The 144,179-nt window shown below is 34.4% G+C and overlaps 1 pseudogene across 1 annotated transcript; it reads right to left on the bottom strand.

Annotated features, from left to right (window-relative positions):
* Positions 1–38,367: 38,367 nt before the first annotated feature.
* LOC306670420 (zinc finger protein 384-like) lies at positions 38,368–135,475 on the bottom strand (annotated as a pseudogene). Its single transcript has 3 exons — positions 135,302–135,475; positions 133,471–133,997; positions 38,368–40,098 (listed from the first exon to the last, which is right to left on the bottom strand). The product of its transcript is annotated as a zinc finger protein 384-like (transcript).
* Between the last annotated feature and the right edge of the window lie 8,704 nt (positions 135,476–144,179).

The raw sequence follows: 144,179 nt of genomic DNA, 5'->3' as shown, positions 1-144,179 counted from the left end.
GAATCAAGTAATTCAGATTTCCTTCAGGGATGGCACTAGAAAAATCTAAGAAAGAAATGACTATTCACTTGTTAAAGTGAATTACGACTCCTGCCAGAGAACATGTGGAATGTATCCTTTGAATCACCTCCTTAAACACCCCATTCCCCCAGATGGACAGAATCACAGCCTCTGGGACAGGAGTCTCCTGTGTTTCTCTTTTGGTAGCAAAGCAATAAAACTTCTTTTTCCCAAATCCATGTCCTCGTTATTGAATTGGCCTGGGGACAAGGACCGAATTTTTGGTAATAAACTCTGGTTAGATCTAATTCTCCAGTTATACAATACTTGTACCTGTGCAGCTAAATGCAAAATCACTTTGTTAATTTATTAGCAAAACAGTATGTATGACAGGATAGTAAAATGGATTGGCCTCTCATCTGCTTACAACTGTTCAACAGATTTCACTGAGATGCAGAGGAAGCCAGCATTAAAGGAAAAAGAAGGAGAACTGAAAATGAAATCAGAGATACAATCAAGTTCAATTGTCAAATTGTTGTATATTAGCAGAATAACTGTTGTTCAACCAAGATGGTCTCTTTGCAGATTTTAAAATGCATGGGATAATGTCCATCTTAGAACCTTTTAAGAGATCGTACCTCTCTTTACACGACTCTTTTGAAGGGCATGATTCAGTCACCTCTCTAATGCTACACTCAAACACTTTGTTTTTGTGAAGGCTAGCCTCATTTACATTTGTAGGTGAATTTCATTCATCCTCATCTCCAAGTTCACTCAGTGGCCCAACCCCTCTCACTCTGATTTTTCCAAAACTAGTATCATGGTTTAATATGCTATGGCAAGAAGCTTATAAAATGATAAGCAATGATAAGAAAGACCCAACCAGAACAATTGTAGAAGAGGAAAAGTTTATTTGGGGGCTTATGGTTTCAGAGGTCTCAGCTCCATTCCTTAGGACTCAAGGTGAGGCTGAACATCATGGTGGAAGAGTATGGCAGAGAGAAGAAGCAATTCACGAGATGATCAGCAAGTCAAGAGAGAGACTCCATTTGCCAGAATCAAAATATCCACCCCAAAGGCATGCCCCCAATGCCCACCTCCTCCAGGCACATCCTACTGTAAGGCCCCCAAAAAGGAAACCCCAACTCTGTCCCATGGATGGACGGCAACCCCAATCAACCGCAGGAGGCGTCACTTGATGCAAACCGCAAGAGGTGTTTATTCCAGCGCGCTGGGACCCAACTCCAGGAGTCGAGTCCCTAGCAGAAAATCTTGTAGGTTTATAAAGGCAGAAACCACACATCGGGAGGGGTCGCACATGAAAGGGGGAAAAGGGGGACAAAGCTGCCGGGAAATTTCAAAGGGGGTCTGGGTTTGCTGATAACATACAACATGTTTCACAATGTTTTACAACAGGGCGTAGATTCTGGTCAATAGTTTCTGGTAATCATTCTGTTTGATCACTATCTGGCTATCTGGCTCAATTTACCCTTTTATTCTCTGTTTGGGGCTGTTTCTTGGAACAGCTTTAAGGGCTTTGTTCCCCTTCCTGGGAGGGTGACCTTAGGGAGTTGAGATGACTGGGAGGGTGACCTTAGAGAGTTAAGATAACTGGGAGGGTGACCTCAGATAGCTTTAAAAAATGTCCATTCTTTCACTACCTACCCACCTTCAGTTACCACTCAGTTATTCCAGTTAGGGGATAAAAACACTGATTGGGTAAAGACTCTCACAAACCAATCATTTCTCCTCTGAACCTTCTGGCATTGTCTCACATGTGAGCTTTAGGGGACAACTCACACTCAACCGTAACAAGACACCCTTTTGTGATATTCTGTTTTAATACCAGTATAGATGTATGCATGGTTCATAGTACACTGTACATACCAAGTCTCTGTTAAACAAATGTGTTCACCATTATTCTCCAGATATATGGATAATTTTGAGGTAATTTTTTAAATATTTTCATCTTTGAGAGAGTTTGAATCTTTCATATTTTTGGCGGTTTATTGAAATTCAATATATTACATTTCTACAAAAATGATAAAAATATGCTAAGGTATTAACAATTTTTAATTTAAAATAGAAGTATAGATTATTTTTAATTCCTTTCACATTTTTCAATATCACTTAAATTTCAAAATAATTACCTAAACTTATGTGATAATATAAATGCAAAAATATATAGTATAGTCCCACATTATATGTTCTCAACCTACTTCTGAGACATTCTATATAACTAATATTAAGTAATCATTTTAAATCAGGCAGAAAATATTTCTCACCTGTACAATAATGGTATTTGACTAGATGCTTTTGGGTCTCCTCTGACTCTGAGCACTGAGATTAGGATGATCTTTCTTGAAATACTGTATGTAAATGAAAATGTAAGTAAATGATGATTGTTTTGAAATATGGAAATGCTCATTAGTAATTGAGATTAACTTCATATAATCACAATGACTTAATGGGGATTTACTGAATAACCATTGTTCTATAATTTTGAGTATTACTGCAAAGTATTAGAGTTACAATTTCAAGTTCAGAAGTTCCAACATTTGGTCAGAAGATAGGTGACTGAGGAATGAAATTAATGCATTTCTATCATTTTGAATTTTTTTGGGGGGTATCAGGGATTAAACTCAGAAGCACTCAACCCTTGAATCACATCTCCAACCCTATTTTGTGTTTTATTTAGAGACAGGGTCTCACTGAGTTGCTTAATGCCTCGCTTTTGCTGAGACTGGCTTTGAACTTTCAATTCTCCTGCCTCAGCTTCCCTAGTCACTGGGATTATAGGCCTGTGCCACTGTGCCCAGTTTCTATCATTATTATTATCATTATCATTATTATCATTATTGCAAAACCAATCTAATGTGTAAAACAATTCTGTACCACAAATTATGCTTATAACACTTAAAAGCTCACATAATACTTGATAAGAAAGGAATAGTAATTTCCCATCACTTATTATTACTTTCCCCCTCAAAGCTAGTAGGGAAAAATTAGGGACGATACCAAAATATAACTTTGAATTAAGCCCCAGTATATGCCACTGCCACAGTTTGGTGAGCACCGCCCCCCCCCCCCCAACTAATTTTCTTCTTAAATCTTTAATATTCTAAAGAGAGGAAATGTGTGGGATTCTATCTTTATATCTGTCTGCTATTGCTACAAACATAACTGCATAAAAGCGACATACATAATCTCACAGTTTTGTGGGTCGGGAATCAGGGCTTGTCGTAGTAGGGTTTCTGCTCAGGGTCTCACAAGGCTCCAAACAATATGAAAACAGGACTTTTTTTCTCATCTAGAAGCTTAAACAGTGAAGAATTTCCTTCCAAATTCATTCTGCCTGTGGACAGAACGCATTTCCTTGTAGCTATTTGATTGAGGGTCACAGCTTCTCACTGGCTGTCAGCTGAAATTTGCCCTCAGATCTTTAGGCTGCCTGCAGTTCCCTGAAACTTGACCCTGTTCCTAGGAACTTCACATGATTGTTCCCTTCTTTAAGAACAGCAGGAAAATTTCTCCAGTCTGCTAAGATACAGTCTTATGTAATGTAAAGTAACCATGGAAGTGATATTCGATCATTTTTGCTGTTTTATTAGTTAAAGCAGGTCACAGATTCTATGTGCACTCAATGGGAAGGAATTACAGACTGTGACTCATGTGGAGGTTAGGAGGGTCCCTGCAGCTTTGTGTCCAGCACCATCCTCCAACATGACAACTACCATAGATTTGTTTGGGAAAATACAGACCAGTAAAAAGAGATGAAGAACTTACAAATGAGCAAATCTAAATGTTCGTGCTTTAAAAATCAGAAAATAGGCTCAGGAAAATGAACAATATGCCTGAAAGCTGGGTAGCAGAGTTGATCTGAAATCAAAACTGTCATGACCTCCTTCCCACCCTTTGGATGAAGGCAGTGAGTAATGTTAGCAAATTAATGTGTTTTCTTTGGTCATTCATTGCAAATTTTAAATATGTTTCAGTGGGAAATCAGATTTATATGTATCCCTTTTTTTTTTTTTTTTTTTTTTTTTTAAATGAACAAATGATGGCATACACAAAATCAAGGAGTCAGTAGCCATTTGAATTGTTGAAGGTTTTCTTGTAGCCAGAAATCTGCTCAGTGGATGTTAGGTATGTACTCTCTGTCCTACTCTTTTTAAAGACAAATTTTAAGCAGCGAAAGTAATACTGGTTTAATCAACCTTGTTTGATAAACAGAGACTTCCTTCCTTAGAGAAGTAGATGCTCATCATATAATACTGAAACAAGTAAATGAAAGTACTATATGTCAAGCATATTTCTAAAGGAATTGAGGTTTCTTATGTATTAAAATTTTGATATTATGTCTTTTGAAACAGAATTCACTTATTAGTAGTAATCAGAGATAATGCTGATTTAATTATTCATATTACCAACTAAAATACAGCTTAATTTCTCCAGTGTTCTTTTATTCTTTCAAAAGCTATTCTTTTTTACCTCAACTTTGTGTAACAGCACAGGATAAGGGCATGGTGGTATTTTATTGCCAAGAAACAGCTTTATCCAGTAATGTGGCAGGAAATCCAATTTCCATAATGGGAAAATAAGACATTATGAAATCATATAGACAAGTGTAAGTTGCCCTACATGTGTAAGTTATTTGACTTGTTGATATTTAGAGATATCTCTAAGTCATATTATTAACTCTGACTAAAAACAAACAAACAAAAAATGAACAAACAAAAAGCTAAAACCAGCTTCCTGGTTATCTGCAGAAAACTATTTCCCTGTTTCTATTAGCAATTTTAGCTTTTCTCTATATGACCAAAGAAAATGAAGTTTATGTTAAAATTCTCTATTCAAGGAATGAAGAAGTTTACCCCTTTAGTATTGTTTTATTTTTCAGATGAAGACTATTTTAAGGGCCAGTAGCAGTCCCCAATTTTTCCTTTTCACAGTTAAGTAAATTCTACTTTCCTTTATTTCATATTGCCTCTGTAGTATGATGAGAAATAAGAAAAACATGGATAAGCATTTCTAAATATAGCAGAATTAACGTGCCTATACATTTTGATATCTTTGTAAAAACAAAAGTGGGAAAACCAGTGGTGAGCTCTGTTTGATATACTTATGTATTCATTTTAATTTACTAGAAGTTATTCAGCCTGATTTAGTTTGTCATATTCTCTGCCTTCAATCATATTTTGGAAGAACTATCAATATTCTTGCAACAATTTCAAACAATATTTATAATAAAATAAGAAAAGAGAAATCAACTTGACAAATATGAGAGATATCAAAATAAAAGCTGTAAACTCTAATTTGGAGCTTAATGGTAAATTTAGCATGATGAGAGTTTTTATGATTCATTACACTGGCATGAATTTGAATATTCGAGTACCTTTTTCCCCTTCAGTGTAAATTATTTGTTGTTGAGAACACTCACAAAAACAATTAGCTAGTGCGATTGGGGAGCACACATTTAAAGGCAGATGTGGGGATTTTAAATGCATTGGTCAATGTAAATAAATATTAAAAATTATTAGTTATGTCTAAATATTAAAAACATATAATGAGTTATATGACTCATTAATTGTTCTGTCAATTATATTTTTATATCAAGAATTATAAATAAAAGCAGGCCACTAAAATAGACTAAATGAAATATATATATAATATCTAATGCCATGAAAATAAAATAATAGATATTTCATTAAATATGTAAAAGTTTCAGATAATCATAAATATTTAATGGAATAAATTTTTATTACAAAAAGGGGTTTTCAACATATTATCATAAAACATGCATATTTTAGCAACCGAATTATAACATAGTAAAGATGTATAAGCCAATGATATTAATGATCTTCCTGTATCTTAGCCTCTTCATTTCTAGTCTTTGATTTAATCAACTTAAAAAAATTCTAGCATATTATTATAATTTTATCTTTTGCTCTGTGTGTGCATTTGTGGGTGCACTCATAGATAAACTTGAATTTATCTTTTTCTTTAGTAGATAAATCAAATAAATAGACTTCCCTGTGTGATGTTATGTATTTTTAGATAAAATAAAAATATTAAATGACGCTAAGGTACCACTAGGTATATTTTTCAAAGTTCTTAATAATGCCTTTGTATTTATCTACTGTAGGACATAGAATGACATCAAATTTGATTGCTGAGGAAATTCCTATGTTATATTTCTTCTGATTGATTTCTTAGTATTTTGGAAGGAAAGGATGAGGAATGAAAATATAGATAGATGGTAATCATGTATATATATTTAGAGATAGATTTAAATTATTCTAAGAAATAAAGAAAATTAATGTATAAGATCTTCAATTTAAATCAGAACTTAGAATATATTTTGGTAAATATATAGCTTAATTTGTATTTTATAAAAAGATCACTGGTAAATTGTTATTCATTTTCAAATTTTAATGGACTCTGAATAAAAATGATGTCATAGGCAGCAATTTTACCATAGAATTAAATGACAAACAGAAACAAAGACCTTAAGCAAGCCAATTCTGGATGTGAAGAGTGATGTAAATAAATGGTATTAGATCTATAAGTGATCAACAGCAGATTGAACTTCATCATTTTTTCACAGAAGAAAAATGATGGGAAAAGTAATTTCCTTTATTGTAATTCTATGTGAACTTAAAAAATGCATTAGTAAGCAATAAAATGAATACTTTGCTGCCTAAAAGAGCAAGATCCATACAGGACTATTGAGGATTTTACACAAAATGTTAGGAGTTACTTATCCATGGACAAAAAAAAAGATACAATGGCAATGAATGTAGAAACTGATCTAAAGTAAGATTAAAGACTGGATTCAAACTGTGAAAGGAGTGTAAGAACCTAAATTATTGTCTCAGTTATTGGCTGTATTATTTTAAAAAGCACTTTTATAAAGAGTAGTGTTTGGATAGAAGGAAGGCATTGATGCAATGAATTAACATGTGGCCTTTTTAACAATACTAGGGCTGACCAGCGTAAACAGTTTCAGCTTCTAAAACAGCCTGAAGATTGTCAGATGCTCATTTCAAAACAGTTACCTCTTGTTGGGATTTGGGTAGATTCTAGTACAGGAAGCAAGTTGAAGGAAGTGAAAGAAATGAAGATGATAGCTTGGTTCAGGTTAATTGAAAGATGACCTCATAATGAACTTGTCCTTGTTTATATGATGCACTTCCTTCTCTGTTGGGACTAATGACACATTAACTAACTCAGGCTGACTTCTTACTCCCACGCGAGTGAGCAAGATCAAGGCCTCAGAGGTGGTTTCAATAGTTAATGACGATAAATCGGACCACCGTCAGGGATTGGTTAACAACAGTTCCGTGAACGTGATCAGCTCTGCTTGCCATATAGTCCTATGGTACTCTTGCCTGCGTGAACCCCTGTGCCTTGCTGACCTTTAAGTTGATTGGTTCCCGCCTAGCCCCCACCCTACATAAAAGCTGTGTGACTTCCTCAATAAACGAGTTACTGCTGTGACTGGTCTCCCTGATGTGTCTGATTGTCCTCCGCTAGGAGGGCTGGGAGCGGGCAGTCAGTCGGCCCTACCTATCCCGGTCTGACCTTGTTGGGGAGTGTCCCCTTCCCTTGTTGCTGGTCGAGAAGAGCAAGGGGGCTTAAGACCCCGATACCTCTCCAGTTCAGGAGTAAGTGACACGTATTTATTTATATAGTGTGATGCTTATTGTACCTGATAGAATTTATATTGATGACTCCAGGATACCATTTATTTTTCTGTGAAATCTCCTGAGATTGTTTTTTTTTATCTTTATTTTATTTTATTTGTTCTAATTAGTTGTACATGACAATAGAATGCATTTCTACATTTTGATAGATCATACATAAATAGATCTCTCATTTTTCTGATTATACATTTTGCAGGATCACGTTGGTCACACAGTCATACATGTACATGAGGTAATAATATTTGTTTCACTTTACTATCATTCCTTCCCCCATACCCCTTCTCCTTCTTTCACACCCTTCTACCTAATATAAAGTAACTCTATTCTTCCCTATCCACCCCCACCCCCCCCATTGTGAATTAGCTTCCGCATATCAGAGAAAACATTCAGCCTTTGGTTTTGGGGGTTTGGCTTGTTTTGCTTATCATGATATTCTCTAACTTCATCCACTTAACAGCATATGCCAGAATTTCATTCTTCCTTAAAGCTGAGTAATATTCTATCATATATCTATATCTATATCTATATATATGTATATCTATATATATACGTATATATAGATATATACATACCATATTTTCTTTATCGGTTCATCTGTTGAAGGACATCTAGGTTGGCTCCATATTTAAGCTATTGTGAATTGAGCTGCTATGAACATTGATGTGACTGTGTCACTGTAGTATGTTGATTTTAGGTCCTTTGTGTATAAACCGAGGAGTGGAATAACTGGGTCAAATGGTTCCATTTCAAGTTTTCTGACGATTCTCCATACTGTTTTCCACAATGGTTGCACCAATTTGCAGTCCCACCAACAATGTATGAATGTACCTTTTTCCCCACATCCTCGCCAACATTTATTGTTGCTTGTATTTATGATAATTGCCATAATAGATCAGAAAATTTCAGGGAAAGAATGATGATCTAGATCCCTTTCTAAATAAAAGTAATGAGAAAATTATTTCCATGTCTGTTTCCTCTTGAATCAATAAGTGAGTTTTGCAAAGAATATGCAGGCATGACAAGGACACTTAAGCACAACTAAGAATAAGAATGAAAAGCAACTGTATTTTTCTTTCACAGTCCTGTCTCAGTTTATCCAGTGAATGATATATTTCTCCTGACTCTAAGTAAAAATTTGAGAAGGATTCATGACTACAGTAAATACTTTTAGATATTAAATAGTTCCACAGTAATGTTAACTAACAAATTCAAGCTTAGGCTAGCCATCAAATATTAGTATCTCTTTCACAATTCTTACTGCATATTCTCTAAGTGATAAACCTTTACTGAACTCTCTAATCTCAGGGTCTGCAGCACAAAGTCTCAGAGTAAGTCTTGAACCTCATTTCTTTTGACTTAAAGTAAGGTAAACTACCATTCCCTTCTTGAACAGTGGGGCTCATGATATAGATTTTCCTAAACAGTTTCTCAAAAAATTCTTCCTAAATCTCCAATAACATTAACTTTGTATAGTCCTTAGAAGTTAAGATTCCTGTTTGTGGAATTTGCTTTTTGAATGTTCTGCAGATTGGACCATAAAACACATCAATATATATCTTGGTGCTACTATGCCATTTCCAATTACCATTTTATATTAAAGAGTTCATGCCCCATCATATTTCCTCCTTAATCTCTTTTGTTTCATTGACTACTTCCACATGTGCCAAACTCAGCAGGCCAGAAACTATGGTGAGCAGGCCTGTTACAACCAGAGAAGAAAAACTGATCACATCTACCTCCACCTACAGGCAGATCACCTCTTTCAGGCCTGAAGATGACAAATGGGAACAAATGAGAACTTGAAACGAAGTTGGAAGATTTACCTATCACTTAGAAATTGACAAAATAATTAGGAAACTGTTTCATTACTAAAATGATCATAGATTTTTTTTTATTTTATTAATGCCATAAATATTTCCTTTATTGCTATCTTTAAAGAAACAAATACTAGCCTGAAAGAAACCCACTGCTGTTTAGAACTGTTTTAATATATTTTACTAAAATACACTTATATTATAGTAATTCCACTTTAGTATTTTCCTATACATTTTATCTTTATATTATTACATTGTCATTCTAGGAAAAAAATAAGGAATGTAAAAATTATAAATAAAATAATAAAATTACATATAACTCCACTATCCAATTATCACTTAATATTTGTGGATATACCACTTACTGAGTCCTCTGTAGGGAAGCAATGTACCTAAGAAGGCAATGTAGTGCCTCTTTCTCATACTACTTTCTTCATAATTTGTGTTATGGTTTTACTTTATGCAGAGCTTCATATTCTTCTCTATTTATGTTATCTCATTTTAAAAAAAGTAAAAATTAAGTTGTCTATAATATATGTTTAAATAGTTTAATAATTTGAGTTAATGTATAATTGTTTCATGTCTTAGTGAAATATAGCTTGATTTAATTATTACCTATATAATTAGAAGCATGCCTGCTATTTTTAATTCTATGGACTGGAAGAAATCAGAGATGGTTAACTAAAATATAACACTAATTTGGATGTGATTGCATTTATGAATGTAAGAAAAGAGATATTCTTATTTTTCACTCATAAATTATATCAATTAAGTTCTGTTCATTTTCAGTAGACTACCAAAATTTAAAAAGAGAGAAAATAATTGCCTGTCAAATGTACTTCTGAAGAGGCTTCAGGAAACTGTCTCCTCTTTCATGTGGTTAATATACTGTATTGAAATTTAAATACAAACATATTTTTATGCACAGATGTTCTCTGATTTAAACAGTTTGAGTTAGAATTTTTTAACTTTACAATAGTGCAGAAACAATAGGCATTCAGTAGAAACCCTACTTTGATTTTAAAGATTTTGATTTTTCTTGGTTTAGTGATATGAGGTAATGATATTGTCTCCTGTTGCTGGGCAGCAAACTCCAGCTTCCAATAAAAAAAAGTGAGATCATGAGAGTAAACAAATGATTCCACAGAGCACTGTGCTTCTAATAGTTTTGGATTCAAGCATTCAGTAAATTACATAAGACATTCAACACTTTTTTATAAAATCAGCTTTGTGTTAGATGATTCTGCTTCACTGTAGGCTAATGTAAATGCTTTTGAGCACAGGTAAGGAAGTTAAACTTAGTTATGATGTTCTGTAGACTAAGTATATTAAAACCATCTATTGCTGTATAATATTTTCGACATGTGACTAGTTTATCAGGACATAGCCCTGTTGTAAGTCAAAAAGCATCTGTTATATAAATAAAGATAAAGAAAGAGGGAGTCAAAGAGAGAAAGATAAAGGCTTCTTTTCCTCAACAGATTGCTAACACCATCTTAGAAACTTAGAAACTTCAATACCTATCAGGTTATTAAATATAGCATGTTTTTTTAAAAAAATTTGTTAACTGAATTAGAGGTAATCATGTGAATATGAAGATTTTTTAAAAATCCATAAAATTAAAGACATTAAAATATTTTTAATATCAATGTTTTATTTGAAATTCATAATTATTTTCTTTTCTCTATATGAACAGATTACATATGAAAGGAATAAACTATGCTGTTAAGCTTTCTAGTAAGTGACAATGTAGTTAATGATTTCTTTCCTTATATTAGAAGCAAGTACAATTTCTCTTGCAATATATCTTTATAAAAGAAAGGTGGTTAGTCATCTTAGAGAGCTCTCAGGTTACATGTGTAGGGATATGTGGTCAGGTGTCCACATCACCTTCAAAGGAATAAAAGTGATTGTCAGGCTTAGAATGAAGGCTTAACAAGTTGAAGGAAAAGGAATGTGCAACCTCCTATTTTTGTTAATGTGTGACAGATAGAAAAGGGCAAATGGACAAGGATTTTTTTTTACTGAAGAAAAGTATTTAAATTTAAATTGTGCATAACTTATGCCAAGATAGTGATGAGTGAATAGCATTTGCAAACCCAGAGGACAAAATTTTGTTTCTAAATCCACTTGATTATATGAATTTAACTTACTGATTGAAATGAATTCATTAAAGATTGGCAGTGGCTAGCTTTTAATATGGTATTATAAAGCACTAACTATTAATTTCAAAGCAATTTTACTTATAGTTTAAAATAATTTTAATCACATTTTAATGCATCTTAGTAAGACAGCTGTTACCCTTTATTGGTTGAATTTTGGTTTTAACCTAGATTCTGAAAAATAGAGATTATAGAAATATTAAAATAGTAGATATTATGAGAATGATTATCCAATATTTTAAATATGACTAGCTCTACAAATACCAATTGTGATCTTTTACAAAATTATTAATTTCTCAAATGAACTATTTTTTCTGTGTTTATTCAGTTATTTCTGATTTTATAAAAATCATATGCATTAAGAAATCATTGCATGAAGCCTCTATTAATGGGACTAGAAACAGATTATGTATCAAGAAATGAAAAAAACATATTGATATCTAATATAAATTGTTTTTTAGTTAATATTAGTTATTAACTGAAAACATATACATTCAAAGATTTTGTCCAAAGCACCAGGACTTATAAATGGGTTACATAAAACGTTGAATTTAAAGGTGGCAAAAAGTCCCCAATATGTGTGGTTAATTAGCAAACTACAGTTTTTCTTCTTTGCCTAATAGCAATCCTCAATTTAGAACTTATCAGGAAAACACTCTGCAACTTTTTCTGTATATCCCCACAGCATACTTTTAGTGGCCTATTATTTGCACATCAGCTTGTTTAATAAATTATTTTATATGCTGTTGATGGTCAATCCATTTCATTCTAATGGCCTCCTATTGCTGCCTCATTAAAATATAGCATTTCAGATCCATTATATTCCAATGGCCAGTCATTGATTTCTTTCTTTTATTAAAACCACTCAGCCTCAACAGGAAGTCTAATCAGTATGAATCATCTCATCTTTTAAAATATGTGATGGAATATTCCTCAATTTATATTTGTGCTTTGAAAATGCACTGTACCTTTTCACAGATCTAAATAAAATTGTTTTCTGTTTGCAAAAATAAGTACTTCTCAGTATGAACAGATTTCCATATTAATGGTTCAGATCTGTCCCTTGTGAAATTGGTATTCCTATCATCAGGGAAATAAAAGATAGCAGATTTTACTATGTGTCCATGTTCACACACACAGACATGTACTGCATTTCTCTGAAAAGTAATTTATCAATCATCATGCACATTAATCTAAATAATACTTTCTTGATCATAATGAAAACTTCATCTATTCATGAGTAAACTCAGGGCTCACAAATTCTATTCAATATAAGTTCATCTGTGATTTGGGGGAACTACTTTTGGCAACTATTGTTAAAAAGGAGTACATGTATCTATCAACCTCAAATTATTGTTAAATGAGAGTTTTTAATAATCTCTTTGCCATTAGCAATGGAAACAGATACCTTCTTTATATATATTGGTATTGCAATCTTTGTTGTTTTTTCATAAATTTTGCTCTATAGCATAAGAAGGCAAAAATATTTTGTTTTACAATTTGTGTGAAAAAAATGGATGCACAAACCACATAGTTTTAAATGCCATTTTTTCCCGATATTTATTCTGATAAGTTCAATTTATAGATAAATTTAATTTAAATCAGACATTAATTTAAATGTCTTGAACTACAATAAAATAACAATAACCAACTTGAGTACTAATAAGTGAATTTTTTCCTCATTCTATACCCTGAAACTTAGAGGTTAATTCTGATTTTATCTTTAAATGTTTCTCTCTCTCTCTCTCTCTCTTTTTTTTGGTAACAAAAATTGAACCTAGTGGGCACTAACCCACTAAGCCACATCCCTAGTCCTTTTTTGTATTTTGTTTAGAGACAGGGTCTCACTGAATTACCTAGGACCTCGCTAAGTTGCTGAGGCTGGCTTTGAACTCTCGATCCTCCTGCCTCAGCCTCCTGAGCCATTGAAATTACAGGTATAGGCCACCACACCTGGCTCAAATGTATCTTTTTAAATAACTATGAAATGTAGGTTATCTGGGTACAAATTTCTGTGATTTAATTTATCAGAATATTTATATATCTTTTTAGTATTGTATTAATACATATTCATTCTTGAAACTCATATTGCTGTCCCATATTTTACCTTCTGTAAAAGCCAGGAGTGGATTCTTAACAATTTATGATCATGAAATTCTGTAGATAATTAGTAATGAAGTTTGGCAAAAGAAATATCAATGAAAGAATATTTAAAGACATATTATACAAAATGTCTCTTTTAAAACAGACAATAAAATCAGGAAAACATTTGAACATTTAATGTCTCCAAGGACCTATAGTTGGTCAGTGTACATTAAATAAAATGTACTTCACAGTGATTATTGTATTCTGGTAATATGAGAGTACTACATGGAAAAAACAAAACAAAACAAAACGAAAACAAAAACAAAACCTTGTGGTTTGCCAAAGAAAGAGATCATGTAAAGATAGAAAGAGCCCGCACCTGTGTAAATACAAATACGAGGCTCTTCCCAAACTGCCCTCAACCCTTCCTAAAAGTTGCAAAGAATTTTCGTCTCTTATCTTATCTGTAAAGGCCAGGTGGCTGACCCAAAAGCAAACCTTGTTGGCACAAAAGCAAACTTAAAGATACTGATGACCCTCCTCTCGGAGGTCAGGGTGATCCACAACTTAAAATGACATGCTTTGTATACAATTTTATATGTTAACCAATTAAAAAGAACACTGTAAAACTGCTTGCCTTTCATTATAAAAACCCTGCTAAACAAGGGCTCGGGGCCTCTTAGCGTCACCGGTTGCCCAGTGCACGGAGGACCAGCCTCCAGCTTGCTAATAAATGACTTTTCACTGCTTGCATTGATCGTGGTCTCTGGTGGTCTTTGTGAGGTCTCGAGCTGCTGGGCACAACAATTACAAATTCCTCTTTGAGTGATCAGAGTTAGTGCTCTCACTTCCCATCTCTGATCTTAAAATTTGAGGATCCAACTTGCTCAGGTCAGTGATAGTCCTTCATCCCTCTTTCCTGGAAGAGAAGCAGAGCACAGGAATGAATTGTTTCTTTGACATCTGAGTTGAGGCATGGGCTCTGAACTCCCATACTGTGCTGACAGTCTCAGATGCAAGGGTACAGGAAGAACATGAGAAGAGATGTCATAAGGATGGTTCTGTGCATTGCGTTCACAGTTCACTGATGGGTCTAAGAAAAGTCACTGTTTTCAGTGTGTTAGGATTTTTTAAATTTTTCTACATTTTCCTAGAGTAAATTTTAAGCAGTTGAAATTTGATCATTTCAATTAGTGATTCACAGCATTTACATGTATGAAGACTTAAAATAATTAAAAACATCTATACTCCTTCAAGAATATGACTTTAATACCAAATAAGTAAGATTACATCCAGCACAATTTTTTGGAGTTTAGTAGCATATGTAGATCATTTTGTATTTTATTTCCTCATAAGAAACTCATACATTAAAAATAACATTGCATACACAAATTAACTTTATTTCTCCCTTCAGTTTATAAGCAATTCTCCCAATTCCTATATAATATACACTTGGGGACAAGTACTACAATTGTTAACAATATACTTTTCCTCTTTACAATTACATTTAAAACAAATATCTAATAAAATAATAATGATAAGACTTTTTATAACTTAGTAAACCTATTTAAACTTCTTTATAAATGTTTAATACCTCATTTTGTTCATAAGACAGAGTAGCTGAGTAGTTATTCATTCAATAAAAGATGTTGATTAAGCCCCTACTATATGCCAGAAACCACTGTAAGTGCTAAAAATGAAGCTATGAATTAACACAGAGAAATTCTTACACTTGAGTTTACATTCTAATCATGAAGACAGAAATATTATTTTAGAGAGCAATAAAGCTAACAAAAAAGTGCAAATTGAAAAATAGAAAGAGTAAATATTTCAAAGAAATATAGCTTCTAGAAAGGATGGCCAGGGAAAACTTATTAGAAGTTAACATTTGAATACATACCTAAGGGAAATTGGAGCCTAAGTCATGTAGCTGCAATGAGGAGAAAAATCAAAATCCCAGAGGAAAATTTCCTGACAATCCCAAGAATTTATCCTCTAACAGTGTGAATAGATGGAGAAAAAGGTGTGATCACTTCTGGATTTTAACAGAACTACTATGACTGCTATGCTCAGAAAAGACTAGAGGCAGAGACAGGAACTGGGAGGTGATGAAAACAGGTCACACAGTGGTGAGGAGAACTTGCAAAACCTTATATATCTTAAATGTTCAGCCAACAGGACTTGTTGACAGATGTGAAGGAAAGAGAGGAGTTGTGTATAAATTCCTGCTGGAGGCTTAGGAAAAAGTGGGTTAGCAAATCCATCAATCTAGGTGAGGAAGAGCAAACCATAGGATGTTCGTTTTTTGATACATAGAATGAGAAATCGCTAGACATTTATGCAGATATATGTCAATAGAGAGTTGCTTTAAGACCCTAGAGTTCAAGAGAGATTTCCTGGGCTTGAAAAATCAATCTTTAAGTAATTAACATATAAATGATAATTAAAGCTACCAACATGATGAGCTCACCTTGAAAGTGAATGGATATCTAAAGGATGAGATCAGAAGGATAAGTACAGGGTCTTGGCAATGTTTTCAGTTAGGAAGACTGGAGGTAGTCATGCCAAGGTTGATAGTTATGAAGAGAGAACAGTGATCAGAGAAGGAGAAGGAAAGCCAGATGGCTAGAATGCCACATGAGGAAGTAAGTACATGAAGGAGTAAGGACTTTACATTCTACAAGGGAGGAAATGAGGACTGGGTGGGATAAAAGACAGTAAAAGGGTATCATGAAAAATCAAAGAATTTCTCCTGGGGAGGAGGGACTGTTGAAGTTGAGGCACAAAGTTGAGAGTATCAGAAAAATGAGAGGTGGGATGCTTGAGTTGAGATTAGGAAAGATTTGTAGTTGAAGCTCAGGATTAAGTCAAGATCATAGAGATGGAATAAGGTGCCTTAGGAGGAAAAGTGCACAAGAGCCTATGGCTTGGAAAGCCTTCTTGGATTGAATGTCTTTTGGCACATACATAAGTTTATCTCTGTTGGTCTGACTACCCCTTCCCTCTTACCTCCTATTTTAAGGGGCTTTGAACAAAGAATGAAAATTCTTACAAGAAAGAATGAAAATTATTTTTATTAATATTGAGATTACCAATTTGTGTGACAGAAGTGATACTGGAAAGATACATAAATTGTCCTATAAAGCTGTGGCTGTCAATTTGGAACCCAGACAAAGTTTGCATATAAATATATGTATATATATTCTTTTACTTTTTTCCCTAGCAATTATGAATTTTGTTGTAGTAACTTTGAGTTAGGACTATGAAATTTATAATTAAAAAGATGGTTCAGGATTATACTAATGCACTGTCAATAAGAAAATTTCCATTCCTGAAAAGTTTCCACACTCAGGGAGACTGTAAGAATAGTCAAGTACAATATTTTAATGATCTAGAAAAATACTGACTTTCATTTTGTTAGACCTGTGGTCTTCCAAGAAACTGAGGCAGTGTGAAGACCATGCCCACTCCCTTCAACCCCAGTTCTTTCATTCAAGTCAGAAAGATTTCAGACAAGTTGTTCAGAGTATCAGGAATGAGTTTATTGAATGGATAGAAGGAAAAGGGGACACTCTCAAGGGAGAGAGTGGGTCCTCTAGAGAGGAGAGGGACAATGTGCCTCTCAGCACTCAAATTTTATTAGGGATCCTAGAGGATCCCAGAGAAGTTTCCAGAGAGTCCTGTCCAGGTTCACATCTTTGACTTTTGACTGACAGCAAGGTGATATCAGACTTTCAAGAACCCTCTGCCATGGCAACTGTAGGTCACCTTGGCCTATGCCGACTGGGTTCTTAATCACATATTCTTACAGATTTTATGGTTGGGAGGAACCATACTAATCTCCAGAATTTCAGAATCTGGTCAAAAAAGTCTCCCCCTTCAGGGTAACTTGAGTTTCTCTTTTTAATATTATTTGGAGCCTGATTTTCTCCTGCAGATGACAGGTAGTTTACTGAGGTATGTGACATAACCTGTCCACTTAGACCAGGCAGAGCTGCAGGTAAATTGCTTCTTGGAAAATAAAGTATATGGGGGTCAACACAGTAGGTCCATTTTATAGAATATTCGCTCAACCTCATGTTTCCATCATCCTTACCTGTCAGTCCCCTGACAATTTCATCACTGTATGTCCAGTAAGTTCCCAGAAGTTCATTTCAGTTTTATGGTTTAATTTTTGCATTAATCTTTGTTAAGAATCTTTGCAGGAACTGGGGTTGTAGCTAAATGGTAGAGTGCTTGCCTGGTACCTGTGAGGCACTGAGTTCGATCCTTAGCACCACATAAAAATGAATAAAATAAAATAAAGGTATTGTGTCCATCACCACAACCAAAATATTTTTTAAAAAGGAATCTTTACACTAAAATTGAGATGCATAAATAGTATTAATATACTTAACAAATTGTAATAGCTTCCAAATTTTTCATTTTGTTCTTCTCAAACCTACAAATTTTGCTTTGGATTATAATTATTTCAATTTTTTATTAGCTATGTGTCCCCCCCCCCCCCATTTTGAACCAAATAAAAAATTAGCAACACAGCAATAAAACTTTCATCCACTCTCTTTTGGTTTTTGCACCATCTATTAAAAATGTTAAAGAATGTCAGGAACTATTTAAGGCAGTAAGGATAACTTTTAAAAACAACATTTGAATGAGGGAACTTCACTGGAGGATTTCTATTTCAACTGGATAAGAGGTGTGAGGTCAGACAATGGCAGTGAAGAGATGTGTTCTCTAGTGAGCCAAGGCCAGATCATGTGTAGAAACCTCAAGTTTGCCCAATGCAGGCAACTGATGGCTTAAATGCCAGTGTTTGATTTGAAACATTATAGCTAGGGGAAATGTACTTCCTATGTGTAGGTTGTTAAGATACATTGGAAAAACCATGAAAGATTGTCTCTGCAAAATAAAGTCAATATAGCATAGCTCTCCTGTAAATGGCAAATATTTGGATAATGTGTAAAAAATCAGCATTATAGAGAAACAACACAGTAAGACTGGAAGAAAATTAGATTTTCCCTTTAGTTTATAATATCTAATATGTTTGATTAAGAAAGGCATATAATTTAATTTTCGCTCCTAGGGGAAAATAACCTTTTGTACACATAATCAACTATGTTAGTTTCATACATGCGAGCAGAAATTTGGTCAGCAATATCATGCTAATCTCCTGCAGGAAAACAGCATATGATGTCATGTGTCATGGATAAGTAATGTTGGTTGAGTTTTTGTGTGTCTTTTTTGTTTTGTTTTGTTTGTATGCCCAATTTTCTTAGTGACAAATTTCTTGAAATGATCTTACAAATATCACACTCAAATACATCAGATTGGCACGTGTAATAAATGTGAGAAATGTCATTGGAGAATTAATAGGATAGGGCTCAATAATAGAGATCTTGTTTTAATTCCCACTATATATTCAGAAGCTAAAGGATGGGATTTTTAATCCTTGAATGTAGGGACATTGGTTATTTTGATTTTCAAATCATCACTAATTTTTAATGAAGTATTTATGTTCATTAAATTATATATATATGTAGCATTAATAAATCTTTTTAGCATATTAGCTATCAGTTAAAGGGAAAAAATACTTCAAAAGCCATGAGGTCAAAATATAAAATTATATCAGTAAGTAATAATTAATATAGCTTTTTACTTATAACAGCTATTAATCCTAAAATTTGAAATGATATTTAAACATTTCTAATGAGCTAGTCTTCCTACAGACACTAATACCATACTTAGAGTTTGTAAAAGTATCAATTTATCTATAGTGACACTAATACAGCAGCATTGGAGCCTGCAATAGAAGAAGAATACATATGAATTTAAGGTAAATATGGTCACTGTCAATCAATAATCTGACTAAAACGAATAAAACTTCTTTGGATGAAATTTGCCTAATGAAAGTGTTACCATTGGGTTGTCCAGTTAAAATCCAGGTCTTGGTGTGCCAAACAAAGAATTGAACAAGACAAACAGAAGTAACAGACAAAGTACAGATTTATTGAAAGTGAAGGTACCACTCTGTTAGGTAGAGAGGAGTGGGCTGGGTGAAAGAGAAATGCTCAAGGCCCCAAAATCTGGAAATTAGGGTCTTATATTCTGTGCTGTGAGGCAGTCTCTTTTCTGTAGGAACCAGAATGAAGACCTTACTTCATTTATGTACACTGGTTACTTTGTGATACCTGATTAAAATATCTTCCAATTCCCCACTCCACTGGTTACTTTAGAAAAGCTAATTAGAATACTGTCCACTTGACTCCCATTGTTCATTGTAAAATATCAAACCTATGGCATGAGCTGTCAAGGTGATAATTCCTGAGTGGCAGATGCTGTCATGGTAAAGGGACTTATTGTGAACAGGGACATGACTCCTCTCCTTGTCTCATCCTCAGTGGTTTTTTTCTAATACCTTGTCTCCAACATCTTGGTGTCCCTAAACTTCTACCTAACAAAAGGAGCATGTAAAATAATTTCATCCTTAGAAATCCTTGTAATTCAACAACCTTTCAGGTTGTAAGAAACTGATTTATTAGGTTAACTCAGTTTGTTCTTTTTCATCATTAGAGTCATCTCAAAAATGAGTAGTAATTATCTCAGGATTCAGACTATTGAAGTGCATAGACCTGCTATTCAGGACTGATAGGCTATTACAGAAAACACTGTAACTAAATCTTTGCTTTTGCCATCTGCCTGTTGTGCTTTCTTATAATCTTAGTAGTCTTTTGTAATGTTCTAGGATTTTGTTTACAGTATATCCTCTATTTCTTAATACCTCTTGCTAATGCTTTCTTTCAGATGTTTTCCTGAGTTTTTGATCAACTATTGTTTTTATGTCCTTCATGACAATCTAAGTGACTCAGTTAATCTTCAACATTAAGCACCTAAATGGGCCAGATTTGCAGCATGCTTTGACCACCAGTGAAAGTATAAACAACTTGCTTGGATTTTACATTATTGATTCCTGTCATTGATAGGGAATAGATATGAGTGATGGAAGCATGAGGTTAAGGAAAGAATTCTGTAAAATGGGCCAACTGTACTGACCACACATGGTTTCTTTTTCCAAGAAACAATTTATCTATGGCCCTGCTTAACTTAAGTGGACAGGATATGTTACATTCATTAGCAAACTACCTTTTATCTATAGAAGCAAGGCAGGCACAAAATAATGTTGATAATGAAGGGGGAGACTTTTGTGACCCTTTTCATAGACCAGATCCCAAGACTCAGGGACAAAGGATTATTCCTCCTAACCATAAAATCTATAAGAATTTATGGTAATACTCTAATTAGACCTAGTTAGCATGGGCCAAAGTGACCTAGTTGTATGGCCGTAGGACTTGAAAGTTTGAAGTCATCCTGCTGTAAGTCAAAAGTCAAGACGTGGACCTGGGCAGGACTGTCTGGAAACTGGAATTCCAATAAAACTGGAGAGTCAAGTTGTTTTCTCTGAGAGGGCCCCACTGTCTGTCTTGGGAGTCTTCCCTTTTCATTTTCCTATCCCTTCAATAAACTCATGCCTGTTATTCTGAGTGACATATCTTACTGGGTAGAGTGCAAGAATCAAGGTTTGAAGGGATCCTCCTGCTGCCTCAATTTCCTGGAAGGTCCCAACTCTGTAACAATTTTATGACATTTCTTTTTATTTTATGTCATTTTTTTCCCTAAACTGTCTATTTTAGAATACTTATATAGTAAACAGCTTTAAAAGGTAAGAATAGTATTTCTCTTCATGGTAAAAAACAGGATATTTGCTGTTTAGGATAATATGATATTTCCCTTAAAAATAGCAGGGCTCTAAACTTAAATGTGTAACAAACTCACTGTATGCAGCAATCCCTTAGACCAGACATTGCTGTGCCCCCTGGGACTTGGGGACAATAAGAGCCAATACTAATGTGCTACCTGCTGTGCTATGAATAATAAAGTCTTTTGTTTCTGACTCAGGATTTTCTTGTGCTCTGCCAGCAGTTATAAAATTGTAGGAAGCTAACTTGTCAGGTAAAATCTCAGGCCATTCATAATAAAATTCCTAAGATTAGGTCTTCCTAGGCCCCAGTTGGGGATTTGTCAGTTAAAAAAGTACTTCCTCTTTGGCAAGTCTTGAGCTTCAGATTTTAACTTCTCAGCAATGAGAGACTGCAGAAAAATTTGATCTGCTTTTCAATGATATTCTGTTTAGTTTCTTAACCTCTGGCTCCAAACATATTAAGAAATAACTAATGTTTTGAGAGAGAAAATCTGTTGAAAACTTGTTCCTCTCTTTTCTCAGTTTTTTGCCCGGTCCCAAGTCCTTTTTCTAAGCATATCTATACTTCAGGTTTTACTTTAGCACAACAAACTTTCTCTACATCCTATTGGCTACTCTATTCTTTAAAGGTAGTCTGTTTAAATTTTCAGACATATGACTTACCCAAAAACCAAGTAAAATTCCTGAGGAAAAAGATACTTAGAGAATTTTGGTTCACTTCTCTGTTTTCTTCACTATAGACTCTAGGCTCATTCAGTCTTGATTCCATTAATAACTCAAATAGCTTCAAAACAATAGTTTGCTTCCTTCTTTCCTAGCATGATGATGTGACAATTAAAAACATTTGTCCAACTAATAACAGATTGCCAAAAATTATGAAAACAAATTGATAGAACTGAAAGAATAAGTAGTTTTACAATAATAGTTTCAGATATAAATACTGTCTAGAATAGATGGAACAACCTGAGAGAAGATATTAGGAAGGAAATAGAAGACTTGAAGAACACAAAAAGTCAACCAACTCTAACAGATATGGTACCATACACAAGCAGAATCCATCTTCTTGCCAAATGCATATGTATATTCTTCAGGAAAGAACATATGTTACACTACAAACTAAGCATTAATAGATTTAATAAGATGAATATCTCACAGTGTATTTTCTTCAGCTTCTGTGAGATGAAGCTAGAAAACAATAACAGAAGAAAAACCGGAAAATTCATAAATTAGTGAAAATGAGCAGCATACTATCACACAACCAGTGAATGAAAAAAACACAAGTGCAATTAGAAAACATATAGGAACAACTGAAAATAAAAACACAAAATATCAAAATCACGCGAGCAGGTCTAAAGAAGAAAAATTTATAGTTATAAATACAGTAAGGCGAGAAAAATCTCAAATCATCAGCTTAACTTTCCAACTTCAGAAACTAGAAGAAAAGGAATGAATTAAATACAAAGCCCACAGAAGAAATGAAAGAATAAATTAGAGCACAGAGAAGTGAAATAGAAAAGGGAAAAAATATTAGAAAAAAATCAAGGGAAAAAAAAAAAGTTGGATCTTCAAAAAGATTAAAATATTGAAAAGAAAAAGAAAAATTAGGTAGATGGACTGGGAAATAAAATAGAAGACTCAAATTACTAAAATAAGCAATGAAAGTAGGGATAGTACTAAAAATTATCTAAAATAAAAAGGAATTTGAGAGAATTCTATGAGAAATTGTGCACCAAAAAACTGGATAATTTAAAAGAGCCAACAAATTCCTAGAATCACAAATTCCAGGACTAAATCATAAAGAAAAAAGAATCTATCTAGACCTGCAACTAATAAGGAGATTGAATTAGTAATAAAAAAATATTTCAGCAAAGAAAAGTTTTGGACCTGGAGGTTTCTTTGGTAAATTCTATGTCGCATTTAAAGTACATCAATCCTTCTCAAACTTTTCCACATTTTTGAAAGAGTAAGAATTACTTCCTAAATGATTCTATGAGGCCAGCACTGCCCTGATAGGAAGTCAGATGAAGATGCTATAAGAAAAGAAAACTTCAAACCAGTAACCCTAATGAAAATTGACACAAAAATTCTGAACAAAATATTTTTAAACCTTACACAGAATATTAAAATGATGATTTTATATTTGAAAATTTATGTATGTGACAGAGGGCATTAACAGATTGAAGCAAAGAATGCAATAAAGTTTTTGATGAAATTCGATATCCTTTCATGATAAAGATTCAAGAATAATTTTGAGGAAAAATAAAACCATTTCAACTTAATAAAAAATATGTCTTAAGGATCCATAGTGAACACTATACTCAATAATGAAAGACAGAATGTTTGCAAATCATTTACCAAAAAAGAAATGAGTATGCAGCATATATACAGGACCATTAACAACAAAAAAATAACGATCAATCCAATTCAAAAATGGGCAAAAGACTTCAATAGATATTATTCTAAAGAAGATATGTAAATTCCCAAGAAACACAGAAAGAGATGTCCAATACCACTAATTATTTGCAAATGTACATCAAAACCACGAGTTACCACCTCATACCCATTAGTATAACTAATATTTAAATACAAATACACTAAAAAGAAATGACCATTGTTAATGAGAATGAAGATGAACTGGAATTCTTGTGCACTCTTGGTATGAATGTAAAATGATACATCAGCTAAGTAAAGTAGTATTACAGTTCCTGAAAAAAATTAAAAATAGAATTACCATTCATATGATAATTCACTTCTGGATATATGCCCAAAAGAATTGAAAGATGGTCTCAAAGAGATATTTGTAGACTCATGTTCATTGCCACATTATCACAATTGATAAAATAAGGAAGTACCCCATGTGTCTCTCTTCATTGACAGATAGACAGATAAGCAAAATGTGGTATGAAGACATTTACTGTATGATTTCACTTACATTAGAAATTTTAGAGTAATCAAAATCATACAGACAGAAAATAGAGTGTTGGTTGTAATTCCTTATTATTATTTAATGGACAGGGTTGCAACATGAAAAAATTTCTGGAGAGGCTTGGTGGTGATGGTTGCATGGCAGTGTGAATGTACTTCATTTACAGTACACTTAAAAATGAATATATGATGTATTTTATGTGTATTTCGCTCAATGTAAAAAAAAGTACACAAAATGAAGAAAATTTGATGGCAACTTAATATATGGAACCCAAAATGGTGAGAATGGCAAAGTCTCCTCAGTTTAGGAGACTAGACGTTAATATCTAGAGAACAATTAGAAAAATATCATTCCATTCTCAATGTAAAATGAGAATAACAGAAGCCATGTAAAAATTGGTAGACTAAACTCTACTTCAGAGTGGCCTTAGTAAATTCATGGATCCACACAGAGGAAATTTCTCCAAACCATGAGGTAAAAATGGAATTGATATGCTTGGAATCTGCATTACACATATGCATTTTGTTTCTGATTTACAGAACTACCATAGTGGGAAAGTCACTTGCTTATATAATATTAAAAGTAAATCTAAGTCTTTTGTGTCCTTTCAAGATCCTGGTTTCCAGGATTACTCTTACTACTCTTCCTTTCTGCCTGGCTCCTATAGGCAGATGACACTCTTGGACACTCTTGCACTGCTCTCTACTCATGCCTGGCTATTCTTAGATTTCCCAACATTACTACAATTTTTAAGTGCTAATTTCATTTAAAACTCATTTTTATCAATATCATCCTCACTCCCCACTCTCTGAACAATTTGCTCTCTTATGTTCCCATATCAAATTATCTAACTTCCTAAAACTTACATCTTCCTTTACTCAGTTTGCTTAGTTAGCATATACCCTCCTATACTGCTCATTAAGTATGTCTACGGAGGCATTTATTATGTGATATGTTCATTGATTTTGTATGTCTTCTCTAGAAGCTCCTTCTCTAGGTTATGAACTTCCATGAAGGTAGAGACGTTTAGTCGCCTTGTATTTCCAATACTTCTCATGGTGCTTGAGAAAGAGAGAAACAGGAGAAACAATATCATTCACTGATTGAATGAAGTATTTAATGTATCATGAATTATACTCTAAACTTTTCTACTGTTTTCTATTAAAATTCTCCCATTTGTCAGTAAACTCTCTCCACTTCCACTGTTTTAAGAGCCTTCTTCCTCCCCATCCCTGTAAATCTGCTTTTTGTCACTATATCTAATAGGTGAAATAATGAACCTATAAAAAGTCTTTATTTTCTTACAGTTTTCAAGGTGTTAGTTTACTATCAGTTGGCCCCTTTGCTTTTGGGTCTGTGGCATGACAATTAAGATCCAAACTACAGCACCATCTTAAATGAAATTATACTCCACATCAAGGATAATACTCAGTAATAGTCTCCTGTATAAAGAATGCATTGCTAACTACAAAGCTCCACATTCCACAGGGCATGGATACATTCTAAAGATTTTATTTTCACTTTTTAGATGAGAACGATTTCATTTGTTTGCACTGCAGAAATTCAGTTTTTACAATTATAGAGGCTGAGAAATCAAGATTCACATACTGGCAAGTTTTGTGTCTGGTGAGGGCCTATTTCCCCATAGATGACATCTTTACATGTGTCCTCAAATAATGTAAAGGGAGAGCCCTGGTCTTTTCAGTCTTTTATAAGGCACTAATTCCATAAATGAGAGTTACATTCTCACAACCTAGTCACTTTCCTAAAATCCAAATTCCTCAGGGATTAGATTCTTCAGGGATTGAGTTTGGGTAGGTGCAAACATTCAGTTCATGGCATTCCACCATGTTTTCCAATTTCCATGTCCTTCTCTAATGTGAAGCATCTTAATTTCATCTCACATGGATGACTTAACTCATTCTAGCATCAAATCAAAAGTCTAAAGTATAATTTAAAGATCATTTAAATTAAAACTGGGTGAGACTCTAATTATGTTTCATTCTGATACAAGCTTCATTTAAGCTGTAAGCTTTTAGAATCAAACATACTATCTGCTTCCAAAGTATGATGGAGGTACAGTGATAGGATACACATTCTCATTCCAAAAGGCAGAAGAAGGAAAGCAGAACACAGTGGCAAACTTCGAGCAGCTCAAAATGCCAACAAGATAAATTATGTTAAATTTAAGACCAAATACTCTTTCCTCCTGGACCAACTAAGGCTTTTACCCTGCTTTTAGGATTCATTGGTTTAGGGGTCCTGACCCCATGGCTTTGGGTGACTCTGCTACTAGGCAGTTCTAGTCTGGGTCTCACCTATACAGTGGCTTTGTTCCTGATTTTCTTCTTATAGTTCCTCCCATGAGGAACTGCATGTTACAGACATGCAGTTCCAGTCTGAGGGTATTGGGGTATTGGGGACAAATCCACTCCCACAGCTCCCCTGAGCATTACTTTAATGTGGGCTTTCTATGATAGTTAGTTTTGCTCTCTCTGCCTATCATGATGGTAGCAGCCTTGATGATTTCTGAATTGTTCACAGTTATTTTTCCACTGTTTGACGTAATATCTTGGTTTCTGTTTAGATAGCTAAATTATCTCCATATATAATCATAATTGGCCTACATCCTTAGTGTTCTTTCTTGTATACATTTTCTCATTCCTTTCAGTATGAATAGGCTGGGACATTCCCAAATGTTTTAGTTTTGCTTCACTCTTTTTTTGTTAATTAATTTATTTATTTGCTAAATTTAGAGATAGGGTCTCACCGAGTTACATAGCATCTCACTTTTGCGAGACTGACTTTGACCTCTTGATCCTCCGGTCTCAGCCTAGTGAGCCGCTGGGATTACAGGCGTGTACCATCATGCCCAACTCTGCTTCACTTTTGATTAACAATTGTATCCTAAATCCTAAATTCTATGTTTCTTCTCACATTGTACTCTAAGCAGGCAAAAGGAATCAGACTACTCCTTTACCACTCTATTGAGGTACAGTTTCAACTGAATATATTATTTCTTCACTCACAAATTATACTTGTAATAAAGCATTCAGACAGGAACAGAGTTCAACCAAATTCTTTACCACATTATGACAAACATCATCTTTCCTGTATTTTCCAATATTTTCTTCATTTGTGTCTGAGAACTCATCCAAATGGCCTTAACCATATGTATTTCTACCATCATTCTCTTTATGCTTAGGTATCATCTAAGATGATTATGGCTGCCTCTGCTGCTCTTTTTTCTTTATGGACCTTTAACAGAACTGTCCTTAATGGACCACTCATAGCACTGTAGGCTTTCTAGGATGTGACTCAAAACCATTACCCCGTTCTACAGCTGCTTCCACATTAGTTATCTGTTATAGAAACACCCCTGTTTCTTGGTACCATATTTCTTAATAGGTTCAGACTATCATAATAAAACTATAATCAACTGAGTGACAAAGAACAAAAATTTATTCCTCACAGTTTTAGAGTCTAGGAAGTTCAAGACCCAATTGCCAGAAGATACAGTGTCAGGAAGGCCTACTTCCTCATAGATGTTTTGTTTTTATTATGTTCTCATGTGGTAGAAGGGGAGAATGCTTGTCACTTCAGCTCCTCATATGGCACTAATCCATTCATGAAGTCTCCACTCTCAATACCTTAACATTTCCCTAAGTCATTACAAAATTAATAGATTAATTTTTGGGGTATGTAAATTCAGCCCATGATAAAAACACTGATATGAAATTTCTACTTCTCTTCATCATTAATGGGTTATTAACCTCTAAGTTAAAACCTCATATTAAGAAAAGATAAATTTTCCCATCATTACAAATTTAATTGCAATTCGAATGTCCACATGAAGAAATTCACAGCACAACTCATATTTAATTAATTAATTCAAATGTCTTTAGTTGCATTGTATTTAGCCACATCCATTTTCATACTCCTAGTTTGATTTATAATATACTTTAAGGTTTGGGGGGGTCTTTAATTTTAACTCTTTATTCTTCCAATTTTCTGTCTCTCTTATTTCTAGTATCAAATGCTCTAAGACCTCATTATTTTCTTGACTATTTTTCCTTTCCATTTGAACTTGGTTGATAAAATTTTCCTTGCATTCACTTCATTTCTTGACAACACAGGATTCTTAGTGAAGTTGTTACATTTGTCAGGTATTCTCATATTGAATTATTAGATATTAAAAATATACGACTTAAACCAAATCAGTCAATTTATTAACTGATCTGCTTCAGTTCACAAATTCAGCCCTAGATTTGGAAAATCAGTTTCCATAGATTATACAGCCGTAAACAGTTAGTGTTATCCCATAAACTGCTCCACTGAAGATTCTTTTGGCAACATTGATAACCATCTGAGAAGTTGGTCTACACCACAAATAGAGCTTGCATTGTACATTGCATATCATTAATGGAACCTCTGCCTCTCTGGACTATAATTTGATTTTTTAACAGTACATTCATCACTAAGTTTTTTCTATTTTTGATGGTATATTTTTATAGTAAAATCACAGCCAAGAACAAAAGCATTTGATTTGATTAAAGTGCATGTCTGGTTTATGGCCTATAAACAGGGAGACTGGAATATAGAGGAGCAACTATTTTTAATGTGCATATTGGGAGAAAATTTTCATCTCTCATCAATATTCATAAATTGTTCATCCAGTAGAATAAGTCCCCAAAGGACAAGTATCAGTTTCAGCTTCTAATTCAAAGTAATCATATTTTTCATTTCCTGATGAAAGCATTTTGTTTGCTCTGGAGCTTATAACTTCAAAGCTACAAAAATGGATTGGGGATATAGATCCCCAATTGAAATTGCCTGGCATGAAGTAGACCCTTGGTTTAATCCCTAGTACTAGGGAAAAAAAAAAAGACTAGTCATAGTGGCATCCACCTATTACCCAAGAAATTTAGGAGACTGAGGCAGGAGAATTACGTTTGAGGTAAACCTCAACAATTTAGTGAGACTCCCAGCAACTTGGCAAGAAGTTATCTTATATTTAAAAATAGAATAATGAGAATGTAACTCAGTGGTAAAGAGCCCCTTGGTTTGATGCCCAGTACCTACTCCATCCTCCAAAAGCCATAAAGACACTAAATATAAATACAGGCAGAAATTTTATTACAAGTTAAAAATTTTGATGAAATAATAACTTTTCTTTTATTCACTTTGATTTTGATCCACCTATTTGAACTATAGTTGAAGTGTCTTTGTTAATCAATTCTCTAGTCTAATTCCTTGAAAGTATGAAAATATCCCGTCAAACAACTTGTTATCATCCATGAATTATCTATAACCATTTGCATTGATCAGAATAGACTAGAAAATGCTAAGAGGAAAAAACATCACATGATCTCAATTACTTAACAAAGCAAAATTTCTTTTTCATTCCTGTTACAGGTACAGATCATGGTACGGTGGGATGATGAAAAGGGGCTTTATTACAAAAAACACAAGTGTGCACTGATGGAGGCTTTGCTGCTATGCAGCTGTACCATTTGGAACAAAAGTCAGGCTCAGTTACTAAAGCACGGCAAGAAAAGGCTGAAGGGCGATGCTGACCTTCCATGCTTTGTTTCATGACCTTTGATCTGATGTCACCACATCACATCATCCTATATGACAAGAGAATGAGATAATAAAGGACAACAGGTAGAATAAATAGAAAGTGCCACTCTTCTACAAGATTTATCTCCTAGATGAAGAAAACTTCCTCTCAATATTTAGCTGCTGACAAGATATCCCATCTCTCTGGTCCTTCAGGGTAAAACCCATTAATGGGTGAACATCAACGCAGTTCACTCTGTTACTGTCAGTGTATCTTGTAGAACTATCTCTTTATACGGGTTAATGTTTTTCTCCAAAGAAAAATGATCATGGGAAATTTCTTCAGGGATGTGATGATACTGGAAAAATAGGAAGACAAAGAAAGTTGAACACCTGTTCATACATATATTTGTGCTATCATGGCCCCTAGAGGGGATACTTTGACATTGTAAGAACTCTAGTTCCCTCAGAGACCTCACTAATCTGACTGTTTTCTGAGTTATGTCAGAAAGGAGTTTCTGTCCTCTGGCATAGATAGATCTTAAAAAAGAATCTTAGTATGTATTATGTCAGATCACCAGGTCTCATTCACCTCTATACCCTTAAAATTCTGACATTTTCACAGAAATCTGAGGGATATTTTTGTTGTTGTTTTTGATTGGAGAATATACTTTCAGGACTCATTCTACAGAAAATAAATCAAAAACCATCGCTCAGCAATATTGGTTCTGTTTCTTAATGACTTGATGTAAATGGTATTTCTAGGACATTTTTACATATAACTAGGGAATGGATTTGGGATTCTACATGATATACCTACAACAAAGTAAATCTACCTTACTAATTGAATTCCTACTTCAGTATCATTTCAAGGCATCTCTGGCATCATGGAGAACAATATAGGTTTGTTAATAAAAACAAGGGAGATGCAATAGTCCTAGTTCTGCCATTTATTGTATCAATCTTCTGGTTCTCACTTTCCCCACTTTTGAAATAGAGGAAAAAATCCTATTTACTAACTTATTTTGATAAATAATTTTTTTTCTGCACAACACCTAAAACAGCTTTGATAAACAATGAAATAAATACAAAATGTAATGAAGATTATCCAAAATTTATTTATTATATGGGGATGGGATATAACTCAGTGGCAGAGTGCTTGTAAATTACTTATTAGAAACTACTCTTATGTCCATAATTTATGCAAACAACTGAACAAAAAATTTTTAAAACTTCAAAATACCTGAATTAACTGTTATAGAATCCCCTCAAACAGGATATGAATGCTTCCACCCCTGTCCACCTAGAATCTCAAGAATGGTGATGATATACAACTAAGAGGCTATTGCTCTTGTACTGAGGCTTTTTGGGAAGAGCAGAGAAGGCAAGTGAGCTGGTTTAAAAGTGGCATGAGAAAGCAAAGACAGGCAGCTGGTCTGGGTTTTTATGGTGGTTGGGGATTGTGATAAGGATTTCCTCACATAACTAGGATTTTATCGTTTGAACATTCTACCAGTGCCAAAGGAAGAAAAATGCAACAGTTCTGATCATGTATGGGTGAAAGTGAAATTGGGAGGGATAGAGCTTACAAACTCTCAGCCACCAAACATAAAATTAGACTATCTTAAGATTAGTAAAATGAATTCAGGTCGATGTGTACATCAGCATCAAATTAAGACAGAACATAAGTATATGTTGTCTAAGTGTATTTTTCCATATATAGTGATCACAAATGCTATGTGCCATTTAATAGGTATATACTTTGTTTCAAGCACTATTTTTAAAGAAACCTGACATAACAGTTCATATGACAGACATAGAAACCAAGTTCCAGAGAAATGAAGTAATTTGGCTAAGATTGATAATACATAATACTATTGAATGAGAAAAGGAAGGTATTGAATGAGGTGATGGGATTCTGAAATCCATATATTTATTTGAGATACCGCTTTTCTGGTAATTGAATTCCATAATACAAAATTATGAAATAATGATACAGTAAGAATAATATTTTTGCTAAGATAGAAAACAACTGATTGAGCTCAGTGAAGAGAACAAAAAGACAATACTTATAATTGTACTTAAATATGGGTTAAAATAATAATTATGAAGTGGGTAAAAATAATACTGATCACTTGGACTTATTAGGGAATACACATTTAAGTTCTTAGCTTATGCATTAGATATAACACATCACTAACAGAAAGAATGTGATGCATAAATATTTCAAACTTTAACAGCATATGAATTCTCTTATAGATGTTTATTTCTTAAATATTTAATACACACATAATAAACTTATTTAAGATTATTACAGCTTTTCCTCTAACAGAATTTATTTTTGTTAAGATTCAGTATACAGCTCTCTATGTAAGAAATGCAATCTAAAGCAATATACTTCAAGTACAAAACCAGCCAAATGTATTTTATTTAAAATTAAATGTTCTTCTATTATAGGAAAAAAGTAATATCCCATAAATTGTCAAAATTCCTCTTCTAAAAATGGTTAAAATATTATAGTGGCAATGATATGAAACTAATAATAATGAAATTGCATGGAAGGGATCTCTGAATTCATGCATTTCCCACCAGAATCTATCACTTTTGATAGCATTTTAGGAACAGTATCTAAAGTAATTTCACACTCCGATGCACAGTTTCTTACCACATTTGTAAATTGCCTTATAAGACAATATAATGAAGAAGGAAACATAAACAGCTAAATCATTTATAAAGACTGAGAAAATGTTGTAGTCACTGCTAAACAATGTACATAATTATTGTTTAGATGTGCAAAATTAAAAATAACCCCAGGTTTTATGTCAATTGGTGGTATGCATTCTGAATGATATACTTTCTACTTCTTTTTATTATAAACATTGGTTGTATTATTGTGTATTTAATAATTTAAAGTACAAGTCTATTAGGGTTTATTTCCTTTTTTATGTAGGTCATAATTTAAGCTAAGCATTCATTTCTAAAATGTATCTGAAATTATGTTGATATACCCTTGACAATGAAGACCTTGATCAGTTATTCATTCTACCTCAAATTATACTTAACATTTTAAACAAAGAAGAAAATACTAGGCTAGAGGTAATATTTTTATTTGTATTATGCTATAATCCACATTTTATATAAATTTTAATCAGCTTATTATAAACTCTCCACATGTAGAAAGTTAAAAATTCATGCTCTATTCCTATTACATAGGAATTACAGAATCTATGTGTAGTGAAAAATAATTATTTTTATTTTGCTAGAACTGGATTCTGGGTATTATTCAAAACACATAAAACAAAGGCCTCTCTACTTTTAACACTGGCATATTAGACTTCAAAATATTTGATAAAAATATAACTAATTATAATTTTGGTAAATGGCATGTGAATAAGAGCTTCAAAACATAATGAAGTATTAACTAAATATATACAACTTGAAGTAATTAATTTTCTGTTTATATTTGCCTCACGGAACTTTCTGCTAAGAAAAAAAAATATTTCACAAGAAATTGTGATACATACTCATTTACTTTTGACCTTAAAAGTTTTAAGCAGACTAGAAGAGGTATTTATAAGATCAGTAATAAAGTTAAAAATATTGACTTATTTAATCTAGAGAATTTTTCAGATTTTATTCAAAATATTTGCTTAGAGGAGATTTGACACAGTTTTCTTTAAACAAAAATAATTCCGAGTATGACAAGAGATTCAAGAAATAAGATAAATGCTACAAATAAATATTGACCTAAACTCATGAAAATACTATCAGTAACCACAAAAAATACTACCTTAATTTAGATTATAAGACATTTATTTCCATTTTAATTTAATTTTTTTTAGTTTTAAGCAAAATGTTAGAAAAACAATAAAAAGATGGTAAGAATTCTAGTTTTATTTTTCTCTTTACCAAAAAGTTTTATAGAGGAAATTTACCTAGGTTTCCAGGATCTAAATTCCTTAATCTCCTCCTTGACTTATTGAAACAAATAACATCAAAATTCATTTATGATTTAAATTCTGTAATTCAGTTATTAAACTATAAGCTTTGTAGTAATTCTTAAGGCTACTCTCCTAGAGATTTTTAAAGTACAAACTACCTGTATTTAGTATTTAATATTTACATTTCTCCTGAAAAAATATATCAGAAAAAAAAAATCAAACAAAAACATTTGTTGCAAAATTGCAGCCATAACTTAGCAAACATATTTTGTTTTCCTTTAGGAGAGTATATATATAAGCAGACATTTAACTTGGGATTAAATTTATACAAACACAGTCTATTATGATTTAGATATGAGGTATCCCCCAAGAACTCATGCATGAGACGATGCAAGAAAACTTAGAGGTGAATCGACTCTTTCTCCCTCTGCTTTCTGGTGCCATGTCCCCATCTGCTTTCCTCTGCCATAATAGTCTCACCTCAGGTCCCAAGGAACAGAGTTCGTCATCTTTGGACTGAGACCCCTGAAACCCTGAGACTCCAAACAATTTTTCTCCTCTAATTTTTCTTATCAGATCTTTTTATCATAGCAATGAAAAAGCAGACTAAAACAAACTTTCATTTACTCATTCATCATCTCATCCAGGTAATGATGAGCATCTTGTTTGCTTCTTACTGTGCTTATCTCTGAAGATTAGAGAGGAAAAAAGTAGGAAAACACATCTAAGAGTACATACGATAATCATTTCACTCTCGGGAATTGTGTTAAATTAGGTTTGGAGAACCTCAGCTGACAGAAGAACTAAGTTTCTTTCAGATATAGTTTAACATTCCTTCAGGGAGATATTCATATCTTCGTTCTTGTAACCTGTGTGATGTATCCTACTTGATAAAAATGAATTATAGTTGCAGATGGAGTTAAGTTTTTAATTTTAGGATATTAAAATAGCTGGATTATCCTGAGTTTTATTACTAATGTGTCAAATTATGTTATGTGTTATATGTAATCATGCTACTATCTCTACCACAAGGAATCTTCAGCATAATAAAAGTGTAGAATAATAATTGATATAAAAATTACCAAAGTGCTTTGGTGATAACAAAGAAATAAGTAGACATTTTGAATACATAGATTTAGGAATTTGCCACTATATTTCTGTAGTTTTATATAGATAGGTAACAAATGTATTTATAGAAATGATGAAATATTATCATAAAATTTTCTATTCCCTTTAGAAGAAACATTATATATTTGAAAATTATTTAGTTAAGAAGTCCGTCTATCCATTTCTTCCCCAATTCCTCTTATACATCTATTTCATATTTAACTGATAGATATTTGTAAAGAGCCTATAAATTAAGGATTTATCTTCTCTAGAAAGCTTTCCTATTTCATTTTGTGGGTGAAAATCATTCAGTGAGTGAAATATTCTTAATGTTCTAGGAACCCCATCCTGTACCACCAGACATGGTATTAGTAGCCATTCCTTAACTATTAATCCATGAGATTCTAGCACAAACTATTTCTAGAAAAGCTCAATCAGGGATTGAGATTACAGTGGTTGAACACATTAAATAATATATTCTTCATTGTAGGATGCTTGAAATATTTTATTGATGCTAGCAGTAAGTGTTAATATCATCAAGTCCTGGTAGATTCATTTTGGCTTTCAGTTAGGAACTAAGGAATAAGGAAATAGGGAAGACATCAGGAATTTTAAACTATGTTACATAGATCAAGATCCATATACCTCATTCTCTTTTCTCTTTTTTGCTATCCTAAAGTAATATCCTTAAGTAGATGGAAAATTTGGACTGAATCTCATACCAGGAAGTGAATGGAGTTTGATATTGGCAATAGCAACTTGTCAGTGACTTGTCATACCAAAGCCATGTTAATGAATATGCTCTGTCATACCAAATTTCATAGTCATACACTCTTTTGTTTTATGGTGCTGGGACCAAGCCCAGACCTTGCCAATGATAAGCAAGTGCTCTATCACTAAGCTGATCCCCAAACAATAAACATTTAAGAGAAAACACCTTTTCATTACAGTAACCAAAGTATATGACAAGAACAATTTATACATTGTAAACCCTATTTTTGCTCATGGTTTCAGAGATTCAGTCTACATTCAACAGGCTCTTTTACTCTGGGCCCAAAGTGATAGTAGAAGGGTGTTGTGCAGGAAAGCTGCTCAGTTCATGGCAATCAGAGAGTAGAAAGAGAACAAGGAGCCAGAGACAAAATATAATCCCTCAGGGGATGCCCTCCGTGACCTACTTAATCTAACAATGCCTGATCTGCCTATGGTTATCACCCAGTAGTTTATTCAAATTACTGGATTAATCTGATCATGAGTTTATAGTCCTCATACATTTCACCTCCAAACATTTCTTTATTTCCTAACATGAGCTACTGAGAGGACATCTCATATACAAACTACTACATTCTGTCCCTGGCTTGCAAAAGCTCATGTCATCCCACAGTACAAATTTTATTCAGTTCATCTCCAACAGTCCCCATTATTTTAACAGTTCTAGCAGTATTAAAAAGTCTAAGTTTGAAGGCTCTCCTGAGCCTAAAGGCAAACTCTTAGCTCTGAACCCATTTAAAAATCAAAAGCAACTTATATGCACTCAACTGAAAGTGGCACTGAATAAACATACCCATTCTAAAAGAGAGGAATGGGGTGAGGAAAGAAGGAATAAGATGAAAACAAAACAAAAGCCCACATGAGCAAACAATCCTGTAGCTCCACATCTGGCATCTGGGGCACATGGTGGAGATATATGAGCTCCAAATGACTTGGGCAGCCCCACCCCTTTGGAGTTGCTGGTTGCAGCCCATGTGGCCTCTCTCTTAGGCTGGCTCTGTGTCTACCCTGAAGCTCTTCTTGCACACTACTGACATCTCTTAATTATTGGAGTCTCTATTCCAACTTCTATTTCATCTCACAGTTTCATTCACCACAGGGCTTCCTTCAGGGCTTACAATAACCACTATACATTTCCTGATCCCAGGCCTCCTTTAAAATTCCAAGGGAAGTCTAAATGACCCCTTGAAGACAGAACCTTACATTCCTACAAAATACACCATGTTCTGCCTTAGTTGAGGCAGTAGACAGCACCCCTTTGGCCCCTGCAGTGACCTCTAAATTCCTGGGTGACTAATCAGCATGAAATAATTTCTTAGGTGTAATTGTATGAACAGGGTCCCTTTTTTAAAAGAGTTTTCAGTTTTGCACACTAGAGTTTGCCATGGTTGTGGTCTTGCAGATTCCTGAGCTGCTCTCAAGGCACCTTTCCTACTGTCTCTGGACAAAATACTTACATTCTTTTAGTGGTGATAATCTCAACAGCCATGCCTTTGATGGTTCCAATTTGACATGTGATTCTTCTTTGGCTAATATTAACGTTTTCTACAACCTTGTGCTTTGCTTTTTCCTCTTGATTCTCAAAGTAAACCTGGATAAAAGCCACGGGAAAAACATGTGCCATTGCCTGAATGCTCTGATGCAGATTGATTAATCCATCATCTTTCAATTTAACCTCATAGAAAATCTCAAACTTGGGGAGAATGTAGACAACCTCTTTGTATGAATGACCTCAAGCAAATTTGATAGAGTCCTCATTCCCTTCTGAAACTTCATGAGTTCAGTATTTATGGTATGCATTCCTATGAGCATTCTATTCTTTTGGTCTTCAAGCAGAATTGCCCACTAAGCTCTGCTTACAACATTCTAAGACTTCTCCAACCTTTATTTCCAAAATTTTGCAAAGTCATCCCTCAAAACAGTTTCAAATGCTTCTAAACCACGTGGTCAGATATAATCATAGCAATGACCCTACGTAGTTCCAATTTGTGTTAGCCTGTGTTTCATAACTATGACCAAAGTGCCTGAAAACTTTATTTTGACTCATAGTTTCATAGATTTTATTCCATGGTCACCCAACTCTTTTGCTCTGGGATTGATGTGAGGCAAAACATCATGATTAAAGGGCATGGTTCCAGAAAGTTGCTCAGCTCATGGCAGCCAGGAAGCTGAGAAAGTGAGGTAGTGGGGAGAGGAGGGATGGACTAGTGACAAATACAATCAAAGGCCATGCTTGGGCCTACTTCCTCCAGCCATATTATAACCCAGTAGACCATTCAGCTGTTGATGGATTAAGGTACTGATGAGGTCAAAGCCCTAACCATTACCTAAATCTGTGAACCTTGCTTTACTGGGAATTATGCTTTCAAAACATGGGATTTTGAGGGGAACATTATAGATCCAAATCATAATATTGGATGGCTATAGATGACAATAATTCAGTGTACATTTCAAAAATTTAAAGAAAGGATATTGAAAGTTTTCACAATAAAGAGATGATAAATGCGGATATTCCCAGTGGGTGGCAGCACAGATCTCTAAAAACTAGCAAGGTGCTCCAACTGGATGGTGCTGGTGGAGACAGTGAGGCAGATGTCCTTTTGATGCTCTGCCACCTCATAGGGGGATCAGGTCAAAGGAACACTGGAATGGAGAGTTGTGGTTGCTGTCCCACCAACCTCACTCTGGGGTGCTGCCCTACCAGCCCCCATCCCAGGGGACTGCCCCAGGGAACTGGAAGTGTGGTGGCTATGGCTGCTGTTTCTGTGGTTGCTGCTGCTGTGATGCCTGGGAGTCTTGGGTTTGGGCTTGGGCCTGGGCTTGAACTTGAGCTTGAGCTTACACGTGATCCTGGGTCACTGCCACTGCCACTGCTGCTGCTGCCTGTACCTGTTGCTGGAGATCAGGAGGGTTGTGTTCATGCACGTTTCATAAAGTATGTTTCTGATGTTTATGCCAGACTACAGATAGTGCAGGTGTACACCTTGGCATGCTTCACCATATGTGTCGATAGGTGCACCTCTAGTGAGGCTGTGTCTGTGTACATCTGATGACAGTTGTGGCACTTGAAAGATTTATCTTTGTTGTGCTGCTGTCTGTGGACCTGCAGATTGGAGAGTTGTGCAATGGTTTTCTCACAGCCTGGGTGTGCACATTTGTATGGTCTAACACTGATGTGGATTTGTGTGTGCTGCTGGAGGGGGGAGAGCTGATGGGAGAACTTCTGGCACTAGGAATAGATGTAGGGCTTGAACCCCAAGTGGACACAGAGGTGCTGGGCCAGGGAGGAAGTATTGTAGAAGTGGAGCAGTACTAGTATTTGTGGGGTTTGATGGGCTCCGTGTGTATCTTGGAGTGGATCTGAATGTGCTGCTGAAGGTGGAAGAGCTGGCAGAAGGAGTTCTTACATAAGTTACAACTACAGGGCTTAGCCCCTGAGTATATATGGAGGTGCTGGGCCAGGTAGGAGCTGTTGGCGAAGGTCTTGGAATAGTGTGGGAACTTGTGGGGCTTTGTTTCAGTGTGTAACTTGGAGTGGATCTGCGTCTTCAACTTTGAGTAGAATGTCAGTGAGCATATCTGGCACCTGTATGTCTTGCAATCCCTCTGATGGTCATCATCATCCTCAGGGGAGAGGACATACAAGTTATTCATCTCAGGCAGCCCTGGGGGAGAGGGATAGCTTAGGAGCCCCATTGCCACCTCCACCACCACCTCCACCTCCTTCCTCAGTTAGGACTGTACTATCTTCTTGGAGAGGTCAGGGACCGCCTCCAGGGCTTGTGAGCTACTGGGGAGAGCTGAGACAATCATAGGAACTGAAATGGGGAAGGTCTGAGCTGATGAGGCTGTGGTCACAAGAGAGCCTGAGGAGATGTGATGACCAAACCAGGACCTCTTGATTGATTCCCTTCTCTTCTCCACTCTGAAAATAGGAGACTCCAGCACACATCAGCTGTAGATAGCACAGGGACCATGGTAATATTCTGGGTAACAGATACCTGGCTGTGTGGGGTCAGCTGGTTTGACTTGGACTCTGTGTCCATGTTGATACTTGAGAGCAGGGACACTGAGGCAGGCACTGTCAGCAAGGGGGTGCAATGAGTTGGAACTAGCCCACAGCCCATCTCCAGCAACAGCTGATCATTCATCTTGTTGGTGAACATTGTGTTCTCAATCTATTCTGAGACTGTGGGCATAGAAGGCCAGAAGCTGTGTTAGAATTGAAGTGAGATTCTTCCACTTTACCCTCTCTCCCTCTTTTTCTCCTGTTCTACTATTATGGCTCCTTTCCAGGGCTCCTGAACTTTGTGGAAGTGGTGCTTCCATCTGTGGCCTGCAAATAAAACCAGGCTTGGTTGGGCCATCAGACATGAGAATCTGGCTCTCAGAAATTGGCAAATATGAACTATTATTCCAGATTGCTTACACTATGTGGTTTCCCTGCAGAGTGGCTCACCCCCAGAGTTTGCATGTCTTAGGTGTGCCAAATGGACCGCTACAATCAAATGACTTGCTTAACTCCATCCATCCTGTTTCTCAGGGAAGAAGCTCCTTTTAGGTCCCCCTTTGATCTGTAGTGCTGTAAATAAACAAAGAATGGGCTCCATTTTTTTTTGTTAGGGCCATGTCCTTAGCATGGCTCAATCCATCATGCCCCCTGATTCAAAAGATAATTGTCTCCTGTGGTTTTTTCTATTAAATAAATTTCTTAGCGATTGATTTACAGCTGGCCCATCCCTCCAACAGGAACCCTTTCCCTCACCCACGCAGGACTTGAGGTGAGAGCGCTGCATGAAGCTCCTGCTCCAGGGACCCCAGTTCCTACATTTCCTCCTCCCTCCCTCCTCCCCACAGGCTCAGAGAGAAGTCACTGCGGAGAGTGTATCTCTTGTTAAAATTATTCATTAGAATAACATATTCTATAATGTTTTTTTCAAAGTTTTGTTACTTATTCTGTTGGTAACCACAGTTGGTAATATATACTGTACTTTTAACCGCAATATTCTTGATCTACTTAGTAGTTTTATTAGTTATTTTGTGGATAGATTCCTTATACTTTTTAATCCCTTAGAGGTTTACATTTTATTTTCCGTTTGCTGTGTGGCACTGACTATGAGCTGTGACATAATGCTTAAAAGAATGTGTGAGAGAACAAATCCTTGGCATGCTTCCTGTTTTAGAGTAATAATAGTCACTTTCACCACAGGGTATAACACTAACTATGGATTTTTTTGTACATATCCTTTGTCAGGTTTAGGCATTCTCTTACATTTCTAGTTGCAGAGGGATTTTAATCATAACTGGGTGTAAGATATTGTCAAAATTTTTTTTGCTTCTATTGTCACATGTTTAATTTTTTGCTTTTAGCCTGTTAGTAGGGTGAATTACATCAGCTAATTTTAGAAGTTTAAATCAACTTTACATTGTTGAGTTAAATATAATTTGTCATGACACATTTTTCCTTTTATATAATAAATCTGATTTTTAAAACTTTTTATTTGAAGAATATATTATTCAGCAGTTTTCTCTTGTAAAATGATTTAGAAAGAATTTCCTACCCTATGTATTCTAAAATTGGGTAAATTGGTACTAGTTCAATGTTAGCCATTTGTTTATTTATTTATTTTTTATCTGTTTGTCACAGTATGGGATGTGTTGGGTTTTGATCAGTGAAATGAAGAATAAACTGGGTATATCACAAACAACCAATTATAGAGGGGAAGTTTACATAAGAAAAAAGAGATATATTATGACTGAGTTTCATACAACTTAGGCTTAAAAGTGGTCTGATAGCAAAGTAATTTATCACAAATTTGTGTGTGTGTGTGTGTGTGTGTAAATACACACATCAATTTATACGTGGATTCTGACAAAATCTCCACATTTGTGAGCTTTCCAAGCAGTAACTGCTAAAACATTTTTTTTTCCCTATTGCATTCTCCCCACTTCTCCAACCACATGGCTATTACACCACTTGATACATTCCTGCAAATCACTGTTCAACACTAGCAGTGTGATGGTACCATTTATGAAGCAATCACTAAGCTTCAATCTATCTTCATCTTGGGATTGTTCCATTGGGCAGATTTGGGCTCCCTTTACCCATAATTTAGCCAAAATCTTCAAGGATTTATTTTTTTTAATTCCCTTCCGTTATAGACTCTTTTGTCTTTTACTGTGTCTAACAGCATGGGCACTACTTAGACTCACAATTCTTACTGATTTAAGTAAAATAATTTGCTAGTATTAGATAGAGATCACATTTTGGGACTTGAAAAGAAGTAAAGTTTTACTTTTCTAGAGAGAACTGGTGTCCTATAGAGTTTTGGGAAATATGCTAATGGCAGTTGCTTTAGGTGAGCAACCCAGGGAGAATGCTATAGTAGGGCATCTGACCACTATTCCACCAGTCTGCATGCTGCAACAAGGCTTCTACCCAAACTCACCCAAGTCTTCTGCCATTCCTGGGGAGGGGCTGAAGTGCTCCAAATATGCTGAGTTAGGAGAAAAGGATAATTGGAAGTCCAAGACATAACAGTTTGCTGCTTTTGATTACATTAGTAGAGAGGTCAAATTTTTCCCCATCATGGGGTTTGAAAGTCCCATAATTAAAGAATCAAGACACTTCCCAGGATTCTAAGGCCTGGTCCCTCCAGACTGTTGTACACTGTTAGAGTCAGAGGAACACTGCAAGGCTTCTGTCACTCTCTGTGATTTTCCCCTGATATTCTTCAGTCAAGTCAGCTTTGTGGGTTGCTTGGTCACTCATTTTCTTGAGCTTGATATATTTAGTTCTGATACTAGAATGAACTTTTCTGTCATTCTCAGAAAAGTAAAGAAAGATGTTGTGCATTTATCAGTTTCATTTCCCCTATCCCCCACATTATAAAATATTGAGATTTGTGATAAAATATGTAGCATCGTAACAGAGAAAAAAAAGTACCATGGAATATTGGAAATAATTTAACTTATTATCTCATAATCAAAGTATACAGTAACATTCACAGTGGACCTTATCTGTACATTACATGAACTCCTGAGGTGGTCATTGCCATTGTTTAGGAGAAAGTGTTTTAAACATAATGGCCTTTTCTATGAAAACCATTTATGATAACTAGCAGTCTATAGTAACCAGTAAGTTCTATACTGTTGAGTATGATTTTATCACATTTTGAGAGAATACTTGTCCTAACTGTATAACCCAATTCTTTCTTCTAATAGCCAATTTTTCTGGGGAAGTTAGTCATCAACTTCTTTAAGATGAAATACTGCTTTATATTCCTTTGTATACCATAATACTTGATAAAAACTGAAATGCCAACACTATTACAAAATCACCTCATACATGCTTCAGCTGTGCAGGTAGCTATTCACCTAATTATGACTATATCAGTAATAGACTCTTCTAAGTTTCCTATATAAAACCTTAAGTGTGCAGTAGGCAGCTTTTGCTCCTACAGCGCAGGGTTTTCTTCAACAGTGTGGATGAGCACTGGACCTACCAGCAGAATTGTGATGACATTGCCTAACATCAGCATAGGTCACTAGCTCGTTCTACCTTTAATACCAAGTGCCTATGCATCAAGAAACACAATATAACTACAAAAACCACAATATAATTACAAAAATATCCCAGTCATCATTTTGTTTTCCTATTTCAACCTATGGAAATATATCAAAAACAGGCAACAAAAATCAAAACTTGCACATGCATAGCAACTCTGAATAAATAATACAGAATCAGAAAATATGCAAGTTAAGCTACTACATTAAAAAGTCAGCCACTATTGACTTAAAAAGTAGTAGATTTTTTTTTTCTAGAAGAAAGTGTTGCAATATACAAAGTATTGGGACATAAGAGAAAAAATTTATATTTATTAAAAAAAAAGTTGGGGGTGGTTACCAGGAATTGAACTCAGGGGCACTCAATCACTAAGCCACATCCCCAGCCCTATTTTGTATTTTATTTAGAAACAGGGTCTTACAAAGTTGCTTATGGTCTTGCTAAGTTGCTGAGGCTGGCTTTGAACTCTCTATCTAACCTCTGGGATTACGGGCATTTACCACCAAGTCTGCTAAAGAAAATATTTTTAAAGGTTTGCTATACATACCTAAAAATAAAATACTCACAGGATGTATATATTTATATGAATCTAGAAGAAATTTATTTATGGGGATATAATCATGGTACAAAGAACTTTGTTCAGTGAACTGCCTATTTTTTACAAAAGTGCTTTGCCAGTTCTTGTGAAAGGAGAACACATGTACTTATTTGTACCATGATTATATCTCCATAAATGACTATTTAAGTTTTTCTGAGTGTAAACTTTTAAATATATTTATAGGAACTGAGTATAAAAAAATCAGTGAATCAAGACTAGAAATTATTTCTTTTTTATATTCTAAGTTAAAAATTCTATGATTTAAAAATTTTTTAACCTAATTCATGTTTAGCTTTGTGGGCCATGATATTAGAACTATATTTAGTGAGTAAATCATTGTGATATAACACATGAAAATAATTTTTATGCATGTTTCACTGATCAGATTTGCACAACTAATTTATTTGTCATGACCATCCTTAAAGTTATACATCATTATCCAGATTTGCTGATGAGAATACTAATACTCCAATTGATTAAATAACCTCCAGAAAGCAGACAATCTACTTTCAACTAAGTCTCTGAATCTCAGGCCATCTAAAGTTGATGAAGAGTAAGGACTAACAAGAGATGTCTTGTGGGTTTCCATAAACATGTGGTCCCCATTGAAGTGATCTTATGTTTAGGACAATAGAATTACTTGACATAGCTTAATTATTACTATTTTAGTGTGTATTTAAATTCCATTGATTCCCACTTCTCTTCTTAACCTTTATTCCAAAGGCTAACAGGAGTGTTGAAAAGAGTACACATAAGCAGGATCAAACACAGGACGCTTTGCCTGGTCAGTAAGCATTATCCATTCAATGGTATATGATGGAAAAAATCTACTATATTATCTGAACAATATGTGAAGCCATACTTTCACACCCCTCTACACAAATTTGTTTGAATTTGTTTCCTTTCTGCTGATATTTAAGGTGAATTGGGAAATTTATAATCCAAACTCATGTCCATCTCTAAGCCCATCTCTAGACTAGTCCAGACTTCTCTAGAGTCTGTGCTGGCTTGTTCTCCCCACACCCTGATCCACTTCGTACTACCCATGATCTGTTTTACAGAGCCCCCAGAGACCTCACTTCTGTGGCTGGGATGTAATCACTCTTAAACACAGTACTTATGCTGAGGCAGAAAGTGAGCTGCTCTTTCATCTCCTTTACAGAACCACTTGAAGACACAATATGTTTTCAAAACAGAAGGAAAAGTTGACCTGAGCATGTTTAATTCAAAATGCAATAAATGACTTAATTAAAGATGACACTATTTCCACATCTCATTCTTGGCACAAGGTGAACTCTTACTACTTACGGCCTAATTCTACAGAGAATTGAATGGGGTTAGTTGGTTTAGGATGTTTAGGATATATACATATGTGGATGCATGCATTGCCCAGAATATATGGCATCACTAACTGCCTCAACTCACAGTTAAGTATTTGGCACTTGGAAACAGAAAAGCCCACTCTGTTACTGACCTTTCCTCATCCCTAGGGGTATTCATTGTAAATTAATGAAGAATTACAATTTACTACTCAGTTTTTAAGATTCCCAAACTTGGGCTGGGGAGATACTCAGTTGGTAAAGTGCTTGCCTTGAAAGCAGAAGGCCGTGGGTTTGATTTCCAGCACCACAGAAAAAAAAAAAAAAAAAAAAAGATTCCCAAACTCTAAAGCATGTGTACATATGTCCAAATGCTTTTCTTCATAACTTCTCTAGAACTAAGTTGATATTTAATTATAGAATGGGCCTAAAAGTTTCTGGATTATCTTGTGCTATTTCCTTTTGCACAGAATCATCAGCCATGTAGTAGGACACGTTTACTTGGAAGATGTTTAGAAATTTGATTTGTTTGGTTTTGCAGTACTGGAATTAAATCCAGGACCTTATGCACTCTAGGCAAGCCCTGTACCACTGAACTACATCACAATCCCTTTGCATTTTATTTGAGACAAAATCTTGCTAAGTTGTTCTGTGCTGGCTTCCATCTTGTTATTTTCCTTCCTCAGCCTCCAGGTAACTAGACTTACGTACGTATAGCACTTTGATAAGCTTGTTAATTTTTGTCTATTTCGTTGATTGTATTAATTAAATTTTGTTCAAAATTTCTTAATGTACTAACAAAATAAATTATTGAATTTGAAGTATTTTTTATTTGTTAAAAGTGAAAGTTGACATCCCGTACCTTTAAATTGAAATATTTTTCTAGAACTATGCTATTTTTAGCTTAACATTAAACCATGTTGTTTTTGTTATATAAAATTTGTAGCAGGATATATTTCCTAAATTTTCCTAAGTACAAAATGAAACAAAATATCTCAATCTAAAAATCTTTTCCATTTCTCGGTTTTCACATTTCTGTGAGATTTACTAATGAAATTGCATTTTTGAAAACTCCAGATGAGATCATTTTATTCCTTCACATTGTTTTGCCATTTATATAATATACAGACATCATAGTATGAAATTAAATGTTATTATACACTGACATTATTTTTCTAACATAATTTTTCAATATTTGCTACTAATACTCTGTATCCTCTTTTTTCTTTTCTATAGTCTTCTTACTATTCTCTAAGTCAACAATATCTTTTTTTCTCCATTTTTTTTAAAGTTCTCTCCCCTTTATGGAATGGACATTCCTTTTCAAAAGTCAAATGTTCACTTTATTAAATATTCAGTTGAAAAGTCACTTTTTCTTTGAAATAGTCCTTGTTTCTTTTCTCTTTCCTTTTTTTTTTTTTTTTTTTTTCTTTTCTTTTAATAGTGGGGACTGAACTGAGGGACACTGTACCACTGAGCTACATCCCCAGCCCTTTTTATTTTTTTTAATTTTGAGACAGGGTCTTGTTAAGTTGCCCAGGCTGACCTTTAACTTGCCACCCTCCTAATTTAGCGTCCCAGATAATGGGATTTCAGGTGTGCACCTGTATTACTATTTACAGCCTAATTCTACATAGAATTGAATGGGGTTGAAGATCATGACTGTCTTCTTGTTTCTTCCCTAAACTTGTTTGATCTGTCCTTTAACCTCTTTGTACAGATGCTATTTATCACCTTATAATTGCTTATACATGTGTTGTCTATTCACTTACATATTCTTTTTTTATTTTTTATATATCTTTTAATTTTTTACAGACTGCATTTTTATTCATTGTACACAAATGGGTCACATTATTTCGTTTCTATGGTTGTACACGATGTAGATTAATACCATTCGTGTAATCGTACATGTACACAGGGTAATGATGTCTGTCTCATTCCACCATTTTTCATACCCCACTCCCTCTCATTTCCTTCTACATATCTAAAGGTCCCCCATTCTTCTACATATCCTGCATAATGTAACATTGTTCCACCAACATCTTAGTCACTTGACAATGTTAAAAAACAGACTCCAGGGACCCCATTCAGAATTACTTCATCAAAAAGTATTTGTAGGGAGTAATTGAAACACAAACACTTCAGGTCGTTTTTCTATACAATCAAAATTGAGAACTGCTGTCCCCAAAGGTGGGCTTCCTAGGGACATATTGTTTATTTGCTCCTCATTTTTCCTTTAGAGATAATAGACAAGAAAAATAGTATTTATGTTTAATAAACTGTCATTATATCCTATTTAAATAAAAGAGATAATAATGTCACATAAACCCTTTTTAGTGCTCTGTTCATAAAAATAATCAATAGTAAATGTGAAAATTCTACTTAATTGTTATAGTTTTCATTAATTATTTTCAAATCAATTTTTGGTTATGGAAGACTACAAATGAAACAAATAGTGTGTTGAATTTATTAGTTAGAATATTTTTTCACTACTTAAAATGAACTCCTAAAACATTTTGGAGCTCAGGTGGAAAACAATATATAAAACAAAAAATAATTTAAAACTTTTGAAGAGAAGAGATTCTCACGATTCATCAAATTTATATTTAGTGTATTCATACATTATTCATGACTGAATAGAATATTCCAGTAGTCTTAGACTGCTCATCTGAATTTTAAAAGAGCTGTTTAAATTTTTGTTGAATGAATTTTAGTGATTTTAAAATTGCATACAATTATTTTCAGCTACTTCTTCTAATCTCCCTAGTTGTGATGATTGAGAAATGACTAATGGTGTGCTGTGGAGGTAGCTCAGTTGTAGAGCACTTGCCTAGTATTTGTGAGATTGTGGGTTTGAGTCCCAACTCTCCCCAAAACGAACAACAAAAACAAAACGGAAAATTTCTACATAGTTAGCTAACACATTATAAACAACTACTAATTAATGAAAACTCAAATACTCAAGTCCCTCACCAAAGCTTCTTTGAAGAAAATTATCAGACCATAAATGGGAGTAGTTCATTAAGAAATATACTGAAAAATATTGATATACTATTGAACAGAGCTGGCAGAAGAAGGTAAAAGCAAATTATCTGAAATAACAGAAGATGACTGTCTCCTGTAACATGGAAAAGAACTTCTATATTAGTGACATTACTGAGTAATCCTTGCCGAAAACAGCATTTTTCTTGTTACCATATCAGAATTATATTCATTTCAGCTTCATAGAGAGTAGAGAATTATGTCTTCCTTCATAATTATATTCTCCATGGATCAAGAGCAGTGGACTTCAGCAAGGAGATTCCAAATATTGACACAGTGATCAAGAGCAGAGGCACTGTGGCTATCTTCATGAGACAGTCTCACAGTTGAGCATTTTGGGAGTTCATTCATTTTGGGTCTGAATTCTAAGTCATTAAAAAGTTTTACCTGCTCAAAATGCCTGCCTGAAAATAACATTGATGAACTTTAAATTCTATTCTAGGCTGCTGCTTTTGATAGCTTTGTCATGCTAGAAAAAAAATTACATTGCAATGAAAATTACAGGTGTGACAAATTTATGGTTTCCAACTTAAAACATTATCCCAGCCTGTAATATCAGTGGTTCAGGAGGCTAAGGCAGGAGGTTCATGAGTTCAAAGCCAGCCTCGGCAACTTAGTAAGGTCATAAGAAACTCAGCAAGACCCCGTCTCTAAATGAAATATAAAAAAGGGCTGGGGATGTAGCTCAGTGGTTAAGTGCCCCTGGGTTCAATCTCCAACACCAAAAAAACAAAAAAACAACAAAAAAAAAGTAAAACAAAACAAAAAACATTATCCTAGAGTGTCCAACATCCATTCTTATGGCATTATACCTAAAAATAAATTTTACCAGAAAACAGAAATGATGTGCATTTGGGCTGACAATTCTACTCTTCACAGAAGCATTTTCTCTGCTTTCCTTAACCTAAAGAATCTTTACTATTGCAAAATCAAACTAAAATATTACATGATATTAATTAAGACTCTACAACTCTGATTCCTTACTTAAAATCAATGAAGCATTATTTTTTGCATGTGTTCATAACAATTTTAACGTATTTCTATTTATGTTTTGACTTCATCTCTTTGAGAGCATATCAATCCTTCTCACTTTTTTTGATAGACAGATGAGGAACATTGAATGGGGCATGTTTCTATCTCTATGAGTTTATATTATGTAACCTACAGACTGCAATGTGTCAATTAAAAATTCATAAAATATTTAAAATAAGTGAACTTAATCATGTTTAAGTAACGTTACAATTATAGAAAAAAATAAAATCGAGTGATATTAATTGTAGAGACAAACTGGAGATGTAATTCTGTGTACATTTTACTGTCCCATGTACTATAGTTTTCTGATATAAAACATTTAGGTATACATGCTGACATTTTTTAAAAGTATATTTTTAAGTCAACTTTTAGGCATATCAAGTAGTGAATATAACCTAATGAAGAACTATATTATTTGATGTGTAATTATATACCAAAATTTAGAGTTATAAATTTACGCCTGGAAAATTTAATACTTAAAATTTCTGTTTTATAATACAATTTTAAATAAAAATTCATCAAGTAAATCGACACATTCTCCATAGTATGAATTATGCTTTGCATGTGCCCTTCTAGAGATAATTATAAAAATGATATAATCAAAATAATAACGTGTAAAACTTTACCAGAAAATTTAGTTCAAAACTTTGTGGTAGAAAGCCCAATATTAAGAGTCAAAGTTCGTGATTTACTTTCTAATATCATAAGCCAAATACCCAGGAACATATCATTGATTTCAGTAAATCAAATTTGCATTCACTAGCTCTCATATCTTAAAGTCACATATTATGAAAATGACAAAATAATTAAAAAGTCAAATGATTGGGCATATTGTACTTGACTTTATTTATATCATATTAGAAATACTTGAATAATTTTCTCAAATTTTTCATGATATTTACATGATGTATTCTTTAAAATATATATGTCTATAAATGCATACATAATTAAATAAGTATATAGACTGACTCAACTACCTTCAGTAATACATTTTATTAATTATTTCTGTAATATAAGTTCCCTAATTCTTCATAAAAATGAACTACTTTGCTTCTGTTGCAGAAAATTTGGGGACTTTTGTGAAGTTGTAAATATATGTATTCTTCTGTTTACAATGGAAAATGCTCAGTTCTATCTCCATGATAATTTTATTTTATTTTATTTTTCCTGGAGGTTATTTCCAGACATATCCATTTCTTCAGTGCCATACCCTTTTAAGTCCAATCATGTTTCTCTGCAACAATCCACTTGTTTCAACATACTTGGCTTTCTCTGGGTCTTTTGGTCTTTATTTGTATACCTCCTATATCATGTAAAATATTTAGTAGAGGTTGGGGATTTAGCTCAGTGGCAAAGTGCTTGCCCTGAGTTCAGTCCTTGGCCCTGGAAAAAAAAGATCATTAAGTAAACTTGCTACACATTTTTCTTAATAATGTGTCCTTTATTATAGGAACATCAGCTACCACATTGTGATGGGTAAGAAAAGAGGTATTACTTGTTCTTTCTTATAACTGAAAGAAATAATTCTCTTCTCTAGCACTTGGTCACTCCCTTTCAATAATATGATGATATTATCTATACATAAAAATAATAATGAGTAATAATTTGGAAAGAAAAGTAGATACATAAGAGAAAAGATGTCTATGAGCAAAAGCAAGTCCTGAATATAGACATATATGTCATTGTTACTGAAAACTAGGTCCTCGTCCCTGATGTCAATCCAATAATGAGGGTATAGTTTTGAGAAAAAGAAAAAGGAATATTTATTTCTTTGTAGCAAAGGAGAAGCACAGGGGACTCCTGTCCCAGAGATTGTGGTTTTGCTCATCAAGGAGAACAGAGGACTTTTTTAAAAGAAGTTCTGAAAAGGCTAAATTCCAGGTGTGCCCTAATAGTTTGTTGGACTTCACTTGTTAATTTGGGAGATGGTCACTTTTTAAATTTTCCAGGGACATCGCTTGCTGCAGTGGGTATATGCTCAAGAACAGATAACTAGGACTAAGATGGGGATGAAAAGATAACTCTGCTTTCCTAATGCTGTTAAGAGGGTAGAGAGAGGGAAAGGTCAGAAAAATATGTCCCTTTTAAAATAAACCTTGGAGCAGTGAAAGAGAGATTTAAAACGTGAAATAGACCACTGTTACATCATTAAACAAAGGAGGAACTATTTTGATTTGATTCATGAATAAAGGGGAGCTGAAGACTTTATTCATGTTCCAGGCATTTTTGTTGTTGTTGTTCTATTACTTTATTCTGATAGGATAACTGGGAAAAGAAAAAAGTCTAACATTTTCTTGGTTCACCATCATTGTTATTTGGAGACCCCAACCACATGAATAAATGGGGGAAATTTTTAAAAAATTAAATAAATGTATATTTTCATATGCCAAAGACACACACACACACACACACACACACACACACACACACACACACACGGCTCCTTTTTGGACAAATGAAAAAAAAAATCAGTATCAAGGCAGGTGAATAGGAGTAAGGATGACATAAAATTGTGCAGTATAATGAAGACAACTAAAATAGGAGAATAATGTAAAACCAATACTATGATCTACCCAAAGCTATACATTTTTTTCTTTTTTATAGGAAATAAACATTAGAAGTATATATCAGAACTTCATTTGACATCAGTTTTGATTTCATGTATATAAAACTATGCTTGGGTGAATTAAGGGGTTAAATGTTCAGTATTAAATAAAGTGAAGGATATGGAAAAATAACCCCCAGGGAGAAAAGGAGAAAAATGGGTCCCAGGAAGAGAAGGAAAACAATGGGCTCTGGACATTCACCATTTCCTGTATCTGGAACTGTTCCCCTGACTGCCCAACCAACGCATTCTGCTATGATTCAGGTTCACTGAATCCTATAAAATTCAGACCCCTAACGTAACCAGTTGCCATTTTCTCTCTTGAAAATGCACCCCGCTGGTACTTAATAAAGCATCACTGATCCATTCAAGTTTGTCTCTTATTTCTTTTTTTTTTTCTCTTTCATTTTGCCTTCATTTGGTGTTGAAACCCAGGACAAGGGTTTGGGGCTCTTTACTCCTCCCCATCCTAAAGAACCTCTACAGTTTTTTCATATTTCCCTCCCATTTCTCTCTCTCTCTCTCTCTCTCTCTCTCTCTCTCTCTGTCTCTCTCTCTCTCTCTCTCTCTCCACCTTAAGCTCAAGGGTTAGTTACAGGCATGTTAAACAGCCAATGAGACCTTGAAAGTGACCATTGATCATACAGCACTTCCATTGCTCTTTGAGTACAGGGAAGCCCCCAGTCTCAACTTGCATTGCTGAATTCCCAAACTGACTGTTTTTTTTCTCTCTCTCTCTTCCTTTCCATCTTATAGAAGGAGACCCTTCAAACTCTGAGTCCACTTTGATTAAATAGCAACAGGAACCCAAAGTCAACCCCATTCTTGAACTAGGTTTTTGCTGACTCATTGCTATGTGGGTGGAGCAGGGACCTGTATCAGGTCCTTCATTAGTGTTGGAGGAATCCTCCTTTTGATATTCTCTTCTCCAATTCCTCCCTTCCCTTACACACTTAGTCCTCTGGATCAGAAGCCACTTTTTGGCATTTTGTTTCTACATACAACACCAACCTTCTCATTCTTCAGAGAGATGAGGTCCCTTCCAGTCTCATTCAGAGGTGCCTTGCCAGAGACCCTCAGCTTTTTGGCTCATCTGGACCCCAGGGGTCCCTCACCACTTAGATTATAGAAGAGTACGCACTCTCATTCTCTGGCGAAGCTCTTTCGTAAGACAGGAGACCTCAAAGGACACTTTGATCTCAACTGCCACCCCCATCAAACAACTCCAACGCAGGAGTTTCCATCTTGTGGTAATCTCCTTTGGGTTGTCTCATGAATAATTTTACGAACTTCCAATTCCAAACCAACCTTAAAATTACATTCCTCAGTAGGCTTAGTACTCATATCTGGCTGAAATCTAAATCACGCGATGTAATTTAATGGCAGAAATTCAGAATTTGAGACCTTTGATTCCCCCAAATTCTCCAAGACTTTGACAATTTCCTCCAACAAAATGGCAAATGGTCTGAGGGTCCTTGCCTCCAATCTTTCTTTTACCTTCACTCAAGGCCCTTATTATTCCAACCTTGTTCTGCTCTACAATTTTAATTATCACTGACTTCTCACTCCATAAGCCCCCTAGATCGGGTCCTGACCCCCAGCTCTTTTCTTCATTTATTGTCTCTGAAATAGCAGATGAGCCCCCCCAACCAAATGTAAATAAAGCTGGAGGCTATAAAGGGAAGTGACTTAGACAAATTTTCCTAACACCTACATAAGCAGGCTCAATCTGTTTCTGTATTTGCTAGTAAGTGAACTCACTGTGCTGACCTTCACGTGCTTTCTTTTCCAAGACCTGCAGTCCTGCCTGGCTTCCATGGACAGCATATGTCACATTCCTTAGCAAACTACCTGTTCACTGCAGGAGAAATGCAGGCCCATCCCCTTCACCCAGGTGTTGGGAATGTCAGTCCTGACTTTTTTAGTTTCTTTACTATGAGAAAAATGTGGCATGCGGTACAGCAAAAGCCTTGAGGTAACTGAAGGCAGCCTGCTGGGGCAACTCCGGTGCTACATGAAGGCCTCCTGTCTCCTGAATCTCACCCTGATAACACTCAGGATTACCAAATATCTGTTTCAGATTAACTTGCCCTGATGGTGGAGGGTTCTCTCACCCAATAAATCTTGGATACTGAGATGAAATCTTAATCTTATCTGAGGTCTTTAGGAAAGAGGTGACCCATTTATCCAGAGAGTGCCAGGCATTCTCTCCCTCTTCAGAAATGCTTATACCCAAAATTCTGTCCATGTTGTCTGCCTCTTAAACAGGGAACCATCATGAGAGATTCTCAAGACAGAACTCCCCTAGCTTTAAAATTAGACTACCTTTTCTAGATTCCCACAAGATGCGCTTTCTTTTGTACTTTCCTCACGTGGCAGAAAAAAGACCAAAAAATCTGTTTCACTTAATTTGAGTAAAACTACCCTTCATCTTTCCTAGTTCAGGAATCCAAATTATTTATTTTCTCCAGTGGAGATATCACACAGAACACTAACAGGTTTGCCTCCCACTTCAAATTGAGGAGCATAATATGAAATCATGGTTCTGATCAGTATGAGCACCCAAAAGTACAAAGGGAAGTTGCAAGAAATTTTAAGAGCACAAATAGCTGGCAAATGTCCTCCCTTAAATTAAAATAGTTAATCGCAGCTGAGAATAACTATTTGCATCCATATGTGGACTGATTTCCAACTAGGGAAATTAAGAAAATGGTTTAAATGCTCTATGTATGAGGTTTTTCTCAAAACAGGAGCTTCCCTTACTTCTTCTGTCAGCTCTCTATCTTAGAGAGCCTACAGAGCTTGCAAGACTTAGAAGGCTTTCAGAGGTGAATTCCCCAAACTGATTTGAGACCAAATGGGGGGGAAAAAGTGTCAATTTTAAATTCAAGCTGCTCATGGGACCTAAAAGCCTGGCTACCTTATTTCCTCTTTGCAATCTACCACCCTGCCTGCCTTCTTAACAAGTTCCTGTCTAAACACTATAGCACAGGGAGGGAAGATGGAATGGTGTCATATATACAAGTGCTCTGCATCTTGAGAAACTTTATCTAAGAATTTCAGGGATTTTTCATCCTTTCAGTGTCTGAACTGATTCTAATCTGACCCCAAAGTGCACTCTTATCTGATAAAGATGTTCTTCATGCTCCTTTTCTAATTACGACCATGTGATTTCTTTCTTTTTTTTTTTTAGATTTCCTGTATATATATATATTTTTTTAATTCTCTATTTTTGAGCAGACGGTTTATGGTGAATTCACAATTAATCCTGCATGCCTAAATTAGAATATTTTTCTAATCTATTTTATTTTATCTAACTATAGAAGTCTTTACACTTTCATTTGTCCATAGGCCAAATTTTTAAAAATTAGTTCTCAATTGTATTGGAGAATCTCCCTTTACAAAATATTTACAAAGGACATAGACATGGTGATGTTGGGAATAAATCTGATAGCCAATGAGGACAAGTGGCCATCTCAGTGTCCACCATGGCTGTTAGACTTTACACCTAGCATGTCCAACTGCACAAGCCTCTATATTTTAGTCATAATGTGAATGTCTGATAAAATCTGTTAATTTCTCACAGTTTAAATCTAGTAGATACTTTAATAAACATTTGTAGTATTGCCTTCTACCTGTGGAGATCTACCTACAAACAGCTATAAGATATCTGTTTCCTGTCAGTTTTATGTATGTGTGTACATCTGTGAATTGTGGTGTTGTGTCTACATATGTGGTTGTGTCCATATATCAGGTACCTGGTATCAAAATTGGTAATGTGAATGAACGTCACAAATTAAAATTTAAAAGAAAAAAAGGATCCAAATAACTTTTAGTTCACATGACTTACAAAGTTCCATATAGATGAACAGATGAGAATAAAAATATCTTTAATATTATTAAATCACAATTTTTCTAGGTGGCCAGAAACTTAACAGAGTGTTGATTTCTATAAAATGTCTAGAATGTAATATCCATTGTTTCTAGGATTTTTCTTCAGCAGGGAAGAGATAGCAAGTACTGTTAACCACTTGTCTGATATCTTGTTTTTTTACAGTTAAAAATGAGTAAAATAGATTTAACATCATCATCCATGGGATTAGTCATAATATGTTTGTTGGAGAAGAAAGCTTATTAGTTTACAAAGTTAAAGTGCTAAGAAACTCAACTGCTAAATATAAAATCAAGTACTCTTGACTTCTTAAAGTCCATAAAGTAATACACTTAAACATTAAATATGTTTTTACAAATTGGCAAGTGAAAAAAGAGTTTAAGATTACTCTGTGGGTCTGCACTAAAGCAAGCTCACTGAGAGTTAAAGATTCTATCAGGTGTAATTTATAAACAAAGAGTATAAGAGGTTTCAGTTAGGTTTCAACTGAAGTATCATAAAAACATAAAAGTATTTCATCTTATTAAAGTGGAGTAATTTTTCTAAATACAGACATTTTATAAGGGTTGTTTCAGAATGTGAATTTTAAAAAGGGGTCAATAGCTAGGAAAGAAATATAAGAATGTTCCAGGTATGGAAATATATTTTCCTTATAAAAGTACAGCTTACATACAGGAGGTAAGGCTAACTTTCAGCACTAATACTGACCTCAATTGAAATAAAAAGGATAAATAACTGTAAAGCTATAGACATTAGAGGTGAAACCCAGTACTCTTACTTTAAGACTGGTGAACGTGGCTTACTGGATGTTTAAGACCAAAACTTGGAAACTAAAGTTAAGGAATAAAAGGGCCAAGAAAGAAAATAGTCAATATTTGACTCTTCCCTTCTGAGGTGAGCTTGAACCCAGGGAATAAGGGAACTTCTCTAAGGGCTTTGAGACTCTGATCACAGCACTCTTGATGAGAGATTAATGAGACCCTGGAGAGGTTGGCCATTGCACATGCTGCAAAGAGGAGGGTCATTGCAGAAGGAGACATCCCTGATGGATCCAAGGGAAGCCACATAATCAAGGAGATCCTGACACATCCTGACAGATAGCACTAAAGAAGCTAAGAGACTGCTCACAAGATCCCAAGAGTGACCCCCTGAGGGAACCCAGCTGACTTTTAACAATAGACAGGAACAAGACAATTTGACCAACTTGCTCTTAAACACCCAGCCAAAACAGTTATAATCAAAGTATAGTCATACCTGGGAATTTAAAAGAAAAGACAATAGTGTTTAGTGGAACTTAAGACATACTGTATTAGCCCCACCAGGAAGGGACAGGAAGATGGGGGCTGATCCAAAAGAAAACAAAATGATAATACCTCCAGAGTACTTCCCCCTCCTCCAACCTGCTTCCAAGGTTACATGCCTACAGGAAAGTATTCCTCCCAGCAAGCAAGGAGTTGTTTTATTTTGTTGTTGTTTTTTGTTTTGTTTAATTTCATTTATTTATTACTCATATCCCTCCGAATTCCAAAGATCAATGCTGGGCATGGAAGTAAAGTGTTTAAAATTTTTTTTAATTAAAAATCATAAATTTATATAGGGCAATGTTGTTTGATTCATTCTGTTATTTTTTTCCCTTCCCTCTCACCCCTCCCACCCCTTTTGCCTCTGTACAGTCCTTCCTTCCTCCATTCTTACCACCCACATTATCCCTAACCAAAACCTAACCCTAACCCTAACGCTAACCCCTCCTACCCCCCATTATATGTCCTCATCTGCTTATCAGCGAGATCAATCGTCCTTTAGTTTTTTGAGATTGGCTTAACTCACTTAGCATAATATTCTCCAATTTCATCCATTTGCCTGCAAATGCCATAATTTTATCATTCTTCATGGTGGAGTAATATTGCATTGTATATATATATATATATATGCCACAGTTTCTTTATCCATTCATCAACTGAAGGGCATCTAGGTTGGATCCACAATCTGGCTATGGTGAATTGAGCAGCTATGAACATTGATGTGGCTGTATCTCTGTAGTATACTGATTTTAAGTCCTTTGGGTATAGGCCAAGGAGTGACATAGCTCGGTCAAATGGTGGTTCCATTCCAAGCTGTCTGAGGAATCTCCATACTGCTTTCCAGAGTGGCTGCACTAATTTGCAACCCCACCAGCAGAAGATGAGTGTACCTTTTTCCCCACATCCTCGCCAACACCTATTGTTGCTTGTGTTCTTGATAATTGCCATAATAATTGGGGTGAGATGAAATCTTAGGGTAGTTTTGATTTGCATTTCTCTTATTACTAGAGATGTTGAACATTTTTTCATATATCTGTTGATTGCTTGTACATCTTCTTCTGTGAAGTGTCTGTTCAATCCTTAGGCCATTTGTTGATTGGATTATTTGTATTCTTGGTGTAGAGTTTTTTGAGTTCTTTATAGATTCTGGAAATTAGCGCTCTATCTGAAGTATGAGTGGCAAAGATATTCTCCCACTCTATAGGCTCTCTCTTCACATTACTGATAGTTTCCTTTGCTGAGAGAAAGCTTTTTAGTTTGAATCTATCCCAGTTGTTGATTCTTGCTTTTATTTCTTCTGCTATGGGACTCCAGTTAAGGAAGTCTGATCCTAAGCCAAAAAGTTGAAGGTTTGGACCTACTTTTTCTTCTACAAGATGCAGCGTCTCTGGTCTGATTCCGAGGTTCTTGATCTATTTTGAGTTGAGATTTGTGCAAGGTGAGAGATAGGGGTTTAATTTTATTCTGTTGCAAATGGACTTCCAGTTTTCCCAGCACCATTTGTTGAAGAGGCTATCTTTTCTCCATTGCATATTTTTGGCACCTTTGTCTAGTATGAGAAAATTGTATTTATTTGGGTTTGTGTCCATGTCCTCTATTCTGTACCATTGATCTACCTGTCTATTTTGGTACCAATACCATGCCATTTTTGTTACTATTACTTTGTAATTGAGTTGAAGATCTGGTATTGTGATACCCCCTACTTCGCTCTTTCTACTGAGGATTGCTTTAGCTATTCTGGGTTTCTTATTCTTCCAGATGAATTTCATAATTGCTTGCTCTATTTCTGTAAGGTACATCATTGGGATTTTAATTAGAATTGCATTGAATCTGTATAGCACTTATGGTAGTATGGCCATTTTGACAATATTAGTTCTGCCTATCCAAGAACATGGGAGATCTTTCCGTCTTCTAAGGTTTTCTTTAATTTCTTTCTTTAGTGTTCTGTAGTTCTCACTGTAGAGGTCTTTCACTTCTTTTGTGAGATTGATTCCCAAGTATTTTATATTTTTCCATGCTATTGTGAATGGGGTAGTTTTCCTAATTTCTCTTTCTGAAGATTCATCACTTATGTATAAAAATGCCTTGGATTTATGAGCATTGATATTGTAACCTGCTACTTTACTGAATTCACTTATGAGTTCTAAGAGTTTTCTGGTGGAATTTCCAGGTTCCTCTAAATATATAATCATGTCATCAGCGAACAGGGATAGTTTGAGTTCTTCTTTTCCACTTCGTATCCCTTTAATTTCTTTGGTTTGTCTAATTGCTCTGGCTAGAGTCTCAAGAATGATGTTGAATAGAAGTGGTGAAAGAGGGCATCCCTTCCTTGTTCCAGTTTTTAGGGGGAATGCTTTCAGTTTTTCACCATTTAGAATGATATTGGCCATGGGCTTAGTGTAGATGGCCTTTACAACGTTAAGGAATGTTCTCACTACGCCGATTTTTTGCAGTGTTTTGAGCATGAAAGGATGTTGTATTTTATTGAATGCTTTTTCTGCATCTATTGAAATAATCATGTGATTCTTAACTTTTAGTCTGATAATATGGTGAATGACATTTATTGATTTCTGGATGTTGAACCAACCTTGCATCCCTGGGATAAAACCCACTTGATCGTAGTGCACTATCTTTTTAATATATTTTTGTATGCAATTTGCTAAAATTTTGTTGAGAATTGTTGCGTCAATGTTCATTAAGGATATTGGTCTGAAATTTTCTTTCCTCGATGTGTCTCTGTCTGGTTTAGGTATCAGGGTGATATTGGCTTCATAGAATGAGTTTGGGAGGGTTCCCTCCTCTTCTATTTTATGGAATAAATTGAGGAGTATTGGAATGAGCTCTTCTTTAAAGGTTTTTTAGAACTCGGCTGAGAGCCCATCTGGTCCCGGACTTTTCTTTCTTGGTAGGCTTTTGATGACCTCTTCTATTTCATTGCTTGAAATTGATTTATTTTAGTTGTGTATGTCCTCCTCATTCAGTTTAGGTAATTTATATGTCTCTAGAAACTTGTTGATGTCTTCGAGTTTTTCTGGTTTGTTGGAGTATAGATTTTCAAATTAGCTTCTAATTATGTTTTGTATTTCACTCGTGTCTGTTGTGATATTGCCTTGTTCATTCCAAATTTTAGTAATTTGAGTTTTCTGCCTCTTTCTCTTTGTTAGTGTGGCTAAGGGTTTATCAATTTTGTTTATTTTTTCAAAGAACCAACTATTTGTTTTGTTAATTTTTCCGATTGTTTCTTTTGTTTCAATTTCATTTATTTCGGCTCTGATTTTAACTATTTCCTGTCTTCTACTACTTTTGGTGTCGGTCTGCTCTTCTTTTTCTAGGGCTTTGAGCTGTAGTGTTAAGTTGTTTATTTGTTGATTCCTACTTCTTTTGTTGAATGCGCCCCGTGAAATAAATCTTCCTCTAAATACTGCTTTCATAGTGTCCCAGAGGCTTTGATATGATGTGTCTTTGTTCTCGTTTACTTCTAAGAATTTTTTTATTTCCCTCCTGATGTCTTCTGTTATCCATTCATTATATAATAGTGTATTATTTAATCTCCAAGTATTGGAGAAGTTTCCATTTTTTATTCTGTCATTTATTTCTAATTTTAATCCATTGTGATCTGATAGAGTACAAGGTAGTATCTCTGTCTTCTTGTATTTGCTAACAGTAGCTTTGTGGCATAAAACATGGTCTATTTTAGAGAAGGATCCATGTGCTCCTGGGAAGAAAGTGTAGTTGTTCTTTGTTGCATGGTATATTCTATAAAAGTCGGTTAAGTCTAAATTGTTGATTGTGTTATTGAGATCTATGGTTTCTTTATTCAATTTTTGTTTAGATGATCTATCTAGCGGTGAGAGAGGTGTGTTAAAATCACCTAGTATTATTGTGTTGTGGTCTCTTTGATTTCTGGAATTGAGAAGGCTTTGTTTGACGTACATGGATGAGCCAATGTTCGGGCCATAGATATTTATGATTGTTATGTCTTGCTGATTTATGCTTCCCTTAAGCAGTATGTAATGTCCTTCTTTATCCCTTCTGACTAGTTTTGGCTTGAAGTCCACATTATCTGAAATGAGGATGGATACTCTAGCTTTTTTACTGTGTCTGTGTGCATGGTATGTTTTTTCCCATCCTTTCACCTTTAGTCTATGCGTATCTCTTTCTATGAGATGAGTCTCTTGCAGGCAGTATATTGTTGGATTTTTCTTTTTAATCCAATCTGCCAGTCTATGTCTTTTGATTGATGAGTTCAGGCCATTAACATTCAGGGTTATTATTGTGATATGATTTGTATTCCCAGTCATTTGACTCATTTTTGGTTTTTTGACATGATTTGGTTTCTCCTTTATTTGGTTATTCCTTTGGGCTAGTTCATCCCGTTGTTGATTTGCATCGTTGTTTTTCATCTCTTCCTCATGGCATATTTTGCAGAGAATGTTCTGTAATGCCGACTTTCTTTTTGTAAATTCCTTTAGCTTTTGTTTGCCATGGAAGGATCTTATTTCATCATCAAATCTGAAAGTATGTTTTGCTGGGTATAAGATTCTTGGTTGGCATCGTTTTCTTTCAGGGCTTGGTAAATGTTGTTCCAGGCCCTTTAGCTTTTAGGGTCCGGATTGACAAATCTGCTGATATTCTTATTGGTTTCCCCCTGAATGTAATTTTATTCTCTTCTCTTGCGGCCTTTAAAATTCTGCCTTTATTTTGTATGTTAGGTATTTTCATAATAATGTGCCTTGGAGTGGGTCTGTTGTAATTTTGTGTATTTGGAGTCCTATAAGTCTCTTGTACTTGGTTATCCATTTCATTCTTCAGATTTGGGAAATTTTCTGATGTTATTTCATTGAATATATTGTTTGTTCATTTCGTTTGTTTCTCTAAGCCTTCCTCAATCCCAATAATTCTTAAATTTGGCCTTTTCATGATATCCCACAATTCTTGTAGATTCTGTTCATGATTTCTTACCATCTTTTCTGTTTTGTCAACTTTGTTTTCAAGATTAAATATTTTTTTCTTCAATATCTGAGGTTCTGTCTTCCAGGTGTTCTATCCTATTGTTTATGCTTTCTATGGAGATTTTAACTTGTTTTTTTGTTTCCTTCATTTCAAGGATTTCTGTTTGGTTTTTTTTCAGTATCTCTATCTCTTTATTGAAAGGATCTCTTGCTTCCCGTATTGCTCTTTTAACTGTTGATTGGTGTGGTCATTTAATGCCTGCATTTGGTCTTTCATCTCCTCCTTTGCTTCCCTGATTGTTTTAATTATGTACATTCTGAACTCCCTTTCTGACATTTCTTCTGCTGTGCTGTCATTTAGTTTTGTTGATATAGTATCTAGGTTTGTTTGGGACATTTTCTTCCCTTGTTTTCTCATATTGGTCAGATGTCAGTGGGGCTCTGTGATATTGCAGATTTCTTCTATTTGCTTATAGTGTCCCTGTAGATTTCCAGTGTATCTCCTCCCAGCCTTCAGTAGCCTGAAGTCTTGGAGTAACTTGATAATGCAGTACTTCCGAAGAAAGCTGTCCCTAGCCCGCTATTGGTTCCAGTGCTTGGAGCCGGCTCTGTGTGGAAAGGCTCTTACTGGGGGGCCTGCTCCGAAAAGCTGGCCGTGTGGGAGGATCTCACTGCTGGAGTGCCCAGGGCTGCCTGGAGAAGACTCTAGCTGCCCTGCCCTGCTCTAATAAGCCACCCCAATCTGGGCCTGCCACCTGGGCTGAGCTTCAAGTGGTGGGGGAGGCTCACCCCATGGTTCTATTTTAGTCTGAGTCTCCCAATGCCTCCCCTTCTTGAATCCTGGGTTCTGGAGCGACTGGAGATGCAGTCACTCTCTAGTCCGCTATCTTGGATCGCCAGTTGTTATTGAGTATCCCTTGGGAGGCTCCCTTCCTCCTTTCTGCCACATAGGCAGAGTGGGAGGAGGGGAACATAAGAAAAAAAGAAACCTAAAATTTATCGAAGGTGCCAGACACACCCATACTCCCTTTGGCACAAGGTCTAGACCCCTCTCTCTGGAGGACTCATTTTCTCTCTCTCTCTCTCTCTTTCTCTCTCTTTCTCTCTCTCTCTCTCTGTTTTAATCTTCAAATAAAAGTTTTTGCTCTTGCTTTGGCATTTCTCAGGTATTTAATCTTCAACACTGAGAGGAATGGGACCTGATCCTGATTTTCAAGGTTGATTTCAGCATAACCCATGGCAGAATACTCCCTAGCCAGTGCAGGGCCCTGAGTTCTACATTACAAGGAAAAAAAACAAAAGAAGAAGAAAAAAGTAAAAATTTACTGGCGCAGGTTCTCAGGAAGCAAAAAACAATATTGCCTCATCAACACACAATTATTGTCACATTCTCTTGTTTCTAGAAATGGGAGAACATTCTTTCTTCATGATTCTCAAGTTAAGAGGCTAAAGTCAATGTAGTGAAAATTATAAAGTCTTATATTGTGATTGATAATAATTGATAAGATACTGGAAATTGAACCCAGAGATGCTTTAGCATTAGACTATATCTGCAATGCTTTTCATTTTTTATTTTGAGACAGGGTCTTATTCAGTTGCTGAGGATGGCCTTGAACTTGCTATCCTCCTGCCTCAGGCTCCTGGTCACGGGGATTACAGTTTTTGTCACAACATCCAGAGCAATATGATTATGTTTTAAATGCTCAATTTTCACTCTTTTGATATTTTAATTATAATTTAACTTATCTGTATGAATGAATGCATATTTAAAATACATAGTAAGTATGTTGAAATTAATTAATTTCTAAAGGGTATGTACAGCTGTAGGAAAGAATTAGTATCTGGAAGAGGAATAACAATTTGAATTCAACACGATGCAGTAAAAATTTCTTATTTGACGGGTGTGGCAGCTTGTGAGGCTAGGGCACAAAGATGACAAATTCAAGGTCAACCTCAGTAACTGAGTGAGACTCTGTTTTATAGTAAAAAATAAAAAGGACTTTATCTATACCTCAGTGGTGAGTTCCCCTGGGTTCTGTCTCTAGAACCAAAAGAAAAAAGTTAATATTTGCATTCTTCCTATTCTACCCCATGGTAAAGAGTTATTACCCTGCCTATTTAATGAGGTCTATCGTTTTTTCTGTTATTTGGAAATTTTATGATCATAGACGATTATAAGCATATCAGTAGTACAACAGGAGACTCTGTGCTTCTAAACAAACAAAAAATGCTGAATGTTATGTGGCCTTGGACTATGTCACATGGAGGATTGTGAGACTGATTAATCACAAGGTGGACATTGTGAGCACTTCTTATCCTCATGCACCTGGACTCTTTTCTGATGACACTTCTTGAGGTTGTTCTTTTGTGATACTAGACCCCAAACTCAGAATAATAAAACTGACCTCATGTCTTTTTGCCTGGTAGGCAGCACCAAAGGCTCCCTCCCTCCTCTCATGATCCATGACAAAGTTCTTTCATTACCTGACACACTTAACAAATTCTTTTTGAATGGAAAAATGAATGAATATGTGAACACTCGTTTAGTCAAGCTCTATTAATGGGATGTTTAGGTTTATTCATCATTTCCACTATAATAAGGATTCCTTACCTAATATGCTAGTGATTGGAATTTGGGACAATAAATATGAACACTGAAAGCACTTCCATAATTTGTAGATGCTTTCCAGAAATTTTTTCAATTGGACTGTATTCTGATGTTTGGGGGCCTCTATCATCCTTGCACTTGGTCCTTCTACACCTCACTGGGGCCTTAGAAATGGAATCAGAATGCATCATTGAGCTGCATTTCCATTCCTTTGAAGCAATTTTAATACAAAATTTTGATGCATGTTTTTCATCAATTTATGCAGAAATATGGGAGAGGGGCATAATACCACAACCTTCTTGTCTTCCTCCATGTGAGTCATCTTTGCTGATGCCCCTCCTCTTCCTGACCTCTAGTAATTGGAATGCCCAAGTCTCTTCTCCATTATATTCCACTAACCAAAAGATCTTATTTTATCCACAGCTTAACTACTTATCCGAGGGCTTTTAGCTTCCAAATTAATGTCTGTGACCTTGATCTCTCCTGTGTATCCCAGATTCATGTTTCCAACCACTCAGACTGCATCTGCACTTGGTTCCCAACAGGTACCTCACACTTAACCTTCCCAGAGCTAGTCCCTGGATTCGTTGCTCTCAAAATCTTCTGCCTAGTAGTGTACTTCATCTGAGACCAGAATTCACTCTATCATTCAGATCAAAACCCTAGTCAGGTTTTATTGGTCAGATTTTCATTGCTGTGACCAAAATACCTGACAAGAACAGGTTAAAGGAAAAGTGTATTTGGGGCTCAGAGTTTCAGACATTCAGTTCACAGTCAGCCAATCTCATTGATTTCATTGATCTGGGCCCAAGGTTAAGCAGAACATCATGATACCAGGGTGTAGGAAAGAAAAACTGCTCAGGTCATGGCAGCCAGGAAGAAGAGAGGGAGAGGAAGAGAGATAGGTGGAGGGAGAGAGAGAGAGAGAGAGAGAGAGAGAGAGAGAGAGAGAAAGGGCCAGGGATGGACTTATTTCTCAAGGCCACATCCCCAGTGATCCACCTCCTCTAGCCATTGCCCACCTGCCTGCAATTATCATTTAGTAGTACATTCAGCTTAATCCACCAAATGGATTAATTTACTTATGAGGTCAGAACCCTAATCATTGTCCCCAAACCACACCTTTGAACCTCATTGCATTTGGGATTATGCTCCCCAAACATGAACTTTACAAGGGAAATTTAACAACCAAACTATATCATCTGCTTATCAGAGAGATCATTTGGCCTTTGATTTTTTTGGGATTGGCTCATCTCACTTAGCATGATATTCTCCCACTGCATCATTTACCTGCAAATGCCATAATTTTATTCTTCTTTACGGCTGAGCAATATTCCCTTGTGTATATATATCAGAGTTTCTTTTTTCATTCATCAGTTGAAGGGCATCTAGGTTGGTTCCACAATCTGGCTATTGTGAATTGAGCAGCTATGAACATTGATGTGGCTGGATCACTGTAGTATGCTGATTTTAAGTCCTTTGGGTATAGGCCAAGGAGTGGGATAGCTGGGTCAAATGGTGGTTCCATTCCAAGTTTCCTAAGGAATCTCCACACTGCAACCCACCAGCAATGTATGAGTATACTTTTTCCCCCCACATCCTCGCCAATACCTGTTGTTGCTTGTATTCTTGATAATCGCCATTCTAATTGGGGTGAGATGGAATGACTGGAGTCACCCCTTCAGATTTGTATAATAGTGAGGTGGGGATTTGTCCACCCCATCAAGACCCTTCTTTCTTTTGTTTCTAGATGTAATCCAATTCTTCCAATATCCTTCCAAGAGACTTAACTCTCCTGTATGCTCAAAAACTGGGATAATTGGGAAGGCAGTCTTAGGACCTATTTTTCTTTCAGATGAGACTGAGGAAATTTCCTTTTTAGGTGGTAAAGGACCCTGGCCACTGCGAGTCAATGGGAAAAGGAGCCACCAGTAACCTTTCTCCAGAGACACTGGGAGGTCATAACCAAACATACTGAGCCAGGGTCACAGATGGAGGAACTCATTCTTAAGGATAAATTCTTATCCCAATCTTCTCCAGACATATGGAGGAAGTCCCCAAAACTGACTGTGGAACTGAAAAACAAAACAAAACAAAAACAAAAACAAAAAAAAAACCTTGAACCAATTGGTCCAGGTTGCTACTGCATTCTTCTATAATCAGCACCTAGAGAAGGAGGAAAAATAAGGACAAATGACATGGAGAACTGATGACAGCCATGTAAGAAGGTGCCCAGGTGTATTCCTCCACCTCCTGTTTCTCTAACGGGAATGGTCATTTCAAAAAAGATTGTCCCCAGGTGTCCTTGGGACATGAGGGGATCAGGGGATCAGTGCTGTTGCCTACTAGTTCCCACTGACAGGTCCCAGGGACTTCCTTTATGGTTTCCATGACTTATGTCCAACTTGAGGAGCCCTGGGTAAACTTGCTCATGGACAGGCAGCAGATGAACTTCCTTCTTGACATGGGAGCTTGATTCTCAGTCCTGTCCTTCTACCCTGGACCTAGGTTGCCAGATAAAGTAACCATTCAGGGCATAGGGGTTCAGCCCCCTGAGCAATATTTTACTAGACTTCTTGCTTGTTCCTGGGGTAATTTATACCTCTGTCACTCCTCTTTCATTATGCCAGAGACTTCAACTGTATCTTAGAAAGAGACTATTTTCTCAATTAAGGGTCAGATTGTTGATGCCACCTGGGGAATATACCAGTCTACCCCTAACAGAGCAGAAGTAGACCCCACAGTTTGGCCAGATAACAATACAGTGTGAAGAGCATGGACTGTAACTCCTGTTGAAATTCACTTTAATGATCCTTCCTATTTTCCTCACCAAAAACAGTATGCTTTAAAGCCTGAAGCTAAGAAAGGACTAATACTGAGTTCAAAACAACAAGGAACTTTTGGTAGAGTGCTCTAACCCTTATAATATTCCTATATTGAGTGTCCCTAAGGGACTCAATAGGAATTAGTTCAGGACTTTCGTATAATCAATGAAGCAGGAGTCCCTTTACATTCAGTTCTTCCAAACCTGTATTCTCCTTACCCAAATTCATTTGCCTTTGAGTATCCTACCTGTAAGGCAGGACAAGTTACCTGGACAGTCCTTACCCAGGGATTTAGAGACAGTCACCATCTGTTTGGATAAGCACTGGCACAAGACCTCATGGACTGATCATACACTATTACTTCAGTATGTAGATGAACTTCTTTTGTGTGAACCTCCAGATAAAAAATAATTTCTTTTCTCAATTTCCTGACCACTAGAAGATATAAAGTCTCCTGAAAGAAGGCTGAATTATACCTACCCTGTATTTCCATGCATGTATGAGTTTGTCAGGATGAACCCACTCGGGCATGATACTTGGAAGGTGAACGTCAAAAAAAGTTGGCTCAGAAAGAATTCAATCCATATTCTTATATTCCCTTTCCCAGGCAGTAAAACAATTCAGGGCCTTCCTGGGAACAACTAGATATTGTAGAATTTAGATCCTTGGATATGCTGAAAAGACAGGACCGCTCTATGCATGCCTTAAGGAAACACAGGGACATTTAAAGGCAGTTATCAATTGAATCCAGGGGCAAGGAAAGTCTTCAATGCATTGAAAACAGCTCTTACTCAGGCCCCTATTCTATGCCTGCCAACTCAGTCAACTTTTCAATTATCTGTTACAAAAAGGAATGGAGTAGTAGTAGGAATGATTACTCAATCATTAGGGGTCATACCCAGTCAGTGGGATACTTAAGTAAAGAATTAGATAAGGTGACCAAGGGGTGACTTGGATGTTTTTGAGCTGTGGCTGCAGTGGGACCATTGGTCCCTGAGGCAAATAACTTACTCTGGAAAGGCCCCTAACTGTACTAACCCCTCATTACACAGGAGGAACACTAAATTCTAAAGGTAGTCTCTGGTTAACAGAACAGCCTTATACTCAAATATCAGATGGATGAAGTCTCTCCATCAGCTCTACCATTCGGTAAGAGATAATATTTTAACCCTAATTCAAAAAAATGTTTTTAGAAAAAGGTTTGAAAGACACAGTCCTGTGAATTATCCAAAGCTGTGAAATGTGCCTCATGATTTTTGCCTTTCCTCGGAACTTTGGCAGCCCTAGTGCTTATTCTTCTTTTTGATGCTTATATCATTGATTTGTTATTTGCTTTGTCTCCTCTTGTATAGAGACAACAAAACTTCAGATGGTGTAACAAATGGAGCCCCCAATGGACATGCCTCCAGATTTCTACCAGGGACCCATTAATAGAAACATTGATGTTATATCATCAGTATTGGCCTCTGAACAATCCTGCTGATTCCCACTTGCCCTAGACATTCCTCAAAAGGATATCTCAGTTACTCCAATGGGGCCCCTTGTCTGCCTTAAGTAGCTAGAGTGGTCATTGCCCCAGCTCCCAACTGTTGCCAGGGTATCCTTGGAGAGTGGGGATTGAGAGAGATATAGAAGGACTTAGGCAGCCAGGGAAAAAATGGTGAGGAGATTAGGGGCAGGGCCATAACAAAAGAGCAGGGAGAGGGTCTTCTGATGAGGTCAAGGGGAAGGAAAAGGGGAATGATGCAGTGAAATCAATTTCCATGCATGTATGAGTTTGTCAGGAAGAACCCAATGACTATGTATAACTATAAAGCTCTAGTAAAAATAAAATAAAACACCACTTACATAATTTGCAAGATGCTTTTCAGAAAGCTTGTACAAGTTTTCACCCAGTAATTCTAATACTGCAAATGAATATTAACACAAAATATTTTTTCCAAATTTATAGGTGACCTTTTGATTTAATTTACTGCTACTTATGAAATTTAATATTTATATATCTGTAAGTCACTTTGTTGCTTTGTTTTGTGAGATACTTGTTATATTTTTTGATTACTCACATTTCAGTGTGGATGTGTTGGGGTTTGCTTTATTTTTTAATTTAAAATATACCTAATACAAAACCACTTTAACCATTATAAGTGTCCAGTTTTACAGTATAAAATAACTTCACATTGTTATGCAATCATCCCTACCAGCCATCACCAGAAATTTTTCATCACTCCAAATAGAAACTCAATACCAATCAACTCCTCCTTCTCTGCTACCCTCACTGCTCTACTTCCTGTCTCTATCAACATGACTGTTCTAGGTATCTCATATAAATGGATAGATCATACAATTTATCATTTTGAGTCTGCTATATTTCATTAAACATAAAAATATTTTCAAGTTTTGTCCATACCAGAGCATGAAAGAAATTAATTCTTTTTAAGGTTGAATAATAGTCCATGTTCTATATATATGAATAGAATGAATAATATTCCATTCAATGGCATATTTTGTTTATCCATTCATCTGCCAATAAGCATTTCAGTTGCTTCTACCATTTGGCTACTATAAATAATGCTGCTGTGAATGTTGATGTACAAATACCTGTTCAAATTCTTGCTTTTAATGCTTTTAGATATACCCATAGGAGTGGAATTGCTGAGCACTTTTTTTAAAATTTATTTTTATTGTAAACAAATGGGATACATGTCCTTTCTGTTTGTACATGAAGTAAAGGCATAACATTTGTGTAATCATACATTTACATGGGGTAATGGTGTTTGATTCATTGTTATTTTTTTTCTTCCCCTGCCCCTCCCACCCCTCTTTTCCCTCTATACAGTCCCTCCTTCCTCCATTCTTGCCCCATTCCCATCCCTCAGTATGTCATCATCTGCTTATCAGTGATATCATTCGTCCTTTGGTTTTTTTGAGATTGGCTTAACTCACTTAGCATGATATTCTCCAGTTTCATCCATTTGCCTGCAAATGCCATAATTTTATTATTCTTTATAGCTGAGTAATATTCCATTGTGTGTGTGTGTGTGTGTGTGTGTGTGTGTGTGTGTGTGTGTGTATCACATATTCTTTATTCATTCATCAATTGAAGGACATCTAGGTTGGTTCCACAATCTGGCTATTGTGAAATGAGCAGCTATGAACATTGATGTGGCTGTATCTCTGTAGTATGCTGATTTTAAGCCCTTTGGGTATAGGCCAAGGAGTGGGATAGCTGGGTCAATTCCAAGGTGGTTCCATTCCAAGCTTTCTGAGGAATCTCCACACAGCTTTCCAGAGTGGCTGCACTAATTTGCAGCCCCATCAGCAATGTATGAGTGTACCTTTTCCCCCACATCCTCACCAACATCTGTTGTTTCTTGTATAATCGTCATTCTAATTGGGGTGAGATGGAATCTTAGGGTAGTTTTGATTTGCATTTGTTTTATTACTAGAGATGTTGAACATTTTTTCATATATCTGTTGATTGCTTGTAGATCTTCTGTGAAGTGTCTGTTCATTTCCTTAACCCATTTGTTGATTGGGTTTTTTGTATTCTTGGTGTAGACTTTTTTGAGTTCTTTGTATATTCTGGAAATTAGTGCTTTATCTGAAGTATGAGTGGCAAAGATTTTCTCCCACTCTGTAGGTTCTCTTTTCAAATTGCTGATAGTTTTCTTTGCTGAGAGAAAGCTTTTTAGTTTGAATCTATCCCAGTTATTGATTCTTGCTTTTATTTCTTGTGCTATGGGAGTCTTGTTAAGGAAGTCTGATCCCAAGTCGACATGTTGAAGATTTGGACCAATTTTTTCTTCTATAAGATGAAGGGTCTCTGGTCTGATTCCGAAGTCCTTGATCCATTTTGAGTTGAGGAGTTGAGTTGTGTGCAGGGTGAGAGATAGGGGTTTAGTTTCATTCCATTGCATATGGATTTCCAGTTTTCCCAGCACTTGTTAAAGAGGCTATCTTTTCTCCATTGCATATTTTTGGCCCCTTTGTCTAGTATGAAAAAATTGTATTTATTTGGGTTTGTGTTCATGTCCTCTATTCTGTACCATTGATCTACCTGTCTATTTTGGTACCAATACCATGCCGTTTTTGGTACTATTGTTCTGTAGTATAGTTGAAGGGCTGGTATTGCGACACCTCCTGCTTCACTCTTCCTGCTAAGGATTTCTTTAGCTATTCTGGGTTTCTTATTCTTCCGGATGAATTTCATTATTGCTTGCTCTATTTCTGTAAGGTATGTCATTGGGATTATATTTGGATTTGCATTGAATCTGTGTAGTGTTTTTGGTATATGGCCATTTTGACAATATTAGTTCTGCCTATCCAAGAACATGGGAGATCTTTCCATCTTCTAAGGTCTTCCTCAATTCTTTCTTCAATGTTTTGTAGTTCTCATTGTAGAAATTTTTACCCCTTTTGTTAGATTGATTCCCAAGTATTTTATTTTCTTTATGAGACTATTGCAAATGGAGTTGTTTTCCTCATCTCCCTTTCAGATGTTTCATCACTTCTGTATAAAAATGCTTTAGATTTATGCATGTTGATTTTGTAGGCTGCTATTTTGCTGAATCCTGCTTAGCACTTTGATAACTTGCCATAGTGTTTTCCACAGTACCTGAACCATTTTAAATCCCCTTTGCATGAGTGATCCAATTTCTCTCCATACTTGATAACATTTTCTGTTTCCTGATATTGTTTGCTTTATAATAGCCATCCTAATGGGTGTAAAGTGGTAGCTCATTGTAGTTTTGATGGAAGTGTCTGGTTTCTCTTTTTGATTTGCACGATTACTCTTTATCTCTCAAATGGAGAAGCTACAGTAAAATAAAGGGGGGGGGGTAAGTATAGGATAACATAAAGAACCAATCAAATATAAATTAATAGACATTAATATACCCAGTGTATTTATTACAAACATGTTCTCAATTTTGTTGTTTATCTTTTAATTTTGTGTGAAATTTGCAAAATACAATATTTGTTTTATTAATCATTTTATTAGCATCATCTAAGTTTACTTGTATTTCCCTCTCCTTGAAGCCAATAAGTATTAGGTATATTGTTTCCTTTCTCTTTCAAGCCTTTAATCTATCTGAAAATCAAGCAATAATTTTATTATTGCAAAAATATAAGAACTAAAACTATAAAACAATAAAAATATCAGATTATATGAAGATTGTATTTCATACTTCATTAAAGAACTTGTGTGGTACGTAATTTGTAAAATATTTAACTAACTTTAGTAATCAAAATATGTAATTTCTATCAGATTAGTGATCACACAATAATTAATTTGTTATAATGATGCACAATGGCAAGAAGGCCTTTCCAGGACCTCATAGTGAAATTTTCAATAGAAATGTGCTTGATATTGATGTCACTCAGAATATGCTAACCCAAACTATGTCACCTTGGTATAATGAGCATTTTAAACTGAGGGAATCTGAAATTATTACAAAAGCAATACTGTTTTTTTAGTCTTCCCCTGCTCTTCTTTCCTGAACGAGGTGATAGAACCTAGAAAGAATTCTCTGAACTCTCCTTGAAGTCATAAGACTCTCAGATGGAAGGGATGTCACGATCTCTGAAGACACAGGCACATAGAGAAGAGTCTTAACACCAGGCCTTTTTAAGTTACATCAATTCCTACTATTAGATAACCCCCTTTACCCATTCATACTTTCTCCCACTATCCACTCTTAGTTAAACCAAAGTAGAAAAATGCATGTTCCCCTGTGTCTTTGTATCTTTATTCCTGAAGTCCTTTTGGTCACATGAATCTTGTACTAAATGCATTTCCATGTTTCTCTTTTGCTTAAGTTTTATTTTCCAACTCATTGAGGGATTCTAGGAGAGTTGAGAATAGTCTTCTTCTCTCACAGCAGAGTATGATTTTACCTTTGCAATGATTTTTTTAGAAGGCAAAATACACATCAAAATACATAGTCAAGATAATTACTGTAAGTTGATTTATAATAATAAAAGTAAAAAGTACTCACATGTTCAGTAATAGCAGTGATTGCTAAAAAATTTATATACACATATGTAATGGACAATATTATTATAATTAATATTTTAGCAACTTTTTATTAAAAAATGGAACAAATGTAAATTTAACTTAAAATAAATTATATTAAAAAGAATATTAAGATACATATATACCCAGAATATTAAGAAAGATCATGGGCTGAGCATGGTAGCAGATACCTATAATCCCAGGTACTCGTACAGTTAAGGCAGGAGGATGGCAAATTTGAGGTTGACCTTGGTAACTTAGTGAGAACCTATCTATAAATAAATACGTAAATAAATAAGGCTGGTGATGTTGCTTAGTGGTGTAATGGCTTGTTTCAACCCCCAGTACTGGAAGAAGGTTCATAAATCTTAATTTTTGTTTTCTTTTTTCATATTTTTCTTTGCTAAATGTATTTAGTAATAAGAACAGTAACCATAATACCTAACGAATACAACTATGTGAAGCAGTATGAACTGTGAAATATCAGGTTGAACTGTGAAATATCTTCTTGTTTTAAACACACATTCACTGAACTTGCACTTGTCATTCAGAAGTATTAAAGCTATATAACTATTGATAGTCACTAGCATTCAGGTTTTTAGTGTCTAACTGATTATACATGTATATATGAAGAAAAAATATAAAACCATTGAAATTATCAATCAAGTTTACAGTTATTTCTAAATGGATTAATAAAGGCACATCTAAATAATATCTACAGCCATATAATCTAAATAAAAAAAATCTTTCTATATATACTTTATCTATCTATCTATCTATCTATCTATCACCTATCTATTTCATTCCAGTAAACATACATTCACAAACATATATATGGAAAATGCAGTGATCCAATGAACTACCCAAAATAGCTACAGCCAGCAGGGAACCATCAGAAAATGACAGACATAGTCTGCCAATTAGGAAGAAAACTTTATTCTAGGTTATGTAAGGTGATCATACTGTTTGCTCCCACAGAAGAGAATTCTGCATAGAATACTGTATTATGCTGACAACTGATTAGCATTTTGATATGCTCAAAATTTGTTCACATGGAAATTAAATATTAATGCAGACAGCAATTCAAAGTAATAGATAGAACTCTTGAACAAAAATGTATTTTCTATATTCTAAGATAATAGGTTGCCAAAGAATGCACTAAAAATTATTTTTACCTTCTGCTTACCACAGGGTTAAAGCTATAACAAATAGATGTTATATTGGGATTGAAGTGTTAATTCTTTCAACATAGTCCTTTAAAAATTAGTGCAAAAAAAAAAAGCAGAAGTAGCCTTTTCCTATAGTAAATGATGATAAAATATTATGTCTCAAAATTATTGGCGAGTACTGAGATTCAGTTTTCTCTTTTTTATTGTGGAGACTAAAAACAAAAGTATCAAATATATTTTGTCATTATTCAAATAGAAGTGGTCTTGAAATTTGCAAATTAGACTTCTCCAAAACTTTTCCAATTTGTAACATTTCATAGTTTATTAATAGTTGTTAGACTGTTAATCTATATTATTTAAAAACAACTGACTGTTCTTGCTTCAGCTCAATATGTTATTGCTTTTTTACATACCTTACCGAAATAAAAATGTTACATTGAGCTGATGAAGATGAATGATGTAGAAAAAAAAAAGTACACATGTAATATTAAAAATAAATTGCAGTTTGGGGAATGATGGCTAAGTACCTGTAGTCCAGGCTACAGTGGAAGCTAAAGCATGAGGATTACTTGAGCTTATGAAGTTAATTATTCCAACCTGAGCAACATACAAGACCCTATTTAAAAAAAAAAAAAGAAAGAAAAAAGAAAAGAAAGAAAGAAAGAAAAGAAAAAAAGAAAGAAAGTATATTGTAAGTAGTTGAAATTTGCTTGGTGGTCTTAATTGTGATATGGTCTAACAGCTTTCATTTGGAATGTTCATTTGTTGGTTTTTGTTCAGTATCCATGACCTCTTCCACCTCAGGAAACATTACCTCAATGGCTCATATGGGCTAATGGACCATCAAAATTTACCACCCTTCAATCCCAATGCCACTTAGTAATAGAATATCATGTTTAAAGTTCTATCGTCCACATATTTCTAGGAAGAGGAAAAATAGACAAATATCTTCAACATCTTGTTCCACTATAGGAAACTCCTATACCATACAAAGGTTAACATTTGGGAATCTCTTGGGAACATATTATAAACATTTTGTACACAGGACCTTTTATTCTTCTACAATAGCCCATACAACTATTATTTTTAATAAACATTTAAAAAGAATGTATAGTGTAATGCATTTTGTATTACTAGCTTCCCTTTTCTTCCAACCTTCTTAATTTGATTCACTGACATTGCTCATTTTTAAAATATTTTTCTAAAATATAGCAGACTATATACCTATAGTTCCTGAGCCTCCGGTTATCCACAATTTTAAAAGGAAACCACAAGAAGATAATGCAATCTATTCTCTTTTTTAATATATATTTTATGAGCTTGCAAGATATTCTATTGACACAAAGTAAAGTGAATAATGTTTATGAACGCAAACAATAAAAAAGCTCACTTGGAACATGGAATATCAACTGTGTAATGTAAATGTTATTGTGAATAAGGGAGCAAAATTTGCTTTGTAATGACCTCTGAAACTCCCACCTAACATTTACATTTATAGATGACATTATTTTCACTTTTTAAACAATGTTTTATTTCCATGAGTTTAGTTTTAGAATTTAATTATTTTATCATATCCCATCTTCCTGAAGAGAATTTTAGTGTTTTCAAACTATAGGATTTTTGAAATTATCCTTCAAGAAAATCACAGATTTAAAAAAACATGTTAACTTTATTGAAGAATTTTCAGGAAAATGCTTCTTATCAAGGCAAAGTAATTTGTGACCAATACAAACTTCTCAAATTAAAAGTTTAAGAATTATGTATACACCTATCTTGCATGATTCATAAATAATTGATGTTCATTAGAATACTAAGTGATACATTTTCATTATTTTAAAAATCCACAATTTATGGCTGGGGTGTAGGTCAGTGGTGGATTGTGTGCCTAGCACATGCTAGGCCCTGGATTCAATCAACTGCACTCCACCCAAAATTCCACAGTTCCATAACAGCTTAAAATATAAGCTACAGATAATTTGTGGCTTCAATTTTTCTGAAATACTATGGGAGTTCTGTATATTTTATTAGAGATTGTTATGTTTTGTGGGTTTACATTCTATGTATGTTGTTCAATAATTAGTAATATTGTTGGTGCTCCAAAAATGAAAGTGTGGAATATTTAAAAGCCAAAAACATTTATTATTCAATATTTGTAGTGTACTACTTAAAATAATTTTAAGTTAGATTTCAAATATTTATTTTGAAGGTCTATAAGCAACTACATGAAAGGCATATATCAAGTGTATTCACCTGGCTTAATTATGAGTAGTAATCTAGGCATACGGACTTAAAAAAAAACAGTAATTTGTGATTCAGTTACAATTTTCTCCTATCCTTAATAATATATGTATAAATATATATACAGCATACCTGTTAAATTATTAAAATATTCAATATCATGGTCAACTATAGCTAATAGAATGAAAAATAGTTCAAGTAATCACACTGCTGCATTATAGATTTATCTTTATCCAGTTTCCTACCTTTAAAAATAAGGAATACATCGATCAAAGTAAGTGTGCTGTGAAAATATAGTAGTGTATTTCAAAATATTTGGAATTATTTTTAATTTATTTGTATCTTTTGACCTTTCTAGAAAGCATATAATGCCATTAATAATCATAATTATTATCATAATAAATCATAATTATATGTCTTACCTGCCCTATTTTGTATGTGAATGTAATAAATAATTTTTCAGGTTATTTGATTTTTGTAAATATTATTTTTATTCCCACAGATAAAAGCAATAATACAGAACTAATTTTGTGAAAGATATTAAAAAAGAGGGCTGGGGATATAGTTCAGTTGGTTGAGTGCTTGCCTCGCAAGCACAAGGCCCTGGGTTCAAATCCCCAGTACCGCAAAAAAAAAAAAAAAAGATATTAAAAAAGAAATCTCAACTATCTGCTGATTATACAGGTTCATATTATCTAATTGAAGCATTATTTAAACATACATTCATCCTATTTAAATATTTAAAAAACATTTAACTGGTATTATGTTTATCTTATGATTCAATCAATAAATTTTGAACTGACTTTTTTACATATTAAAATCAATATATGCACAGAATTAGAACTCAATTTGGTTTCAAAGATGATTCCTTTCCTTTCTTGAATTTTCATAAGTAAATAGAATTTCCATTGAAAATATATCTAAACTTTTTAACATGGGTTCTGTGGCATCTCAACAATAAATATTCCAAGTAGGCAGAGGCTACTTGGAAGGTAATACCTTTCATAATTATATAAGAAATTTCTCATTTGCTTTGATGATTTGTATAATTTGAAGAAGGCTCTGACAGGGGTGCAAACTCCTGATATCTTCAAATAATTTTTGTTTGTCAAGAGTTCTTGAATGTACACTTGAAAAATTTTTTCGATTAAAATGCCCAATTTTTAGAGAACTGTGTGCACTGTAAATACCAATAGGATTATGTATACACACAAACAAGACTTTTTTAAAATGTGAATCCCAACATTAGAAATTCAAAAACAAAAAACCAGAGTTCAAACCCAGGACCTCTTAAAATACACGCTATGAACAATAAATCAGAAGTTAGTAATGAGCATGATGAAAAATTTACAAAGTGGTTAAAAGTCTTGTAGTTTCCAGACACATGATTTGTAAAAATACAGGGCAGTTTTACACTTGAAATTATTTATATGGAAAATAAATAATGATGAAAATAAATTAGTCACATAGGAAATACTAATATAAAAATGAGATGAAATAAAGTTAGGAAAAAATTTGAAAGGGACAAAAATCTTAATTTGGGTTTTTAAACTCAAAAAAATAAATTTGTGTCTTTTATGTTTTGTAATATTGCATACTGACTCCTCTTCCTTCTACTTGCTTGACTTACAACACTTTTCCTTTTTTTTTTATACCATCATGAGCAATTTCTCTTTACCTGGCAAGTGATAGAATAATGTCCTATTGTTTGATCATCAGAATTAAATAATAAACATTGATAAACAAATTTTCCCTATATTGACGTCCAATTCTTTGTGCTATGAATTAATATTTTCTAGGACTCCGTAAAAAACAATCAAACTAACAAAAAAGAGTTGCTTAAATTCTTATTCTTGATGTAATTTTTTTATACGATGATTCTGGTTAATTTCTTTTGTTGGAGCCCATTCTAGTACCTCCATGTTGGACCTCCACGGTGGTCTAGAAGTAGAAGTGTACTTCTCTAGTTAAGCAGTAATTTATAGGATCTAAACTAGGCTACCTGCTCTATGCTCTTTTGCCATTTCCATCAGACACTAACAGTACATGAAACATAGATGCTATTGTAAACAAGGTCTTGATTTTTAGCAAGCCTTTTTCTGAGACATCCTTATATGTGTTTATGTTATTAATTTTCTATTCCATAAACATTGCCAAACAAGAATAAAAGCACCATGACAACAGAAAATAAAATTATAAAAAAATAAAATCAAAAGACTTCATTTTACTAAGGTATCTTTATAATAAACTTCTCAAAATAATTTTGATGAAAATTACAAACACACAACTGCTTTGAAACGTTAATAACTATAGCTATAATAAATTAAGTGCTGGAAGTCATTTGACAAAGTAATACATTTAAAATCAAAATAATGAATATTAAGTCTTTCTAACAGCAGTTTAGTAAGTTGCACTAATACATTTCTAGCTCATGAAAACAAAGCAATGTTCATTAATCTCTTCATTCAATCATGTAAAAGGTCATGTTTTCTCTACTAAGTCCAAATTTAGATGATGAGGGAAACCAAATTAAATAATATTTAATAAATATGTGATATTAGCAGAAAATTATGTCCCTAAAATAAATATTAGAGCAGGATCAACACTGAACTTATCTTGGAGAATCATCATATTTGACCCAGGGTATACTGTTCGGAGGCTTTTGATTTAAGTACTTGTTAGGAGTACTGAAAAGCCAATTAGACACAAAGTTGGTGGGAGGAGTATCTTCTATGGGAAAGTGGAATGTTCAAAGACATAGAAGTGTAAAAGTACAGGAAATTGATACACAATAATAAGCAAGAATATACAAAAAGATGGTGTTAGTAAGAATGAATATGAAAAAAGTGGGAAGGAGGAAAATCTTGAAGGGACTTCATAGGGTATAATGAACTCTACGAACTTTTACCATAGGTTTGGGAAATTTTGAAGAGAAAGAAAAAAATTATTTTTTAGAAAACCTGAATTTAGTTTGGGACATATATGCGGAGGATATATATGAAGGTGCTCAGCAAACCAATTTTAGCATTCACTAACATGTAAATATTAACCAAAGGCAGGATGTATAAATGTCACTCAAGGAAAGATTCCAGAGTGAAGAGAAGAGGAATGCAAATATGAAGCACAAAGAACCAAAAACCTGAAATAATTAAATGTATGGAAAAAGAAATATATGCAAAAGAAAATGAGAACAGATATTCAAGATGGTACAGGTAAACCAAAAAATAATTTTTTATAACAGACAAAAATTATATCAAGTGCTACTGAGGAAAAATATGTTAAATAGTATCTCAAAATAGTGTTAATTTTAGGAAAATTATCAAAATGGGCTATTAACAATATAAAACAATAATTATCTATACATATATATATAGAATACTGCTATGAACTCCAAATTTGTGTCCCCCCACAAATTCATACATGGAAGTCTTCATACATTTCCAATGTGATGGTTGCTAGAGGTAGGTAGGTGTTTGGGAAGGACCTAGGTCAAGAGTTTTAGCTCTAAGGAACAGGATTAGTGTACCCATAACTGCAGACACAGAAGACATGATCTACTATTCCCCCTACAATCATGTGATGACATACTAAATAGGTGTGTCTTTGGTAAACAGGAAGAATGAGGTCACTAGACACTAGCCTTACTTGTGCCTTGATTGTGGACTTTCCGATTTGATAACTATGAGAAAAGAAAAAGACAAGGAAAGAAAAAAAAATTAAGTAAGCCAGTCTATTATTTCTCATTACCAAAGACACAAAAATTTTTGAAATTGTATAATTTTTCAAAAATTATCTTAAAAATAAAATAAAATATTCATTGAAATTTCTACTTAAGGAGGCAGCATGTTAAATTTAAAAGAGATTTCAGTTTAGATCAGATTGCATGTTTTCTAATACCAACTCCTCTACTTATGAATTTTGTTACATTAAGAACCAATCAGAAAAGGGCAGTGACTTATGAAATGGTGCCCCTTTTTTCAATAAATTGTAATTCCACTTTTATCAGAATAGAAATACTAAAATATAAATAATTTTATTACTAATTTTATTCTCCATTCTTTTTTCTTGCTCCTTTGTTTAATTCTGAGTAAACAACAAACAACCACTTTGAAACTAAGGGTGAAATGAGCTCAATAAAATTTTAGAGCAGGATAAATCAACATTCTAATGAGATCCTTTCAGTGAATGTTAACAAAAACGTATTGTGCATCATTATTTATACTATGTCCTCTTTAAACAAAGGAAATTGCGCAGAATGATATTGGCTTCTATCTGTATATTTACAAATGAGTGGGTATGGAATTGGAACTTCAGGATATTGTGGTGTGTTCAGTTTTGGCCCAGGGAATAAAGTTGTGGACAGAATTGCATAGTCAACAACAGGAACTCAAAAGGAAAGGAAAGCTATAGCCAAGTACCACAATGTGCATAATTGAAGAACAAAATGATTATGAATAAGTGATCACAATAAAGAGCAAAAATAAATAACTGCCAGTTGGTTTGAAGCTCTTTGAAAGTCACTTGCACAATCCATTGTCCTTTGCTCTTTCTCACTCCCTGCCATTTTTCCCCCTCCTTTTCTTTATCTCCCTACCAATCATCTCTCATATCTCCATCAATCTGCTTACCTGTCAACCTTTATATAACTCCTCTGAGTTGTAAAATTACTTGCATAAGCATCTCAGTTAAAAAATAACTATGTTGCTTTGTTGTCTTGCATACACATTGCCATACATCTTTATGGGTGAATGGTCAGAAAATTATGGATTTAACCAGTCTTTTCTGTGGGCTACTTGGGTCTCATATGTGTCATGTAGACCACAAAGTACAAATGGAACCCTGGATCAATCTCAGACTTTACATCAAATCATACTATTAATGGCAAAAAAAAAAAAATTTCCTAAAACTTAGGAATACTGTGGCTTTATACATCAAAGACACAGACTCTTTCAAATTCTGAATCTCAAAGAGTCCATTTTTGATCCAGTTAAGATGTTGTGTCAATACATAGAAAATAACACATTGTCTCTAAAGATAGTGTCTCCTTTCTGGTAAAATACCTGAACAAATGTAGAAGGGAAAGCTATAACACCAGACATCCATAAACATATTGCAGTTCATTGAAGGAGATAGATGGGTAGACAAAAAAAAAAAAAAAACCTAGTAAAAAAATAAATAAATAAATAAATAAATAAATTTTGAAAATCTAGGGAGAAACCAGAAACCAAAGTGTACTGTCAGGTAGATAATATAAATGCATTAAAAATATTTAAAATATCTATAACAAAAATTATAAGCCAAAATGCAATAGTTTTTTAAAATTTAAAGTATGTTGAAAGAGATAGTGTACAAAGTCTGAATTCTAATTCTCAAATTCATTTATATTAGGAAGGAATAAAATTCAGGGTATATTATGATTTGTATGTATTTTTGGGGGCATTCTTTATTACAGAGAAATGTCAGTCTAGGCTATTAAATACAAGATATACTGTTCAACAAAAATTTTAATTACATTTTTGTATACACACATATCTATATACCTTACATGCATGTATGTATAAAAATAAATATTCTCATTTTTTTTATTCACTCTCACTCTGTTCCTGAAAATAGTAATTATAACATATTATTTGGAAACATAGTTCTCATGGCTTTTTGAGAACAATGACAAAAATGTGATTTCATTTCCATAACACTGTGAATTTATAACATATAAATATGCTAAGCATACTTAAAAAGATTTAGAAATTTATAAAATGTAAATGATATATTTCTTTCCTCTTCATCATTTAGAAGAGATGTTGATTGCAAATACACATTCCTTAGCCTCTCCTATATAGTTAAGTTTCAAAAATCTATTCTAGAACCTTGAATTCAGCTAAATGCATACAGGTACTTATCAAGTTAGGCAACTCATTTAATTGCAGGGATTATTTTTGTTGTTTCTGCAATCAGTGTGCATTTGAAATCAGCTTGGAGAGCTAAATATAACTTGACTGCCCTCAGTCATTTAAGCTCTTCATTTTGGGTTCTTAGTTCTAATATAGAACCAGAAAATAGCATTTTTTTCAAACAAGACAAATTTACATTAATATCATTTTAAAATGTTTATGTTTTAAACATTAATTTCCTTTAACATTTTGAAACACAAATCCATAATTTCTTGGATAATGCTTTTACATAACTACTTATACAATGAATTTATTTTACTTTAATGATATAGACAAAAGAAAATGCTTTAACAAAAAGCAAAATAATACCTATCATTTGACTACTACATGAAGGGGATTTGAATTTATTATCTCATTCACATAAGAGATATGAGTGGCAGTGCAGTTATTCTAACTTTGTGGTTGACCAGTTGATATAAGAAATGCTGATTATTTCTAAGATTACAGAACTGAAATGAATAAATCTGGGTGCAAATAACAGATTTATCTAGTTCTGAAGCTATATTTTGAAAACAGATATTTATTATATGTTTTATTTGTTAAATCAAAATATAATGTGAAAATAGTAAAGAACATTGGTTAAAAAAATCTACAAGGAAAAAATATACTAGGAAACTTTTAAAATGGTTCATGAAAATTAGCACTTTGAAACCAAATTTATACATTTGTACTAATAACTTTTTCAGGTGATTACAAATAGATAACTAACTTTTTAGGCCCCTGATATCAGGGATTCTGTTATTCTTATCAGAAGATAAAATCACAGAAAAGTGTAGCATCTTTCTCGCGTGCTCCTGTGCTCTTATTTCCTTTAGAAAATTGGCTTGGTATTTTCTTAATTAGGTTGTTTGATTCTTCACTTTTTAAGATTGCTTTACTAAGCATATCAACAAGGAATACCAACATGTCAAATGTTTAAAGATTCCACAACTATTGTATATATGAAATTAACAAGAAATGTGTTCATTTCCCCTGGATTCCCTTTGCATTTCGATGGCACATATACTTAAAATATTTTATTATAAAATAATATTTAGCTTCCATGTCTCACTAAACAGTACCTACAAAGGTCTCAATCATACTTTTTCTTTCTTTGCCAACTTTGTTGTTCAGTTATACTTTTGGACCACCAGAATAATGATGTGTCTTTCTAAGGAGTTTTCAAAATAAAATTTTTAAAATAAAATATTAATACTTAGTTTACACTAAATCTTTTAACTAAATTTATATCATTTTTGAAGAGTACTAAAAATATAATAGTATAAAATAATTTAATGAATAATAAATAATGAACATGTGTTGATATTATGATAAGACAGTATTATGATGGACAAATATACGCAGGTATTTCTTCAGGGAACATTTAATCTAAATAAAGAAGAAATTCATATAAATATTAAAATTTTCTCTTTTAAAATAGATTTTTTTCACATTATACATTTCTATTAAGAGTTTAACGTTGGCATCCACTGAGCATCTTGAGACTGATGGGGATCATGCACCAGGTTGAGAGTGTTAATTCCCACAAGCCCAGGTGTCACATAACCTTAATGGCCATCAAGGTTAGGAAGATAGAGGACAATGAGTCTCAAAGACTTATAAAAATGGCTAATAGAATATGGTGTGCCTAGGGGCAAAAAGACAACCAAAGATACCACAACTTAATATCTATAATCAAATAGAAGGCACTAATGGAAAATCAGGAGAATGAAGGAGTCACCTCAATGAATATACATGATTCTTTCTTCCCTTTCTAAATATAAGTCAATTTTCAATTCCAGAATCTACTGATAAAAGAGATGGCTTTGTTCCTAGCCTAGGACCCTAAGGTACCACATTAAGTATATACTATAAATTTTTCCACAGTTCCTTCCTTGCAAAAGATTCTTATTGACTGGAGAGAAAGAAATATCTGGGTTTTTGAAAAATATTGGACAGAGTCTGGGAGTTTACATTAGTAGCTGTAGGAAAAAAGTAGAATATGAACTCTTCAGCTAGCATGAGTATATACATAACTTGGGAAAATAGAATGTTGATGAAATTTCAGCTTATGGTATGTCCGCTGGATCTGCAGACCTATCTGCCTGTCCTTTCTCCAGTTACTAAGGGTATAATTGCTACTGACATACTTGATATTTGAAACAACCTCCATATGAAGCCCTGGGATTTTGGAGTGAGGAGTGTCAATTGAGAAGGCCAACTAAAATCCTTAAAATTTTCACCAACCAGGCCAAGATAGTAATTCTCCAACAATATCTTTTGTAGAATTGAGGAAAAAGCAACATTTACTTTATCTTCAAAGATCTGGGAATTTTAAGGTTAGCATTGCCTCTTATATCTCTATTTGAGTCACTGGTCTGACATGTGAAAAAAATCTGAGTGTACCCCAGAATATTACTATAAACTACTGCAAGTTTATTCTACCAGTAACACTAATCACAGTTTCTGGGATCAGTTATGTTGTTACATTGGGATATGGCATACGGTGTGTGCCCATTGATTTGGTTAATGTATTATTTTCTATACCAGTCAGAAAAACTGATAAAAAATACTTCACATTTACATAGAACAGATAATAATTTTCACTGACAAATTTGACCTGGATATACGAAGTTATTTCACCTCTGTCATGATGCTTCAAAGAGATCTAGACTTTATCTATATTCTGCTGAACATAAAATTGATCACTGATGAATCCGTGGTGACTGTGCAAAATGAACAAGCCTCCTTGTTGTGCCTTCTCTTTGAAGAAGGCCCAATAACTCATCTCCCTACTCCTAAGCTATTTTCACTAACAAACTCAAGTAAAGCAATTTACATGAGAACAACTCCTTCATATGAGGACCACCTTTTCCAAGTTTTGCAGAATTAAAATAACTTTAAGTTAGACAAAACCACAAATGAATAATATAAATGTTGCATACAACTCTAAAGCTTCACTTTAACTAAAGTAAAGCTCACAATCTTTTATTAATGTTTATACAAGATGTGACATTTTGAAATCAGCACTTTCACAATCATTCTTAATAAGTCTGAAATGTTTAACTGTCTTGTTCTAAGACCTCTTAAAAGTGAATGTAATGTGTTCTTTTTAAAGCAGGCCTTCGTCAGTGCGTGTGTATATGTGAGTGTATCTCCATATATAAAAAAGTATAGAAAGGAATGTATTTAACTTGGGTGAATATTTCTCAAGAAATATGCACACTGATTTTATATCAATCATTCATAAGGTATATTGAGATAAATCTATGTCTATATATTTATTAATTTATCCAATGTACACAATGCCACATACAAATGCCTTGCTTGACCTGAGTAATAACATATGGTTTATCACAAGAATAAAACCAACCGTGCTGTGTCTTTCTACATTGAATTAAATATGTTTAAATTTAACATTCACTAAAAAAATAATAAATTTGCATTTGGTCAATAGAAAAATTAAATTTGTGGTTTTTGATATGTTAAATACTTTTTTATTTTAGTTTTATAATATGTATTTATCTAAGAACTATTCCTATATGAATTAGATGCTCACAAGCTCTCTTATAGAAATGTGTGAAAAAACTAAGGCTAAGATAGCTCAAATTATTTGGGATTCCATTGCCAGTTAATAGCTGAGTTAAGATTTAAATTAAAAAAATTATCATTTTAAAACTTGTTTTCTGGATAATTCATAAATTTAATTATTCTCAACCCCCAGTTCTCATAAAAATGACCCAATAAATGAAATAGTAAAGAAAGTGGGAGAGTCTGACATGTAACCAATAACTTTAAAGTGTTTGTAGATAATAAAGGAGTGAACATAACAATTGTATAGAACATAGTAAATACATACATCTTCTCCTTTCATGAAAAATCAGAGGACACAACAAGGGCTTTTTAGAAAATATTATTATCAGATGTGAGATCAAATAAATTATTTATTTTTTTATTGTTCAATATCTTTTTTAAAATTCATTTTTATTGTAAACAAATGGGATACATCTTGTGTCTCTGTTTCTACATGAAGGAGAACCATTTGTGTAATCATAAATTTACCTAGGGTAATATTATTTGATTCATTCTGTTATTTTTTTTTTCTTCCCCCCAACCCTTCCCACCCCTCTTATCCCTCTATAGAGTACTTCCTTCCTCCATTCTGGCCCCCTTCCCACTCCCTATATGTGTCATCATTTGCTTATCAGTGATATCATTCGTCCTTTGGTTTTTGTGATATTGGCTTAACTCACTTAGCATGATATTCTCCAACTGCATCCATTTGCCTGCAAATGCCATAATTTTACTATCCTTTATAGCTGAGTAATATTCCATTGTATATATACACAACAGTTTCTTTATTCGTTCATCAATTGAGGGACATCTAGGTTGGTTCCACAATCTGGCTACTGTGAATTGAACAGCTATGAACATTGATGTGGCTGTCTCTCTGTAGTATGCTGATTTTAAGTCCTTTGGTTATAGGCTGAGGAGTGGGAGAGCTGGGTCAAATGGTGGTTCCATTCCAAGTTTTCTACGGAATCTCCACACTGCTTTCCAGAGTGACTGCACAAATCTATAGCCCCACCAGCAATGTATCAGTGTAACTTTTTCCCCACATCCTCGCCAACATCTATTGTTGCTTGTATTCTTGATAATCGTCATTCTAATTGGGGTGAGATGGAATCTTAGGATAGTTTAGATTTGCATTTCTCATATTACTAAAGATGTTGAAAATGTTTTCATATGTTTGTTGATTGCTTGTAGATCTTCTTCTGTGAAGTGTCTGTTCATATCCTTAGCCCATTTGTTGATTGGGTTATTTGTATTCTTGGTGTAGAGTTTTTTGAGTTCTTTATAGATTCTGGAAATAAGTGCTCAATCTGAAGTATGAGTGGCAAAGATTTTCTCCCACTCTGTAGGCTCTCTCTTCACATTGCTGATAGTTTCCTTTGCTGAGAGAAAGCTTTTTAGTTTGAATCTATCCCAGTTATTGATTTTTGCTTTTATTTCTTGTGCTATGGGAGTCCTGTTAAGAAAGTCTGATCCTAAGCCAACAAGTTGAAGATTTGGACCTACCTTTTCTTCTATAAGATGCGGGTCTCTGGTCTGATTTCAAGGTCCTTGATTCATTGTGAGTTGACTTTTGTGAAGGGTGAGAGATAGGGGTTTAGTTTCATTCTGTTGCAAAGGGACTTCCAATTTTCCCAGCACCATTTGTTAAAGAGGCTATCTTTTCTCCATTGCATATTTTTGGCACCTTTGTCTAGTAATGAGAAAATTATGTTTATTTGGGTTTGTGTCTGTGTCCTCTACTCTGTACCATTGAACTACCTGTCTATATTGGTGCCAATACCATGCCGTTTTTGGTACTATTTATTGCTTTGTAGTATAGATGAAGGTCTGGTATTGCGATACGTCCTGTTTCACTCTTCCTGCTAAGGATTTCTTTAGCTATTCTGGGTTTCTTATTCTTCCAGATGAATTTCATAATTGCTTGCTCTACTTCTGTAAGGTACATCATTGGGATTATAATTGGAATTGCATTGAATCTGTATAGCACTTTTGGTAGTATGGCCATTTTGACAATGTTAGTTCTGCCTATCCAAGAACATGGGAGATCTTTCCATCTTCTAAGGTTTTCTTCAATTTCTTTCTTTAGTGTTCTGTAGTTCTCATTGTAGAAATCTTTCACCACTTTTGTCAGATTGATTCCCATGTATTTTATTGAATGGGGTAGTTTTCCTAACTTCTCTTTCTGAAGATTCATCACTTATGTATAAACATGCATTGGATTTATGAGTATTCATCTTATATCCTGCTACTTTACTAAATTCACTTATAAGTTCTAAAAGTTTTCTGGTGGAATATACGAGTTCCTCTAAATATATAATCATGTCATCAGCAAACAGGGATAGTTTGAGTTCTTCTTTTCCTATTCGTATCCCTTTAATTTCCTTGGTCTGTCTAATTGCTCTGGCTAGAGTTTCAAGGACAATGTTGAATAGAAGTGGTGAAAGAGGACATCCCTGCCTTGTTCCTGGTTTTAGGGGGAATGCTTTCATTTTTTCACCGTTTAGAACGATATTAGCCATGGGCTTAGCATAGATGGTCTTTACAATGTTAAGGAATGTTCCCACTACCCTGATTTTTTCTAGTGTTTTGAGCATGAAGGGATGCTGTATTTTATCGAATCCTTTTTCTGCATCTATCAAAATAATCATGTGATTCTTGACTTTAAGTCTGTTGATATGGTGAATTACATTTATTGATTTCCAAATGTTGAACCAACCTTGCATCCCTGGGATAAAACTCACTTGATCATGGTGCACTATCTTTGTAATGCATTTTTGTATCCGATTTGCTAAGATTTTGTTGAGAATTTTTGCGTCTATGTTCATTAAGGATATTGGTCTGAAATTTTCTTTCCTTGATGTGTTTCTGTCAGGTTTAGGTATCAGGGTGATATTGGCTTCATAGAATGAGTTTGAGAGGGTTCCCTCCTCTTCTATTTCATGGAATACTTTAAGAAGTATTGGAAATGAGCTCTTCTTTAAAGGTTTTGTAGAACTTGGCTGAGAACCCATCTGGTTCCGGAGGGTTTTTGTTGGTAGGCTTTTGATGACTTCTTCTATTTCATTACTTGAAATTATCTATTTAAATTGTGTATGTCCTTCTGGTTCAGTTTAGGTAATTCATATATCTCTATAAATATGTTGATGTCTTTGAGATTTTCTATTTTGTTGGAATATAGATTTCAAAATAGCTTCTAATTATGTTTTGTATACCACTCATGTCTGACATGATAATTCCTTGTTCATTCCGAATTTTAGTAATTTGGGTTTTCTCTCTTCTTCTCTTTGTTTGTGTGGCTAAGGTTATCAATTTTGTTTATTTTTTCAAAGAACCAACTATTTATTTTGTCGATTTTTTTGATTGTTTCTTTTGTTTCAATTTCTTTGATTTCAGTTCTGATTTTAACTATTTCCTGTCTTCTACTACTTTTGGTTTTGCTCTGTTTTTCTTTATCTAGGGCTTTGAGCCATAGTGTTAGTTCGTTTATTTGTTGATTTTTTCATCTTTTATTGAATGCACTCCATGAAATAAATTTTCCTCTAAGAACTTCTTTCATAGTGTCCCAGAGATTTTGATATGTTGTTTCTTTGTTCTCATTTACCTCTAAGAATTTTTTTAATTTCCTTCCTGATATCTTCTGTTATCCATTCATCATACAATAGTGTATTATTTAATCTTCAGGTGTTGGAGTAATTTCTGTTTTTCACTCTGTCATTTATTTCTAATTTCAATCCATTATGATCTGATAGAATACAAGGTATTATTTCTATCTTCTTGTATTTGCTAACAGTAGCTTTGTGGCATAAAATATGGTCTATTTTAGAGAAGGATCCATGTGCTGCTGAGAAGTAAGTGTATTCCCTCTTTGTTAGATGGTATATTCTATAAGTGTCTAGTAAGTCTAAATTATTGATTGTGTTTTTGAGATCTATGGTTTCTTTGTTCAATTTTTGTTTGGAGGATCTGTCCAGTAGTGAGAGAGGTGTATTAAAATCACCTAGTATTATTTTGTTGTGGTCTATTTGATTTCTGGCATTGAGAAGGATTTGTTTGATGTATATGGATGAGCCACTCTTTGTGGCATAGATATTTATGATTGTTATGTCTTGTTGATTTATGCTTCCCTTAAGCAGTATGTAATGTCCTTCTTTATCCCTTCTGACTAACTTTGGCTTGATGTCCACATTATCTGATATGAGGATGGATACTCTGGCTTTTTTGCTGTAGTCCATGTTCATGGGTGTTTTTCCCCATCCTTTCACCTTTAGTCTGTGGATATCTCTTTCTATGAATGAGTCTCTTGCAGGCATCAAATTGTTGAATCTTTCTTTTTAATCCTATCTGCCAGTCTATGTCATTTGATTGATGAGTTCAGGCCATTATCATTCAGGGTTATTATTGAGATAAGATTTCTATTCCCAGTTGACTCATTTTTTTTTTTTTTTTTTACACGACTTGATTTCTTCTTTATTTGGTTTTTCTTTAGGGTAGTTCCTCCCGTTGCTGATTTACATCATTGTTTTTCATCTCTTCCTCGTGGAATATTTTGCTGAGAATGTTCTGTAATGCTGGTTTTCTTTTTGTGAATTCTTTTAGCTTTTGCTTATCATGGAATTATTTTATTTCATCGTCAAATCTGAAGGTAAATTTTGCTGGGTATAAGATTCTTTGTTGGCATCCATTTTCTTTCAGAGCTTGAAAAATGTTGTTCAAGGCCCTTGTAGCTTTTAGGGTCTGGATTGAAAAATCTGCTGATATCCACATTTGTTTCCCCTTGAGTGTAATTTGATTCTTTTCTCTCGCAGCCTTTAAAATTCTGTCTTTATTTTGTATGTTAGGTATTTTCATTATAATGTGCTTTGGTGTGAGTCTATTGTAATTTTGTGTATTTGGAGTCCTATAGCCTCTTGTAGTTGATTTTCCATTTCACTATTTAGACTTGGGAAATTTTCTGATACTATATCATTGAATATATTGTTCATTCCTTTGGTTTGTTTCTCTAAGCCTTCCTCAATCCCGATAATTCTTTAATTTGGCCTTTTCATAATATTCCATAATTCTTGTAGATTCTGTTCATGATTTCTTACTGTCCTTTCTGTTTGGTCAACTTTGTTTTCAAGATTAAATATTTCCTCTTCAATATCTGAGGTTTTGTCTTCCAGGTGTTCTATCCTATTGGTTATGCTTTCTAGGGAGTTTTTAATTTGGTTTATTGTTTTCTTCATTTCAAGAATTTTTGTTTTTTTTTTTTTCAACATCTCTCTTTCTTGAAATGATCTTTTGCTTCCTTTATTTGCTCTTTTAACTGTCGATTGGTGTGATCATTCAATGCCTGCATTTGCCTTTTTATCTCATCCTTCAATGCTTACATTTGCTCTTTCATCTCATTGTTTGCTTCCCTGATAGTTTTGATTATGTACATTCTGAACTCCCTTTCTGACATTTCTTCTGCCATGCTGTCATTGGATTTTATTGCTATACTATCTAGGTTTGTCTGGGACATTTTCTTCCCTTGTTTTCTCATATTGTTCAGGTATCTACCCCTCTAGTAGTGAAACTCTGGGATATTGCAGATTTCCTCTTTTGACTAATATTGTCTCTGTAGATTTCCAATAACTCACCTCTTAGCTTTAAGTAGCCTGAAATCTTGGAGGAACTTGATAATGTGATGCTCCACTAAGAAGCTGGCCTTCTAGGGGTGGTGGCCTTCAGGTGGGGTATATTCCCTGGTGGCTCTGAGTGGTCCCGAGTCTCTCAATACCTCCTCTTATTGGCTCCTGGGTCTTGTCAAAGGTTCTCTAGCCTCCTGTAGGTGTCTCAGGAAGGGAGTTGTCCTTCCAATGATGATGGCCATGCCCTCAGAAGTAATTTAAAATGCCTGCACCAGCCTATAAAGAAGCCTCTTGCTAGATCAGTGATGGTGACAAACTTTGGGGTGGTGGTCGGGCGGAGTTGTTTAGTTATGGCGTTTGTCTTTGGCCTGGTGTTTGGGCGGGTTGGCTACCCGCCACCCAGCTCCACGAGGCAGGCATGTTGTGTGCCTGCCTGCTACCTCCGTGATGCAAGCAGCCTGACTCACCCACCAGCTCACTCTGCAACTGCAACCAACCTAAATTAATTATTTTAATTTAAAAATTAAAGTACTTATGAGCTAGTACCGTTGAGTGCCCAACTTGCTAATCTCATCCTCACAATCCAACATTTAAAACACCCTAACATTTTTCAAAGGCCCCTGGGACTATGTTTGCTTTCGGAAAGTCTACCCAGGATGCAGCCTTGTACAATAACTGCTTTTAACCTGATTATATACTACTTCTTTTCCTGTATATTTGACTTTAGCCATGCTACAGAAGGATAACTTTAAAGCAAGAGAATCAGAGCATTTCCATTTTATATTGTAGTGGTTTTAAAGATGTTTGGAGTAAAAATACAGCATTAGGTTTTGTAAGTTTTTGTTATGTATTCATAAGATTTATATACTACAGTGGCAAAACATATATTCCAAACAGGAAACAATGAGGTAAAAGGGAAATAGCATGTTAGACATTTAATTATTTTTCAATGTTAGAATATATTCTATTTCAAGCTCTATAAGTAAAATAAATAATATTCAACTCAGGATTCTAGACCCCACCAAATTTCAAAAATGAGTTAGAAGAGATATATCTAGCAGCATGTGTTGCCTCAAGAAGCTTACCAAAATAGATGGGGTCTCTGAATTAAGGGTAGAGAGAAATAATTCGGATGGAATGTGACATATGACTGAAGAAATTGAAAAGCTTAATGTACAATTAAGTAAGAAAAATCAGGACGGAATAACAAGAAAAAAGAATTCAGACGATTCCATTAAAGCAACTCTAGTTATCTAAGGATTGAATTTTTAAGTGTGACTCCATTAACACTATTATGTATCATGGTCCATAATATTTATCTAAGTACAAATGGTAAAACCTAGTTCTTTAAAAATATTTATATAGTTCAAAATTAAAGAATTTGTGCAACATCTTTTGCATGGAAACCTTAAATTTTTAATTAACAAAACCTGGTGCTATAGTGTCAAGAAGGGAATGTGAATGCCATGTGTTCTAATTTCTTAAAATTTCTTGATAGATGAGAAAAACAATGTCTCTAAAATTGGTAAAAAGAGCTGATAATTTTATTCAAATCCTACAACCACTAAAATAATAGTGATTCAACTAATAAGAATGTAGTAAAATGGTAAATAGAATCAGAGATTAGTTTATTAGTTTATATGGATAAACTAACAGAAAACTCCTCTTTCTTCATAGAATAGTGACAATTGATATTTTTTAAATATTATAAACACTAATTGTGATAGAATAAGATGTCAGGCTAACTCATGTGAAGGACTATGTGGAGACAACATGAGGACATCAAAAGCTCTGGAAACTACATGAAGGAGGTCAGAGAAAATTGGTTAACCAAGAGAACCAAGAATCCAGAATCAGGACCCCAAGTCAGCCCCCATGCACTTGAACCATTCTAACTTATGTGACAAATATATAAATGAGGAAGTCCTCTTGGATATTCTAGCTAGGAAGACCCCATTTGGAGTAGAGAAAAGTCACAGTAATACAGCGTGTCTTTTTTTAAACTACCAAATCTGGCATGATTTGTTATTAGCAATAGATACCAATAGGTAGAAATTTGTATCAAAAGTGATAACTTTTATAACAAAAGTCTGTAAAACATTGGCTTTAGGATTAATTAGCAGCATATTCCACTGGTTCATGAGAAGAGAGTGTAACACTAAAGAAATTCATCAGGTTGTGAGGGAACGTTTAACATCAGGGTATGGAGTAATGTGGAAAACAGAACAAAACAAATACAACAATATGTGTGTTGGTATATATGCGTGTGTGTGTGCATATATATATATATACACACACATGTGCTTCATATTTGTGTGTATATGTGTGTGTGTTTGTGTGTAACCTAATGTTTTAGGGTTAGCTAAGGAAATTTTCAGGCAGAAGAGTGAAAGTGCATTATTCATTTAAAAAAAAAAGATAAGAGGAAAAGAAGATCTAAAGAAGGAACTGCTTATTTTTCAATCATTTCTCAAAGAAAATTTTTCAACAGCTTACTAGCAGGTTTGGAAAATAGAAATATCTCTAATTCACAACTGCTCTAAGAGGGGAATAGGAAGTTCTCAAAGTAAATAAAATCCTAGAGCAAAGATATATTGTAAACTGTAAGAAATAAAATCTGTCCTCTTTATCGAGATCATATCAGTGATGTGAATGAATGACTCTTCTGAAAGGAATGCTGCATATAATTTCTATGTGCAATAATTGTGCTTCTAAGAAAATCTTAAGAGCTTGCTCCAAAACCCTCTAAAATAGAAAGGAGACTGCTAAAATCTCAAGTATTTTGTCTCATTCGTAGTATCCTTACTCATGAGTAGATAAAGGTAGGTGTCTATTTCAAACAGATTTGTAGTGTGAATTTTTCCTTTTTTCTTTTTTCTTGCAGAAAGGAATATAAATTGCTAGACAGAAACCCATGATATTTTTGAGGAAATTATATCAACCTAGACTAAAAATGTTAGGTACCTAGAACACAAAAAAGGGCTTCTGAACCTTCCAAATCATATGGGCAAAAATCAAGATGAGAAACCTGGAAAAGTAATAATAACTCGAAGGGTGGAGCGAGGAAATCAGAATAATAAACTTAAGAACCACCCAGAATCATTCCTAGGGAACCAAATGAAGCCACAATCCAGGAATTGAAGGTATGTGCAGGCTGTCTTCCAGCATTCTTTATTTATGTGAATGCTAACACACAGTGTGTGTGTGGGGGGGAAGAATAGAAATTCATTGGATAAGACAAAGGAGAATGAAGGGAAAGGAGGGAGGATGGGGAATAGGAAAAACAGTAGAATGAATCCAACATAACTTTCATATGTTCATATATGAATACACAACCAGTGTAATTCCACATCATGTCCAATCACAAGAATGGCATCCTAATTAGAATGTTATACTCCATGGATGTATAACTTGTCAAAATGTATTCTACTGTCATGTGTATCTAAAAAGAAGAAGAACAGAAAAAAGCTAAGCTAATCCAGGAACTGGAGATAAGTGCAGACTGTCCTCCAGAACTTCCATGGTTCAGTGACTGATACACCCACTCATGGTCACCCTTTACAACAAATGGACTTATTTTCAAGTCCCTGCTTAAAAATTGCATGTTGGGTCTGAGGTATGTGAACAGGTAACCCATCTTTTTAAATCATAAGTATTTAAATCTAGAGGAGCCACAACTGTGGAGTTTTACCTGTACATGGTCATGATTTATGTCACAGGACTCAGAAATTTAAGCCTGAGCCTGATGTCATAAATCCTTGAGAATTTTGAGGTCTTGAGGATTGTGAGTATATTTTGCATCTGTTCAGAGATATATCCACTATAAAGTGAAGAAAATTAACAAAAGTAGATCAAGATTGTTGTTCCTAAACATACCTTTTCCTCCTTTTAAAATATTGGGAAATAGCTAGTAAAGAAACAGTGTGCTAACCAGACAAGTCTGATCTTGTCATAGTGTACTTATGAATTTCTCAATGTAGCCTGTGTAAAATAAAACTATTAACAGGAAAATAAATTTCACCCAACAAATAAGCAACAAATGTAGTATATTAATATTTACTTTTTATAAGCATACAGTGAAACTTATATAAGTTTGGTACAAAATTAATTTAGTACAAGCTATTTTGTTAGTACTTTTTTTTTAAATGGGCATCTACTTTGACCCAGAAATTCCCACTTCAGTGTATCTGATGCAGTTATTCACTGTTCACAAACGTTTTGTTTCTCCTCCTGAATGACGTGACATATTACATTGAAGGTAGACATGACTAAGTAAATATCGGTTATTTCTGAGTGAAGATCTGAGCGCCTGTGTATAATGTGTCATGCTCTTTCTCACGTCAGTTTCCATCTCTGTTTCAGATGGTGGCTTCTCCCAACAACTGAGTGTGTCATAATTCTACAACCTAGGAGAAAAACTCTGTGTTATCCAAAGATTGTGAGAGAGAAAGAAATCTTTATGGTGTAAACCAGAATTCTTTCTTTCTGTACCATAATCTAATTAAATCTAACTGAACTATTCAGAGCACATATACTTTATTCTTGAATTTTAAAAAGTCTAACTGCTACATAAAGACATAAAAATTGTACATACTAAAAGAACACTATGTAATGTTTTGATACAGGTACACATTGCATAGTTTTTAAATCAGGTCATACATATATATCTTCTCAAATATTTTTCATTTTGAAAACTTTTAACATTATTCTTCTTTTTGATATCTATAGTACATTATTAGCTACAATTATTTGCTTGTGCAGTAGCACACCAAAATTTTTCACTCCTATCTAAATGTAACAGTACCCATTCATCAAACTTTCCCCATTGCACCCCTGTCCCCTGTGACTGCCATCCTATATTCCTATATTCTCTTAATACCATTCTGTTCTCAACATCTACTTTTTTTAAGATTCCACATATGAATGAATAAAATCATGTAAAACTTGTCTTTCCATGTCTGACTTATTTCACTTAACATAGTGATCTCCAGTTCCAAACCAGACATAGGCACTTTTTAAGTTTTAAATTTTAAAAATTATATACATACATATAAATATCTATTTATATATATTTTGAGATTTAAAATACACTGTGCAATTAAACTGTAAGACATGTATATATATAAAGCAAAAATACAACTTGTTATATGAACTAATGCATATATTTAAAACCACAAAACAAGTTTTTAAGAATGGAATTTTAAGAAAAAAGAAAATAAATACATGTCTCTAAAATTGATAATTTTATCCTTTTCTTCATATTGCCCATGCATAATTAAAATTATTACAAAAGAATAAGTTAAAAACCAAAACAAAACCTAATGCCTTCATAAGTATAAAATCCTACACAATACAATTTATTTAAAGGAGATGCTTGCATCTGTTTATTTGAAAATTAAGAATTTCATGAAAATAAGTAATGTAGGTTTAATTAATTAATTTCCAGGAAAGTATTTTACAAACTGTAAAAATAAAATCTGTTACCATTTTTTGATGATATAAATATCACTTAATTCAATAGGTTTGGTGTTCCTTGATCACCATTCATAAAAAAAGTAGGATTCTGTGGAAAAATACAGAGCACTGCAGCAGTTTATAAGATAGTAGTAGATCCAGTAGAAATTATTACACTCATGTCAAAATCAGTAAGTGTGGAAAATCATAGATAGTAGTGTGTTATGTAAGTTTAAAGAGAGGGGATAGTGGGAAACATTCACTGGAAGTGATGTAGAATATTCAAAACATTTTAAAGTTGAACACAGGGAAATAGAGTTCATTGTTATTGAGAACACAAATGCCTAGGAATACTTAGAAAGCATCTTTTATCTATATTGAATGGAATATAGTGTATAGAAAAAGAGGGTCAAACATTGGGGTAAGACCAGGTACAGGGGCCCATGCCTGTAATCCAAGGGGCTCCAGAGCTTGGACAGGAGAATCCCAAGCTCAAGGCCAGCTTCTCAGCTGGATTAGCAATTTAGTGAGACCCTAAGCAACTTAGTGACACCCTGTGTAAAAAAAAAAAAAAAAAAGAAAGAAAGAAAAAGAAAAAGGGCTAGGGATGTAGCTCAGTGTTAAACCAACCTTGGGTTAAACTCCCAGTACCCAAAACAAAAACAAAATTTGAAATGAGATTGTAGAAAACTATCATACTGGAATGAGGAATTTATTTTGAATTGATCAAGAATTTTACATAATCAGAGTTGTTTTCAGAAAACTAATCTGCTAATGCTATTGAAGATTGATCTGGATATAGAATTACAAGAGATGGAAAGCTATGTCCTGGGATTAATCATAATGGTTCAGGTGACAATTAAAAGAGATTTAAACCACCAGTGTCTATGGGAACACTCTTCTTCCAAAGAACATTGGGGATACAAAATTTATTTGATCTAGAATCAGTCAGAGTAGCTATTCATAGAGGATAGGCAGGAAGCTTGTTTTCCATACTTATAATTTAAATTTGAACATTTTATTTTTATTTCTATCATAACAATAAACATTGAAGGTTAACTCTTTATTTTCTCTTCTAAATCCAACAATTCAATTTCCCTGTATGAAAGTGGTATCAGAAGAATATGGTGTTTTAAGAACCCAAGTTAAACTTGGCTTCCTGTCCTAAGAGTCCAGCAACGCTGTCCTAAGAGGGAAACAAAGGGAAGCAAGACCTGGAAGTTCATAGTGCACATTTTCTGGGGTACTTCTTTTATCTGTCAGATGGATTAATGCCTCATTGTCTGACTGGCAACCAAGAGTCCTTCACACAGGATGACCTGTGTTTATTTCACACCTGCCTGACCATCACTTTGGCACTAGGAGCCTAACTTTTTGTTATCCCTGGTGTTTATGGAAAACTGGCCCTGGAGTACACCCCGGGTCTTCATATGTAAGGTGCAGATTCAATACACCACCACAATCAGAAACAAGGTCAAAGATTTTTATTTACAGATCTCAGACAGGTAGGGTGGAATGAATCAGAAGGGAAGTCCAGACTGTCCTTGGATCGTATAGACGTAAATGAAGAGTCAAGCAAAGAAAGAAAGGGGGTGGAGGGGAGAGAGACAACTAGCAGAATACATAAGGGAAGAGAATATGGGTCCCTGTAATTTCACAGGCAAATGCCCAAATTGTCAATTTAAAAGAAGTGGTGGGAAAGTGGGGAGCTGGCGCTGCAAAACTGAAGAGATGGCTCTAAGCTTTTATTTCTGGCCACAGGCTTGAGTCATTTGGATGTGGCATGCTATTCTAATGCATAGGAGACAACTTTGCTGTGTTGTTCTTATTTCATAAGGCTCTTCCTGAACCACTGACTACATTTTAAAGCACCTAAAAATGAATTCATCTACTTGTATTAAATTATAAACTGAGATTTGACCTTGGTCTCTCTTCCACAAGCACTTTAACTTAAATAAAAGATATTTTGCAGAACTATTCCTTTGATTCAACCTGTCAGCTTTACATTTATGAAATGGATCACAAATGCAATCCCTCCTCACTCCACGCTTTTTTCTCAGGAATTCATTCACATTCAATTATTCTGTTATCTGTCTCTTTCCAATAACTTCTAAAGAAGTCCCATCCTTCAAAATTTTCACTAGTTAAAAAATAAGACATAATACTGTCTTATTGTACATTTCAAATATATTGCAGCTAACTTGGTATGTGAATTTATATTCAAATACCTGCAGTTTTATAAAGGACAGAGAAAATTGTTTTAGCAAAATAATGTATTTCACCTAACTCTGTCCAGCTGAATGGCATTATGTTACAAATATAATCTACATTAAAATATGATTTTTATATTTCTTGGTAACATTTTAAAAGCAGTATTAACTTAATTTGATATTTCTACTATGGAAGTAGGTGTGGATATTAGAGACTGTTTTCCCACATGAAAGAGTAAGACAAAAAAATTGCATGATGTATGTTTAAGCAGTAAATTCTTAATTTCTCTCACTGGTGTGAGGGTGCTGAGGGAGAGTGATTTAGAGATTATCTTGTAAATTTGTATTTGTACAAATCTCTGGGCCTCCCCAAACATTCTGCCTTTATACACAGCATGTTACTCTGCCAATGAAAAAGTGACCTACATTGGCAACAAGTAAACTATCAGTCTGACCTTTCCTGTTACAAGTGAAAATGAAGGTATTACTAGGTGTCAATGTAGTAAAATGTGATTTTTATGAATTTCTCTTTTACCCTATGAATTGATGATTTAAACTCCATTCTCAAACACATGGTTTTTGCTCTCTTTGTTTTCCTTTTCCTTCATTGCTCTTTATTTTATTTTGATTGGGATAATCTTTAGGATGTATTTTTTAAATTAACCACTATGACTACTTGTTTGGATCATGAATGATAACATTTGATCACAAAAATGTCTTAGTGATAATGTCCAAGAAATCTTTGTTATAAATAAAACTCCTATGGATTATAAGTAAAAGTCTTAATAATAAAAATTATCTTATATAGAAGTATTTCTATATGAACACAATTTAAAGAAAGTATTCTTAATTGAGCTCAAACATACAGTCAGTCCTAAAAATAATATTGAAAGCCAATTTTTTTATCATTAAATCTTCAAAGGTTAATTATATTATTTTCTCATAATTGGCTAGCAGTTATTTTCTGATAGAGATAAGAAAGTACTAATTTGCTACTGAACAAAAAGACAAAGGTTTTCTATGACATTTGAATGCTCTAACAATACATGAAAATAAGCATGTATAATTATATTTTAAAAAATAATTATTAAAATATTTTACACTGTCCTAAATCTGAGAGCCTAACACTAGATAAATTATTAAACAAAAATACTTATTCTGACAAATTGTCATAACCATCTGTGAAGTCAGAGCTCTTAACTTGATATACTTCAACATTCCCATGAACTTTTAAATAAGATTTACCAACTTATTTCAATATTTTTTCTTTTTTCTGAAATAAAGATATGGATAATGAAGCTCAATTTTATGTCTAGTCAAATAATTTGTTTTTTACTTATTCTGTGCCTACCTTTCATAGCCACTCCATTAACTGTCTGAATTTTATGGGCTGTTAGCTTAAAGAGAGTTGGCATGATTCAGGGTTCTTACCAAGACTAAGTTTTTAGGGGAAATAATAAAGATGAAAGTGCTCGATATTTTCAAATTTCTTTCATTCAATATTATTCTCTATGTTCATTCCTGGTTATGACTAAATAAGTATTGAGCTTATTTCTGGAAAACAATGATCCAACTTTGTTTCAGAACAAAGAGTATATGCACACTTCACTACCTACAATAAAAAATGATGTTGGAAAACTCCATCATTTTTTTTTCAGTTTCATTAACTATTTTGCATAAAGATCTACACCAACTTAATGGTATAAAACATGTTCAAAAATGATTAAGTATAACAAAATGCAATATAAACAAACAGACACTGTAATATTTATCCATTGAGAATGATATCCAGAGTGGCTCCATAATTATAACGCAGGTCATATGTTATCACAGTGAAGTGGGTATTTTTTTACAGTGGTTTCTTTTCTTTCTTTCTCATTTTTTCTTTCCTATGCTTCCTTCTTGTATTCTCTTTTGATAAGGATTATTTTCAGAACTTCCAATGGACATCAGATTACTGACTGCTGCAGTGGCAAATTCGTGTACAGTGTCAAATGTGCAACATAAATTCAAAGCTTCAGTTGATATCCAGTCTCAAAAAAAAAAAAAAAAAAATCTCGGAAATATGCAAACTTACTTGGAATCACTACAATTTGATAAAACAATGCTGGTCCCCTCAATTATATGCCTGACATCCACTTAAGTCTAGTTGACAAACATAATTTTCTGTATTTATTTCCCCTAGTTGAACGATATTCAGATTACCTACATATGATTAACTGAAAACCTTTACATTTGGCATGCCACACTCAAACTCAACTCTGAAAATCTAGAATTTTATTTATTTATTGTGACATTCACTGAAAGGTAATTTTTTTCCAAAGCCAATCTGTAGTGAGAACCTACATTTGCAGATAGAGCTAGGGATGCAGACTGACTTGGTTAAAAAAAAAATGCCCAAATTCTAATAGTTATTACATATTTGTGGAGTAAAGTAAAACTGATAAACCCAAAGACAAGGAGATAGAAATCCTGAATAAGTTAACTAGTTAAGAGGAAAACATCTCATTTACTCACATGACTGACTGAAGCCTAGGGATTATCAAAATCTTATTATTCAAACTAGAACTTTGAGTCTTAGCAAATTTTATTTCCTTGCCTAATGACCATGACCAATAGATGTCAGAGCCTTGAGTTGAAATCATAATGGTTTCATTTGTTTGTTTTTTTGTTTTTTGTGTTTGGTACCAGGGATTGAACCCTGGGGTGCTCAACCTCCATGCCACATACCCAGCCCTTTTTTAAATTTTATTAGCGACAAGGCTCCCTGAATTGGTGAGGCTGGCTTTGAACTCACCATCCTCTTGCCTCAGCCTCCTGAGTCACTGGGATTACAGGCCCGTGCCACCACATCCAGCTGAAATCATAGTTCTTTTTAACAGCAAAGTTTGTTTTTAATTACTGAGCAGCATTTCCTACAAGGCTAAGGTCATGAGATTGAGATTTGTCTGTCTATAGTAAGATACAAGTATTAGTCTGAGTCTGTGATTGTTTTGTCAAAAATGTTTTGATGGCACTTGCCTAAAATGTTCCATTTTGTATATGAAATCTACTTTTTAAATATTTTTAAGTTATAAATAAATAATGCAGACTCTACCTGTGGACTTTTTGCTGATTTTCTTATGAATAATCCCCACCTTCACACTTCTTTCTACAAACATGTATACAAGTCATTTTACTGAACCTTTACATTTATTTACTTTTGGATTTAGTAGATCCCAAATATGTATATTTGATGTCAATTATTTTCATATCATTAGAAATAAGAGATACATACATTGAAATCTCATTTCCAGTCATATTATTCTGACGAGTCTGCCTTCCTTCATTCTTTCCTTTATCCCTCCCTGTGTGCTTTTCCTCCCCCTTTCTCTCCATCTCTTTTTTCTTAGTTCTTCCTTTTTCCTTCTAGCTCAGGGTGAAGCTATGATTTAGTAGCACATATCACCTCTGAAATATGTCTGAGTATATGCATATATTTTCTTTTTTAGAGCTTGCATATCAAATGCCTACTTGAAAAAATTAAAATAAGTACTTGAAATAAAGCAATTATTTTCCTTCATCATAGAGAAAAGAAAGAGGCGTACAAATAACTTTTTATTTTCTGGTAGCTTGCCACAGATGAAGTTTACACTAATTAGAAATCGTCTGGAGGCAGGAGAGCAGATTGAGCCTTCGGCTGGAAGTGCTTCCTGACAGGTGGTTCACCACAAAGCAACATTACAATTACCTAACACACTGTTTGATTTGTGTAAACCTCATTACTACTCACATTATTTAATGAACTATGAGCATTCCTTCACCTCCCTGCAGATTGCAGTGCTCCATTTCCATTTCAATTGCATAGTTTAAACCCATTTGTTTTTTAAGAGCAAATATTGCCTTGAATTCAAAATTCTGCACTTGAATAGAAGTTTTAAAACATCTGCCTAAAACTAATCAGTGAAATATGCAGACTAAAGTCTGTTCATAATATTCATATGCTATTAAGATTTAACCTTTTAATTATTTTTTCCCAATGAGTAAAAAAGAAAAACTGTTTTCCCAATGTGTAAGAATATGTATGTTCAGTATGTGTTTCCATGTGTGGTGAGATGGAAAATTGAAGCCATTATCCAGATAATTCAAGCCTCCAACCACGAAATTGCCTCAATTCTTAAATTTTCTTTTTATATGTCGCATACTCTGAAAGTCCATTTTAATGAAACCAAAATATTGTATTTTCTTTTTTAAAAGTCTATACTTCTTTATATCTATCTGGCCTAAAACTTTGTTTTAATATCTTATGTAGTTTGTTCTGAAACAGCACAAAATTCATGTTCCTATAGAAGTGATTCTGACTGAAATAATCTGATAAAAAATTGATACAACATTCTGTAATTTATTCTATTAAAATTGCTTTCATAGGCAGTTTAATATGTGCCTACCATTGTATTAGATCTTTGGAGGATTGAAACAAAATCTAAAACAACTTTTTCTTTTAAACAATGCAAATATTCACAAAAGACAAATTTGGAAATTAAGAAACAAAAATATGCAGTCCATGTGCTTTCTGGTTATCAAAAGGCATTATTTTCTTAGACTAGTGTTTCTACCTGATTAACATTTGTGTTCAGTGTTTGCCTACAAGTTACATAGCTGGTAGTTATCGACCACACTCTTTATTTCTCTTCACATCTTATCATAAATAGAAATATATTTTTTTTGTTGCTTTGTTCAAACTTGTCAAGGTCAACAAAATTTGACCTCACCTTAGTTTCTGGACCCCTTTATCCCAAATTATCAAATTCCAGTAGCTTCTATTAATATCTCGTAAACACCCTCACTCAAACAACACATTCCTAGAGGCTCCTTGATTTTTTCTTCCCATTTTCACTTACAAAAGGTCATTCAGCAAAGAAGGGATTTAGTTCACTTCTGGCTGACTTTAAAGTCTAAATTTTTCACATTGTCTGACCTAAAAGATAAAATAACACTCTATAATTCTGACGACCTAACCATGCTCCAGTTACCAAACCCTGTAAGTCTGTGACTTAATGATACAAATGTTTTTGTTTGTTGTATATTCTAAAGTCAATAGCTAGGTGGATGTGCTCAGTATAAATACTCAGAAACCTAGTGGGAGGGAGGCTTCCTCTTAGCACATGTTTCCTTTACACAAAAACAGGATGAATGGAATCTGACAGATTATGCATTAATTCTGTAGAAGATTAAAATAAGTAAAGTTCTTTTACTCCTTTTATTAAATAATGGAATTCAATTTCCTTCTTTTGGAATGGCTTTGGTGATTCGCTTGATGAATAGAATATGATAAAAGTGGTAATGTGTGAGTTTGTTATGGTTTAGATATGAGGTGTCCCTGCAAAGACCATGAGTTAGATAGTGCAATTGCAAGAAAGTTTAGAAGTGAAATGATTGGTTTGAGAGCCTTAACTTAAGCAGTGCATTAGTCCAGTTGAATGAATTAACTGGGTTGTAACATGGGCAGATAGAGTGTGACTGGAGGAGGTAGGTCATTTGGAGCATGCCTTTGGGGTATATATTTTGTCCCTGGTGAATGGAGTTTTCTCTTCTGCTTCCTAGTAGCCATGTCCTGAGATGCTTTCCATCTCCATAATCTTCAACCATGATGTTCTGCCTCACCTCAGGATTAGAACAATGGAGTTTGTCATCTTTGGACTGAGAACTCTGAAAATGTGAACCACACAAATTTTTCCTGCTCTATGTTGTTCTTGTTGGTTTCTTTGACCACAGCAACAAAAATACAAAACAAAACAAAACAAAGGGCTGAATAAAACAGACTTTCAAGCCTACAAGTTTCTCTGAAACCTGATGTCTTAGAACCCTCCTTCAGGAAGCTGAGACACTACACAAGAAATCCAGGCTGTCTTGACATTGCTGTGCTACAGAGATCTATAGATTCCGTGAGCAACAGTCCCAGCATATGTGAGCCCTATGATAATCCCTACCAAGGAGTCACACATGTAAACAAAGTCATTTATCACACACCTACGAGAACCTGTTGCCAACTGAAAATCACTAAATGACCTTGGTCCTTCCATATGGAGTCAAAGACTCTCCTATCTGACACAAGTTTGAATTTCTGTCAGACAAATTAGGAATAATGGTAAAATGTTTTAAGCTGTTACAATACAGGTGGCTTATTTACACAGTCATACACCAACAGAGCAAACTCTTAAAGCCTTCACTAAGTGACACATGTACATTTCTTCTCACTATTAATTGGAAAAAAAAAAAAAGTCACATGTGCAGAAAAGTGCCAAATCAATGAGGATAACAATCATAAATATCTCCTCTTCTTGTCCTGAATCTTTTAGAAATTATTTAGGTGGCATTTGTATACTTCTATTGGCATATTTCTTAACATTTTGAAATGTTATTTAAGTATGTATTTTTTCAAATTTTCTTTTAATGATGGTGTCAAAAGTGTTCTAAACTTTGAAACATGAAGATAGCAGAAAAAAAATAAGTAAAAACTCAAGGAATAGAGGAGCAATATAAGCCAAGTCAACACTGTTACTAAATATAGGACTGAGTGAATTTAGAATAGATTTCAAGAATTGAAAACATAGAAGAATAATATTAGAATATGCTAGCATGTTAAATAATAATAGATCTGGAAAACTAGAAAGAGATTGTTTTGTGTATTTGACGCAGTATTTATTTCAATAAATATTAGAAAATCATGTCTATGGATTTGGGGACAGATTTCTCTGGGAAATATAGTTTTTTTTTTTTTTTTTTCAGTGGTTAGAGAAACAACATGTATCCCATTTGTTTACAATAAAAAAAAAAAAGAAATATAGTTTTAATGAGTAGGAAGAGACTAGAACTTGAGGCAATTAATAGAATACATTTTATAATTCATGCATTTTAGACAATACTAGTAGTGGTAGAAATAGGAAAAAAAGCTAAACTGAAAGACCTGTCAAAATTCTAGAAATCCATGAGGCTTACAAGTTGACAATAAATCAGGCTACCAAGGATGGACAATGGAAAGATAAATTGTGCAGTCATAATAAAATAGAAGTCTTAAGAAAACAAGCCCAATTAGAAAGTGGAATTTACTTTGAGATTTATCTTGTATAAAAATTATCTTGCACAATTCTCATCAAGTAATTAAAATAAGAAAATACAAAATGAAATATTTAAAAATTAGAAATATGAAATCTTAAAAAAATTCAAAGGTACTTTTTCTCCCTAAAGTACATGTACATCTTTAGTTTTAGATAGAACAGTTTACTAAAGTCAATCAATTTTTAAAATTAATATCAGAAATTTAGTACCCAGGATTTTTTTTTCCCCCCGGGTTAGTCCTCCTGCCAGTCAGGAGGCATTTTTATTTATTATTATTATTATTATTTTTAATTGTAAACAAATGGGATACATGTTGTTTCTCTGTTTGTACATGGCGTAAAGGCATACCATTTGTGTAATCATAAATTTACATAGGGTAATGTTGTTTGATTCATTCTGTTTTTTTTCTCCTTTCCCCCACCCTTCCCACCCCTCTTTTCCCTCTATACAGTCCTTCCTTCCTTCATTCTTGCCGCCCTCCCTAACCCTAACTCTAACCCTAACACTAACCCCTCCCTCCCCCCATTATGTGTCGTCATCATCCACTTATTAGCGATATCATTCGTCCTTTGGTTTTTTGAGATTGGCTTATCTCACTTAGCATGATATTCTCCAATTTCATCCATTTGCCTGCAAATGCCATAATTTTATCATTCTTTATGGCTGAGTAATATTCCATTGTATATATATAACACAGTTTCTTTATCCATTCATCAATTGAAGGACATCTAGGTTGGTTCCACAATCTGGCTACAGTGAATTGAGCAGCTATGAACATTGATGTGGCTGTATTTCTGTAGTATGCTGATTTTAAGTCCTTTGGGTATAGTCCTTTGGGTATAGGAGTGGGATAGCTGAGTCAAATGGAGGGTCCATTCCAAGTTTTCTAAGGAATCTCCACACTGCTTTCCAGAGTGGCTGCACTAATTTGCAGCCCCACCAGCAATGTATGAGTGTACCTTTCTCCCCACATCCTCGCCAACACCTGTTGTTGCTTGTATTCTTGATAATCGCCATTCTAATTGGGGTGAGATGGAATCTTAAGGTGGTTTTGATTTGCATTTCTCTTATTACTAGAGATCTTGAACATTTTTCCATATGTTTGTTGATTGCTTGTAGATCTTCTTCTGTGAAGTGTCTCTTCATTTCCTTAGCCCATTTGTCAATTGGATTTTTTGTATTCTTGGTGTAGAGTTTTTTGAGTTCTTTATAGATTCTGGAGATTAGTGCTCTATCTGAAGTATGATTGGCAAAGATTTTCTCCCACTCTGTAGGCTCTTTCTTTGCATTGCTGATAGTTTCCTTTGCTGAGAGAAAGCTTTTTAGTTTGAATCTATTCCAGTTATTGATTCTTGCTTTTATTTCTTGTGCTATGGGAGTCCTGTTGAGGAAGTCTGGTCCTAAGCCGACATGTTGAAGATCTAGTACCCAGGATTTTGAAGAAAATAATAATCAGTTATTGACTATATAATTTCCAAAAAATTTTCTAAGTATTTATAGAAAATAAAAATGAAGACTAATCAAATCTTAGACAAAATAAAAACATGTTAATTCTTGTATTACAAAGCTGATGTACTTACTCTCTATGTGTAGAATAAAAGATAAGCTATTTTTCAGTTCAAATTGCACTATATTAAGTAAAAAACAATTTTAAAGATGATCATTTACAAAGAAGTCTTTAAGTACCCCATGAAAGATTATGTTTTCTTTATGCCCACTCTTTGGTGGTATTTTTCAAGAAATTTGGTGTGGGTAAGTTTTTAAATGAATAATAAAATTCCTCAATAACTGAATGTAATGTTCGAAGATTCCAGTGATTGAAGAGAGATACATAACAATGCAGTGAGCATATTCACATAACACTTTTACTTAAAAGTACAGCCAGCCAGGTGGCACAAGTGTGCCTGTAATTACCACTAATAGGGAGGATGAGGCAGGGGAATCTGATTCAAAATTCAAGGTCTGCTTTGGCAAATTAGCAAGACCCTATCTCAGAATAAAAAAATATAAATAAAAAATGAGAAAGGAATAGGGATATAGCTCGGTGGACAAGTGCCCCTGGGTTTGAATCTTAGTACCAAAAATTCATAAATAAATAAATAGTACATAATATGAAGCAACAGAAGGAATAGATAGCAGATTAGCATTGGGAAATGGGAGAAACAAGGAATCACAAGCTCCACAGTGTTGTGTGTATTTTCTTAAGGACTCACTTTTTCCCTGGATCATGCTGGATAGTTCTGGAGATATGGTTTATTGGTGTCTCTTATGTACATCTGGTCATGAAGCCAAGAATCCATAGTGTCCAATTTTGCTTCCACATTATGAAATTTTCCTGTAATGCTAAATATTTTTTGAAAACATGAACTTTATAAATAGTTATTTAACATTTAGCTGTATGACTATATCCTCGTTTAAGACTTTTCACTGATAAAAATGTAGATGATTCCCAGTTTTACTGTAATTCTTGGGACTTTCCGTAATTTAAAAAAATATTCTGTAACATATCACAACTATAAATAAACCTGCAAATGAGAAAAAAATGAGGTGTAAGCTATGAAGAAAAACATTATCCTTGGTTTCTGCCAGAGGATTTTGGACTTCAAATAGTATATTTATAAATCGTTTATTACTTAACTAGTAACTTTGTACTTCATCTTGACCAAAAGTCAATGCCAGACTTTCAGGAGTAGAATGAAAGTAGAATTGTCTTCATCCACTCATAAAAGAACTCTAACCTACACATTAGAATAGCTAATGCTTAATCTCAAGTGACATTATCTTCGCATTTCTTTCTTGAATTTTGAACTTATTGAAATGCTCTTATTTTTAAAAATAATTACAGGTCAAACTGTTGCTGACATGAACCAAATTGGGTTCATAAAATCCAGAAAATGTTCCATTGTCATTTTAAAAATCCATTCTCTTCATTTCTAAAATAAAGTTTTCCTTTTCAAATGAATTTTAGGTTACAGTAATGAAAATCTATGAAAAACTAATGAGTAATCCAATGTAATAATATGGTCAAATGATTTTAAAGGATATATCTTTTGTAAATAGATGTTGAAGAAAATTGTATATGCATAATTTGCCTGTGGTATTTTCACCTATATTCTATTTTTTCTTTCTGTATGACCCTTTTCATTATTATAGGTATCAAATTCTAATGTTAATAATTAGAAGAGAGTGGCAAAGCAAAAGCATTTTGCTTATAATCCCTTTCTCACCTGATAACCTGGGGAATACCTCCACTTCAAGTGAAAATGGCAGGTGACTAAAGGTTCTACAAGACATTCTGGGAAGATAGATAGACAACATCTCTGGAAGAAGGACCTGTTCCTATGAAATATTCTCAGAATAATGTCCTGGTTAAGAGTTTCTTATGATAACTACTCAGAATCTGTTGAAGAATATCATATAAGCTTTAAAAAATCCAGGTATAAAATGGGGTTGCCTATTGGGCTAGAGAGCATGTTTGTGACAGAGACAGAAGGACTCAATGTTCTGGCCTATTCTCCGTTTTATCTGAGAATCTCAACTGGCAGAAAACTTGAAATCTCAAAAAATAAATTGGACATAACTTTTCTATGTTCCTATGTTGAACACATTATGAATGTAACTCCACAACATGTACAACACAAGAATGGGAAGTTATACTCCATGTCTATAAAAAATGTCAAAATATACTCTGTCATTTATATCTAAAAGGAACAAATAAAAAATAAAAAACACTTGAAATTTCTAACACTTGTGAATGTGATATAACTAATTAATTCATTGTAATAGTTCAGCAACATAATATTATGAACTTATCTTGTGCTAATGTAATTATTCCAGGTATACTTGCACTTGGAGAGAAATGACAGAAAATCTTAAATTGTTTCTAATTCTAGAATATTCATCATTCACAGATGATATAAGAAATTAAGCAAAATATCTGTTTTGTTTTCATTTTTTATTTTTTTGTTATTTTTAATAGGAATGTATGAGTAGTAACCAGACTGAATATTGATTTTACTGTGTCCTATGACTTGCAACCCTACATTGTTTTTGTTTTTATTTTCATTTTCATTTTCCCTGGTTTTTACATTCCTATGGGAACTTTTTAAAGGAATCTTGTATATTCATTATTAAGTACTTGTTTTGTTGCACATTATTAAAATTCCCTGTAAGGTGGGACCATATGTAGTATTTTTTTCATATTTAGTGAAATGCTAGGCAAATAATATGCTCACATTATAAACATAAATAAAATTAATAAAAGGGTAGACAGTTTTAGCAGTATAATTCTAAATGCCTTTTTTCATGTTCTTAAAATAACATTGGAATATAATCATAGCTACACAAACTAGAACCAACATTTCTATGTGCATCAAACATAAAACTATGAACCCCAAGTGCATTATGCAATGAATATATTTTAAAATATGTATTCAAATAGGATATCAATATTAATTAAGTACAAAATACACACAATGTAACCAAGCAAGTAAATGAAGTACTCAATGGGTTGATAAAAACAGAATTCCATTGAATATTAATTTTCAAAGTACAAAAATTCTGTGGCAGAGAGGTAACCGAAATTAAAATTATAAACGCCCGTGTTTTGTTACTGAAAAAGGACCTATACAAAGGTCACATTAATAAACTAGAAGGTAAAAAGAAACAATGCAACCAATTGGTAAAGTGTATTTTTTCCTGAATTAGGTGTGTCAATATGAACAATAATTTACAGCAACTGTCCATGAATTCTTTATTACACTCAAAGGAAAAAATCAAAATATATATCAAATAAATTATTATAATATTTAATTGCGTAACAATGTAAAGGGGAAATTTTTAAAGTTATTGAGGGTGGAAACCCATAATAGGCCTCTAAAATAAATATAATAAATGCTAACAGGATAGCCTTAGTATCTTAGATTTTGTCCTATACTTTTAAGAACTGAAAATTATATTTAAATTATGTGGCAAGGGGCTGAGGACATACCTCAGACCCTTAGTTCAATTCCCAGTACTAAATAAATGAATAAGTAGATAATAAAATAATGTAAAGAAATGACTTTCAGAACATGTTGTTGGTAATTACAACCAATTCTGGGTTTTATACCTACACGTATACAATAGTGATTAACTTTGATGAGTTTTTTAAAAGGTAATTCATTAAGCTGAGTCCAGAAAAGACTTTCTTATAATGGTCATTAAGTTAGCTTTGAAATACAGAAATAGTTTCAACATTTTTTAATAACATGACTTATAGATCGATATATTCTCATTAGCTGATAATTTCAGGTGTTTATATATTGAATAAAAAGTCTTGACCCAAGGTAATATAAACCATGAGGCAAGAATGTGGAATTACTTAACTGTAATTTTAAAATAAATTATCAAATACACATGAATATTAATTGTAACTTTCCTTAAATTATATTACTAAAACCTGGAATATAATCTGTGTCATTATATCTTGTGACCTAGATTGCTTTATAAAATGTGATTTTTAAAAATTTTCTATTTTTTTCATTTTTAACAGACTGTATTTTGATTCATTGTGCATAAATGGCATACATCATTTCATTTCTGTGGTTGTGCATGATGTAGATTCATACCATTCATGTAATCATACATATACATAGGGTAATGATGTCTGTCTCATTCCACCATTTGTCATACCCCTTCTCCCTCTCATTTCCTTTTACATAATCCAAAGTTCCTCCATTCTTCTCTCATACACCCCCTCCCCCATTATATATTACAATCCACTTATCAGGGAAAACATTTGGCCTTTGGTTATTTGGGATTGGTTTATTTCACTTAGCATGATATTCTCCAATTCCATCCATTTATTTGCAAATGCCATAATATTATTCTTCTTTGTGGCTGAATAATATTCCATTGTGTGTATATATATCACTGTCTTTATCCATTCATCTGTTGAAGGGCATCTAGGTTGGTTCCACAATCTAGCTATTGTGAATTGAGCTGCTATAAACATTGATGTGGCTGCATTACTGTAGTATGCTAATTTTAAGTCGTTTGGGTAAAAACCAAGGAGTGGGATAACTGGGTCAAAAGATGGGTCCATTCCAAGTTTTCAAAGGATTCTCTACACTGCTTTCCAGAGTGGCTGCACCAATTTGCAATCCACCAGCAATGTGAAAGTGTGCCTTTTTCCCCACATCCACCCCAATATCTATTATTGTTTGTGTTCTTGAAAACAGCCATTCTAATTGAAATACAATGAAAGCTTACAGTAGTTTTAATTTGCATTTCTCTAATTACTAGAGATGTTGAACATTTTTTCTTAATTTATTAATCACCTGTATGTCTTCTTCTGTAAAGTGTCTGTGCAGTTCCTTCGCTCATTTATTGATTGGGTTCTTTGTATTTTTGGTGTAAAGTTTTGTAAGTTCTTTATAAATTTTGGAGATAAATACTGATTTTTTATAATATGTACAGAAAAATTTGGACACTCCTTTCTTCAAAAGGCAAAGTCTAATTCTCTTCCTATTGAATGAGTATCAGATTGAGTGCCAGCATCTAATGAACAGGACATGATCAATCATCAGCACCAACTTGGGCAACCTTTGCTATTGAGCCACTTGGGCTGAAGATCTCCATTCCTGGTCAGGCTGTCAGATGCAGGAAACTCTTGACTCTCTTCTATTTTTCCTCATATCAGGACTGCTATATTCTGAGATGCTGTGAACCCATCAAATGTTAAAGCTGATGATTTAAATATGATACAATGACTGAAGTTAACAACACTGTAGTCTTGAATATTAGGAAGAGTAGATTTTAAGTTCTCACCACATGAAAAAAAAATTAAAAAAATGTTTGGTAATGCATATTTTAGTTAAATCACTTTGTTCATTTCATAATATTTCACAACATCCTGCAGTACATAATAAACATATAATTTATTATGTACTACAGAATTAATTATATTATTATTATTATAATATATAATTATATTATATATAATATAAGTAATATAATATATAATTTAATAAGTAATTATATTATATATAATATAAGTAAATAATATATAATTTAATAAGTATATATAATATACATATATACTATATATAGTATATATAATATATATTATAGTATATATAATATATATTATAGTATATAATTTAATAAGTATATATATTTTACATATAATATAATAAGTAATTTAATATATAATTATAATTATATATTATATTACTACAAGATTAATATATTATTCTTGTTTCATCAGTTGTATGTTGGTAAATATTTATAGCCAAATTTTGGTGAAAAAAGTAAACACTGATGAAACATTTGCTTATTTTTATGGTGTATTTCCAACATGGATTATTTTAAATTGCCAACAAAAGATAGGGTGCTGAATATAGACTTTAGAAGAAATGCACAACAGCATATTAATCAGGTAATATTACTACCACATATACACTATAGACATAAACAAACTTGAATGAATAGATACTAGTAAATTTTTAAAAAATATAAAATGTTGAATTTTGAGTACATAGTCCCTTAGTGTGTGATGTAGTTAATTCAGAACTTATATAAATAAATTTTAATAGTAGTTGTGTTTAATAGAGAACTAATAAAATTCCTGTAATTTTAAGAAATAACATTTTTGATGTCAAAATATTATATTTAATGCATGTCTAAATCCTTTGAGATTACATAATTGAATACTCCTTATTTGAGGATTAAATGACTACACCCTACTGCTTTTGATTTATAATCCAATTATGTGACATTATAGGTATGATATCAGTAAGCACCTAGTGAGTATTTTTGATTAGTTAATTCATACTGTGAATTTATAATTAACATTAAATATTATTGCCACTGAAGTACTTAAAAACTCAACTTATCAATTAATATTTACAGATCATAAATTATTTTTAATATAAGATTGAACTTTATATTTAGAGAATAAAACATGTAGACTTTTTTCCTTTAGTGATAATTAGTATGAACATTTTTAATCTTTACGAGATTACAATTTCAAAAACAACAGTGAACAAAAATAAGATTATTTATTTATATGATATTATAGTATAGTTGGATAATTTAAGTCTCATTTGCATTTTTGATATAATTTCATTAATTGCTTTCTTTTATTTTCTTGCATAAGTTTGATGGGCAACTTTTGGAAATTAAAAATGTGTTTTATAATAATTCATATAAATTAGTAAGTCCAATTTTAACATATAATGATGTGGCAATATATTACATTGTAGTTGAGTGTTTTTATTTCAAAGCTGGGTAAAGTGAACAGAATCACATTTAATTTATTCTTCCATTTTACTCATTGAACATCATTTTATGTTATGACATAATCTTCAGAGAACTTTAGACTTTCCCTTTGTCTAAGAACCAAACTACCCTTAAAAATGTTATAAAAAACAGACTATAGACCCTTCTATTACAGATGAGATAACTAAGACAAGGTACGGTACACTTAATAATATACCTCAATGTTGACTATACCCATATTCTTAATTTGCTATTTTATATTTTATATGATGGCAGGGAACTTGCAGTTGTCATGAATAAAAATCTTGAAATGGTGAGATTACTCTGTATATTTCGGTTTGTTTGTTTGTGTGCCCATGATGGTCAAAAATTTCCTTTTAAGAGGTCAGTAGGGAATTTTTGCATCTGTTACCATCAGGGTTAACTGGTTTATGGGTTTTGTTGCCACATTCTTGTCTCATTTGGGTGACATAATAGTGCTGGCCTCATATAATGAATTTGGAGGAATTTCTCCTTTCCATTCTTTGGAGTAGATTGAAAACTGGCATTTGCTTTTTAAAGATTTGTAAAATCAGCAAGAACCACCTATGCTGGCATTCCATTTGTTGGGAGATTTTTTTATTATGGACTCAGTGTCATTACTTGTTACTTGTCTGTTCATGATTTTATGCCTTAATTGTTCAATTTTGGTAAATCATAAGTGTCCAGAAATTGAACCATTTTTCTAAACTTTTCACTTTAATGTTCACAATAATTCCTAATAATCTTTTATGCTTTTGTTTTATCAGTTACAATGTCTCCTATTTCATCTCAAATTTCTTTGATTTGGGTCTTCTCTCTTTTTTTCCTGCCTTAGTCAAGCTAGTTTGTGATTTTATCTTTTCAAAAAACTACACTTTGTTTCATCAACCTTTTGTGTGGGTTTTTAAGTTTCTATTTCTGCTCTGTGATTACTAGAGATTGAGAAAGGTATAGGAGGAGGGTGGATAAAGGGAGGTTGGATCTGATCACCACATATAGTTTGTAAATATGGACATATGCTGAACTCTTAATAGATAGAGTTAGCACAAGTTAACCAAAAATAAAATGAAATAACTCCAAAAAAGTAAAAGATGTAAGTTGTAGAGTTAAAGTTAGTGAAGGTAATGTGACTAGGTAAGCAGAGGGAGATTAGAGAAATTGAGAACTGAATAGCAGTCTGAGAGAGACAAAGACAAGATGAAGAGACAAAGAAAGAGAGAGATCTAAAGCGTCACCAATGACCTTGAAAATGGAGAAAGAGCTAGTACACTAAGAAAGCAGGTGGCCTCTAGAATCTGAAAAATTCAAGAAAGAAAATTTCCTTTAGATCATTCAGAAGTAATGCAGACTTAATGATGGTCTGATTTTATGACTCCTGACATCCAAAATAGTAAGAAAATGAATTTATGTTGCTTTAAGCCACTAAATTAGTTGTACTTTTTAACAAAAGCATCAATATAAATACATTACCTGCATGACCTCCACCGACCTATGCAAAGATACTGTAGCCTGGAACTCTGCTTCAATAATTTTTTATATTCTACAACACCACTCTTTGCATTTTAAAATTTTACCTGAATCCTAAAAATCTAAAACACACTTAAAGGTCACAGTATGTAGAAATCAAATCATTGGTTTTAACAACAGACATAAATGCTAAAAAATCCTAATATATAAAAATTATGTTATGGACTTCAAGGTTTTTAAGGAGATTATTTATTTGGAACAAAGGTAAACCAAATAAAGTGAAATTCAAATGCACAAATGTACATAAAGTAGATTAAGAAACAGAAACTAATTAAGGCAGACTCTTGCTCACAACTGGATTATTGGTTTTATAAATGGAAAAGATTTATCTTGCTTGCTAATTCCTATGTGTTTCATACTGGGCACAGATGATCTATAGTTTTGGAGAAAAAATTAATTTATATATAAATTTCAGTTAAAAATGTAAACATTAAAATAATTTCAACATAAAAATGTTTTCTAGATAATATAAATCTTTTTAAACAGGAAATTATTGCTAAAATTTCAATAAGATTTTTTAATGCAAAAATCTTTAATTTTAAACACAATCTGATTATACAAAATGTTTCCTGATGTAGATTGACATCTAGCTCATTTTATGACTCCTTAAATTAACTACTTAATTGTTGTTCTAACTACAGTGGAGTGAGGACCTTATGAAATTTTGAGGTCAAAAGGAAATTGATAATTTTAAAAGGAAATAATGACTGAGAAGCAAACAAATGGGTAACACTAAAATAAAACCAGAAAAATAAAGGACCAGTCAATGAATAATCTGGATTGGATGATAATTTAACATAACAAGGAATGCTAAATCTGGGAAGGTATAATTATGAGAATAAGAATCATTAAACAAATGTAAATTCAAATTCAGTGGTAATTAAATAGGTTATAGCTGGTTAAATTCATAGTGTTCTTTGACCTAACAGATGCATTGCAGGGTCTCAGAGTACATGAAGTTCTGGTTTTGTTAATGTATGATATTTTCAAAGTAATCAGTGATTCTAAAATAAGTTAAGCATCATATGTCTAGATCAATTTTCATATATGATATCTATTTTTGCAAGCAGATTATTTTTGAAATTACAATGTCCTGTTTACAGAATTATAAAAGTGCAGACCTCTAAAAAGTGAATTTTTACAAAAATAAAATGCCAAGACAGGCACATTATACTAAGTTGCTATGTAGGTCCATAAGTTATTGTATCTCATAAATTACTCATATTTTATTCCTTTCTGATTATTATTTTAGGCATGATAATATAGATTCCCAATATATTATTGTTTTAAAAAATCATGGAGTAATATTAGGAAGAAAATATGCAGGCAATGAGATGAGGACATTATACCATAGTAAATGTAAAAGACTGACAGAAATTTTTCATCATACTCTCATATATATTAGGTCTATATATATTCTTTATGAAGAAATACAGTTAAGAGAATAATACAAGAATCATGTATATATCTATCATACAACTTCAATGATTTTCAACTCAAGGCTAATATTAATTCATTAACATTCTCATTTCTACAGTCCTCTTCGCTGGATTATTTTAAATAATCCCAGGCATCATATTTTTCCTTCTTCAGATACTTTGTGTGCTTTTAAAACACACCTTTTACATTCTCTTTAGATAGATACATAGATGATCCTCTCTAGAGAATGGAGAGAGGTACATCTGTAGAGATAGATATCAGTGTTTTATTCATATTGGTTTATTTATATACATTTTACTATTTATTTAAGTTTCATCCATCTTTGAGTTAATACCATATAATTCTGAATCATAACAATCCTAAAAGACTCACAGAATTTTGGATCTTTTAAAATTTGTTTTCCCTCAGTTGTGTTTTACAAATTCTGCATTCATGGTTTTTACTAAGCAATTTGAATTCTATAAAACACTGAAATTATTACTTTCTTAATCAGTATTGATTTTAATGATCTACATAATATTCACTCTCTTTGGTAATCTTAATTTTTCTCTGAATACTCATGTTTCTGTTTGAAAGCCTTTCTTTTAATCAAAGAAATGCATTTACTTTTTCTTTAAGTGAAGACCGGCTGGTGACACATTTTCTAAGTCATCATAGATGACTTAAAATATCTTTATTCCTTATCACTTTTAAATGGATGTTTTCACTCAGTAAAAATGTTGAAATTTGTTATCACTTCTTGTTATCAAGATGTATTCCATAGCTTTCTAGCATCCAGTGTTTCTGTTGAGTAATCAGCTGTTAATCATATTTTTGATCTTTGAAAAGTATTTTTCTAATATTCTGACTGCTTTAAAATTATTTTCAAAATTACCAAGAAATTTACTATTATATTTTGAACATTTCTAATTTGAAAATCTTAAATCCAAAGTACTCTGAAATTCCAAAAATTTTTGAGCACAAACATGATGTTCAAAATTTTTGAATTTTAGTGCATTTTGGATTTTAGATTTTCAGGAAACAGATGTTTAATCAATAAAACCTATGCAAATATTAAAAATCTAAAAACATCTGAAATAAGCATTTCTGATAATGCTTATACATCAGTCATGTATACTTTCTTGGAGTTTGAAATTTGCTTACTTCTTGAATCTGAGAATTGATATACCAGAACAATTCTCAAAACTCTTGATCATTATCTTTTCAGATATGATTTCTGACACATTATCTTTTGTATCTCCTTTTGTCATTCCAATATGACATGACATAGATTTTTTTTAAAAAACCACACATGTTTTATGGACCATTTGTTTTTATTTATTAAAATCCTTTCTGCATTTTATGTTTTCTTTCTTTTTGTTCTACTCTTTGAGCCCACTAAATCTGAATATTCTATTAAAATTACAATTCCATTTTTAGAATGTTCATTTTATTCATTTTAAATAGTTTTCAATCATCTTGAAAATATTCTGATGTCCACTTTTGTCCTTCTTTTTTCTTACTTTACTTAATAAATTCAAAATTGATATTCAATGATCTTGAGTGCTAATTGTAATTAAATACACTATATGTTCTACATAGTCTATTTGGTTTTACTTTTGGTTATTAGTCATTGTTTTGTGCCATCAAATGCATCACCATTTTTTAATATTATTATATGTCAAAAACAGGGCATAAAAAAATTACTGTGATCTTAATTTTCCCCAGATATTGGTCTCTTTTTACCTTAATAGACAATGCAATGAGAAGTTGAGCCTTTTAGTAAACATTATTCCATTGTAATTTCACCATTGTTTATAAATCACAATCCTTTTAGTTCAATGAATTCTCTAGTCTTAATCCTACAATATTGTGCAAGGTCTAGCTCTGTCCTTCAGGGGTCAAACCTCAACATCTCTTTTTGTCTCAAAAAGTTCTAAATCTGGTAAATATCACAACTGGAATTAAAATGTTGTGCTTCAGGAAAATACCCTTCCAAACACTTCTCTTAAGCACTATGCAACATGGGAGATTAACTCTTCCTTCATAAACATTCAACCTAGATACTTTGACTTCTGTATAATATCAGAATTCAACAGATCTCTAGTGGCAAAAAATGATTTACAATAAGTTCCATTTTCTCTGGTATTCAATTGTTTTCTTCAGGCGCACATTAAGTACTGAACTTTAGTTAGTTTTTCTTTTCCCAGAAGATAGTTTTTGTCTGGCAAATCCCACGCTTTAGATCATTACAATAATTAATAAACACAGAGAGGAAAATAAGTTCTCCTGGAAATGTTCTCTTATCTGTAATATTTGCTTACAATCTAATCTTCATGGCATCATAATACTATGATACCATTAAAATGTGATACTGTAATTTATATGGTTTATTTAGGGTGGAAACATGAAATTTCTAATGTTTTAGGTAAAAAACAAATGGTTACAAGAACCTTAGCTAACCATGGCATATGTATCTAATTCATAAATTGAGTGTTGACATAAAAGAACTTTTATAATATATTTATTTTAGTGGATTAATCAGATTCTAAGAATTGCTTATGTTTCAACTTCAATAAAATATTGTTATTTATATAAAATACTTTTTTCTTTATTTTTAGAGTAGAAAGTAAGCTTTATTAAAGAAAAATAATAGCAGACTTCTCCCGGGTGGAAGAAGGGGACACAAAGATGGAATCCCTTGGATTGAGCAAATCTTGTCCTTTTTATAGGTTTCATTCTCCTGTTCTTTCCCCCTTATCTCTTTCCTTCCTGCCTACAAGATTAGGCCCAGTTTTGCATAAAGTGAGAAGTGATGGGCAGGGGGAGGAACAAGGTGATTCAGGCAGGTAAGGGCCCAGGGGCCACAAATTAACATCTCCTTGTCTGTAGTCCCTGACAAGGGCAGATAAACTTGGTTATCAATGGGCTCTGCAGATCCTTGACATTCCATTCTCCGAGGGTAGTCTCCAACTTCCAGAGACAGATGGCCTTAATGGCCTCCATTTCCTTGATTTGACCCGATGCCCTATGTCTACACTAACTGCCTATCTCTAATTCTGGCTTCATTCGGCCCTCTAGTTTTAGGAACTCGTTACTGTTGTAAGGAAAGGGGGTGATGACTGATCTGGATGCTTTGAGCTGGAAGTGGGCAACATGGGGCAAGCAGTTTGCAGTTCTATTTTAGGCCCTTTTAGGGCCCAAAGCCCTAGAAAAAGAAGAATAGACCAACACCAAAAGTAGTAGAAGACAGGAAATAGTTAAACTCAGAGCTGAAATCAACAAAATTGAAACAAAAGAAATAAGACAAAAAATTGACAAAATAAATAGTTGGTTCTTCGAAAAAATAAACAAAATTGATAAACCTTTATCCACACTAACAAAGAGAAGATGAGAGAAAACCCAAATCACTAAAATTCAGAATGAACAAGGAAATATCACAACAGACATGATTGAAATAAAAAACATAATTAGAAGCTATTTTGAAAATCTATACTCCAACAAAATAGAAAACCTCGAAGACATCAACGTTTCTAGAGACATATGAATTGCCTAAACTGAACAAGGAGGACATACACAATTTATTTTTTTATTTTATTTTATTTTATTTTTTTCAGTTTGTAACAAATATTTATTAAATATTTATTAAGTGCTATGTATGTGCTTGGAACTACAGAAAATGGTAACCCAGTGAGAGCATAATATCGGTGTCACTTGAAAGGAGGAAGTGATGAAAAGAAATTCTTCTACTGCATATTCAAAAACCAATTGCAATTGAAATACACATGTACAAGTACATGCATTTTGATGAATTATTCATAAAATGGTCAACTACTCAAATCCATCTAGAGCGTCACCGAGGTAGCCTGCCTCAAATCTTCCCCTCTTCACTATCCACGCGAGATCTGTACTATTCTGATTTCTACTTCTTTTTTAAAAAAATTTTAATTAAAAATCAAAAATTTACATAGGGCAATGTTGTTTGATTCATTTTGTCATTTTTTCCCTTCCGCCTTCCCTCTCACCCCTCTTTTCCCTCTATACATTCCTTTCTTCCTCATTCTTACAACCCTCCTTATCCCTAACCCTAAACCTAACCCGAACACTAACACTAACCCCTCCTACCCCCACCCCCCCGTATGTCCTCATCCGCTTATCAGCAAGATCATTGGTCCTTTAGTTTTTTGAGATTGGCTTATCTCACATAACATGATATCCTCCAATTTCATCAATTTGCCTGCGAATGCCATAATTTTGTCATTCCTCATGGCGGAGTAATATTCCATTGAATATATATGCCACAGATTCTTTATCCCTTCATCAACTGAAGGGCATCTAGGTTGGTTCCACAATCTGGCTATAGTGAATTGAGCACCTATGAACATTGATGTGGCTGTATCTCTGTAGTATGCTGATTTTAAGTCCTTTGGGTATAGGCCAAGGAGTGGGATAGCTGGGTCAAATGGTGGCTCCATTCCAAGCTTTCTGAGGAATCTCCATACTGCTTTTCAGAGTGGCTGCACTAGTTTGCAACCCCACCAGCAATGTATGAGTGTAACTTTTTTCCCACATCCTCACCAACACCTATGGTTGCTTGTATTCTTGATAATCGTCATTCTAATTGGGGTGAGATGGAATCTTAGGGTAGTTTAGATTTGCATTTCTCATAGTACTAAAGATGTTGAAAATGTTTTCATATGTTTGTTGATTGCTTGTAGATCTTCTTCTGTGAAGTGTCTGTTCATATCCTTAGCCCATTTGTTGATTGGGTTATTTGTATTCTTGGTGTAGAGTTTTTTGAGTTCTTTATAGATTCTGGAAATTAGTGCTCTATCTGAAGTATGATTGACAAAGATTTTCTCCCACTCTGTAGGCTCTTTCTTTGCATTGCTGATGGTTTCCTTTGCTGAGAGAAAGCTTTTTAGTTTGAATCTATTCCAGTTATTGATTCTTGCTTTTATTTCTTGTGCTATGGGAGTCCTGTTAAGGAAGTCTGGTCCTAAGACGACATGTTGAAGATCTGGACCTACTTTTTCTTCTATAATCGGCAGGGTCTCTGGTCTGATTCCAAGGTCCTTAATCCATTTTGACTTTAGTTTTGTGCATGGTGAGAGATATGGGTTTAGTTTCATTCTGTTGCATATGGATTTCCAATTCTCCCAGCACCATTTGTTGAAGAGGCTATCTTTTCTCCATTGCATATTTTTGGCCCCTTTGTCTAGTATGAGAAAATTGTATGTAATTGGGTTTGTGTCCGTGTCCTCTATTCTGTACCATTGATCTACCTTTCTATTTTGGTACCAATACCATGCCGTTTTTGTTACTATTGCTTTGTAATAGAGTTGAAGATCTGGTATTGCAAAACCCTCTGCTTCGTTCTTTTTACTGAGGATTGCTTTAACTATTCTGTGTTTCTTATTCTTCCAGATGAATTTCATAATTGCTTGCTCTATTTCTGTAAGGTACGTCATTGGGATTTTAATTGGAATTGCATTGAATCTGTATAGCACTTTTGGTAGTATGGCCATTTTGACAATATTAATTCTTCCTATCCATGAACATGGGAGATCTTTCCATCTTCTAAGGTTTTCTTTAATTTCTTTCTTTAGTGTTCTGTAGTTCTCATTGTAGAGGTCTTTCACTTCTTTTGTGAGATTGATTCCCAAGTATTTCATATTTTTTGATGCTATTGTGAATGGGGTAGTTTTCCTAATTTCTCTTTCTGAAGATTCATCACTTATGTATAAAAATGCACTGGATTTATGAGCATTGATATTGTAACCTGCTACTTTACTGAATTCACTTATGAGTTCTAAGAGTTTTCTGGTGGAATTTCCAGGTTCCTCTAAATATATAATCATGTCATCAGTGAACAGGGATAGTTTGAGTTCCTCTTTTCCAATTCGTATCCCTTTAATTTCTTTGCTTTGTCTAATTGCTCTGGCTAGAGTCTCAAGAAAAATGTTGAATAGAAGTGGTGAAAGAGGGCATCCCTGCCTTGTTCGAGTTATTAGCGGGAATGCTTTCAGTTTTTCACCATTTAGAATGATATTAGCCATGGGCTTAGCATAGATGGCCTTCACAATGTTAAGGAATGATCCCACTACCCCAATTTTTTCTAGTGTTTTGAGCATGAAGGGATGCTGTATTTTATCAAATGCTTTTTCTGCATCTATTGAAATAATCATGTGATTCTTAACTTTTAGTCTGTTGATATGGTGAATGAGATTTATTGATTTCCGGATGTTGAACCAACCTTGCATCCCTTGGATAAAACCCACTTGATCATGGTGCACTATCTTTTTAATATATTTTTGTATGCGATTTGCTAAAATTTTGTTGAGAATTTTTGCATTGATGTTCATTAAGGATATTGGTCTGAAATTTTCTTTCCTCGATGTATCTCTGTCTGGCTTAGGTATCAGGGTGATATTGGCTTCATAGAATGAGTTTGGGAGGGTTCCCTCCTCTTCTATTTTATGGAATACTTTGAGAAGTATTGGGATGAGCTCTTCTTTAAAGGTTTTGTAGAACTCAGCTGAGAACCCATCTGGCCCCGAGTTTTCTTTCTTGGTAGGCTTTGATGACTTCTTCTATTTCATTGCTTGAAATTGATTTATTTAAGTTGTGTATGTCTTCCTTGTTCAGTTTAGGTAATTCATATGTCTCTAGAAACTTGTTGATGTCTTCGAGGTTTTCTGTTTTGTTGGAGTATAGATTTTCAAAATCGCTTCTAATTATGTTTTGTATTTCACTCGTGTCTGTTGTGATATTTCCTTGTTCATTCCGAATTTTAGTAATTTGAGTTTTCTCCCTCTTTCTCTTGTTAGCGTGGCTAAGGGTTTATCAATTTTGTTTATTTTTTCAAAGAACCAACTATTTATTTTGTTAATTTTTTCCGATTGTTTCTTTTGTTTCAATTTCGTTGATTTCGGCTCTGATTTTAACTATTTCCTGTCTTCTACTACTTTTGGTGTTGGTCTGCTCTTCTTTTTCTAGGGCTTTGAGCTGTAGTGCTAAGTCGTTTATTTGTTGATTTCTACTTCTTTTGTTGAATGCGCCCCATGAAATAAATCTTCCTCTCAGCACTGCTTTCATAGTGTCCCAGAGATTTTGATCTGATGTGTCTTTGTTCTCATTTACTTCTAAGAATTTTTTAATTTACCTCCTGATGTCTTCTGTTATTCATTCATCGTATAATAGTGTATTGTTTAATCTCCACGTATTGGAGAAGTTTCTGTTTTTTATTCTGTCATTTATTTCTAATTTCAGTCCATTATGATCTGATAGAGTACAAGGTAGTATCTCTATCTTGTTGTATTTGCTAACAGTAGCTTTGTGGCATAAAACATGGTCTATTTTAGAGAAGGATCCATGTGCTGCTGAGAAGAAAGTGTATTCGTTCTTTGTTGGATGGTATATTCTATATAAGTTGCTTAAGTCTAAATTGTTGATTGTGTTGTTGAGATCTATGGTTTGTTTATTCAATTTTTGTTTGGACGATCTATCCAGCGGTGAGAGAGGTGTGTTAAAATCACCTAGTATTATTGTGTTGTGGTCTATTTGATTTCTAGAATTGAGAAGGATTTGTTTGACGTACATGGATGAGCCAATGTTCGGGGCATAGATGTTCATGATTGTTATGTCTAGCTGATTCATGCCTCCCTTAAGCAGTATGTAATGTCCTTCTTTATCCCTTCTGACTCGTTTTGGCTTACAGTCCACAGTATCTGAAATGAGGATGGATACTCCAGCTTTTTTGCTGTGTCTATGTGCATGGTATGTTTTTTCCCATCCTTTCACCTTTAGTCTATGGGTATCTCTTTCTATGAGATATTTCTCTTGCAGGCAGCATATTTTTGGATTTTTCTTTTTAATCCAATCTGCCAGTCTATGTCTTTTGATTGATGAGTTCAGGCCAGTAACATTCACAGTTATTATTGTGATATGATTTGTATTCCTAGTCATTGGACTCATTTTTGTTTTTTGACATGATTTGGTTTCTCCTTTATTTGGCTATTCCTTTAGGCTAGTTCCTCCCATTGCTGATTTATATCGTTGATTTTTATCTCTTCCTCATGGAATATTTTGCTGAGAATGTTCTGTAATGCCGGCTTTCTTTTAGTAAATTCCTTTAGCTTTTGTTTATCGTGGAAGGATTTTATCTGATCATCAAATCTGAAAGTAAGTTTTGCTGGGTATAAAATTCTTGGTTGGCATCCATTTTCTTTCAGGTCTTGGTAAATGTTGTTCCAGGCCTTTCTAGCTTTTAGGGTCTGGACTGAAAAATATGCTGATATTCTTATTGGTTTCTCCCTGAATATAATATGATTCTTTTCTCTCGCGGACTTTAAAATTCTGTCTTTATTTTGAATGTTAGGTATTTTCATAATAATGTGCCTTGGTGTAGGTCTGTTGTAATTTTGCATATTTGGAGTCCTATAAGCCTCTTGTACTTGATTTTCCATTTCATTCTTGAGATTTGGGAAATTTTCTGATATTATTTCATTGAATAGATTGTTCATTCCTTTGGTTTGTTTCTCTAAGCCTTCCTCAATCCCAATTATTCTTAAATTTGGCCTCTTCATGATATCCCATAATTCTTGTAGATTCTCTTCATGATTTCTTACCATCTTCTCTGTTTGGTCAACTTTGTTTTCAAGATTAAATGTTTTGTCTTCAGTATCAGAGGTTCTGTCTTCCAGGTGATCTATCCTATTGTTTATGCTTTCTATGGTGCTTTTAACTTGGTTTATTGTTTCCTTCATTTTAAGGATTTCCGTTTGTTTTTGTTTTTTTTTTTTTCAGTATCTCTAACTCTTTATTGAAATGCTCTTTTGCTTCCATTATTTGCTCTTTTAACTGTTGATTCGTGCGTTCATTTAATGCCTGCATTTGTTCTTTCATCTGCTCGTTTGCTTCCCTCATTGTTTTAATTATGTAAATTCTGAACTCCCTTTCGAAAATTTCTTCTGCTGTGCTGTCATTAGGTTTTATTGATATAGTATCTAGGTTTGTTTTGGACATTTTCTTCCCTTGTTTTCCCATATTGGTCAGATGTCAATGGGACTGTGATATTGTAGATATCCTCTATTGGCTTATAGTGACCCTGTAGATTTCCAGTGTATCACCTACCACCCTTCAGTAGCCAGAAGTCTTGGATTAATTTGATAATGCAGTGCTTCTGAAGAATGCTGCCCCTAGCCCGCTACTGGTTCCAGGGAGAGAGACCTGGAGAGGTCTCTTGTTGCCCAGCCCTGGTTCCAGAGGCTGATTGTAGGTCGGAGGTCTCCACTGGCTTGGGGACTTGTGGCTGGCTCTGTGTTGACAGGCTCTCACTGGGCGATTTGCCCCGAGAAGCTAGCCTAGAGAGGCGCTTCCCACTGGAGGGGGGCTGGGCTGCTTGGGGAAGTCCCTGGCGCCCTGTGCTGGTCACTGAAGCAACCTGCGGGCAGGCTGGAGCTGTCAGCGGGGCGGGCCGGAGCTGGCCGAGGCGGGCCGGAGCTGGCCGCGCGCTGCTTCTGTGCAGAAGGGCTCTCACTGGGGGGGCCTGTTCCGAGAGGCTGGAGGATCTGTCCCTGTCGTGGAGCCCACCACCAGAGTGCACAGAGCTGCCTGGGGGAGACCCTATCTGCCCTGTCCCACTCTAATAAGCCACTGGAATCTGGGCCTGCCGCCCAGCTGAGCTTCGCTGGGTGGGGGAGACTCACCCCGTGGTTCTATTTTAGTCCGAGACTCTCAATGCCTCCCCTCCTTGAATCCTGTGTTCTGGGGCAACTGGAGATGCAGTCACCCTCTAGTCCACCATCTTGGATCGCCCCGTGGAAAAAGCCTGCAGCTGGAGGTGGACAATGCCGCCTGGAGAGGTCTCTGGCTGCCCAGCCCTTGTCCCAGAAGCCGCTTGTGTGTCGAATATCTCCGCTGGCTTGGGGACTTGTGGCTGGCTCTGTGTAGACAGGCTCTCACTGGGCGGTCTGCCCCGGGAAGCTAGCCTACAGAGGCGCTTCCCACCGGAGGGGGCTGGGCTGCTTGGGGAGTCCCTGGCGCCCTGTGCTGGTCTCTGAAGCAACCTGCGGGCAGGCGGGAGCTGGCAGCGGGGCGGGCCGGGGCTGGCCACGCTGCTTTTGTGCAGAAGGGCTCTCACTGGGGGGCCTGTTCGGAGAGGCTGGAGGATCTGTCCCTGTGGGCGGAGCCCACCGCCAGAGTGCACAGAGCTGCCTGGGGGAGACACTATCTGCCCTGTCCCAATCTAATAAGCCACTGGAATCCGGGCCTGCGGCCCAGCTGAGCTTCGCTGGGTGGGGGAGACTCACCCCGTGGTTCTATTTTAGTCCGAGACTCTCAATGCCTCCCCTTCTTCAATCCTGGGTTCTGGGGCAACTGGAGATGCAGTCACCCTCTAGTCCGCCATCTTGGATCTGACATACACAATTTAAATAGACCAATTTCAAGTAATGAAATAGAAGAGGTCATCAAAAGCCTACCAACAAAGAAAAGTCCAGGACCAGATGGGTTCTCAGTCGAGATCTACAAAACGTTTAAAGAAGAGCTCATTCCAATACTTCTCAAATTAATCCATAAAATAGAAGAGGAGGGAACCCTCCCAAACTCATTCTATGAAGCCAATATCACCCTGATACCTAAACCAGACAGAGACACATTGAGGAAAGAAAATTTCAGATCAATATCCTTAATGAACATCGATGCAAAAATTCTCAACAAAATTTCAGCAAATCGCATACAAAAATATATTAAAAAGATAGTGCACCATGATCAAGTGGGTTTCATCCCAGGGATGCAAGATTGGTTCAACATCAGGAAATCAATAAAGGTAATTCACCATATCAATAGACTTAAAGTCAAGAATCACATGATTATTTCAATAGAGGCAGAAAAAGCATTTGATAAAATACAGCATCCCTTCATGCTCAAAACACTAGAAAAAATAGGGATAGTGGGAACATTCCTTAACATTGTAAAGGCCATGTACGCTAAGCCCATGGCTAATGTCATTCTAAATGGTGAAAAACTGAAAGCATTCCTCCTAAAAACTGGAACAAGGCAGGGATGCCCTCTTTCACCACTTCTATTCAATATCATCCTTGAAACTCTAGCCAGAGCAATTAGACCAAAGAAATTAAAGGGATATGAATAGAAAAAGAAGAACCCAAACTATCCCGATTTGCTGATGATATGATTATATACTTAGAGGAATCAGGAAATTCCACCAGAAAACTTTTAGAACTCATAAGTGAATTCAGTAAAGTAGTGGGATATAAGATCAATGCACATAAATCTAATGCATTTTTATTCATAAGTGATGAATCTTTGGAAAGATTAGGAAAACTACCCCATTCATAATAGCCTCGAAAAAAAAAATAAAATACTTGGGAATCAATCTCACAAAAGAAGTGAAAGACCTCTACAATGAGAACTACAGAACACTAATGAAGGAAATTAAATAAAACCTTAGAAGATGGAAAGATCTTCCATGTTCATGGATAGGAAGAATTAATATTGTCAAAATGGCCACACCACCAAAAGTGCTATACAGATTCAATGCAATTCCAATTAAAATCCCAATGACGTGCCATACAGAAATAGAGCAAGCAATTGTGAAATTCATCTGGAAGAATAAGAAACCAAGAATAGCTGAAGCAATCCTTTGCAGAAAGAGCAAAGCAGGGGGTATCGCAATACCAGATCTTCAACTCTACTACAAAGCAATAGTAACAAAAATGGCATGGTATTGGTACCAAAATAGACAGGTAGATCAATGGTACAGAATAGAGGACATGGACACAAACCCAAATAAATGCAATTTTCTCATACTAGACAAAGGGGCCAAAAATATGCAATGGAGAAAAGATAGCCTCTTCAACAAATGGTGCTGGGAGAATTGGAAATCCATATGCAACAGAATGAAACTAAACCCATATCTCTCACCATGCACAAAACTAAAGTCAAAATGGATTAAGGACCTTGGAATCAGACCAGAGACCCTGCCGATTATAGAAGAAAAAGTAGGTCCAGATCTTCAACATGTCGTCTTAGGACCAGACTTCCTTAACAGGACTCCCATAGCACAAGAAATAAAAGCAAGAATCAATAACTGGAATAGATTCAAACTAAAAAGCTTTCTCTCAGCAAAGGAAACCATCAGCAATGCAAAGAAAGAGCCTACAGAGTGGGAGAAAATCTTTGTCAATCATACTTCAGATAGAGCACTAATTTCCAGAATCTATAAAGAACTCAAAAAACTCTACACCAAGAATACAAATAACTCAATCAACAAATGGGCTAAGGAAATGAACAGACACTTCACAGAAGAAGATCTACACGCAATCAACAAACATATGAAAAAATGTTCAACATCTCTAGTAATAAGAGAAATGCAAATCAAAACCACCCTAAGATTTCATCTCACCCCAATTATTATGGTGATTATCAAAAACACACGCAACAATAGTTATTGGTGAGGATGTAGGGAGAACAGTACACTCATACCTTGCTGGTGGGGTTACAATTAGTTCAGTCACTCTGAAAAGCAGTATGGAGATTCCTCAGACAGCTTGGAATGGAACCAGCATTTGACCCAGCTTCCCACTCCTTGGCGTATACCCAAAGTACTTAAAATCAGCATATTACAGAGATACAGCCACATGAATGTTCATAGCTGCTCAATTCACTATAGCCAGATTGTGGAACCAACCTAGATGTCCTTCAATTGATGAATGGATAAAGAAACTGTGGTATATATATACAATGGAATATTATTCAGCCATAAAGAATGATAAAATTATGGCATTTGCAGGCAAATGGATGAAATTGGAGAATATCATGGTAAGTGAGATAAGCCCATCTCAAAAAACTAAAGGACAAATGATCTCGCTGGTAAGTGGATGATGACAGATAATGGGGGGATGAGAGGGTTTAGTGTTAGGGTTAGAGTTAGGGTTAGGGATGGGGGCAAGAATGGAGGAAGGAAGGCTTGTATAGAGGGAAAAGTGGGGTGTGAGGGGTGGGGGGAAGGGAAAAAATAGCAGAATGAATCAATCAACATTACCCTATGTAAATTTATGATTACACAAATGGTAAGGCTTTACTCCATGTACAAACAGCGAAACAACATGTATCCCATTTGTTTACAATAAAAAAAATACTAAAAAAAAGAAAAGAAATCAGGTCAATCAAGGGGTCCATGGTAGAAGTCTGGTTGAGAAACAATAGACTGGACGGTCATTTGAGAGATGGATGGTATATAAAAGAAACAAGAATTTGTGAGTACTGGAATAAAGGAATGCAACAGTAAATGCCACAGCATAGGAACATGCCAATGAGTATGATGGTGATGACAGAGACTAATACTGTTTTCCACCAGGAGGTACCAGAGAACCAGGAGCTAAGTATTTGTTCCCATGATAAGTCTGGGGAGGACATGGCCTCTATCTGAGTTATGGGTCCTTCCAAAAGTAAAGCCTGATACTTTAGAAGGTGACAGTCTGAAAGCCATCGTCCTCCTTTCGTTTTTAAAATTCCTGACAGATCATGGGAAGTGTAGGCAATGAGATTTATTCCCAGTGTAATTTGATTGCCTCAGGGACTAGTAGGGCTACAGCTGCAATTACTTGCAAACAGTGGGGCCATCCCGAGACACCATGTCAAGGTCCTTGCTGGGATAGGCTACTGGCTGTTGAACACGTCCATTCTTTTGTGTTACCACTCCTAGGGCTATTCCTCCTCTTTCAGTGACAAACAGGTTAAATTTCTCTTCACTAGGGCCCTTTTAATGTCTTAAAGTCTTTAATATGTTCTGGTTCCCATATTAGGGTGGATGCTCCTTGGTGTAAAGTTTCTTTCAGAAGACTTTAAAAAGGCTTAGCTAACTCCCCATACCCAGGAATCCAAAGTCTGCAGTATCCAGTTATTCCTAGGAAGCCTGTGAGTTGCCTTATGGTCTGAGGCAGAGGACATTGTCCTATGGGAGTTATTCTTTCCTGTCCTAGTTTTTGGATTCCTTGAGACAGTTGTAATCCTAAATATTGAACCTGCTGTTGACATAATCGAGCTTTCTTTTTTGAGACTTTATAACCCTGATTAACTAAGAAGTTTAAGAATTCTGTAGTAGCCTTTTGACATTCCTCCTGGGTGGAGGCACATAAGAGGATGTCATCACATATTGGAGAACAATTGTAGATGTCTTATCTCTGAATTTTGTTAAGAACTTAGCCAGAGTTTGTCCGAATAGTTTGTCTAAATCCTTGGGACAGTACTGTCCAGGTTAATTGAGATCCACTATCTGGTTCCTCAAAGGCAAACAGATACTGAGACTGAGAGTCCAGGGATATACAAAAGAAGACATCTTTTAAATCTAACACAGTAAACCAAGCAGCAGTTGCTGGAATCTCAGATAACAGAGTATATGGATTAGGAACTACTGGGTGGAGGGGAACAATTGCTTCATTAATTATTCTGAAGTCTTGGACTGAACGCCATTCCCCATTTAATTTTTGAATTCCCAAAATCGGTGTATTACATGGGATGTTACAAGACACTAAAAGTTTCTGCTGTTTGAGGTTCTGGATGATCTTTAATAAGCCCTTTTTTGCTTCTGGGAGTAGCGGATATTGTCTCTGATGTGGAAAAACAGAGGGATCCTTTAAGACTATTTTAATTGGGATTGTACTTTTTACCCATCCAATCTTGCCTTCAGTGGCCCATACTTCAGGGTTTATATCACATTCTAATAGAGGTAAACATAATGATCCTTGTGGTCCCAAATTCATTGTAATGGAAGTCTGAAGTTTTGAAAGTAATAAAGGGGTAGGGCATTCTGGGACTATCAGGAACGCATGAGAAAACATCATCCCATTCCACTCACAACTTAGTGTGGGAGTAAACTTTCTGGTAATAGGAGGTCCAGGTATCCCTTGCACCATTATAGTATTAGAGGAAAGAGGTCCAGGATAAGAGGTTAGCACTGAAAAACTGGCGCCAGTATCTAAGAGGAAGTTGACCTCTTGGATCCCTATGGAGAAGCATACCCGGGGCTCATGTGTAGTGATAGGAGTTACGGGAGCCATTAGAATCAACCCCGGGCCCCATCAGGCCTGTGTGGAAGAGTCTGGCTTTGAGGACCTATGCCCCTGAGGACAATCACTTTTCCAATGATTGCCTTGACATTTAGGGTAGGGCTCCGGAGGTGGTCTTTTGGCTCAGGGAAATTCCCGTTTGAAATGTCCCCCCTCTCCACAACGTAAAAAAATCCCTTTTGTGGCCTGAGGTACATTACATTTTCCTCCTTTTTCACCTGGGAAGCTAACTCCTCTTAGGGCTAAGACCAGCGCTTCTGTGTTTTTCTTGTCTCTACGGCTCTTTTTCCTTCTTTTCCTCGACATCTTGATTATAAAAAATGGAAGTTGCAAGTCGGAAGATATCACCTAAGGATTGATCAGGGCCATACGCCAATTTCTGTAATTTCCTCTGAATGTCTGGGGCTGACTGAATGGTAAATTTGTCCTTCAAAAGTAAATGGCCCTCTGTGGATTCAGGATCCATGGTGGTGTGTTTTCTCATTGCCTCCCTGGGTTTCTCCATGAAAATAGCTGAGCTTTCTTGGGGACCTTGTATAATTTCAGAAACCTTGGAATAGTTAATAGGCTTCTGTTTGATTCTCTTAAGGGTCTCAAGGACTAACATTTGGAAGTGCCTGATCTTCCAAGCATCCTGTTCAACATTCGAATCCCAGTCAGGATCATTTCTGGGAATTGCCTGTGCTTCTGATGGATAGTTGGGTTTAGATCTAGTTTGGGCTTCTGGGGTATGAGCAAGGTGTAGGTCATCCCCAAATTGTTCAGCTGCTTTTAGGGTGGCTTCCTTCTCATTGGAGGTTAAAACCTGGATAAGTAACAGTATAATGTCTTTCCAGGTGAGGTCAAACACCTGGCATAGGGTTTGAAATACCTCAATATATTTATCTGGATCTTCTGAAAATTTCCCTAGGTCCATTTTTATCTGTCTTAGGTCTTGGAGGGAGAAAGGGTTGTATACTTTACTTGGTCCAAATTCTCCTCCTGGCATCTCCTGGAGAGGTAGTATATTTGATCTGTCCATCGGGGCAGATGGAGAAAGGCCAAGAGTATAAAGGACAGGAGGCCTGCTGATGGACATTAACAGAAAAATGGAGCTTTGGGGGGTCCCTATGATTCCTTTCCCCCAATAGGTGGTTCTTTAAGATTTTCTTCCCTTATGGCAGTGGTTATGGCCAAGTCTACTTTACATCGTTGGCATAATTTGGGGTTTTCCCTTAGGGTAAGGAAGGTTTGAACATAAGGTACCTTACACAATTTTCCTTCCCTTTTGCAAAATCTATTAAGCTGTAAAATGGTATTAAAATTTGTACTTCCTTCTGGTGGTCAGGATTCTCCATCACAGAGTTTGTACTAAGGCCAGGCCTGGCAGCAGAAGAAAATGAAGCACTTTTTCTTGAGTGTCTGTGGGTCAATTTTGTCCCAGTTTTTCAGTATGCAGGCTAGTGGTGAACCTGGCTATACTGTTGAGAGTGAAGCTCCCATTTGAGTGGAAGAAAAGAAAAATAGACCACAGGCGCCTGTGCCAGAGACAATTTTTAGGGATGTCTCCCTAAGTTTAAGCTTCAATCCGATCCAGAAATCCTGTCTCTCACTACCTGGCTTTGCCAAAGTTATTTCTGTCCTTCTTTGGCAAAGAGCTGGGGTCCCAGTTTGCCCTGTGCTAGAGACCCTTGGAGGATTCAGACTTAAGGGCATTACTGCTTTCCTCCCTGCCTCTATAAATTCCTAATTAAAAGAGACCCACAACAAAAGAAAAATTGCACATCTTCTTGCCTATTTTGTAGACTAAAGGAATCTCCAGAGGGTGAGGGGACACCTATTGGTTATTAGGCATACAATACCCTGTTCTCTGAGGGATTCAAGGGAGGGATTGATTTAAAATACATCTCCTTGCAGCTTAGAACACAGTGAGCACCTTAAAATACAGGAAAACTTTAAACAAACTAGCAAAGGCTAAATATGCAAACAAAGGTAACCTGGGCATTTTCTTACAAATTGTCCCATGTCTTTCTCTTGATCCTACCATCTGAATCTTAATGTCTGATTAACGAGCGAAGGGGAAACATCCAGGAGGGAGTGGATGTGAGGGGAGTGCTGTATGATCCATACAGAGGCAAAGGTAATTGACTTTCCTTCAGTGCCATTTGTCAAACGGTCACCCTGGCTACCCCTTGGGGTGGTCAGGAGGGGGAGTCCGGAGAAGGAACCTTTGGCATCCACCTGAGAGTACCCTGGGCCAGAGAACCCTATAGTTGTTCCAACCTTTCCTCCGCCTCCATGCATCCTGGGTAGATCAGGACAATGGACACTGTACTGAGGGCAATTGAGCTCCAGACCTGGACAGAAAAGTAGGAAACAGCTTTGGCAGAGTCCAACATGCCTGGTCTGCAAAGAGCAGGTGATTGGAAACTTTCTTATTTTTCACAAGCTTTTCTCCTGAAAACCAGTGAATATTTATTTATAGTTCAATTGACAAAGTTTGAGAAGTGCTACTTGAAAATAGAAGAATTTCTTAATCTATACTACAAATTTTGTTAATCTTTCACTTAGCTGGCCTGGGTAGTTTTCTGATCTCTGACTCAGGGGACTAGAGTCTTTGCACAGCCTTGTTATGTTTTCTGCCTTTGACCTTCACCTTTTTCATTCTGAATATCTCTAGTTTATGAAATGTCCCATGCCTGCTCTGACTTAATTATACTCAATACAAACTGTCTTCTCTAAACTGCTTAGCATAATTTAACCACTGATACCAGCTGATAATATTAGTTCAACTCTAAACTGGATCCAGAACATGAAAGTAGAGATGTTTTTTGAAAAAGGTGACCGTGAGCCTTGCTCTTGAAGGTAATTGGGAAATAATCTGATTTGGGGAAAGAGGTAGATAGATATTCAGCAGGCAGACAGGAGGTAATGACATGTGCAAGACACAGAGGTGGAACTTAATGAGTCATATACAAAAAATGATATAGAGATTTACTTGCCAAGGGGAAACAAGACTTCAGATAACATTTCTATCTTTTCCATTTCTGATTTATATTCTCCATTCAGAACTTTTTTTAAAATTGGGCTTAAGAAGAAATATATATCATTCCACATTTCCGATTTGTTTTGAGATACGATATCCTTAAATCACTTTCTACATGCAAAAAACTTTCTCCATGTTCTTACAAATGAAATTGTTTCACATAATCTACATTTTATATATCATTTGACTATGAGGGAAAAAAATTAAGCTACCTACAATGAGTTTCTCCATTCTCATTACAAAAAAGAGAATCTGAATATTTTACCTCTCTTTGTTTAGAAAGCACACGTGCATATAAGTGGGAGCTGGACATCTTCTCCAGGCTGAGGATGAAACAAATGTATTTGGTGTATGATGGATAGCACTTAAAAATGTAAAGTTGCTAATGTCTCTGTTTCCTTAGACTCATGCTCAGAAATATTTTTTCCTGGGTGTGCAAATATGATTTACACAAAAACTAATATGCAAAATAATTCTAAGCTTTCAGATCTTTATTTTCAGAGATAATCTTTCAGAAAAAATATGATCTTTTGTATAAAGATGAAATTTTCATTTAAAATGTGAAGCTGGGCGCAACGGCACACACTTGTAATCCCATCTTCTTGGGAGGCTGAGAAAGAAGAATGGTGAGTTCAAAGTAAGTCTCAGCAACTTCAAGAGGTCCTAAGGAACTCAGCAAGACATTGTCTCTAAAGAAATATATTTTAAAATAAGACTGGGAATGTGGCTCAGTGGTTAAGCCCCTCTGTGTTCAATCCTTGGCACAGAAAAATATTGAACAAAGATTAAAATAACCTTACAATAATTTCTCTTGGTCTGACATGAACTTATACATTAGGACAGATTTTAAATATTATTACGATTGCCCTGTACATCTTCCTTTGTTTTTCTGTTCAATTTTTAAAGTTCAAGTTCTTTAATGTGGCAGCATTTAACTGAAAATGACATCTCTTCTCATTTCTTTAGTAAAAATCTCTTAAGAGCACAGTAAGGGACATTTTTGTCAGTTCCATATCTATCAATTTAGTTTATGTACAACACAAGAATCTTATTCCTTCTTTCATGGTTGCGCTGAACCCTGTCTCATAAAAGATTTTTTGTTGTATTTGTTTTGACTAAATTTTATTTTTTGCTTAAAAATGTAAGTACAGAAATTGTATCCATTTTCCCAATGAATCACCTTCTGTGCTTTTTGATTTACTTATATAACTAGCACATTTTATTTCTTCATTATAAAATTAAAATAAAAGTGGCATCATATACCTGCAAAACATGATCAGGCTAAATGAATAAATAAATATAAATAAAATTAACATGGTTATAATATTTTCTGATGCCATCTTCTGACTTTGATAATTCATGCCTTCTCTTATCCTCTTATCACCATCTCCTTCATCTAATATTACAAGTTTTACACTCTACACTTTTTTTAATGTCATCCCACCTGGCACATCTTTCCAATTTCTATCCACTTTAGTGACTTCAACATACACTTTGGCAAATCTTATGTGTCCTAACCTCTTTATTGTTTTACCCTTGAAAACTCTAATGAACTTTATTTTGGCACAATTGCCACCAACTGCCCATATGAACTGTGTTTTGAACTACACTCATTAAAAGTTGATATCTCCAGTATCATACTTCCTGTAGATGACAAGCTTGATGCTTTCTACCTTTGCTTCCTAAACTCTCTTTGTTTGCCCTAGTCTCAACCAAATGAAAAGTCCTGACAGTCTTCTAAAAATGTCAAAATAACCGCTATGCATAACAACCTCTGGAAGTTTGGTACTCACCTCCACTCCTGGAATATTTACTTCTTGATTATAGGTTTTTTTAAATAATTTTTTCTAACTCTTTCACCACATTGAATTCAATCATCATTATAAACACTAGGCTGATGGAGTCAGTTCTCTGTTCAAAATCCTTGAATATCTAGCATTTTTGTCTGTTATTTTCATACATATTGAAGTACTTTAATCTACTTTGCATAACCTCTGTCTAAAATATTATATTTCTCTACTCAGTATATCAGGTACATGCTACAAATTCATTAAAATTGCAATTTGTTATTATATACTTGTGTAAAGCTGTGATTATTGTATGGCTCAATGATTAAAATTTAAGCTCATGGAGTAAGAGCCAAGTTATTTTTGCCAATCATTGTGTAGTCAAAAAGTAATATTGAACTTTCAAGTAGTATTTATTTTAGGGGATACCGCCTTTAGGTCCCCTTCTTCCGCCCAGGAGAAGTCTTTTACTTTTCTTTAATAAAGCTTACTTTCTACTCTACCCTTGCCTCGGCATGCTTCTCTGGCGTTATACTTCCAACACCTGAGGAAGCAGGACTCATCACCAGTAAACCACGGTATCAGATTTGGAGGTCCCACCGAGATCTCCACCGAGGTAAGTGAGCTTCTCTCTCCATGCACTCCACATCTGTTTGAGGCTCATCTTTCTGGAGGGTAAAGTGGGCACCCATAGGCTACTTAAATGCAGTTAGTGCAGCCACCATCCTTCAAGATAGTTTGTTCTTGTGTCTTTTTTTTCTGCGGATTAAGTAGCAAAAAATATGTAGTTAAATTTTTCACGCTGAACTGTAAAAATCAAGGGGTCTTGTTACTTGGTTGCCCTCTAAAAATGTTCTAATTTTGATTATAGGAATGTATAACTCTAGACAATCTCTACAGTTCCTCAGAAGATTTTAATCCTGGTACTTCCTTCCAACAAATACTAAGCTTTACTATACAAGCTGCTGAAACACCTAAGATATGTGTGAAAAAAAGTCAGACAAGATTCTTTTTTCTGCAGCTTAAACTCTACTTCAAAGCCGTGGATAATAAGCAATAAATTGGTAAATCAATTTACGCATGCATAAATTATATGTAAAATACACAGCATAGGATGTGCTTAGAATAAAGTGCAATTACATGGATTGTAGGTGGGGGATAAAGAGAAAAGTTGACTCAAGCTGGCTCTGAGTAAATTGGTGTAGCAGCATCTATTAGTAAGATGGAAAGACTGGGTGGGGCCAGAATGGAAGGAAAAATTCAAGTGTTCTCTTTCAGCAATGTTGAATTTGAGAATTCATTATGTAGAGAGATGACTATATTAATTTGAATTTCAGCAAAGGTATCACTGTTGGAAATGAGGTAGAGTTTGGGTAGTCATTGATACACACACACACACACACACACGCGCACACACGCACACACACACACACATATATATCCTGGGGATTGAACCTAATATCTTTTTCATGCTAGCAAGGTCTCTGTTGCTGGCTGAGCAACATACACAATCCAAACTTTAAAAAATGCATGTAAAGTTTTGTAAAAAGGAGAGAGTTCTAATCTGAATGCCATGGATATCTGCTCTCATGTGGAATTTTCCAGGGACATTTGCCCTCATGTATCATGCAAGCTGGTCAGGTGTGCTCCTCACCATGACAAAGTGGTTCTCTTGAAGATTTATTTCTCTAGTCAGAGAGAGAAAAATAAGGTGCAGGTGTTTTGTCTTAATTGTAATGCGAGCCTCAATGGATTTACTCCCATAATATGAAGGCTCTTCAAATTTAATTTTTCACTTAATAATAGCTCATGACCAATGATTGTTTAATATTGTTCATGTAGGTATTAGCTAGCTTCATTTTCACAATAAGCCTCTAATACATTTACTTTTAAAACCTCCATTATGCAGAGGGGGAAAATAAGTCATAGTAATTTGTACTACATCACAAAGACAACAAATGACAAATAGTATTTGAGTGCATGCAATATAATGCTAAATTCTTAAAAGGACTTTACATTTACTGATATGCTACTTGAATTTACTTCGTGACCATGCCATATCAAGATGGTTGTTCCTAATTTGTGAAGTGTAAATTTTGTTTAATGATAATTGAATTTGGTAAAATCTATTACAATGTTGAACAGACAGTTGTAAAAATATGAGCCATGGACTGGGGTTTTGTGACTCTCCGTGTTTTTCCTTGTGATGAAGCTGTGCTCTTTAACACCGTTTTATAGCAGTGATTCTCAACTGGAGCAATTTTTTTCCCCCTAGAGGACATTTGCTTATGAATAGAGACATTTTTGTTACATCTAGGAAAGACTGGGGACTGCTACTGGCAACAAGAGGACAGATGCCAGAGATGCTGCTCAGTGTTCTACTGTACACATGACATGTCTCAAAACAATTATCTGACCCAAAATGTAAATGACACTGATATTGATACACTTTCATAAACATGCACTTGCAAACCAAGAAATTATGTGATGGTAAATTTCTTCTTGAAAACCTAGATGGTGTCTACATCATGCATAATGATTTCAGTAAATATATGTCAATATTTTTTATTGCTCAGCACCTGAACATCTTTTCTGCGTTTGAAAAACCTCCACATGATGAATCTGATGAAATTCTGAGAAAGTATTCAATTATAGGAGCTTAAAAATGTCAGCTACTATATTTTTCTTGTAACTCATACATGAACATGTGGCACCTTCTCAATAACAGCGATAAAATTACCCATCCAGACCTTGAGTTAAGACTTGTGATGAAAACAGTTGGGGATGAGTAAACTCTACCTCTGGCAACAATTACAGGAAGGCAAAATTCCTGGAGTGATGGAGCATAGTGATTAGGGCTAGGTGTACTGGCTTTTATGTGGCTATTTGGTGCTTGGCAGCTGCAAGATTCTCATTACCAAACCACCTCTGCAGTGTGATTTGAGCTGTTGTTCCTGGATGCCAACCTGGTGTCATTGCCAATCCAGAAGTGATGAAAGTTGCCCGGTGTTCTTGTTTATTTTGGGGTTCTTTTTAGTTATATGTAACAGTTTTGTAAAATTTTGACCCATTTTTATCAGTCGGAATGGGATTCAGCTGATTTCAAAGAAAAATCCTTGATAAAACCTATTTTTTGAAAGATGACCTAAAAGAAGAAGAGAGAATAGAAAGAATGGGGTGGAAGAGAGAGAGGGATGAGGATAGAAAAAGGGAAGATGGACAAGATAAAGGCATGGCATATGCATATCATACTGAATCTTATAAATTTATAAAATTAATAATAATATTAAAATTTTTTACCTAAAAAGTTTTTTGCTCTCATTTCATGAACATCTTGACTTATGATTGTCTAGATCATAACTAGATATGTATTTTCCTTCAATTTTTCATTTATTATAATTATACACTAACACATAAAATACTAATACAGCTCTTTTTTTTTTTTTTTTTTTCAAAAGATCAGTTGGAGGTCAGTTGACTTGCTCTTCAGGCCACATAGATGTGCCTCCGAGAAGTCAGCAAGGACCTTTTAGTATTACTATTTCTGATTTGGTTTAAAATAATATGATTTCATTATGAATATTCCTAGTAACTTGGATTTTCAAATATTTCATTAAAACATCATTTATCTAAAAATAAAAGCAAATGAAAGCAATATACTATCATACTGTTAATGAAATTAAAAGCACAGACAAAACAGTTTCTAAGAAAGAATATATCCTCTGTGTGCCCCTTAGGAGTTTCTCTAGCTCTCTCTAGAGACAAAGGCCGCACTAAATTTACATAAAATGAAGGTACTACAAACTTATGCTCACACACACACACACACACACACACACACACACACATATATATATATATTTATCAGTATAGATATATACTGATTTTTAGTGTATCTGAAAGATGCCTTAATGACTTTTAAAAGTTAACACAATAAGGTTTCCAGATTGCCACTGATAATAAAAGTGCATTTGGTTATTGCAATTATGTTTTATTTTTAACAGTCACTTGATTGTTAAACTCTGGATTCTTTGAGCACAATACAGAAGTGGTAAATTATAATCCCTGTGATAGAGAACTGGCATTTTAAAGGTTTCCCTAGTGGATTTTATTCATACTTAAACCTTGAAAATCTCAATCCTTTTATCTGTCATGCTGTTCAAAACAGTGGCTCTACTAATACAGACATTAAAAAAAAAAACCTCAGGAGAAATAAATAGTCTCTTTAAGGCATTCTCCAGTATTTTAACATCTGAACAATGATAACTTAACTAGCTTCAATTAACACTTGTTTGGTTATCTGTATGGAGAGAAACAATTTGCCTTTGCACATATGTGTGTGTGTGTGTGTGTGTGTGTGTGTGTGTGTGATATATATAAAATTTCTCCTGTCATTAAGAAAAATTTTTAGTTTTTTTTTTTGTACAAGGAAAAAAGGCACCACATTTTATTATATGCCTAAACCATAGGAATATAAGATTCTTAAAAGTCTTACACAGTGGACTGTGTGAACTTTTCCTCCATTTTTTGCATACTTGGTATATTTTGTTATTTTTTTTTTTCAATTTTTAAGGTCCTTATATATTCTATAATCTTGAATGTTTCTCCTATTTTTTACTCTAAAAATATTTAACTTCTGTACATTTGTTTTCCATCTTTGTGTTACTGATTTGTTGATATATAATATGCCAACATTCAAAGTTTATGAAGTAGTATTGTATATCATTTTTTACATTTAAAAAGGAGTTTACAGTTATCCCACCAAACATTTCCCAGAATATAGATGGTGACTGAAATAGTATTCTGATTATTAGTTAATGTGGGATATAATTTCTTTATATTAGTTTAGAGAATCATTTTTTAAAATTAAAATAAAAGAATCTACAGTTTCATGATATCAAAATGAAGGCATAAGAACGAACTAAAGACACTGATTCCTCATGATGACTGCATCTGCACTTTTAGGAAATTCAAGTCTTTCATAGCACACATTCTCTCCCTAAACAACACACTGGATCTAATTGGCCCTTCATTCGTTTAAATCCATCAACCTATCTCTTCTCTTCAGGTCATACTTGCTCTTCTGATTCTTAGTTCTTTCTTGACTAAACATAAGTTACATAGTGTGCCAAATCAACTAGTCAAACTTGCATCCCCCCATCTTGCTCACAGTATTATCACCATAACCTGTGTGCTGACAAAAATACCTTGACTGGACTGATCTACCTATCCACTTTCTTTGACCCAATGGCATTCCAAACAGTGTGGTAAGAGGAAAAATGAATCTGGGAGCCTCTATATACCTGACATTCTTCCTTTCTATTATTATATTAATTTTTATTTATGATTAAATTCTTTTTAGTTGGGGATGTGGTAGAATGAGGAGTTTAGCAAGCCTGAGACCCTAGAACAACCACCATATATGTGTGTGTGTATATATATATATATATATATATATATATATATAAATTTTTCAAATTATTTTGGAAATTTTTCAAACTGTGTCATCCCATGATAAAATTTTCTTCTATTAATTTTTATACAAAGCTTTTCAGTTAAAATAAACATCACCTTGATAAAAATCTGTGATATTAACCACTTATAAGCATTTCTTCATAAATATATTTCCTGATTAATTAATTATTGTCCAAGAGAAAGACACATTCTTGTTTTCACAAGTGCTGAGTCTTCCAGCCATATTCTGGAACTCATCTTCTCATGTTTTCAGAGAATACAAAGTATATCCTCTAAATGACTGGATTTTAAATATTAATGCGTAAATTTTCAGCTAAAAATCTACCATTCTATATCAGATCCCTCTCCTATGAAATTGAAACAAAATGTGATCCTCCATTTTAGGATCAGTTCACGTAAAGTACTTTCCATCCTAATTTCTCTTTTCTCTAACATCTTTTTCACCTTCATCTTAGGTTTCTTTAAACATGCTTAAGGTTCTGCCATGTTCTGTGAGAGCCTATCTTTTTTTGTTTTTTCTTCTTTACATCAAAGTTTCCTCCACCTTCAAAAAAAATCTGTATTTTCCTTCTTCATTATTACCTTAGTTTAAATATTCACTATATTACAATCTGTCCTCATCTCTAACAAATTCACTGAAAAATCCCTTGCTAAGTTAATAACTCCTAGTAATAAAATCCAAAGTCCTTTTTTTAGTTTT

This window comes from Sciurus vulgaris (assembly GCF_902686455.1).
Source record: "Sciurus vulgaris genome assembly, chromosome: 10".
NCBI lineage: Eukaryota > Metazoa > Chordata > Mammalia > Rodentia > Sciuridae > Sciurus > Sciurus vulgaris.
The sequence above is the reverse complement of the archived record's forward strand: the minus strand, read 5'-3'. Positions and strand labels throughout refer to the sequence as shown.